This window comes from Anas acuta, chromosome 12, assembly GCF_963932015.1.
Source record: "Anas acuta chromosome 12, bAnaAcu1.1, whole genome shotgun sequence".
Lineage (NCBI taxonomy): Eukaryota > Metazoa > Chordata > Aves > Anseriformes > Anatidae > Anas > Anas acuta.
In genome coordinates this window covers 10,131,404-10,267,813 of record NC_088990.1, presented here as the reverse complement: position 1 = coordinate 10,267,813, position 136,410 = coordinate 10,131,404, and the positions used below count along the sequence as shown (strand labels likewise).

Sequence of the window (136,410 nt, the reverse complement as noted above, 5' to 3'; positions counted from 1 at the left end):
ATGGATGTAACTTCTTTAGATGAGAAATTTCTCCTGTTCCCACGGGCCTCCTAAAGATATAATTTTTGATTCCTAGATACAGGGTGAATATCCTTTTCAGAAAGCTGATCTAGCAACCAAGCGTCTGCATTGTGAAAGGCAAAAAGCTCACAGGTCCCTTCCTCTCTCTCAGTGTTTCTGTTCTCTCCTTTTGTTTGGCTTTCACTATTGTCATCTTTTGCCACTCTATTTTATTTTATATATAACTTTATTTCAGGAAAACTGCTGCTTAGTCTATTTGAACTATTATACTTCAAGACAGTCTTCTCCCTATTTCCCGTGGCAGATAGTATTAAATAAAATATTCAACACTGTGATTTTCTCTTTTTTTTTTTTTTTTCAACTAGACTGATGAAATCTGCATTTTTTTACTATAACAGAACCATGCCATTTTCCTTTTTTTTTTTTTTTTTTTTAACTCCTTTGACAAATAACCAACCATTTTCATGCTTTAAATGTTATCCAGAAGTTTAACCAAAGAAGGCTATGGGGAATTCTTCATTTTTACATTTGAAACAGAAAATTAATTTTCAACATCCCCAGATGGCTGGAGAATTAATGTCATTATAATATCATTGGATATAAAATTTTAAAGATGAGTAACAGAAAAGAAAGAACTTTAAGTTAGACTGTTGAAAATGCTCCGATTTATGATTTTTGTTGTTAACACCTACTTAATCCAATATTTAATAAACAATTTGGACAAGGAATCCAAAGGGATCTATTTGTTTAAATAAATCAACACTCCTCTCCTTTCAATTAAAATGTCAGAGCTCACAATAAACATCTGAGACCTTCAACAAGTCCTCCAGCAAGGCAGAAGAAAACCCAAAGCTGACATATTCATGTGATTTCTAAGGCAAAAGCAGTTCTCCTCTCCACTGTCCTCCAGACATAAACCAAAATAATCCCAGAGCAATTGTTTAGGACTGCTTTCTGTGTCTTTAAAAGCAAAAAGAATAGGGCCATTTTTTAAAGCGTTTTGTCAATCATCTATAAAAGAGTAGGCTGAACGTTCTCTTCTTATTCTTTGCAGTTTATTCTTGTATGTATAATTACTTGGTGCCAGGAAGCTCCTGTCTAAGTGTAGTAATAGAAGGTATACAAGCGGTTTCTATCTAACTTTCAAAAAGGTTGGCCTGTAAAATATGCAAATATCAGCTTAAAGCAGATTTTTATGTAAATGCAAAGAGCTGTCATCATCACACTCTGGTAGATGCTGCCTTCTCAATGAAGACAAATATACAGCTAACGAAAAACAATAGAAAATGGGATTTTTGAGAAAGAAGACATAAAGAAAGCTGCCAAAACCAGAATAACGCCCTACCAGCCACCATAGGTCTCTGAGGGTAAGTACCCAGCAGTCTTAAAGGCTGATGGATTTCTGATAATTCTAGTCTAGTTAGACACCTTTGTCAGCTTTAATAAACAATTTGGGACAAATCCTCTAGGCATCCTCTGTACTTTGCTCTACCAGAAATCCAGCCTGGGACACAACTGGGAGCACGCACTGAATTGTGCAGTAAAGGTGGCCCCCACTTGGAGCACGCCTTGTTCCCTTTAACTGACCTGTTTCTTCATCTTTATGAGGAAAGACAGAGATAACAGATGCTCCCAACTGTCCTTCTTAATGCCGTTCATTGATGTAGACATGTTGGTTATGTCCACTCCATTGCAAAGTAAGGAAGGTTGGTCACTCTCCAAACGATGGCTTTTTTTCTGCACCTAGTGGCTCTTGCTATCCTTCTCTCAAATTGTGCTAGTTTGAACTGGGTTTGCAATGGACAAACTGGGACTGGATAGGGTAGGTGAGGAGCTCCATGTGTAACAGTCTTCTTACTGCTTGCATTTCAGTCTACGTTCCTGTTTAGATGCATCCTAATACTTCTCTTTCTTTCTTTCTTTCTTTTTCTTTTCTTTTTTTTTTTTTTTTTCCCAAGTGCACAGGAGTGGAGATCTTCAGATAGTTCTCAGTAATGAACAGGTGTCTCTGCTGATGGGTGGGATCCTGAATTGCTCCTCAACACTATCCCAAATACATTCAGTTTTTTCCTCCCAATATGCAGCATCTTGCATTCTGTATGTTACTTTTGAAGTTATTAGCTTCTTCACTTAGGTTTATTTTGGTTTTCTTTTTAAAACCAGAAGGAAAAAAAAAATATTTCACTTGCAAGTACAAATGATGACTCTGGTTTCCTCCCAGGCTTACTTACAAAAATCCATATATTTGCAATTTATAAAATGGAAATTGGAACAATCAGGAACCGGATATGCAGATGGAGTAGATTAATTTTATTTTTAAGGTGATTCAGATCAAAATTTTTGGTAGGCCACTTCGTACAAGAGATAAGAGAAGGAAAATACTATATACCTCATCTGTTAGAAGCAGGACTTTCATCTTGCAACTTGGGTGTGATGCTGATGGTGACAGGCAAGGCTACTAGTTGAGGAGCAAATAATACAGCAAGGAAAATATATTCATATTTTTGGTGAAAGAAGCTTAATTTTCAAACATGCAGAATTGCAGGACCATTCATTTCAGCAAGCCATTTTGCTCACATGTAAATTTTCTTGTAGCTCAGGAGTTTTTAATTCTCAGGCCCTTTTTACCATCTGTAACTCAATCTCTATTTTTTAAAGAAATTGCAGACATCTGTTTAAATACCCATCTCTTCCGTCACATGGAATTTTGGATTCAAAAATCCGAGCTCGAAAATAATACCAAAGTTGGATTACATTTCCAAGCAACCACGGAGTGGCATTTTAAATGCTGCCTTTTTAATTAGCCCGTTCCGACGCCCCGGCTGTGCTGCGGTGCATGGAGCAGGGTCTGCCATGGCGGGTGCGGGTCAGTGAGTGGGACCAGGAGCAGGGACGAGAGGCTGCTGGCGTAAAATACTTCACTCTTTGTGTTTCTTTAGAACTTGCTCATCAGTGGACTTAGCCTCTTAATCAGCTCCTTGCTTGTCTTACCAGGAAAGTTAGACTTTTCCATGGGTACATTGGACATTTGATTGATTTACATGAATGCCCAATGGCTGGATAAAAGCTGATACATTTCCTTGTGGGCAGAGGAATTTGGATTCCTCTTCTGTATGTATTTCCCTAAGCACTGAGCAGTACAAGGGCCATGGGCAATGAAGCCACGTGGGATTTCAAACCTATTTACAAAACTGGCTGGTTGAGGTACAGTGGTGAGAACCCCAAAGCTCTCTCAGAAGTCTATAAGGACACAAATAGGGACCTCAGCACAAGATTTCCCTCCTCCAATTGTGGAAAATATCTTGATTTCAAGTAAGCCAAAACTGGTTCAGAGAAGTTAGGCTGGAAGTGCTCAGCTATGAGTGTCCTTCACAGGCAGGGACAACTTTCATTTGTGAAGGAAACTATTTGTCACCATACAAGCCCTATTTTGCACCACTCTCTGAAAAAGTGTTGAGGTATTTTCCCAGGAGACTGTCCTATGGAAAGCAATTAAATTGCATCGAAGAGGTAGGCTAACACTTCCATACTTCCAAAACGCATTAAAACAAAACAAAACAAAACAAAGCAAACAAACAGATGAAAAAACTCTACTGGGCTTAATTTACAGCACTTTCAAATAAAACTAAGACCTTGACTTGCACTACTCCTTTTCCCTATGTCTTGCTAAGCTACAATAATTAGGCAATAATAAAAGTGAAACCAGAAGGCCACAACTCATGCAGAATTTGTTCTTGTTTTGCTACACTAACAATTAAAATCTGAAAAAGTAAAAAAGAGTTATTTGACAAAAGAACAATGAGAACACAGTTCCCACAAATAAAGATGCCAGGGATATATTAATGAGGAAAAGCATTTTAAAACAGGCTTTTAGGTGGTAACCTGGGCAATACGTCCTCCCTAGAAAAAACTAGCTCAAGAGGAGATTCTGCATTCCTAATCCCAGCACCATAACTTCATTCTGTGACAACACTTGGATAAATACATAAACTCTACCAATCTGTTAAACAAACACAATTCAGCTCTATGTTTGGCTTCTCAGAAAACACTATCTGTCAACACTAAACCCAATCTTGTGTAATGCTAGTTAACAGAACTTTAAAAAGTGCCCACTTCAAATGGTAAACACAGATTCCACTTTTCTAGAGAAATTTCATATTCCTTGAGGGGGAGTATAAAATCCAGACTTTGGAAGAAAAAGAAAAAAGAGCAAAATGTGTATTAATTTGAAAATATTAAAAATAAAATACATTTTAGGGACATGTTTACAGCTGAATCACTGGAAGGAGCACTGCTGTAGATCCAGAGCACTTAGCTGGGTTTTGAAGAAGTACCAAAAGCATGGCAGGCAGCAGCAGCAGCAGCATCTATTAATATCACATCAAGTTTTTCAACCGTGGTTCAGTTCAGGTTTTGGAGCCAGGGGAGGGACCGCAGTGCAGAAGCACAGGAGGTGACACCGAACACGCAGTTAGAGAATTCAACCTAACTCCAGGGGCTTGGTGGGAGGGAGGTCAGAACACTTCCAGAAAAGCTTTGGGCTAGACACTTCAAATGTTTTGTTTTAAATTTATCTGTAGCCAACGGAGAAGTACTAGTACACACACATCAAAACCTTTTCTGCATACTTGAGAAAATGAAATTAAGTCTACACTATAAGGTCCGGATGACACATATCCTCTATTTTTCATTTACTGTTCATTTGCAGAAGAGCACAAGATTTATGTTGTGTATGTACCAACATTTTTCTAAGTTTAATTTGATAGTTTTCCTGCAGGGGTAGGCTAATTTTATCCGTATCTGACTTTAATAATATTTATTACTGTTCTTCTGCTCCTCAGTGGCTGACTGAATATTCTCTCTATGTCCATCTGGTGAGTATCTTTTCCCAAAATAGTCCGTGACCACTCTTTCCTATATTTGCATGAGAGACATACTATTATTATATTTGCGTGGAAGAAGCTGGGTGATCCTGCAAAAACGTTTTTCAGTGACATGATTTGTCCACACTGGAAGTTGATTTACAATTTGAAATGTGACATCATAAGTGGTATGCAACGAAAGATCTAAGCAGAAAATACTCAGCAGTCTCTCAGAAATCTAGCCAAGGTTGCTTTTATTTAGATCCTCTGTTCCCTTGCCCACAAGAATTAAGGTTTGGTCACAGAGAATAACCAGCAGTTATTACTACTCGGTATCAACTTTCTTCCCCTATTTAAAGCTGAATTCCTGGTGGTTTTAGGAACATGCTTTCCGCAACAGGATTCCATAGCATTAGCTGAACTGGGGAAAGAGCAGGAGCCAGCTCTGAAAGCGTAACAAAGCGTGTTTTGAATGCATGGGACATGCAAAGCCACAAATGCCAGCCAAGCAACACCACGTGCTTAAAGCCACATTCAGCAAACTGGAATTTCCTCCTGCACTGTAATGCCTGCTGCGACAAGTAGCTATACTCTTGAGGAAACAGCCTCTAAGATGCATTTTGCTCTCTAGCTAGAGGAATTCTCACTACACAGACACCTTCAACAAGGTAATGCTTTGCATTTTCATTTGGTTTTACACACAGGAATCTCAAAGCATTAATAGGCACACTGAGGCAAACCTGGCTCCCACGATGCCAAAGGAAAAATACCTTTTTTTGACTTCACTGGGATCATGATTTAATCATAATTGATTAATCCTCATTCCATTCCTGTGAGGCAAGTGAGGGATATGTAGAGATCACTTCACACACCGCTACACTGTGGCTGTCTCTGGAAAATATCAGCTGTTCCAAAACAGAGAGGAGCCCAGTTTGGAACAGGATGCAAAGGCCAAGACTCGATCCAACTGGAACAATACAAGAAATGCTGATAGCCAGAGTGGAATCTCTGAAAATAGATTTTGGCCAGCACGCTGGGATTAAGAGCCCTACTTTTCAAAAGGTGTGCTGGGACCTTTAATAACCATAAATAGTCAGGACTTTGTTTTTGTGCCTCACTGGAAAGATGGCACCGCTTGTGATATGGCATTTCCTCACACCGCGCTGTCGCATTGCTTCATTGCCGGATCATCTGCAGCTTTCAGCAGGACCGACGTGGCTTCCGAGCCAAGTGGAGAGCCGCAGCGATGTCCCAGCACTGCTGAAGACAGCATCAAAACAGTACACGGAACCCGTGGAACAAGGGCTTCTCTCCCAGGAAATAGCCTGTGAGATCTGGCAGCAGCATTTCCCATCAGATAGCAACTGTGAGATCTTGGATATCTTATGTAACCGCCATCCCTAAATAAAACGTATATCTAGTTCATCTTTTTTTCCCCCTGATTTAATTAGAATCTTGCTTAGATTTTCAGGTTGGCAAAGCCTTAGCTTGCAATATGCTGCAGATGCTACTGCTTGGAGATTAACGTTTGCTTTTTAATTAAAGTTTTTACTCAGGAAGTTTGTGAAACCCCCACAGCAGCATTTAAGACCAAGAAAATAACAGTGTATTATTCTTAAAATGAGCAGTCATAGTGTAACACGAAACAATCACATTCAAAGTATCACCCAAAATTACTGTGTGGTTTCATATAAGCGTGAGCTTTTCTGGGCTTGTTTTTAATGAGCCTCCATCAGAGGCACTATCAGAGCTTTGCATTTCCCAAGGTAACATCTCTCTATTTTTTTTAAGTTTATACTCCTCAGTAGTAAGCATGCTCTGGTTTCCAACCAACATTAGAAAGCAGCGTTCAGCTGAGTGCTAGCAAGCTGAACAGCTGGGTTGCCACCATAGCACAGCTTCTGTGGGCTGTGCAGGGATGGGAAAGAAATGGAAATGATGTAAGGAAGTGCTGAAGACAGACCTGAAATTGGGAGGACAGGAAAAGAGCAGTAATGTGGAAAGGCTCCAGGAAAGGAAACTGCCATGAGTCAAGGGGCAAAGACGGAGAAGGATTTACAGCCGCGCTGGGTCAGGCAAGGACGATGTGCCTCGACATCTGAGGTCTCGGCGAGGCCAGGAGGGGACGCAGGGGGTGGCAGCCATGGCATAGTCTCCTGAAAGATTAGGAACTCTTGTCTGCTGGAAGGAATGATCGCCAGTCCCAATTTAGAAGTAGGAGGGTGAGTTATTACTGCTGGTAGTGGTGGTGACCTAGACCCCAAGTCAGGGACCTGCTCCAGCACTGTACACACATAAAATGAAAAGATGGCCTCTGCCACAGTTTCCAAATTATGGATAGGGTGAGGGTTGTGCAGCGGTGAGGCAATGGCAGAGCAAGGAGCAGACCCCTCCATCCAGCTTCACAGATCCTGCAGGCTCAGCTCAATTACACCGCATCTTGCTTTAGCATGGTGTGGCCTTGATACAAATCGGTCTCTCAGAGAAATAGTTTTACTTTTTTAAAAAAATTACTTCAGATTAAGAAGACACTCCAGACTTGAAGTAGTACAAAGTTGGCCTATACTTCAGCCCTTGCTTTCTTTAATGGCCCTTAACCTTAAGAGGAACTGCGGAGAATGCTCAAGAAGTCTCCGCATGTGCAAAGGGAAGACAAGAAAGAAGAGAGACAAGTTCTGTGCTAACAGAGTCCTGGTAAACTTGGAGGTACAATGGGAGACCCGGCTACCCCCTTTGGAGACTGAATATTTGGCTTTGTGTCCCAGGCAGCTGATTGCCATGCAACACGCAAACTGCATAAACCATCAAACCCGGGAGAAATGTTAGACGCTTACTAAAAAGGCATAACCGTTTCCTTCTGCCAGACCCTAGGTTTTGCAAGGGCCTGAGTCCCTGATTTAAACACAACACAAATCATTACCAGATGTGTGTGTCAGGGCCCTGAGTACACTGACAGGCCTAAATTCCCCTGACCAGCCCCCCTCCAGTGCCTCCCCCGTGCCCCTGCCCAGGGCCCAGCTCAGCCCTGGGCTCCGGTCCCCTCACAGCAGTGCTGTAGCACCCAGCTGGCCTCTGGTTTGTCTTGTCCCCACAAACATCTTTGTCCCTCTTGGCTGCTGGGGGGCTGTGGGATGGGCCCCTGCCCCACTGGTCATGCCATTGTGCCCAGTTCCTGCTCCCTGTCCCTCACTGCCCCCTGACAGTGAAGACGAAATTCTCTGCACCCACCTTCCAAACAGCCAGGTGCTGCTAACTTGTATCCCATCTACTTGTTGGCATTTCACTGCAGCAGATTTAAATGTATCAGACTGGAGAGGAACACTAGAAACGAGCCCAAACTAAAAAGAAATATCAAAATACAACAGAAAATTGAGTATGAATACAATCCAGTCCTAGAAACTTCTGCAAGTACCTCCTTTACATTTTGCAAGTATCTTTACAATAGGCAAATCCATGGCAGCACTGATTCATACCTCCCCACTCACAGGATTGCTTGACATCTAAAAAGCGGCTGGGTTGGAGTTTAGACAGCCTGACGATTAGGATGAGCTTGATATCTTAACATTTGGCGACGCCATTTTCTGACTTTCAAACAACTCCACACGAGTGTGCTTTCAGCATCTGAATATTCCTCCCACCATTCTCCATCCGCGTGGTACCTCCGTCTGGGAAAGAATATAACCTGTGCACCAGATGTGCTACGCAAAACCCCCCTGCCTGCCCTTCAGCCACAGCATGCGTGCCTCCACGGGGTCTAACCCACCTCCACCTCAAATGAGGAACATATGGAGCACCATGAATGGCAGGAACAAGACTTTGCTTTGAACTGCATTCCTCCTATCAAAGGGCCCTCTGTCTTGCCTTCTCCTCGTCCGTTCCTCTGGGTAATCATAAGGAAAGAACTGAGCATTTGGAAAAGCCTCCTGGGGACAAATTCATTTCTAGCGTAACTCTGCTGAAGTTAATGGTGTTGCACCATGGATTAAAATGGCACCATAATATTAAAAAACAGAGACAGCATACTACTCTGTAATTACTGTCTAAGAGAGCGAAAATAATAAAAATGATTCATTCTTATAGACCCCAAAGGGCACAGCTGGCTTAGTCAGTTTAAAAGGTGAAGATAAAAGAAGGCAGCTAGAATGTAGTGATTTTTAATTTGTATATATATATATATATATATATATATATATATATATATGTATAAATGACAGTCAGATAACACCACCTCTGCACTAATTTTAAGAACAACATGCTAGAAATATAATTTAATGTAACTGCAAGTTTTAAAAGACTGATAACAGAAATAGCTCTTAAGAAAATTAAAGGCCTCCTTTCATACTGCCGTAAATTAGGAACAAATTCCTTTTAATCAAGTTACGCTGTTGTAAGCTTAATGCAAAGGAATTGGGCCCCACAGCACCAAAATGGCTATTCTGTAACACAATCAAACACCAGGACTCGCATTTTACCATTCTTATAAAAAAAGGACAATGTTATTTTTTTAGGCAGTTAACATTTAAAGGTCATTGTTACGGGAAGGAAACATTTCTTGTATTAAGTTTAGTAAAGTTGGCAGAAACGGTGCAGTCTGTTCCTTCATGGACTTCGCTTTACAATACCATATGGAGGTGTGTGGAAGGCACTCTGAAGCTCACTGACACTGTGCAATGTAACAGCAAAGGCAAGGCAGAGATCTGATAGAATTACTGCACGGGCTTCAGAGGCATTTGTCAGCAACAGCTGTTATATCTCAGTCTTTCTTGTTATTTAAGTGAGATTCATCTAGGCAATAATCCTTTCCAGCCACAGGAATAATACCCCATGATGAGACTTGATCTTCCAAGCACAGGAGGTTCCAGAGAAAGAGCACAACTGAATATTTCTAGAGATTGGCTAAGGAGCATCTCTGCTCACCTATTTCCCAGCACAAGGAATGATCCAGCAAATACCTGACCGTCATTAGTTACTCAGATGTCCCCTGGTGGTCTTATGGCCTTTTACACGCACAGAAACACAGCTTTCCTTTCATGTGTAATCAATAACAAGGCTGCCACACACACCCTTTGTACCTGCCTTTAGCCAGAACACAAAGTCTTGCTTTCTCTAACAGTGCCAGACATCACCATTTCCTAGAATGAATTATCCGGGGAAGTCAGTTTTTATTGTACAAACAAACCTGGCTTTCAGTTACACTGAGAAAATAAAGAGGAGAAAAAAAAAAAAAAAAAGAAAAAAAAAAAAGGTGGTGGTGTGGAATTAGCTAACAGGAAATCACTGAACAGATTCAGCACACATGCACACAGACACACACACACAAAAATAAAAAAAATCAGAGTTTTGAATATAAATTTTCACTAAAATGTTACCTGATATAAGATATAGAATGTTGTTTAACAACAAACACGCAGAGAGATAAAACCAGCAGGATCTATAACAGTGTATGGAGGTTTCTCTTCCTATTTGTTTATAGACAAAAATTTCCTTGATCAGACAGGCCACAATTACAAGGGATGTTGGTTCCTTAGCTGATTTCTCCAGGTAGATATTAATATTGAATTAAAAGGGTTACTCCTGTTTAAAGATATAGAAATGTTCAAAAATGTAGTTCTCCTTTTTTCCTGCTACCAAGATACACGCTAACTTTTCATTAAAAATGCCACAGCTGTCAACCTCTACTGAGATAAAGCAATCAACCTAGTCATAAAGAAATGAAAAATTGTAAAAAATGTAAGACTTTAAACAAATAAAACTTTAATAATGTTTTCCTGTTTTCTTCTTGCTATGGGCTGGTTCTCCAGTACAAAAGACTTATTTCTTCTCCCCAAAAGTGACCATAATAACAAGGGCTAGGAATAAACTTTTAAATGAAAGCTGAATATAATGAAAACACGTGAGTCCCAGTGCTGGGGATTTATGTAAAATGTCAATCACAAAGTCTTGTGACAGAACAGTAAGAGTTATCAACACTAAACAATTATAAAAAGAACTGCAATTTCCCATTGTTTCAGAGCAGACAAGAGACTGCTAGTTTTAGTGTACATTTCTTTGTTCATCAGAAAGATTCACAGTACAAAAGCTCTAGTAATTTCCAATAGGCTGAAAGGAACATTTCTTAGTTTAAAAATTAGAAGATAAAGCTTCTTCTAACAGTACAACATTTAACATAATGAAATCGATAGAAAAAAACAAAACCTTTGAGGCTTTATCACACTACAGTAGACTTCAGAGATGCTGATTACAAGATTGTGTTTGTACTAAAACAACACATTAATTATCCAGAGAGGCTTGAAGTGAGGAGAAAGATTGCAAGAGTGGATTATCAAGCCCTCAGTCTTGACAACACTTGGAGCTAGACCTTTGAAGTACCTGGCCACCTATGTAGGTATGTGTGATGTGAAATTCTTAGTGGGTGTTGAGAGCCCTACTTGGTGCCAATATTCATTTTTGTGTGTCTTTATTCCTTTAAAAATCACTTGTCACTTTGTGTTTTGTTTTGTTTTGTTTTTTTTCACATGCAGTTTGAACTTCAGTATTCTACAAGACATCTTAAGAAACTGCCCAAATCATGGTCTCCTTGATGTTATAACCTACAGCAGGCAAAAAGGCATGTCATGAAAAATATCCAAAGCACAAACATCTTAAGTTTATATATATATATATATGTATATATATATATGTATATATGTATATATGTATGAGCTACTCTGATTTAGCCATTCCCTGCAAGTGTTCTCCTATGTGAAGTATGCTGATCAGAGCACCTTAGCAAAATTATAATTTCTGAAGTATGCTGCTCACGGTGTTTACAACCAGTGCATGCTTTCAAACCATTTATATATGCTTAGATTATACATGTATGGATGACTCAAGTCTATAATTAAAAGTTTAATATTAAAATAAGTTTTCTCTTTTAATGAAAAATGTAATCCGTGAAACAGCAGACTAGAGTCTCAAAACCATATTACCATTGTATTAAGGATCATCTTATGAATTTTATGCATGAAATCCTCTGTAGACACACCTGAAATTGCAATATCCAGTGGTCAAAATGAAACATGTCTGGGGAAGAAATAAAACCCTACTTATTTCTGCCCAGCTTAAAAGGGCAGTCAGTAGAACAGGGATTATATGGGGAAAACATAAGCTAAAATATATTATTTTTTAGCAGCAATGACAATTAGTTTGGCTTAGAACTAGGCTAAGATATTTGCATTAGGCTGTTTGGATTGAGGTCATCATTTCTATTCCACAAGAGACAACACACTCCTGCTATAGGTCATGCAGGAGGGCAGACTGTAATTATTTCTGTTTATTTCAAACAAAGGGCACTTATTTTGGTCTAACAATTTTGGAGAATTGGATGCTGCTAGCACTGTTGCTGGGGTATTTTCTTTAAAGCGATGTACTTGATTATCAGTATCTATGCTTTTCTAGTGCCTGTGAGCATAGTGGAGGCCCTGAGCTTATACAAAAAAAAAATAAAATACAATAAAACCGTTGTTATCTTAAAGGGTCCTACAAAATGTCTTTTTTTTTTTTTTTTTTTTTTTTTAATACAGAGCATGAGAGACAATGCGCTGTTTGAAAAATCTAAAAATTACTGGCTTAGGAAAAGTGGAAAATAGGAAAATAGTCAGCAATGTAAAGACTTGTAACATCTACATCATGGAAACAGTGCCAGTAGGGGAACAGGGACACAAACACCATTTATTCTACAGGAAGGCCTGAAGGACTGGTGGCATGGAGAAAAGGGAGGCAACACAGCACCCCTGTACTGTAAACCCTCGGGGCAGCGAGCTGTTTATAAGCGCCGTGTTTATAAGCCATAAATCAGTAACAACGCCCGGAGCCGCAGAGGTATGCGAGCGGAGCTGCAGTTCCTGCTTTGAGCCATTCACCTGCCCGGGACCTTGCTGAGGAAGGTTTTGAAGCCCACGTGTAACTTGGTGTGGGGAAGGAAGCCTGCAGCACTGGGTGGGAGCGCAAATACTCGGCTGGAGCAGGTGCCAAAACACTGCATGAATATAACTTTTATTGGGTTGCACGGAATTATTCAGCTGCCAACAAGGCTTCACTTAATCTTTCTTTCTTCACTTAGAAGTCAGTGCATCTCGGCACTTTTTAAGTCCTGACATACACTTACATCGCATTGTCAACCCTCACAGTGCTATGTCTGTAGGCACCGGGTCGGTTTCACCCCCTTCAGTTGTCCCGACCCAAACTGCCTCCCTAAAACCTGCCAGGAAAGGACCACGCCAATCTCTACGCTATTTATATCACAGCACTTTGCCCAAATCCCAATTTCGGGGAACCTGCCCTCCGCCCACCCCTACGAGCCCTGAGGCCGGGGCTCCATGAGGGGCCGGCAGCCCCGGGAGGCACCGCCCCGGTGGCGGCGGGAAGCGGCGGGGCCCGGCCCGGAAGAGGAGGGCTTGGGGCGGCGGCGGCTGGCGGCACAGGGTGAGGGGAGCGCGGTGCGGGGGGAAAGGTGGCGGGGAAGGGGAGGGGAGGGAAAGGAAAGGAGGCGAGACCAGTCCGGCCGCTCCTCTCAGCACGCTCCGGTGGAGCTACAGCAGGGGGGAGGCGGCTCTGGACCGGCAGGGAGGGAAGTGAAGCGAAGCGAAGCCCGTCCCTTCTTCCAGGCTGCGTTGGGCCCTAGGCGAGGGAAGGTGACTGGCCACCCTGCTACCAGCCCCTAAGACTGTAGGAGCCCCTGAGATACGTTTTCGGTCTCAGGGTCCACAAAACTCCCGTCTCCTTCCTTCTCTCCAGTTTGCAGATCTTCAAGGAGGCAGCAGAAGACCTCGATGTGGAAGTCAGAGACAAGGACCTTTAATGCTCTAGATCAGGCAGGGCCTGTTAAAACAGTGGGTGTGGAGCTTTTCTCAGCATCTCCTGTTAGGGCCAGATTGTCACTGATGGGCAGCGCTGGGTAGCACCAACTTCTGCAGTGCAAATTCATATATAGGCAGGTAAATAGTAAACTAAGACCTTAAATACAACTCCCATTTGAGAAGTGTATTATGAGGCAATTTAAGATCATCTTGGGTGCTATTCTTTCTGTGAATCAAATTATTAAAACAAAAATCATTGTAAATAAATAATTATTTTGCTTTGCAGGCTATAATTATCTATAAGGTCTGCATTATATTCTGCCGTAGCAAACTTCTCAAGTAATGTTCTTCCTGCAAGGAATGGATTAGGAGTGGCTTGGAAGTGCCTTCTGAAGAAATATTTTTTTTCTATAACTCACCTTCAGAAACACCCCATTTCTTTCAACCAGAATTCATCACACTCAAAATTGATTCAAAAGCACTGCTGTGTAATAGCTGACTATATTGGCTGTTAATCTGAGTTGACTTTTTCCTGCATGCATGGAGTCCCTTAAAACCAATCCCAGTGTTTAGACAGATCCAGTATATATGTCCAAAGACCAGACGTGCAATTGGAATTGATTTCTGTAAGGCATGTCCTTCATTGTCTCGACTCTCCAGAACAGGCTATTTTGTTTGTATTTGCAGTCTTAGGTCATCAAGACAGGGAGCATCAAGTCGTCTGTGCTATTGTGCTCACCTGACAGTGTAACTTTTCATTGTCCTTTATTTGCCCTAAGTGGATGGTGGTAGTTATTACAGTAAGTCTTCATACATCATTAAAGCCTCTTCTGTTGTGTTTATACAAATTTTCAGGATGACTTCGCTTTTAGACATTCCCCTGGATTATGAAAAGATGTTTGCTCATCGGTTCACATCAGATGATAAAGAATACCAAGAATACCTGAAACGCCCTGCAGATCTCCCTCCTATTGTTGAAGAATGGAGAAACAGATCTGGTGGCAACCAGAGAAGAGAACGGTACTGATGTCTATTTTTTTTTTAAATGTTGGTAGTTTCACAAATACATGGTTAAATGATCACTTATTTATTTCAAAATAAAGGTAGGAATTCGTACTATTAATAGAAGTATCCTTCATAGTTATGTATGTTTAAGGTGAAGAGTCTTATTTGAAAAGTAGTGAGGTTTTATATTTTCTCTCTACTGATACTGAAAGCTTTGATCTTTGTATAAAAGTATAAACTGAACTGCTTTCCTGAAAGGAGTGAGCTGGAACCACTGAACCCATTGCCTTGGGGTTTGTTCCTGCTAAGTCAGGAACACTTTCCAGAGGGGAAAGATGCGAGTTCTGCAAAACAAAGTAGCCTATTTTCTGTTGGATAATAATCAGCAGGAAAACATGTGAAGGAACAGGCTAATAACGTGATTATCTGTCGCTAGCTGTCCAAAAAACTTTTCATTTGTAACTTAAGTATTTGTTGCACTGTTAGACTAGCCTGCATTTCTTTCATTAGAAATATATGTAAAATCCATCATGTCTGCCTAGCGAGTGCAATGTTAATCACCTACTGCAAAATATTTTGAATTATATTATTTTTTCCCGAATGTAATTGTAGCTTTTTATTTAGCGCTGGACAGTAACACCTGACTTTCATGTGACTGAAAAGGGACAATTACCGCATGTAGCACATTTGGTAATACTAACATCAGAGTTCATACTTAAGTAAACTCCTGTATACCTAACAGTTGTGAAGACTTCTTAGATAACTATCTAAATAAAATTTGTGCCTTATCTGAAGCAAAGGACAGCGTTCCAACTTTTTATTACTCTAGAAAGTTGTCATCAAGTTAAACCCCAAATCAGTTTATACAGGTTTAAAAATAAATAAATAACATTAACAGAGATGTACCTTAAATGTGTACAAAATTTTGTTCTTTGAACTGATGAACTGTTGCACCTACTCCTTGTTCACAAAACAGACTTCATGTAAATGTTGTATGTGCCGTCTTTTACCACACCACTGAGATGTCCAAACAAAAATGACTGCCTGGCAGCTCAGGTGTCCATAACAATACTGCTACAGTGAAACAGCCACAGTTTAGCCTGAACAATACCTAAATACCACTGATAAGGAGCTCCCTGAGTGTAGTTAAGTTATGGTATATACTCACACTGTCAGCTTGGGAATCAACAGGAGACTATGAAGCAATTGGTAATATGTGCTAGGGTATGTGCAAATTCCAGGGGTATGCTGTTAGGTAACTGAATTGTACGTAAGCCTGCTTTGCCACAGCTTTCAACCATGAAGCTAGTAGACTGAACCTTGCTTCAGTACAGCTACAGATGAACCTTCTGGTTGTTTTTTTTTCCAGTATATGGTCCATTAGAGTATTTAAAGTTCCAGCAGTGGCTCTACTGCCTATAGAATGCTTTGTGCTGGGAAACACTGTCCTGCCACTGCTCAACAAATCACGTATTGAGTCGTAGTAAGAAATTGATTAATAATCTGAGGTGACTCTTGATATCTTTTTTAAGACAAATAGATGAAAATGTAAGTGGTTAATTGTTATGTAACTGCTCATATACTCAGTTTTAAAAGTTTACAATTTGTGCGAATCCTTTGTTTCTTTTTATTGTAGGTTTCAAGATGGCAGATATTTTAGAGGGGACAGATACAACTGGCAAGGTGACCACAGATCTAATCAGAGGCCAGAAAGAGGTTGGGGTAACAACTACCAGCAGCACAGACAAGGACAGTCTTACTCTTCCCACTATGGACAATATGGCTACAACTCCTACAACCCAGGCCCTCGTTACCATCCCTACTGATGGTACTTGTGGTTGGAAAGTCCAATAATACTATGTGATGAGTTAGATTTTTGACTTGTTTGTCTCCTGTTTTCTTATTTTTCACGGTTTACAGATAACTGAAGAATCCATATTCAGGTCCATTGTTGTTTATCTGTAGCAGGAACTGAAAAAGGGAATACCTTTTATTAATAATAAAAGCATATTCTACAATTTGTTTAGTCTGTAGATCTTAGATTAAATTTGTCTTATATTCTTTTGTCTGCACCACTGAGATCCTCCTCTCTGTTACATTTTAGAAAATGAGGCAGGTCAGGGGAAAATGGTTGTAGCTTGTCTGCAGCCTATTGAAGCTTGTTACATTGTCTTAAGACAGTTCTTTTTTGAAAGTGACATGCTGTGTCTTTCTCTGGAGAGAATTTCCTAGTTCGACTTTTGATAGTGAGAAAATTTCAGATGCCTTAAAAAGGAGAAGAAAGATACTATTACAGAAATATTTTATGGGGTTGGTATTTATAAAAACTCAAAAGAAGAACTCTAGGTATTTGATAGAGGTGTGATATCTCAATATTTAATTTATTGGGATAAAACAACTGTAGGACAGAAATAAGATCTTGCATATAAGATAAATTCCTGTCTGTTGAGTCAATGGGTTAAATTTATGTGCAGTATTCCTCTTAAAAACATGGTCTAACAATTGGAATAAGAGTTAAGTAGTTTAAATATGTATCTTCTTACTCTAGTAGTTCAGTGGTACTCAGGTTTTACCTGAGAAGTGATACTAGACTTAATTGGTAACATCTTAAAATAATTTTGGTATGTGCATAATGTATTTCAGATTTCCATTTCAGTAAAGCTGTAAAACTGTGATGTCTGTTGTTAATTAGTTTGTACAAGATACTTTGTGGATGTTATAGAAGAAAGGAACCATAATCAATACTGTTTGTATCATACTTTGTTTTATGAGAAAATAGCATAAGCAGTGAACAGTGGGTTTTTTGGTTCATGGAATTTAAGTTCTACGTTTTCTTTAACTACTCACACAATAAAAGTATTTCACATTAAAAGATGTTTCTGAATATTTCTGAAATCTACTTTTGAACATTCAAAATTGCAACATTCATCTAGGCTGACAGCTGCTCAAGAAGCAGTACTAACAGATAACTGTTAATACTGGACAGCTGTTGGTTTAAATTAGATGAGTGGCCTACTCAGCTAAAATAAAGAGGATGAGACACTGTGATTAATTAGAAGTCTGGAGTGTTAATCCTCTAACTTACTTTTGGCCATAATAGGGTCAAAGTTCTCTATTTCACCATTAATATGATAAGCTAATTTGTCTTAGGAGAGCAGTGCATTTCTTTCTACTTGACATCTTCAGCTGCTGTACAGAAACACAGAACCATCCCTGCTGTTGTCTAAGTCATGACATTATGTGATAAGTTCAAATTACTGCGTCTTCCTTTAAAAACAAAAAGTAAATATAGAAGTCAAAAACACCATCTCAGCTCAAGGTGCTTTTGAAAACTACTGTTGATCTTAGAAATGTCCTGTGTGCAGCTTCAGCATGGAATCATTTAGCTTGGAAAAGACCTCTAAGATCATTAAATCCAACCATCACCTAGCACTACTGAGTCCACCACTAAACCACATCCCTAAGCACCATGTCCACACGTCTCTAAAATACCTCCAGGGATGGCAACTCTGTGACTGCCCACTCCAGGGCAGCCTGTTCCAGTACCTAACCATCCTTTCTGTGAAGAAATTCATCCTGACATCTAATTTAAACCTCCTCTGGCACAACTTGAGGCTGCTTCCTCTCACTTGTCACCTGAGAAAAGAGACCAACACCCACCATACCACAACCTCCTTTCAGGTATTTGTAGATGACAGTGAGGTCACCCCTCAGCCTTCTTCCAGACTAGAGCCCCAGTTCCCTCAGCTGCTCCTCTTGTCTTGTTTTCTAGCTCCTTTGCCAGCTTCATTGTTCTTTGCATTCCAGCAACTCAGTATTTTGTGGTGAGGGGCCCAAAACTGAACATAGTATTTGAGGTGTAGTCTCACCAGTGCCAAGTACAGAGTACACAGCCTGTGAAGCAAAAGCTGTAGCGCTGAGAAGTGGCTCCACCTACCTGTTCTTTCGCTTTCCCCTTTTCAGACAATATTAAGAGCTTTGATATAATATTTAATATCCTACTCCCTGATGTACCTGCCTTGAATTCAGTTGTTTAACCTTAGAAATGTTACAGTGAAAGGTTCATTCTTCCTTGAGAAGTTCTACAGGATGAAATGCCCTTTTAACCCTTGATAATTAACTCCCATTAATACGGAAGAGCTGTTACACTAGGGAATATAAGCTTATCCAAAGTTACTCTCTGTGCACTCTCGAAAACCTGCAAAGTGGTTTGGTGGAATTCCTTTTTAACGCAGAATCGCATGCAAGGAGCCAGATAACCCAGACTCCTACCTCCAAGAAAGGAGCGCATCTCTTTCTGCAAAGAGCTTGATACTGCCTGCTATGCCAGGGAAGCCAGGCTGTGCCAGGATATTCTTCCTCCTTACCATCTGGAGTAGCATCTCAGGTTGAAATAAAACCTGGCAAAAGGAACGGGTTCTCTCATCTGTTGCTTATCCTTAAAAGCCCAATAACTATTTTAATTTTAGCGTCTTTCAGCTAATGAATGAAGAATCTGCAATACTGTGGCCAAGCTGTAGAAGCAGATATATTAGGGTGGCCTAAATGGACACTACAACTTTAGAATCACACATTGCATGGCCTCAGGTGTCATATTCTGAGTTTCTTGACCAAGTGATCAGGAGAGACACCAAGGCCAGTGCAGCTTCCTGGTTTCTGTCTTTCTTTACGTCCTTGACTCCTGTTTTTGACCACTTGTCTCACCATTAAAACTCTCAATTCAACTTCAAGGGATTGTATGATTTACAAAACTTGTAATAATTATGGCAAGAATATATATATATTTTTTATGAATGCATTTCTAAGTAAATGCATATTTTGCACTAGACAAAAAGATAAACAAAATTTAATGTATATTGTCCCTGAAAGTTTCCACTTAAATGAACTTGTATCTATGATAAAGTCCAGTCTATTGCTTCTGTCAAGCTAAATAATACCAGTAAGTACTGTCTCCAATCACAGTTTTGCATTATGGTGTGTACAGATGATAAAACTGAAGCTAGATTAATTTTAACATTTGCAATTTCAAACACTGCAGAAATTGTTTACTTTAAGTATGATGGAGATCGCAGGGTAAACATTAAAATTCAGTGTCTGGAATCTGACTTTAAGAGAACTTTTCCCTCTGACATTTGCTCAGACATCATTATTAACATGAATAAAACAAAAGAAAGATAAGTGTTATGTATTAAAAAATGACTGCCACGTTGCCAAGAGTTTAATAAATGCAGAAGTTTGACTTCAGCAGTCCTAAATCCCTTCCTGAACATGTAAAGCAATTTTGTGTGGACAGCTAATTCATGCTGAAGAATTATCACGCTAAATTACAGGTGCTGCAGCAAGAAACTTCCAAGAAAACTCAGTAGCTTTTGTAAAATTTCTTAACTAGAATTTTAAAAAATGCTAACCACTAAGCCACTAGCTACTTGAAGCCAAGAGAGTGCATAGAAAAATTCTTAGTATGATTTGTGAGATACAATTTTCCAAGTGTTCACTGCTATTCAACCTCTATTTTATCCTAACTCTTCAGCTGGGAATTGAGATGTGCCAACATGCTTCGAAAGGTTAGCTAGAAGCTGAAATACTTTCAAGAGGCTCTTTAAAAGATATTTCAGACAGTGAAGACAGTGTCGTATTTCTGATATATGTATAATTATCACTCAACTTCTAGAAAAAAAATGTATTTCATCTCCTCCTGTTCAAATATATCTGAATGTATTTAAGCTCCTACTATTAATTTGCTACTAAATATTCTCCTTAACCAAGAAACATGGTCACATTTACTTCTTATACTGAGATGCTGGAAGGAAAGTTCTTTTTATATCAAATTTAAGCTGACGTTTCCTCTCCACTATCATTCCTATTCCTTACAATATCTCTGAATTACACAGCTTCGGGTGAATTTTCTTACCTGATCCAACTGGTGCAGTCCCACCTCCTCTGGCTCTGACAAACAAGAGGGGTTAGGAATACGTGGCCCAGGAAGGGAAAACAGGACTGCTCCTTACAGCAGCGGCGGGCTGCCTTCGGAGTGTTTTTATGAAAATGCACCTCCCTTATGTTTCATTTGCCAATCAGGAAAAGTTACTATAATTTGTCTCCTGTATGTTAGAGCAAAGCTACATAATCCCACTTACATTACACACAGCACTGGTGTTCTCATGATCATAAACTAAACAAGATTATTGGTCAGATCAGGTTTCCCTAAAAGTACCTAGGGAGTATGCAGCCCGATTCAAGACACACAGACACAAATCCTAGAGATCAAAACGGAGTCCAGTGGCTCCAGAACTGCCAGGATGGTAGATGGCAACTATAATATGGTGGTGCACGATGATCTTTCCTCTCAAGATGATTATTTTTACATTAGGCCCTGCAGGCTGGAATTTATTTTTGTTTACCATGGCCTATATTCTTCCTCAATAGGGCACGGACTGCACTCAGTGGTTGTCAGTACTCATTTGTTTATGTGAACAGCAATGCCAAATTGTTATCTCTCTGCAGCTCACCCCCTTATTTTCTAAGTACTGTCCTACTAAAATGCAAATTTATTACAGAAGAGTTGGCAATCACTACATTTTCCTGCAAGTCTAATAACACAGGACATCATTTGTATTGGTTACCTTCTCTGATATTTCTAGCAAGTGGGAATACAAATAAGTGTTATCTTTTTCCTAACACACAGATGCTTCTTTTTCTAGTAATATTTCAGCAGATGGATAACTTTTTTCCACAAGTATGGGGCAGTGTTTTTATTTATTTATTTATTTTTAATGATTACTTTCATATTCTGTAATTTAAAACTTGCTTCACTAACAAAAGATCTTTTTATATCAAATATAAAAGCTGCTCCTGCTCATCATTTGAAGAAAACTTATCTATTCAAAAGATGAGTTAAAGTTCAGGAAGCGACTTAGCTATTTGTTATAGAACTACAAAAGCAAGCTTATGTGTGAAAAAAATCTAAAGGGAAAATCTTCCAACTGAAGATTCAAACAATTTCCAAACTGAAACTTGTTACACCTTAAAAGAATGACAATAAGTTTCTTCAAAGCTCTTTTACAGGGTTAGAGAAGATGATTTGGTAGTTACATACCTACATAAATTAATACTATTTCTAGTACTGTTTAGATAAAGGTTAGAAAATATCTCTCTATAAGCATACATAAACACATAAGATGTTTTATATAGCTTTTGGCCACCCTGTGCCAAGCATTTAGCACAATCAGAGCTGATCAGAAAGTCCAAAGTCATGTCTGAAGTTCGTTTCTGAAGAAATGCTTGAAGACTTTATTTTCTATTGTAAAGACTTATTTCCTAATGAAAAGACCTATTTGCTATTGAACATGTGATCAGTAGAAATAAGTTAATAGTGATAATTACCAAGTGCAACCAGCTCCAAGCTATTACATAATCGTTTTACATAATAAAAAGAAAATTAAATTTTCCATGGCAAAAGCTTGCTTTTTTATATGCTTTAAGTTTTTCCTTTTTGTAGTCATCAAGTAACCTTGATTTATGAATCCCACTGAGCTCTCGAAGTATCTTTAAGAATAAATTCTTATGTGCTGCAGTGTTTTTAATGGCATGAGCACTTGAATACAGCAAATGAAACCCTTGGAGTTTAGGTTTAGAGCAAGAGCTCTGCGTGGATGCACGTTCTCTTCAGACCAGTATTACTCATGCAGATGCCACATGCTCACAACACCCACCCCGAAACAAATGGCTGCAGCATCAGACCTGGGGTACGTACACCCTCCTCTAATCCACAGCTGCAGCTAAACTGCTGCAAGAACATAAAGGAGCTTAACCTTAAACTGCCACAGGGGCAAATCCTATTTCTCCAGTCCTGCAGCTCAGGGGATATTTCCATCAGCAGAACTATGCTTTTTTGTTGTCCTAAGGTAAGATGGATGGGACTGGGGAAGGTACCTTGTACAGCCCAGGCAGAGACTAGAAGGAGCACTGCTGAGCTGAAGGAACAGTTGTTTCATGGCCATTTGCTCTTGTATACTGAACCCCTTAGGGGAAAATATGTTTTAAGATGTAATTATTGGTTATCAAACGACTTTAATGTCCCTCCACAGCCTGAGAAAAAGAAAAATAAAAGAGAGAGAGAGAGAGAGAGAGAAAGAGAGAGAAAGAGAGAGAAATTCCTTCTTCCTCCAGACTCCAGGGATCTCCGCAGCCTACACCAAGCTGGCAGAATATGGACTCAGGAAGCAGTTAAGCAGCTGGCTCATTATACTGGCAGAGTTTTCAAGCCCTTAAGTAAGGTGGATAGATCCAGGGAACGACAAACAAACAGCTATTGATGACATATCCTGCAGTCTGCGTAAATCCCACTGAAGAGCCTTTCTGGACCTCACCAGCAGGATTTTAGTTTTTAAGAGACAAAATGGATTTAGTGCTAGCTAATAAAAGATCAGCCTAATTCTACTTCCCTCCATACCTACATTAGATATATTCTTATTATTGGCCTACATTTTTTTTTCTTTTTTTTTTTTCTCCAGTCCCATGCTCTTTTTACTCTTCCTCTTGTCATTCCACAGGCATCAGGCTATTCTATGTCAGAGATCCATTTTACCAGTTCCTCTTATTCCTGAATGCTCTTAAAGACAAGACCTTCTAAAGCTACCGAGTGTAAAATTTGAAAAAGACAGCTTTGCCACAGTGCCAGTCATTCTAAAAGGAAGTTAAAAGGAAAGGGTATTTTCAAAGACAGAACCAGATGTGTTAATTCCCAGCTCAGCTACTACCACTTTTAATGCTTTTGTGTCTTGATTTCCCATCTGTAAAATAGTGGTTAAATCTGCCCTGTTTCCCTCCTCTCTGCTACGTATTTCAGCTACAAGTCTCCTAGGCAGGGGCTGCTCCATTTAAAGTATAGTTATGGTGTACAACAATCTCAGCTGGGTCTGTACGTCCTGGTAAGAGGCACTGGGAATGGTCTGGCGGATGAATCCATCTATTTTCTGACCATCATTTAAAACAAAACAAAACAAAAACATGTGATAAATGCTATGCAGGCAGGGCCAATCTAAACACTGCCTTTATTTCTCCATGCAGTTACACAGCACAATGTGCACAGCTGGGATGCTGGGGCCAAGCAAGCTCTCAAAGCCAGACCTACACTAAAACGATTCTAACTCCTATGGGTGCAGTAGAAAAATGCTTAAAAAATATAAGCAGCATAAAGGCAGCATCATCATAGCTAATAGGTATGGATAGTCCCATTTGACAGTTAGTCCTGAATTCAACCAAGGTGAATTAGAAATGAGGGGGCAGTCTATGCAAACTTGATTCCACATCAATAACATTTGTGCTGGTAACTGTGTTGAACGTCCTATTCATTTACACCTCATTGATTTCAGAAATATTTTCTCTCTTGTGCATGCACACCATAGAATTACAGTAAAATTCCAACCTCATGGAAGTATTACAGCACTTTTTTTTTTTTTTTTTTTTTTTTAAATCAAGCTGTTTTACACCTACAGCAAAGGAAGAGGAAAGAAAATACAGTGGGGAAAGAGGAGGAGTGGAAGTCAACTAAGATGGAAGAGGGAATGCACTGGTGCAGGCAAAGGAAGAGAAGTCTTCCTCTAAAAGAGTCTATTGAAAGGTCAAAGAGAGTGTTCTTAGCATCTGAGAAGATGAAATCATTTCACTGAAGGTAAAATGCAAGGCTGTTTAAAAGCCATTTGTGACTGATGAGAACTGGAAGACAAAGATGGCATCACAATCTCTTGGCAAGAAAATTCTTCCAGATGGCATCTCTTTCTCATTAATGCTCTGGGGGAGGATCCTAGACAGCCCAGCAGGTCCCGTCGTGACTTTGGATTCGAAGCCGTCCACAAACTCAGCTGCTCTTTGGCTCAACTCCACTTCTGCTGCACATGCGTGTGGCACACAGCAGTGCTACAGGACATTAGCTGATGAATGAAATTAACTGCCTATTTTTACCTCTTCAGATCACACCTCCCAACTGTGTTCTAAAAGGCAGAAACCTGCCCATAACCACGTCTCCCACTCTGTGGCTCAGAGAACTTTCTCAAGCTCTCCAAGTCTTCTACTATTAGTATAGTAACCTTAAGGACTGCTAGAAAACACAGATTTTTAACACAAAGAAAGGAAACATTACCAGTTGAAGGTCAACTCATTTTTTGAATTCATGCCTCCCAAAGTGGGCATCAAGATGATCAAGATTTCTATGCTGAATTAAGACCAGACTGAATGCCTGCATCTTGGCTTCACTTGGCAAAATCAGAGCAAGGCTTTAAACAGGCTACACAAAGAGCAACGAGGTGTCAGCACTGCCTGGTTACTTACAGACTGGACCAAAGGCACGTTATTCAGAGAAAGCCGACTCACTTAAAACATTCGTGGTATGCTTGTACATGAGGCTGTGGATGTGCTGCTTTGGTTTAAAGCAGACTTGTTACAAGTTACAAGCAAGATCAGATGAAATGGAAATAGGACACTAAGGAAAGAAAAAATGCAAAATGCAAAAATTTTGATTTAGACAACTAAAACAGTTCCACTCAACCCATGCAAACCTGCGGGCAGAGCAGTTCTTCAGGGGGGTACAGCAATCTACTCAGGGCTTTCCAGGCTCCTTGTCAGTAAGAGCCAGTCCCACACAAACAGCACATGCAGCCCTTACAGTTTTGTTTTTGTTTGTTTGTTTGTTTTTCCTTAAGGTATGCAACCCTTTCAGATTTGCACAGAGAAACATAAACAAAAAACAAACAAACAAGCAAAAATAACAACTTTATTGTTGCCACAATGCAATGGGTTTAGGAATCAACATTATAGCCTTCAATGCGAGAGCTCTTTTTGTTGTGAAAAAGATTCATCAGTGGCCCCCTGCAGAACACCCTTAGCATGAGCATGCTTCCCACTGCAGCTAGGCCTACCCAGACTGCCTGCCAGAAGCATTTTCAGGTTCTTATTTAGACAGGAAGAGCTCCAGTTGCACTGAAAACTGTCAAACTTTCCCTGATGAAAAGCTTTTGTCCCTACCATCAGCCTCTTTGTTGTCCCCAGCTGTTCCCCACAGAATATTTGTATTTTTTCCCCTCCAGTCTAATTGTAGATGAATTGAGGGACAGACTTCTATACTTCCCTCTGGAAATTCTCCTGTAAGCCTGCTGGAGCTCGTTACCTATTCCTTCTTTCTGAACTCTGGCTGAAGTACATGACCTCTTCCTCCTCTACAGTGTTTGTCATCAGCTCTGAATTTGCTACTTTGGGTCAGATTCCTTGTGGAACGGTGTGGGGCAGTGACTTCTTGGTATTTTTGTCTGTGCCACACCCAGCCCATTCAGGGATCCCAGCTGAATTCAGGAGAATCCAGGACCCTTACAGGGCCAAGCACCTATGGAAATCTCTACTGAGCGAGCTCCCATACAATTGTCCATAAGAAACCTAAGGAGAGTTTAATATGGCAATCTCTCACTGCACAAGAGTGGCTCAGTTTCAACAACTGAAAGGAGGTTATTTAAACACAGAAAATGACCGTATGTACCAAAAAGTCATTTACACATCACTAGGATTTGTCTGGATTAACAGAGAGCAACGGACAATGCTACAGACCTCAAGCAAGCTAAGGGTCAAAAGGCAGAATTTATTTGAATTCCTACAGATTAAGCTGCTAAATAAAACACATTCTTTCCTGTGAGCATAGCAGATATAAATATATAGGAGCAGTCAGTCCCTGGCTGCACGCTGGGAACCTAAACAAATGTTATAACGCATGAAGGATCTTGTGCATGTAACATCTGCACCGCGACTGCGGTGGGGAGCGCCACGCTGGGCCCGTGCTGCTCCTGAGCCTGGCAGAGCCTCACTCGTCCCCGTGACATTGCTGGCCCGCAGGCAGAGCTGCAGAGTGCACAACGTGGTAACGGGGCTGAGTATCCGCAGGCGGATGATAAACTGCAGCTTCCCATGCAGGGACAGCCAGGACTTCTATTTTAACCAGCAAAACACTGATCTGGAGATGGGATTTCATTTAATGCAGTAAATTGTTTACCTGGTTTCCACGCCTTACTCAGTTTCCATGTCAAATTAACACATCACATCAGGTGAAGGCGAGCACACCATCCTGAATACTGATCCAGGCCAGAATGCAATTCCAGTAAAAATTAGTTTAAGTCCTTTTCATTGGCCCTTTGTCAGCAAACTTCATGGTCCACAAGACAAAGAGGAGGTAAAGGAATAAAACAAAATCAAACACAATATACTTAACATATTGGGAACAATTAAAATGGGCTTTTTAATTAACCTTGGTAACCTTCTAGGAGCTTTCAAATTTATACGGCTTTAAATGATAATGATTTCAACAGAAAGCATTTTTGTTTCTCTATGAAAGGTATTAGTAGGAAATTGAAAAGCTGCAGGAAAATGAAATTGCATTTTTCACGTTTGTTATGAGCCTGCTCTAACTGTGCCACAGGAGAGGTATTTAATCATGCACCACTCCTTGCTTTTGGATGCTCTCTTCCTATTTGGATTGGAAGGACACGTATTAAAGGGTCATTAACCAAAGTCATGTACATCTCTCCCTCACAAATCAACACCATAAACACTGCAACAGCCACAGAGCCGCTGTATAATCAGGGCCCAATGCAGGCTTTGCGGCTCATACAAGACTAAGTGGACAGACTAAACTATCCCAAAGAAACCTTTTTCCCTCCCAGAGAAAGGGCAAAGGCCTCGCAGCTGCTGGAAGACTTCTTAGAGCTATCTCGTGCAAATGACAGAACCTGCGCATGCGGCTCTGGTCCCACAAGGACCCTGGCAGCTGAAGTCTCAGCACAAGCAATCTCATTACCTGGTTTCTACATGGACGGTGCACTTACCCCTTGTATTTACACAAAGTTTTAAGCATGTGACAAGAGCTTTACACTCTGAACACATTATGAAAGAAGATGGGAGACAAATGCCACATTGCACTGGCTTATACAAGTCACGATGGCGGTACTGAGCACAGCTGCACGGAACAAAGGGCTGGGTCACAGAATCATATCATGCAATGTTTTCACATCAGTACACTCCATAACATTTTTAAATAGAGTCATACCCCTGGCTGCACAAATTCATAAAGCAACAAGATACCATGGTGAGAGGTATACAGAAGACTTCCCTTCTTCATAGTTACATTCCTGTCTCCGTGCACTGAATGCAGTACCTCTGACTACTAAATGCAGTGAGATGCAGTGCACTTCCAAAAAGCACAGAAAATTAATTTTGAGGCTGAGTTGATTCCTGCTTAGTTTCTCCCACATAAACCTGTCTTTTATATGGCATACTTTGTCCTTAACACACAGGGGTTGATTTATGCCTCACCATTTTGGAAATTATTTCAGGATGGTCTTTTTGCCATAAAAGATGTGCACAGGAACACAGTGTCCAGCTTACTGAAGAAAACCGAGCAGCATTTCATCTCCTTCAAAGAGTCTCATGATCTACTTTCTTACTTTAGTCATTACTATTTAATGATATTATAATTACTATAAGCCTCTAGTGTTCAGAATAACCACAAACCAAATACAACCTTGATTATGCTCTTATTATTATTTGTATTACAGTGGCAATTAGAGACTTAAGCTTTACCCAAGGAAAAGAGGAACGTGCATCTCTAAGAACCTGCATCTAATCCACAATGAGAATTACAAATAAGAAAAGATTAGGGGAAAAGGACAAAACACAGAGGTTGCTATACCTAGATCACATGCTCATATTGTCTTGTTTTAGAGGCCTGACATTCTTCTTTGGAAAAGATTCTGTCTCTCATGAAACTGGACACAAAGATAATCAGCAGTCCTAGCCTCTAAAATTGGCTCACATCTTACTGTTTAGTACATGTTCTTTACTATGCTCAAATACATCTCGCTCTCCCCTGCTGCCAGTTCTAGGTTCACAACAGTCTTGATAGCTTATTGTCTGACTGACACCTGCTGTCAGTCATGCTTTTTTGTTGCGACTAAGTCGTCACAGATTGATTTACCCTTTAAAACTGTGGGCTGTATTTATCCTCTAAAACAGGCATGTAGCAGAAGACCAAAGGCTCCTTTGTGGAGAAAGCTTTTCAATGTTGAAAATGTGTGTCACTTCTGCTTGACACTGTTCACAGGCAGTAAAGCAAAAGAAAACAAGTACTTGATTCACCCTCTCACATACTACACTGTCAAATGAGCCAGTTAATCAGAAGACCTGATTTCACCATTCTTAAGTGATTTCACTTAAACCTTGACATGTCTTCCCCTTTCGGTATTTGTTCTCCTTCAACAGTGGAAATTAATACAGCAGAGTCATTAGGTCTAAAATTCAGACTTGATGATTGGTACGAATTTCTCTGAGTTCAAATTTCTCTTCCAATTAAGCCTTAACGCTTTCCTGACAGAGAAAAAGAATGGAGTGTCTCATCTGGAAGCAATTTTAAAGACAGTCCACAGTTATCATCCCCCTGCAGAGCAAACTCGTGCCGTAGCCACTAACCTGAATGAGCTCTTCTGGCACCAGCTCCTCCCACTGCAAGAGGCTGGAGGCTGGCTCACAAGGCTGCCAATTTAGCATGACGAAAACCTGTGGGAGCCTTCTCTTTACTTTGGAGGAAGCTCTGCAGATGAGGTAAGACCCCAGGAGTTGCAGTTGGCTGACTCTGGTGTCGTGGGGATGTGCCAGCCTCTCAGAGTCATTACAAATCGTTAGTCCCGACTTGCTGCGAAGGATAATAGTTCAGTCACCAAAAAGAAAAAAATACTGCCAGACTGTAGCTGTCTTTGTAGAACCAATTTACTTAAATGAGATGAAAAGGCAGAACAGATGAACTAGTTATAATCAGCACACAGACTTTTCCATCTAAATTTGTATTTTAACTCACAAATGTCTCTAAATAACAATAGCACCAGTAGATGCTCTTTCTATATTACACATGGGTATGGCCCTTGCATGGATCTATGATTTCAGAAGATGAATCTTTCCTTCCTGAAAAAAAATCAGTTTGGCATTTAAGGGCTCACAATTCACACTAAAAGGGCCATAGACAACAGCCTTTTCTCATCTAGATTCATAGATTGTAAGTAAGCAAATAACTGTGAAAGATGGGGCAAATTATGTTGCAAATTATTAGATTTATGGTCTTTGAAAACCTGACAAGGAAGGTATTACTCTTGTGACAGTTTTTCCCCATTTTGACTTGAGTGCTAAACAGCAGAGCAGATGCTATAAAACATCTGGAGCCCATCACATCGTTTATTCTGTGCATGCTTCTCCCCAGTAGAGCTTAGGACATGCTGCAAATACTTCCAACAAGCCAAAAAAATTGCTATTAGTTCAATAAATGACCTTTAAATAACATAAATTATTCTCTATTCTCCACTCCCTCTCTGTTTTCTCTTCTTTGTTTTCTGATTTGAGAAGTTTGCCCATTACTCAACCCCAGGAATCAAGCAAACAGGTACTGCTTCTTCAGAGTCTAATCAAGGTACCTCCCTATGGACACCTGGGGGACAAAGCCTAGAACACAGCATGTAAATAGCTAAGATCTGAAAATGAACTAACAAAATTTGTTTATTTAAATTTGTAATCCCAGGCACGTAAAAGTTGAAGCACTTCACTACATTATTTCCCAGGTAAAAGACTGAGTAGGTCCACTGAATGAGCAGAAATCACATGCAGCTGAGAGACCAAAGGTTTTCTATATAAGGTTGTTAAACATTCTTCATAAAATACATCTTTAATGGAACTTTTCTTAACAGCCTTGTGATATAAACAGTGGTGCAAGAAAAAAGCATTTCTTGTAGAAGTTTATCTTCCAGAAGATTAAAGAAAAAATACTTTCAAATTCACCTGTGATGGCAACATGGCAACCCCAATAAAAGAAAGGCTTATAGCAAGCTCTGGCATTGCATGTTCTTCTAGTCTTGTTTCCCTAAGTGCACAACGTGTATACCTACACCTCCACAGACAGTTTTACTTATTTTTTGTAGATTTAGGGTTTATATAGGCTTATATACTTTATAGACTACTGAAAAAAAAAAAAATGTTTAATTAGATCTTACACCTTCTCTGCTTTCACACACACAGACATTTGCAAGACTAGTCTTGCTACACATACACAACTTAATGACAGCTATTGTCAAATTAGTGTTTTCAGATGCTCTGATTTCACATTTATCCCTTCCCAGAAATATCACCTAGTGCTTCATTAAATAAAGACTTTTTTTTTTTTTAATTCTAGCTGATAAGTGACAGCAATCACAGTAAAAAGAAGTCTGACAGTCTGAGAATATCGTTATGCGCTGATCACCTTTTAAAAATATTTGACCAAAAAGCTCTTGGGTCTGCTTTGGTAGCTGAACCTGAACTCAGTGAGGAAGTGACTGAGCAGAATCAGACGTCCTCATTAAGTAAAATTAGTCAAGTACAATTTGCCTGGCTGATCCCCTCTATGTATTAACCCTGGTTTTCAGACATTGATGAGCTTAATCAAACAAAAAGAAAAAAAATAAAAAACACTCATGAACCTAGCAGGTTTATTAGGAACAGATTGCATTTTCACTGTCAAAAGGCAGCAAAGAATCAGCTGAAATACTGAAGAAAATTCTCTGTTCATAAGCGCATCCTAATAGCTAATAGCAATCTTTCCTCATAGCACGAACATGACCTCCAATATGTGCTAGCTGATTGCTGTCAGATTTACTGAAGACAAAAGGAGACATTTTATTAAAGGGCAAATGCCAAGAGGCTACACAGAGCTGCTACAGGGCTTCACTAGAAGGGACAGGTTTGCCCTCTGATTGCAAAGATTACATTGCTAGGGCTTTTTCCCCTTCCACAACGAATACATCTCAAAGTGCTGTCAAGCCCAAGAAATGAAGAAAAAACAAAATACTGTAGCAGCTAAGGAGATAAGTGTCAGCAACAATGCTGATGTAACAAATAAAGAACAGAAACAACCCCAGAGAGGCTGGTCCTGCTTGAGGGCACTGAACCTGAAGCAGTGGCAGCAGAAGTGAACGTGAGAGGGCAGCAGGAGGGCATGTGGACTCAAGGGAAGGCAGGCAGCTGCTTGAGCAAGGCTGGTGATACTGCTACCAAGTTTACCCCACAGACCTTCTGAGCATCAGAAAAGAAGCAATAAACTTTGTAGATGTTAAGACAATCTATTGGAAAGGGCATCAGAAAAAAAAAAAAAAGTTCTGTAGAAATATCTCATTTTATACAGTTTATAAAATTTGACTTGCCAATGCCCCTTTCAGACAGATGGGCATTATAGAGGTCCTAACATGTTTTGAGGGTCCTGATTTTTTTTTCCCTTAAATTATGCCTTAATGCATCCTGCTTTGCAAGACACTGCAGCAACAACAGCTGGCCAAAGGAACAATGTGCTGCAGCCCTCCCAAGAGCACCACAAACATGTTGGGTAATGGGAAAAAGGCAGCTTAATGACAATTATCCCAGAATTACAATTTGTAACTCCAGTTGTTCTCTTAAGGCAGACTGCTTTATCTGAGCAGCACAATATGAAGCTTTGAGCTCATTTCAACACTCTTTTCTCCCTAAGTTCATGGTCAACTGTTTGCTTTACAGCATGTTTCAATAGTGACCAACTATTACAGCAATACTCAATTCATTTCCTTTTCCCCGTGTTCTTTCAACTCAGAAACTCAAAATGTTATTTAAACAACATTCCAAAACCTGAGCCTCAAGCTGCAGTGAGATGGTATGGTAGACTACTCTGTCACTCTAGCTTTCCCAGCTCTTGAGACAATAAAAAAAACTAATAAATGTAGTATTTATAGAGGAAAGCAAAATTCTTCATGGCTTACTGACAATTACTTGAAAAGCTATACATAAAGGACTAGGAAGAAATGAATTCCAGTACCTTAGAGAAGCAGCAGACTCCTCCTTTCAGGCAAGTATTTCATTTCTTCAGCAGCTTTTTGACTGTTTATTGTGCCTTGGTTACATTAACAGCACTTTAGAAAGGCTGCTGCACTCAGGGCAGAGAATAGTAACGGAGCTAAGCTTTACATGCAGGTACAGCACCATGTTCCCAGACGGAGCCAGGGGAGCACATTTTCACACTAGCTAATATGGCAGTGAATCACCCTCCTGAGATAAAGGCTAAAAACATTAAGACGGGAATATAGCAGGCTGGAATTCAGGGGACAAAAAAAAAAGGGATTCATCTGGTTCATGTTTACATATGCAAATAAACAGTATGAGAGGGGAAATACTGAGAGAGAGATGTGAAGTAATGAGGAGAAAGAGCAGGTGTATCTATCTTCTTGCAGGCTGAAGGAAGGAAGATATTAAATGTTGCCTTCTGGTAAATTGCCACTGCCAGTTATTGACAAAGTTGTCAATTATACGGGATTATTTAGACTGATGATACAGGAAGAAATGGGGATTTAGAAACACATGGGACTAAAAGCAGAGATGGGGCTGTGCTGCAGATGATAAATGGAGTGGACTGAAACAAAAAGAGCAAAGAGGCCAGTTTCAGAGAGTATAATTAAATATCCTTAATTAGCATATTAGAATGCTGCAATGAAACATATACCTACTTCCAAAGTTGGATTTTAGAAAATAAACATTAACTGAATGGAAGAAAGAGCAAGAATATTCCATGCCATAAGACTGCTTGACATAGAATATATTCAGTTAACTTTTATTTTGCTAATGTTTAAATAACTCAATTATATAAAAAATGCACTGCCTGCCCACATCTATAACCACTAAGATATTAAACCACCATTATACAGATCTTACTGAAATTGGTCAGCCAATGCATTAGGAAAAGAGCACTGAGCTTGAGTAAATAGTAGGATTTCAAGTCACATTGCTAAAGAAAAAAAGATGTTCTTATGCACATAGAATAGTTAGATGGGGACCATCATGCTAAAGGAGCTACTGCTTTATTAAAAATACATGCTGCTGAAAAGTTAGGGAATATTTACTACCATAAATTCCTAAATAGAATGGAAGATATTTCATTGTGTTCACAAAGAGAGTTGATGGCAAGGAGCTACGCCTAAATCACACTTTTGGCATTGACGTCTCGTTTGGTCATGTAAGCCACTTACCTCGCTGTGCCATACATCAGCAATACCTTCTTGCCTCCCAGGTACGTCACAAGAATAAATGTATCAATGACTATTATAGATATATTATAGATATAATTGGGAGACCACATGAAACCATCAATACCCTTCTGAAACATTTTTGGTTACTGATATCAAACAAATTCTCTGTTTCCAGCACGTAAAGACTTCATTTGCCACACTGCTCACTCATCGACTGGGTCAATCTTGAGCAAGACAAAGCACTACTACCAGAATAACTGAATTTCCATTTCTCTGTTTCCATTGCCATCACTTTTTCACATCTGCACTGAGGTCTCAACTAGTTAATGCCTTGAGCAACAGAAATTAGGGCTTGAATCTAGGCCACCAATAATATTTTTGCTTCCTGAGAAGCAATGCTGAAAAATATAACTGCATTAACTCTTAAAAAAATACCTGTGACAACTGAACAGGACAAACTGAAGTGAGTATCAAGTGCTGTATTACAAACCAAAAAAAAGGAAAAGTACTTGGCTTGGCTAAGAACAAAATCAGCTTTATATATGGGCCCCAACACACTCACAAACGCGACAGGAAGCAGAAATGCAATAGGGAAGAGGGCACAGTGGCTGTCTACCCAAGGACTAATAACTTCCTAGCTGAATAGGACTCATCTTCTGATTGACAAGGATGATGAATGTGACTGTGCCTGGCTCAGATTACATAAAAATGGCAGCACAATACACTGACAGCACCCTATTTGTCTTCATACCTTCAGTGCTTCGGAAGAAAAGATGCAGGAGCTGAAGGAGTTTGAAAAAGGTAAAATCTCTGAAGCAGAAGCTGGCAAAGAGATTAAGCAGAACACGTTGACAAGACAGAGGGAACTGAAAGACTAAATTGGTCACTTTTGTAGACAATCATCACCAAAGACGAATGTACCTCAGAGACTGCACTTGCCTACCTACCTCCTACCTCAGTCAGGGTCTGAAGTCCTGGTAAAGTGTAATACGTTGTTTTAATATAGGATAAAATATCACACGTGGTATCAGATTCCTGGGAATTATTTATAATGCCTGTTGCAGCATCCATCTCATACAGCTTATTAAGGCAGGATTCCTCAATCTTTGGATTGCTGTTTCCCAGTCATAATAAACAGAAATTTGGAGAATAGGATAAAAACAAATGAACAACAACAAAAACATACCCAATAACCAACCAAACATGAACACTTATTTTTTGCTTGTTCTGCCTTAATTCTTCTGCAGGACATGGTACCCCTCTGCTGGGCAAGAACAGATGCAACGTCAAGGAGCTACAAACCAGAACTGACAGACCAGTAAACGGAAACTGGCCCATATGGGCTGAAAGTGGTAAGGAAAGACGAGTGAGGCAATGTGTAGCTGGCCACAAGCCTGAGAACACAGGGAGTCCAGATACAAAACAAAGCAAATACCAGTCACAATTCAGACTTAGTTCCATAAATGCTGTCCAAAATACAGCTTAACATTTTTGTAAAATCTGTGAAAATGAGTCACCTTGAAGTCTAAATAAAATTGTTGCAATATTTAGGATATCAGGAAGAAGAAATAATTTGGTAAAATGAGATTTCTGACCATGAAAAAAGGATTTGTGAGCTATAAAGTCTGCACCATGTGATGCTAGTAATAGAATTTAGCCCTAACTTTTGCATCCATAACTTTTTTTTTTTTTTTTTTTTTTACTTTAGGCATTAAATATATATACGTATGTAAACATAAGTAATTGTAAAACATGACGATCATAGTAAAGATAAGAAATTCGGACATTAGTAGTGACTGTACTAAAAAGTAAATTCCTACCAGAGACCTCTGAAGAATACTAAGAAGAAAAGTCAAATCTTCTTATTACCCATGAGACTAGGAAATAGTTGCCCATTTTCTTTCAGATTTCTTGTTCAGTGCTACCTATGACTCTGCTTGATTTTCTATGGGTTGGGATAGTAAACATTTTTAAACCAAGGAACGATCACAAAAAAAGTCCTGTTTAAAAATAACATTCTAGTATGTGACATCTAGGAAACCATGTTTCTGTTAAAAATATAAACACAAAGCAAAGTTTGATAATATTTTTTTTGCCCCTTTTATTAAAAACAGTCATTACATTTGACATACATTTGGCACAGCTTCTATCACTGTATCTCTGATTTTCAGGCAACCAATTGCAGGCTATCACAAAGTGACACTAGGAATGCCATTGCTGGGTTTGGGGTCAGCTCTACAAACTTCAGATTTTGCTTCATTTATGGTGTTGATTCTGTTTTTAGTTTGTCTGTGTGATGATCAAGAACAGCATATTGCCTTCAAATACATTCATATTAGATGTACATATGTGAACATGGTGTAGAACTGCACCCTATACCCGCCACTAGATATTGAAGAGAACACTCTTCTAGGTTTTGCTGTCCAGAATGATTTATAATTTTGCACCACATTTCTTGTCACATTGTCCCAATGCCTTTGAAGCCTATCACTCCAAGCCTTTTGCTTGGTGAACCAAAGTTTGTTGCATTCAGAAACAATTTTCTTAAACAACTTTTTAGAGTCCATGAAAGATGACAAATCTTACTGACAGGAAACTCTCCAGAGGGGAAAAAGCCTGTGGTAGTAACAGAAGCTGATACAGAGCCTCAGTAAAGACAAGTTTTTCTAAGCAAACCTATACACACACAAATGCTTCAACTATACAGCAGCTATATTGACACAGGGAGTGGGGGGGACAGAGGAGAATATCTTCTCCTAGCCATTATCCAAATTCTCGAAAGGACTAGATTTACATAAGAAAAACCATCAGTCCATTTACCAAGATGCATTACATTGTTCCATTTGCTTGTGTTTTAGGTCACGTGGAAGCTTCTTTTTTCAGTTTTTCTAATATCTCATCTGGTGTCACCGATACCAAAATCTTCACCACTTTATCACGGGATTTACCACCCTGGTTCAGACACACAGAAAAATTATCTTGCAGAGAATCACCACTAAACACACATTGCCAAAAAGCTCATTGTGATGCCAATACATCAGGTATTGAAAAATTATACAGGTATTTTTGAAAAAATAATTCTTAAGAGTGTAGGTATGCAGAATTAACAGCAGTAAGACGTGGTTCATCAGTGTCCTTTCTAGTTATTTTAAAAGTGGAAAGCAATGCCTAATCTACTCTGCTTTTAAAATTGGATAGAGCTCCCAGAGCATGCCCTGAATTTTTGCCCTTTTTATAGGCTAGAAGAAAAAGTAAGGTATGTTTCCATAATTCAGCTGTATCATCTAGAAGAAAGACTGCAACTGCAGTTGCATTTTATTTTTTTAAAGGTTACTGTATATAGTTGGTAGATGTAGACTTTTAAATCTTCCTTCAACACTGTTTCCCACAAACTATTAGTTACTCTTATGCTGAATTCCCAAGTTGATAATAGCAACAAAATGAAAATAAATTGCATTGTATATAACCTGTAAAATACTCAGATTTGTATGGCAGTTATTTTAAATATTGTTGACTTGTTTTTGTATTACTGACAAAATTGCTATTTTACATAGGAACTGGCAAATTTGCAATTTCATTTCATTTTGCCTGAAGCTACAACTTCGCCCGTATTCAGTAAAAATGTGAGAAACAAATATGTCATATTTTAATCTGCAGCCTGACAAAAATCTTTAAAGATCCAAAAGGACATCCTGAATAAGGAAAATGTCTTAACAGTGCTATACAGAAATATGGCATGAATTTTAAAATTAAAAATAGATTTTTGAAGCAGACTAGCCAGCTGATGATGAAAATCAAGCCCCTTGGGTAGAAATATTACCATATTTCCAAAACCCTATTTTATACTGGATTGTTTCCCACTTAGATTAGTTTTCGTGGCATTATCGCTTATCATAAAACAAGTAGCACATAAGAGAGAGAAAATAGTACAAAAATCACTCGCTGTGTACACTCAGCAGATCAGGATGGGAAATCCAAGTCACAGATAAAATACTGACTTTACCACAGTGCTTCACTGAGAACAAACAGTGGTTTGTGAAAAACAACACTAGCATGCAATTATTTGGACATTGTAGGTCAGATCAACCGAGTCAAGAAGGTCAGGCAACACTGGCCCCTTTTATGCTCAACTCTGCTTAGCACTTATGAGAATAAACTAGTTAAACCTAAACATCTCTTTAAGGCAGGAGAGTGTTATTGTAAAATGTTGATTGAATTAAGGAGTTTGCCCAGGAGTCGAGAAAACATGAACCAAGCCTTAGCATCTCTACCCTTCATCAACGCAGAGCTCAATTCATTGATTGTATTCCATTTATTACCACTATCTTTTAACAGACTTTTACAGCTACATTAAACAAGCACAGAAAAATAAAAAGCATGTTTTTTCATTGTGCTCTCATGCTTACAAACTGTAAATTAACATGGTTGGAAAGACTGACATATGAGTTCAATGCGTTAATAAAACAAATTATTTATTCAGTGCAATGAATAATACAGTTTCCACATGCCAAGTCAACACACACAAGTTCTATTAGTACAAAGAAACTGTTAAGGCCCAGATAGAATGGATGTGTTTACAAATGCTTTTACTTATATGCAACAGTTACTTTTCAGAAAATTTTTACTCAAATACAGAAGTACCTTCAAAAACGGAATGCAAAGTTATAAATAAAATGCACATTTTTCTGCAAAGAACAAATTATGCGTATTGAATTTGAAATGAAAACTGAAGTATCTTTAAGGGTCACAGAAAACATGAACTTCATAAACTTTTGGAAATATATCATGATAAGAAGTACTCTGACTACATACTCAAGCTGTGGTTCTTCTTGTATTAGGTTTTTCCTCAATGAATCATTCCATTAACTCAAACACTTTTCAAGTGTCTTTTGGACTGAACTTGGAGAGTATCTCCAATGACTAACTCAGTGAATAACAATTCAAAATCTTGAATTTAAAGTGCAGTAAGAGAAGACTGAAATAAAGAAGAAAAAAAAAGTACCTTTTCTAAAATAACTTCACTCTTCTTCACTTCTAGCACCTTAGAGAGGTAGCGACACAGCTCTGCATTTGCCTCCCCTTCTGACGGAGGCGCAGCAATAGCTACACCTACTGCCTCAGCTGTCACATCTAGAACAGATATTTTAAAGAGTTTATGCTCAGAATATTCAAAACATCTCGTTATCATTTCCTAAAAATGAACGCTTATGCTTTCAAAATCATTTCAATTTACAACCAAATGACCTCCTAGATCAGGAGGTAACTCTTAGATCAGCAGGTAACTCAGTATTTTTATACTTCACTAATTCCCTTAAGTTAACTGTTAGCCAGTGCGAATAACGATAACCTTCCAGCACAAAGAACAGCGAAGCCTTTAGACCCATATCAGTGATCAGCTAATGAATTATTGGCTTTTACACTGTACTGCCCATTCTGCTGCCGGTGTACTCCAGCTCCCAGCTTAGCTCTGTGCAGCATAATACAAATCGTATTATCCCCAATATGCAAAAAAAAAAAAAAATTAAAAGCATGACCAATAGGCTGGCCCCAAGATCTTTGCTATCATCACGTTTTCTCTGGCTCAAGCGGCAGCACATCTATGTGTGCTAATCCGTGCTCAGATTTTACTGACCCCATGTAAAACTCAGCCAATGGATCAGTGTTTCTTGCATGTAACGACAGAAACGTGATATTTGCATTCGCTTCTTGTCTGCTCCAGCTTTTAGATTTATATGTTTGTAAACAGTAACTATTGTGGCCTAGAACTGCTTTTAGTTTTAATCCCTGGTGAAGGAGCTGGAAGGAGAGCTCAGCATCGCCCTTCTCAGAGGGGGAAGGCACCCAGCGGCGAATAGGCCCCTGTGTCAGGCTCACGCCTACCAATGTAAAAACCTGCTCCAGCTTGTCCAGAGCACCCAGCCTTGTAGCAAGGGAACAGATTTTGCGAGCTCCACCTTTTACAGCAGGAGGAAACCTCCACAAGCCCTCGGGATCCAAGCAGCTGGCCTAAAACTGAAGCGCTGCGCCCGTGTGTTTGAAGGAAAGCCCACAGAACCACTCAGGCTGGACGAGCCCCTCCAGGCCAGCCGGGTCGCTGCCCCTCCTTTCACACTGCCTGAGCCCTCAGAGCCCCCCCGGGCTCCCCCTGCCGAGCCCGCGCCGCTCCCCGCCCGCCGCCCACCTGTGACGGCGCTGCAGCGGGCGCCGGGCTTGGCGCGAACCGTCACCCGCACGCCGCCCTCGGCCGCCACCACCGGCCCCGCGGCCGCCGCCTGCCCCGCGGGCTCCTTCGAGGCTCCTCGGCTCTGAAAGAAAAAACGCGCCGTCACCACCGGCACCGGCAGCGGCCCGACCCCGCCGCCCCGCACGCACCTTCCCCGGCATGGCCCCGCCGCGCCGCCGTACCGCCGCCAGCAGCGGGCGGAAGGCGCTAGGGCCCCGCATGGCTTCGCGCTGCCCTTCCGCCAGCACCGCCCGGCCCCGCCCGCGGCTCCACAGGCCCCGCCCCCGGCCCCACAGGGCCTGGCCCCAATGGGAAATTTCTAGGAAAGTCCCAGGAAATAGGGAAAAGGAGCTGGGGGTGGGTCCGTCCCCACTTCTCACCCCAAAATCGTCCTCCAAGCAGTGCCCTCGTACACCCTCAGGGAGGGTACAGAGTTCTGCACAGGAAGATGTGTAAAACAACACCGACTGCATCCCATTACCAGAGGCAGAATGAGTGGCACACACACAGCCCTGAGCTCATACTAATTATTTAGTATCGGGTTATCCAGTCAAAATAGCATCATTACAAGTCCTGTACTCCCGTTTTCACATTATACATTTTCTTATAGGCACATATGTATATACAGTGGCTATGTCCATAACCGGCTCTGTGTTCCAAAACAGCCCTTCTAAATTAAGAGATTCGGGAAAGATCCATTTATTGCAGAGTTGGACTTCATCTTTCTTTGCTGCAGCTGCTGTCTGGAGTGTTAAGTCCATTAATTCTCCATGGTTCATCCAAAACATCTAGATGATAGCAATACGAATCCAGCTTTGCTGATGTACTTCCAAAACAAAATAATATACATACATAGCAGTAATTCGTGTCCTTAGGGTCATTCCAAGGTTATTTTGGAGAGAAGTGCAAGCTGGTAGTAGAGCAGCAGAGTTACTTTTTAGGACAAGTTGGGGAAAATGTACATGTGAAGCTCATAACTAGTACAGATTTTCCAGTTCAAGAAATGAATTCTACTAGGTGAGAAATAAAGGGTTCAAAATACAAAGCCATTAATCACAACATACTATTTAAAACAATCTTTTCAATATACAGAGTACTTATTCCACTTGATGCTTCATTAAGAGGAAAAGCTAAATTACATTCTGCTAACAATGATGCAGAAAAAATAGCTTTCCCAGTACCTCTCAAACAAGTTAGTTTTGTTTTAACACATTCATGTCATTTCACAGAATTGTCTTACTGTCACCAATAGTGAGCTAAAGTCCAATGATACACTGACACATCCAAGACGATTGTGTGAAATTATGTATAAAATATTATTTCTGGTATCTGTCCATCTTCTATTGATGTCCCATTGTTGTTACCCGGCGAACTATAAAAGACAAAGCATGTTTTGCTAGCAGTAGGAGATTCGTGGATTACCTTCTTCAATCCTTTTGTTCCATAGTGGGAATCAGGACCCTGAAAAACACCAGAAGACATTAGCAACTGAATGAAAACGTGCAGCAAGACCCATAAAATTTTGAATTTCAAACACTTAATTATTTTAACAGTAAAAAAATAAAAAAATAAAAACAACAAAAAAAATCTGTATTTATTTATACACTTTCCCATCAGAAATTAGACAAAAGACAAACCCTTGGATGAAAATAGCTTTTTCTTCTATACTGTTGAGCATTCTTACTTTTAATGTTGCACAAGCTGTGTAGCAAACTGTTGGCAGAATCTCTATAGGTTCTTTGAACATGACTCTGAATGTACTGGCAGTTCCATCGCAACTAAATCCAGTATCATTTTGTCCCAGTGTTTGATTCTTCTCATAATCAATTATCTGCATAAAGACATGAAAAACATATCTTTAGATTTATGAGCTTGAGAAAGATTCTTACTGTACACACACTGGAGTATTACAAGCGAAACACTTGCCTACTCCACCCAGTTTAATTGCAGCAATAGTGCAGTTTCAGAATTGAGATAAGTGCAATTCCCTAACAATACTGTGAGGGTTGACCCTGCGGTGTGGTGAACCATGGCTTTTGCATTTTTGCACAGGCTGTCCAATCTGTGCACTAAACTCAGCCCACAGCGCTGCTCCAACCAGGTTATAGCTTTGCCTGAGAGGAGATGAAGAATAGCTCAAACCTTCAGCTTTTGACCTTAATAAACTACGTATGATCCTATACTTAGATTTGCTGATCTTTGTACACCTACACAGCCCCCATGAGGGAAGCACATGAGGCTGGACCCACATGCTTCACAGGCTGTGGATCATTTAGAAAACAAGTTTTTACAGATAATGTGAACAGTCAATGATATATTCTAAGAAGAAAACAAAAACTTGTGCTTCGATGTTTTATACAATTTATTTCTACTTCACATTCAGTATAAAAATTACACTCAGACCACATATTTCTTTTGCCTTCAGTCTTAGTGGCAAATAGGAATCTTTAGCTGAGATGTCAGAAATAGCAGATATCATACTTCTCATTTTGGATAGCAATTTCTGATCCATACTGCTGAACATCTCCTGCAGACGTAGGATACCACAGATTTAGAGGAACACAAATATTGCTCATGATTACTCCACTAACAACAATCCTAACAATTTTATTAAATCACTATATAATTTTATTACTGCACCAATGAGAGCATACTTTGCCTCAAACAGGGCTTCAATTTTTTTTTCCAGTCACAATCAAAAGAAATACTAACAATTCTAATGTTGAAGGCATATGCCCCTTTAACATAGTAATGTATATTGCAAATACATTGCTTACTATTTTAAGGCGAGTATAAAAGATTTTTTTTTTTCTGAAGCTCTGCTAGTATTGTATGTACTTTCAAAATGAAAGGTGCAGAGACAACTTAAATGGCTGCCTGTAAGGACAAAATTTCGGGTTCATCAGGAACTGGAGATAGTTTCAGAGTAAAGAAAATCTGTAGAGGATGGGTGGCCTTCATCTGAACCATAAAGGTGCATTAGCCTGTCAGTTTGGATCAGGAGTGTTTCTCAAGTGAGTCTCTTGATCATTCCTACTTAACATGCTTTGGTTTGCTTTGCAAGAACTAAATTCTTTTCAGATGAAATAAATCCAGCAAATATATTGAGGGACCACACAAAATGCTTTCATCTGCTAACAAGAATTTAGTCTAAGGAAATCAAACAAGAGTTAATGAAAAGTAAAAATCCCCCAGTAAGTATAGTGTGGTACTGATGACCTAGCAGCTAAATTTTTCATTCTGAAGATCCACCTGAGTGCACTATACTACTCATTTACACAGATGTGTAGTTTGAGAAAAACAAATTAATAGTTTCAAATCAAGGGATTTGCAAGTGAGTTTTTAAACTGAGGAATGTGGAAAAGCCAACAAATTCCTTCAAAACCTCAACCCAGATAAACTCTCTTTGGAACATCATAAAAGGAAAGATTTTTTTTCCCCCTGCAGAAGACAGGCACAAAATTCCTATACTTAAATACACAATGGTCAGAGAACAGTAATCATCAAATGGGAAACAGAAGACAAATAAACTGCCCTTTAAATAGGATGCCAAGAAAAAAAACTGGAACAGCATTTCCAACACATGCTAGAAGTCTACAAAATAAAATGGGGACATCTGTCCCCAAATGAAGTCACGGATTCTTGCTCAAAACATTCCACATACCTAGTAAATCAACATGATATTGATTTAACGTGATGTTGATGAAGTAGCGGGTTATGAAATACACAGCACTGAGTAACTGTGTCAGCCACAGAATGTTAATACCTTGCTAGAAAGCTTAGAAACAAATCAAAACTAAACTCAATAAGAGAATTCAAATGGACCGAAATTCCATACTTAAAAAGGGAAAGATACAGTGATGGATCAATATTACTAGAAGACAATCCTAATCACACATGCTAACAGAGATCAGACAGGCTACAGGAGCAGGAAATACAATTTTAGTGGTGTCTTCAGTTACCCTCTCAGACTAGGCAAGTGTCATATCAGGACACGAAGCAGGGGTGACATTTTTAGATACTATCACTGACCATTTCATGAGATTGCTAACCAATTGCTCAGTAGGAAGAAACGCAACCCTTGATTTGGTACTGAGTGATTAGTAGGATCAGATTCACAATTTCATAATGGAAACACTATGTAACACTGTCTATAATATACTTAGAGTCAGCGTTCCTACATGAACAACAAAAGCAAATCCACCACAGCTGTGCTAAACATCAAAAAGAAAAATGAGGAAGTTTGTTCAAAAGAAGCTAAAATAAACAATTAAGAAAATCAAATCCTTTTACGTAGCATACTACTAAAAGACATCACACTCCTCAGTACAGTACTGGTACACATCACCTATTAGAAAGGCTTGAGAAAAGGGAAGAAAGCTGGCATGACTAAACTGCACAGGGCTATTACTGTAAACATAAAAAAAGGCATCCTTACAGGAATTCAAGGTTACACTGGACAAGTGTTAGGGAGTTACTAAACAGAGAGACCAAATCAGTCTCAGGAAAAGCCTGTTCTGAAAAGGATCGAAGGACAAGAGACTAGAGTGGATAGGAAGAAAAGTTTCGTATTGTACTTACTTTTCCCTAGTCATCTGCTTATGACACTGTTGGATATAAAATACAGCTTAGATTCCTGCCTATCAGACTGCTATCCTATTTAGATATACAGCAAACCTTTTGTATTAAGCACAGTTTCTGCATAAGCCTATTTCAACAGAATATACTGTACCTGGATATTGACTTGATAGTCTGTAGGTCCATGAATAGATCCATATAATCCAAATCCCACTATTGAAATTCTTCTGTTAACTGTAAATCTAGTAAAACACAAGCCAAGAAAGGAATTGAAACAACTGTGATGAGTGTGTTACCTTCTTCCCAGTCAAGGAAGAAAAAGAATCCCATTGAAGAGTGCAAAACCAAACTGAAAATGACATTGCATTAATATTTTTCAATAGTGTTTTCTATTTAGATTTCAATAGTAAAAATAAATAAAAGTCTTTTTTTTATTATTATTATTTTAATCAGTTTTATAGCATAAAGCTTTGTGAATCCACCGAAGCATATATAAATATATATGTATAATATTAAGGATTTCTAAATGAAAAATGACCAGATTCTTGATCTGTTTTTATTTTAGAGATATTCAATATCCTTTGTAACTTAAAACTGGATATGTAGCGAATACCCCACCCCTCTAGAAAGTACCCAGGCCTTTTGAACTTTGTTCTTTGCTCCTTTATATTTCATCAGTGCAACAGCCTAAGTTACTTTATAAAAGGAAAAGATTAGATGTGCCCAAACGGTACCAGCTAGTCTGTTACTGTATCTTATGCCAAAAATTGGAAGTTGAATAATACCACTGCCTTTCTTCCCACACTTCTCTGTTTCCCCTTCAAATAGTTTCCAAAGCCATACCTAATCCGATCACTTGTTCCACTGTAGCCCCAGCGACTCTCCACTTGCTGGAACCTGTTAATGCTGCATTCTTTTCCTCTAAGGCAACATCTTGGTCGGTCAATATAATCTACTTTTGGCTTAGGATTGACAGTAAAATGCAGAAAGAGATTTACTACTTCCCGATCTGACAAGATTCCAGACTGAGCAGGGCCTATGAAAAGAAAAAACTTCCAAGATAACTCTAAGACTTAATTCAACTGTCATATTTAAACCACGTGAATTAGCACACCAAGGATAGGAATAACATTTTCCAATGGCCAGACCATGTTCTGCAGGATATTTGCTTTCATTAAGACTGAATCACAATGTTTATTAGTACAGTATTAATAACAGGATAGAGCGTTAAGGATCTCAACACTCACAGATGAGCAGTGCAGAACTATTGTGCAGAACTAGTAGGACAAAGAACCCCAGAACTCACCTGCTGCAAACTCTTCAATAGTCATTAATGGAAAACGAATTAAGGAAAGAGCTCTTCCAAGGACTTTCTGTTTGTTTCCAAATGTCACAGGCAGTTGTTGTCTTTGACATTCAGCTTCTGCCCAACGAACAACAGCTCCAAAGAGTCTACTTTCTCGAATACTAAGGGTATCTCTTTCTAGAACCGCACACAATGTGTCTGTGTTATGTGAAAAAATATTAACAGATTTGAATCAATATTAATCCAAAACAATTCTACACATTTTAAATAAGCTTAAAACATTAAACAAATAAACACTCAGAAATTTTATAATACCACAAAACGTGTCTTATGACTAGAGAAGTCTCCCAACAGTGTGCAGGTGTCCAAGCTAAAAAATAAATAAAATAAAATAAAATAATCCTTCCTCTTTCTGCCACGAAGACAGCATATAAACTTTTTTCTTGATTCCTAAGAGTGTGGCTATAGATAATCTATATATTAATGGTCCTATATATAGGATATATAGGTGTGTGTGTGTGTGTGTGTGTATATATATATATATATATATATATATAATGTATGTATGTATATATATACTACATAAGCTATGTAGTGACAACCAATAAATACCCTAAAGAATTTCCATGGCTATGGCAAGATCAAAGCTGGCAGTGATCAAGTACAGTGCTGAATGTACAATACCACTCCAGTTATTCATGACAACACTGTCACGTTCTCAGCCGAGTATCCACCTGCCAATCTCAACCAACTGTAGACACAAGAAGCAGCAGTGCACACAAAACCAGTTTAAACATACATGAAAGTGATCTTAAACATTGACGCATTTGCCTCCCACAAAGTTTTAAGGTGGAACACAGGATGTCAGGCAAGCTACTCTCACTTGCATTTTACAACAGCAACTTTTCCTGTATTTCTTACATGTTCTGACATTTTAGGAAGAGCATATGCAAAAAGTCTCTACTGATTATTTAAGGTTTAGTTTGCTCAACTCTCAGTTTAACATAGAACATGAGCTGTAAAAAAAAAAAAAAAAAGTGTTTTTTCACATTCTGAATCTTCTGTCTTCAGGATTTTTTACATGCCCTGAATTTGAGCAAGGCGTGTTTGCTGTCATAGAAAAGTCACAAGTCAAAACAGATTGAGATTTATCGAGAGTAGAGATTAACGTTCGCAGTTTGGGTCTAAACTCACTGAACACAAGTTAACAATGACTTTACAATTTCTTTAAGCAGCTGGAATACCTTTCTTCAGTCTGAGTTTGGGATACAATCTAGCTGATCTGGAGTAAAATTGTAGACATATATAGTAACAATCAAGTTTAAGTAACCAAACATACAACTGCTGGCTTTTGGTAAAGGAAAAAGTATAGAAAGCAGAATTACCAGGAGAATTCTAAGCCAGTTTATATTTAAAAAACACAGAAAAAAAACATTCTACACATTGTACCTGATTTGTGCAACCCTGAAGAGAGAGAAGTATCACACAGCAATAAAACAGTATGATTCCCTTTGGAAGTTTAACACTTAGGACACAAGAAGGAACTTACCTATATCAATATCAGTAAAGCCTTCTGCACTTATTGCATCCATGGTACTTTTGTCTATTGTGTCAAGACACAGACTAGCAAGCTGAGGTTCGTCAAACAAACGAGCCTGAGAAAGTAAAGTAGTATAGCTTTGGTTACTGCGCTGTTGCAAGCATCAAGCTGCTAAATCACTAATTCTAAGAAGCAAGTATTTTTTAACTCAATGTAGGTCTAAATTAAAATAGGCTGATTTGTTTAAGTATGCCTGGTGTTTATACCTTCTAGAGCACTTACATTCTCAAAGGAGAATATAATTGAGGAGAATGCACTGCATACAAGGTTTCCTTCATGCTTATAATTTTAGTTTTGGAAATATAAACTTTAAAAAGTACATATCAAATCTACTATAGTGAACTATCTCATAAAGACAAACAAAAAAACAATTAGGATATTCACTGTAGAATACACAGGTCTCACCTGAAATGTCCCAGTACACTGTGTATTAAAAAAAAAAAAATTCCTCTACATTACCAATAAAAGCCAAGACAAGTCCGTAAAAATGCTAACAAAGCAATAAGGTATTTTCAGACATAAATTAAACGATGTGATGGCAACCCCCCTGTCAAGTAATATTTTTGGTTATTCCCATCCAACTACCAATTTTCATGGTAAACCAAAACTAAACTTAAATTCACCTACCTGAGTAAGCAGCATAAAGGCATTATCTGCTCGGAGGTGCTTCGTCAGAAAATCCACACAATGTGCTTCCAGGGCTGGGACTGCATACTTCTTAGCAGTGTAAAGAGTAGTCATGACTGTTTCTGGACCAATTTGAACTTCATCTGAATAAAGAAACCTAGAAATCAATACACAGATAGATATAATAAAAACATATCTTGAAGTGCCGTCAAGCACAACATAATCTCTTTAAATTTACAAAGCAGGTAAAAGATTTGCACTGCAAACATGTAACAGTTCACCATGTAGCATTTTTACAAATTAATAAACTAACTAAAGGGTTGAAGAAAGACTATTACATTAACCTAATGGCATACATTTGTTTTAAATACACATTACTCCCTAAGACTGATCTGGCTGTGCTAGTTATACATAGCTACCAAACTGTAAACAACAGCTGAGCTGCAGAATTGCTTAGCGTATTAATGCACGCTCTTTTGATTCACTACTAAAAGCTGTATTCCTAAGTATCAATACATAACCCTCTATGGCTGTATTACTGATTTTAATTTACTGAAAGTGCATACTAGCTTCTTCACAATAAGGAGAAGAGCGTCAAGGACTTCTACTGTGATAACATCTTGTGTGACAGTCACCATTCTCCAGCATTCAGAGGAGAGGAAAGGGAGTAATATTCTAACAGATGACCTTGACTCTATTCCTGCTGCAGACTGACATAGGAAAAAAAAAACTGGCTTCTCTCCACTGCTTGAGGTTATACGATTGCTTGAGATTTCAGCATAAAGCAGTGAACCAAACCATACAAGTCTCCACCAAAACCAGGAAAAAAAATATCTCTTTCCTGAGCAGCTGTTACTTGAAACCAGACAAGATAAGATTTATTTTGAGGTTCTGTATGGAAAAGATGACTTTTTAAAAATAAACTTTTCTTTCAGATGACATTGAAGATAATCTTATCATTATTTCACCAGGTTTTCAGACAATAATCAAGATTATTCTGTCCTTTACAGAAATATATCTGTACTACACAAACACATTCCCCCCTGCAACACACACAGCTGATTAAATATAATAAACCAGGGCATGTTTGCAAAGGCAGGAATTGTACAGGGAAGAAGAAATCTTTTAAGTTTCTTAGTATTTTTTGTTTGGACCTCCTGGAAATGAATAGCAAACACCACATTGAGAAGGAAGGCATGATTAGAAGGGTTTTTAACATAATAATAACAATCTAATAACAATCAGTTTGTGTTTAACAGAAGAAACTTGTGAAAGGAACAGACTCAAACTTGCCTGCAACATTGGGAGACCTAAGTAATGGAAAAATGGAACAATAGTTTCAGATAAAATTATTCACTATTTTTGTTTCTTGTAAGAAAACCCTAATTCCTTGTAATTGCTAACTCTTTAGTTGTGTATCAGTATGAATGAATATTTATAACAGCCTACAAGTGAATTCACTGCCACTTACAGGTATGTGTTTATCATTACAATAATCTAATCCATTCAAATGGCCAACTTTCACATAATTTAGGAAATCTGAACAAGGCTCCAGATTAATCCTTTAAACTGAATTTACATCAAAGCTTTTTGAAAGGAGTTTAACTGAATGCTGAACTTGTCAGTACAAGTTTCATACAGCTCATTTAGAACTGATTTATGAAAGTCATAAACTATTAGTTGATGAAAATGATAGGCTTTTTTTGCCAGCCACAATCACTGACAAATTTAAGAAACTAAGATGTAGTAGGTACAGTTTTCAACATGCAGTTCTGTAAACCAAATTGACAATTAGCTCATGAAAGCACAGAATAGCATATTACGATTTTGGTTTTAACATTTTTAAAAGTCCTTTTCAAAATGTCCTAAAATTCCTTGTATGATTTTAGAGAGCTTGGAGGCAAAGATGACATAAGTGTCAAAAATTAAGAGGCTGTTAAAGAGTGCCATTACCACATACAGACACTACAAGGTTTTACTAAATCCTATCCCCCCAAAAAATAAAATAAAATTCACCAAATTGTTTTTGGAACACAACCTTGATTATATTTTGTAGATGCGTCCAACCTGTGGCCAGCAAACAGACTGGTTCACTTCGTACACTTTATAAGAATCAGGGCGCAGTTCCAAACTGTACTTTTCTCTGATGCTTCTTTGCTCAGCTTTGTAGGATTTCCCCCCCCCCCCCATATGATCAAAAATCAATTACATGGCCAAAATTTTTCATTCATCTGCTAGCTGCAGGATGCTTTTTTATTCCATGAAGGACATACCTGAGGCTCTCTGCTACGATCCCTTCCCTGCTGCACGCCTGGACGTACATTAAGAGACACTCCCCAGCTGAGCGCATGTCAATGACAAAAGTGAGGGGACTTCCAACGGTTAAAGCTCTGACAACTAAAAGTTACCCAGCACCAAGTCCATCACCTAGACTTCATGATGCACCAGGGAAGGGTGTGAGGACGCATAGCAACAGGACATGTGATACAGTTACATACTTTTAAACTGAGTAAACTCCTGATAAGGAGTATCCAAGTATATTAAGAACGTCACATAGTCAGGTGTGTTTGCGCGTTCAATATTCCAAGTTTTTGACAACATCAGTATTCTCAAAGCCAACCAGTAGTCTTTTGCAAGTACTAAAAAGTGTGAATTTGCAAAGCTGAAAGGTAGCTGTAAGCGCTACAAAAATTGTAATAAAGTGCATTGTTCTAGGATGTTGTATAATCCTGTTTCCCTTTAGCATACGGACGGACGGTCATGATGCATTCACCTACTCATAAAAGAGGAACTCTAGGTGTGTCTTCTCTCTAAAAATCCCTCTGCTCCTGTGCCAGGAGCTCCGTCTCTGTGCTGCCTCTCCCACTTGTGGCACGCCTGAACTAGCACTCCTTTGTGTTCACACCACTGCTCTGCCTCCACTCAGCCCAGTGGGGCTCATGACCACTTCTCCTCCTCCCTCCTCTCAAGACTTACAGAAAATAACCTGCACTTCAGATACTGACCAGTTGTGCCGCCATCCAGGATGGCAGATGGGTGCATAGACCATTTTTAGTGACCCAAACAAAGAATTTTCCAAGTGACTACTTCAGCATTCATTTTGCCTACGTATTCAAGTTTTACACGACTTCTTTACTCTCAGGTTAGCACTTCTTTATCCCCTAGTCCCAGCATCTTCCAGCTGAAGAATTTTCACCAGCTGAAGTATTTTCACCACTCTAAAAAACACAGGAGTCTTCTTCCAGTTGGTCACGATTAACCCTCTATTTACTGCTTGCCAAAGTCCTCAGCAAAGACATTTGGAAAATGAACTGCTAAATTAGTGTCACGTTGTCACTTTCCTTTATACTATGACAAAGGACAAGTTAAATTATTTTAAAATGTATGTGAACAGAAACAAACAAAAATAATCTGACTACAAACCAAACTCTACACCACATTACCCTAGTACGAGTCCACTTCAATGTCCTGGATCACTGCAATTCAATCTGTGCAGGTCAAAACATTCAGGGGGAAAAAAAATATTATTAATTCTGAATTAGAGAAAGCAGATTCAAATTTTGGCACTCACATTACTTCACTTCTTAGGGATTTATCCGACAAATTACTGAAGCAGTCAGCTGCTTTAAAAAAAGCTTCTATGGCTCATGTTTGAAAACTCTTCAGGCAAAAGGAATACTGGGTGGCAAGCCAAAACACACATCAGTCATTTCTACGTCTTTGAGCTCAGCCAATTATTTTCTATGAACGTTCTTGCTCCTTGCCCAGTCAGTTCTCAGTTTCCCTTCTTGCCATCTTTACAGTCAAGATTTTAGCCAACAAACAAGGAGAACTACCTAAATTTCTCAAAGGGAAGGAAAAAAAGAAAAGGAAACCCTAAAATTTATTACTGAAATTAAGCAGTACTATCAATTAAAGATTCAGTTCATTATTTTTAAATAACTTAACTCAAAAAAAATCAGTATTTTAGAGGTTGATCATAAAATAGAAGCAATTGTAGCCATTTTAAAAGAGGATATGAATATATCCAAAAGAAAAATTGAAAGAGAGAGATGTCACTTCAAATTTGTGACTATCTGGTGTTTAAAATGTTCAGTATCTAGCTCCTTTTTTCTTCCCCATAAATCTAATTCAATCCACAATCTATTTCGTAACACAACACTAACACTGAGGAACATTTACATCACAGGACAGGGAGACACCACTCTATCTCATTGGACATGGAATGAATTTAAGAAAATCTGAACTTTTTTCATCACAAACATCTCTGCCTTTGGCTTTACACTATAAGAAGTGTTGGTCAATAGATCTGTAAGAAACATAACTACAGATAGAACACAACAAAAGACGTATGTAAACAAAACCAGAAATTATCTGTGGAATGTTAAGTAATTAGCAAATTATCCCTAAAAGTTTTTGCATCAATTTGATGTTTCTTTTATCTTGATGTTCATTTGTTAGGAATATGAATGTCTCAACCTAGCTATTACACTTCAAATTGGTTTTTGCAAAGATTAAAGAAGTGCCCTATAAAATACAACCATCATTACCTGACCAATTTACTAACGACAGATAAGAGGCCAACAATGCAAGGTGCAAGTCATGAAAAAAACAAACAGGGTGTCTTATAGTTGAGGGACCTTAAATCTGTGTATAAGAGCATGGAAGAAGTCTGGTACTAGTCTGTACTAAAGAAATTCTCCTTAGATATGTTTCTAACAAGGTGTTGCAACTTCTATTATACCATTATAAGCTCGGTGTACACATATCAGGGTTTGATTCTGAAGAGGGAGCTTGAAGGGATGCTACCAGATCCAAGGAAGGCAGCAGGCGTGCAGGTTACCTACTCCCGACCTAGGGAGGTAGTGACAGAAAAATAACAACACAGGACTCTTTTGAGGCCTTGTAATTGGAACAAGTTCACTCTAAATACGTATCTATAATATAGGAGAAAGTTCTAAAAAGCTGCCAACTATTTCATACATACATCAAACCTGAAACACTTCAGTTCAGTCTGGTGATATTTAGACCAGATACAGGTATAATCAATTTACTTAAGCAAGTGCCCTACCTTATGTACCAGCAGCTCTACAGACACAAGGTGGCTTTTGTTTGCTTTGCTTACTTCTACAATTTTCCAACACTACCCTTCTCACCCTCCTGCTTCTGCATTTGTATATTTAATCCAAACAAACTTCTCTCATCATAACCATTTTTCACTGCCTGGTGTTTTTTCTGTATCTGTATACAGACACACATCTCATTCATTTGCTATTAACCTTTGTAACAATTTTTGCTTGAAAGACACTTCCCAGCATGCTACACAAGCACTTCACCTTACATTTTTACCACTCCCTGTTTGCTGAGAAACCAGAAAATACAGTTTATTTGCTAAAGAGCCACAGAGAGAAGTTGCTGCTGTGTACTTTTTAAAGCAAAATCAGTTGCTGTAGCTCCCGTTTCCATGATTACTAAAAGGACCCCCTGATTCTTCTCGGCCTCCAAACAAAAAGAAATTGTTAAGATTTGGGCCCTTATTGCATAACAGAAAGCTCTGAAACACTACAAATTCCCTTCCAGGCAATGACATTTGTCTTCAAAATGTGCATTACAGATACCTGTTTAATACATTTTATAGATGTTACGCCTAGCAGAGGAGTTTCTTGTGAAAATTTTTTAAAGATTAAATAGATATTAGACATCAGTAGCCCATTTTGCATACGTTTTCCCCACCACTGCACTCATGGTTTCCCCTGGGTGGTTTGCGTGTAAGCTGTAAGCTAACTGCATGCTGCTGTGCTCTCCACCCAAAGTATCTGAAATGTGTGCCTGCAATAGGCATTTCTCTGGTGAAGGGACACAGTTCGCTACCACCGCTGAAAAAGACGAGAGAACTGCAAGATGAGTAAGTTTTCAAAGTAAATTATCAAATGAAATTAAAAGCCCAGTACAGCCTCGGTTCCTTCTCAGCCATCAGTAGGTGGATGGGCGGTTGCGACACTCTGGGATTGCTGAACCACCAATTCCCATCACCTTCATTAAAAGATGAAACCAAAAAGCCAAATCAGCCCCTCCCCGTCCCATCCTGCGGGGCCACCGGACCCCAAACCGGGCTGGGAAGGGATGCGCAGGGAGGAGGCACGGAGCAGGACGCCGTGACCTTGGGTGCAGCCCCCGGCTGCCGGGCGGCCCCTCGGCACCTCCTGGGGGGGGGACAAACGGGATGGGGCTCAGGGCACCGACCCCCGGCGGCTCACGAGGCTGAGGGGACAGAGCTGACAGGGGGGGAGCCACCGTGTGGGGGCCACCCCCACCCCACACCTCACACCCCCCCCGCCCACCCCCGTCCCGACCTGAGCAGCGCCAGGAAGGCGGCGGGCTCCACGTCGGGCAGCTCGATCTCGGCCGAGGTGGTGGCCATGCCGCCGTTGAACATCGCGTCGAAGACGGCGCTGCCGGCCGCCAGCACGAAGCGGTGGGCGGGGATGCGCTGCTGGCCGGGCCCGGGAGGAGCCCCCCCGCCGCCCCCCGAGCCGCCGCGGGGGCCGCCCTTGCCCACCACGAAGTGCACGTCGCTCAGCAGCTCGTTGGAGAAGAGGAAGGCGAAGCGCTCCCGCAGCGAGCCCTTGGTGGCCTGCCAGTTGTACAGCGGCTCCCGCTGCAGCACCGCGCCGCTCTCTGGGGAGGCGGTGGGAACGGTGGGGGCGGCGGAGGGGGCCGAAGCAGCGGCAGCGGCGGCACCGGGAGCGGCGGGAGGCGCCTCCCCGGGAGCCCCCGCACCGCCGCCACCGGCGGCCGCCATCGCCGCCCTGAGGGGGCCGCGCCGCGCCGGGCCGGGCGCTCAGGCAGCCCCGCCGCGCATGCGCCCCGCGCAGGCTCCCTGTGGGGCCGTGGGTGTCCGCTGGCCGCGCGGGTGGCTGAGGGGAGCGGGGTCCGGCCCGCCCGTTCCTTCTGGCACTTTGTCACCTCTGTCACTTTTTGTCACTTTTTGTCACTTGTCTGAGGGAGTGCGGTGTCCCCGCGTGCAGTGGGAATGCAGTTCCAGTGGGGAGAGCCGGCCTAGGCCGTAAAAAGGCAAAAGACGGCTGTGCAGTCATGGAAATTTATTTCTGTGTGTGGCTGAGTAAAAGTTAACGGCTCTCCGGTTAAGGCTTGTGAAAGGCAAATTCACTTTTACAACGCCTGATTCCTTATAATAACACTCAACACATATATGGATGCCCCTTTAAACTATTTCTGAGATAACTTGAGAATATGAATGGCTGTTGCTACCTGCACCTTAAAATTTTTACACAAAGTGGTCTATTTAAAGTGTGCCTTCATGTCTGACATGTTAAACTTCCGAGGAGGTTTCCAAAGCAAAACTTACTAATAGTGAATGTAGTAGACAGCACAGTTTTTTTCTGTCTAAATCAGCAGCCATCAAATTCAACATCCTTGGACCAGGGACTGGTCGTCTAAGGTCACTAAGTTGGTGAATTAATTCGGCAAATACTGAAAAAAAATGGATCTATTTTATTTTATTTTTTTACTTTACTACGTTAGTGGCTTCTGGAAAGGGAGGAAAAGGTTTGCCTTGTCACAGTCCTGTCAAACCGGGCACGGTCAGCTGGAAAGTAAGGCGGATCCTTTTGCCATCTGCTGGAGCTCTGCTGGAAATGCAGCACGATGTAAATCACGGAGCTGAGGGCTGTTTATCAGAGCTCCTGGCTTGTCAGCATTTATGGAAGCGTGTGGCTAAAAGAGGAATATAATATGTCACCGCTCTGCGTTTAGGTTTATAATTAGGACAAAACTGAGACCGAGCAAATGTGGTCTGTTTCGCAGAACAAATTTTAGAGAACCTTAAGCAAGATGGAAGCAATTTCAGCGGGGCAAAGGGCACAAGAAGATATAGTGTACCAACCATAAAGCAGCAAGCAGCTTTGCACACAGGCTATATTTAAAAGTAAAGTCATGCTGCTGACTTGGGAGAACGAAGCTAGTACCTCTGCACTTTCCTGGTCCCAAGGTGGACAAAGGGAGGAAAGGGGGAGAAACCCAAATTTCCTCTGCTAGGTTAGGGACTGGAAGCTCCGGAAGCTGAGATGTACCGCAGCTTGCTGCTTTGCTGTCTCATACCATTTCCATTCTGGGGAACCCCAAAGGATCATCTTGAGAATCCATTTTAGGGGGAGTTTTTAAAAAATGAAAGGAATCACTTGTCACTCAAAATGGGCAAAGGAAAAAAAAAAAAAAAAAAAAAAAGGAAAATGGTGACAACATGGACAGAAAAAAATGTTTTTTGGGAGTATATATATATATATTGTTATGGGATGATCTGGACATTAATGAGTTTCCTGCATTGTTGTCTTTCTCCTTTTACCTTTCTGTGATCACTGACAAGTTAGCTTGTCAACTGAGAGCCAACAGACACAACTGTCCTGCTTATACAGAACTGTGAAAATGCACACATGCTGTCATTAACACACCAGAGAACGTTAACAAGGCTGGAAGAGGGCTGAGGAAAAAAGGGGGAAAGGTAGGCCAATAAATTAAAAGAACAGTGGCTGGGGCAGACAGAATACGTAAGATCTTCAATCATAGAAAGAAAAAGCTATGCAAGAAAAAAACCAAACAAACAAAACAAAAAAAAACACACTGAGAAAGACCTATGAAACAGCCTCAGAAAGAAAGCTGAGAGTGAAAATGAGGAAAACAACAACAATGAATAAAAATAGTATGAAAGAAATCCACTGTCTAAAAACAAAAACAATAAACAAACAAACATGAAAGGAGACAAAGGAAAGGAGAAGTGTGACCTGGATACCCATCAGATCTGATCAGCTAAAAGCTAAATGGACGAATTCAAACAGTTTTGGAAGTGAGAGCTAAGAGAATATTAAATAACAAATTTCCCTTGAAAAGTGTTTTTTTTTCCTTCACGTGGCCAATAAGCCTCAGACATTTGTTTCACCTTGTAATCTTCACGCCAGTTTCCTTCTTTAAAAAAGTCATCTGGCTTTTCTTTGGCATTGTCAGTAGATAGATCATAGCTGTTTTTAAATATGGTGTCACAGGACTGTATTCACTGGTCCAAATCAGAAATAATGCACAATGCTTTTCCCCAAAGGGGTTACATATGAAAGTTGCTAAAATGCTGCCCCATTTTTTTTTTTTGCCTTCTTGTTATGCTCTGTTTTTATCTAGGAAATATTGTATAAATTAATACAGAGAGAAAAAAAATAACATAAGGAGTTGCAAATTGGCCCAAGCAGAACTTTTTGTTTGATCTCATGTAACAGAATGGCTACAAATCAAGGGCTGCAGACAAAAGTTCAACAGTATTATATTATATACTGCGAAGGTTGTCTTGATCACTGGCCAGCAAAACAGAAGGTCAGGGAGTGTCCACGCTTTTGAGCAACACACTTCCAAGGTCTACGTAATGGCCTGAGATAGTTCAGGCTGTGTCTTTTTGCTATGGAAATTCATAGAGCTTCCTAAATTATGATCTTCCTTTACCCATCATCAGGAAGGTAGAAGAGAGACTGGATTTACATACACTGTAGAAGAACTGGAGAATTTGGTGATCAAACTGTGGGGATTTCTGAGATACTTGTGATGCCAGGGATGTCCCAGAGACACAGGAATGCCTGCCCAGAGGCCCTGTCCTTCCCTGCCAGTTAAACCCGGCCAGTTCTGTGAGAGCCATCAGCAGGGTTTGGGTTACAAAGCATATTGTTTTCAATCATTTGTTCCTGAGATTATTTAAATTCTCCTCCCTTTCCTTCGTTTCCCCACATGAACTCAGCTTTGTGTATGTTCTAAGTCCTTGTTATGATCTGAGTTTTAGAGCTGGCACATATTTTTACAGGGATTAGTAATTGTTCTCATAAGCAGCTCGCATCCCTTCTCTGCTTCATGAGGGAAGAGAATAATTCAGCATAAATCATAGGTTTGTTTCTGATTAAACTTTCCGGTTGGGACCATTTGACAACTTTTCCTTTCTGTGCTCAATTAGATTCTTAAAATTTGTTACCATGCCAGTGCTGTGGATGCCACACATACATAGATCCATTCCCATAACTGAATCACTATTAGCTTTAAAATTATTCAAATGTGTAAATCTGTAGCAACAATGCCTTCAAATAATAACAATAAAGTTGTCTCTGGAGCCATGCAAGCACAGAAAACAAAATCTGAGTCTTACATCTGAGGACCACTAAAGGTCAGGGAATTTTTTTCAATAATTCTTTTCCCTATCATTTCTCCAAGTACTTCTTTTATGTGAGCATTTAAATGTGCATCTTCTGCTGTGCTGCTTAGTTGTCCTGGAGCATTAAGGTTTTTATGTACCTTGTTTTCCTGGTTATATTGATATACTCCTCCAGTTTTTAGTGATAATACTCATAATTTCTACCTAATCTCTGTTAATATATTGTAATTGTTGCTTGTAGTGCATCATTGCTATAAACATTCCCGCTAATAAATATAGTCCTGGAAATATTTTCAGAATCCTAACTGAAAGATGTGTATAAACATCTGGCACAAGCTGGCACAAACATTACATGGAAATTTTGTAACACCCCAGCTGCAGAGACAGCTTTCATTCTGCACATCTTCATTCTACACATTTTCATTCTGCACATTTATACATTCCAAAGATACTCTACAAATAATATTCTTTACATCACTTATCTGAAAGTGATTTATGAAACCAATTAATTAAGCCTTAGAGGATTCTACTCACCACATATCTATTTTAAATAGCATTTCAAATACTGACATAGCTGGCTCTATGAAAACTATTATACTACGCCGTATTTTAAAAATATCTACGTATGTTCTGATTACTGCATAGCTGGGGAAGCAAATGAGGGAAAAATCTCTTATTAGTTATTACCAGCATATCTTTATGACTGAACAGCAAATGTTTTGTGAACCTATTTACTTTTCAGTCACTGATAAGTACATGCAGTCTGTTGAGGCACAGTAGCATTTCAGACAGCACACACAGCTCCTCCACTTCTAACAAGGTGTTTAGTTAGCACTTTGATTTCCACATGATTAACAAGATTCTTACTGAGAAGCCACACTCTTGCCACTTGCAGTTTAAGTCAAATAGCACAAGTGACATATATGCTCCTTTTACTGTAATGCCTATTAAATTTATTCTGAAATATCTCTTTCCCTCTTAAGATTATTCACTGGTTAGTAAACAGCCTATAGCACAGAACACAGCTCTATTTTGGGGGTACTGATACTGAGTTTTGCAAATGAAATAAACACTGATCTCTAACTCCTTCTTGCTTGCTTCTGTACTAGTGTGACTGCTGCTGGAGAATCCCCCAAATCCTCAGCAGATCATTAGCACGTGCCCTCCTGATCCCCAGTGCGTACCGTATGAACTACTTTATATTGCCTCTGGTGCACCATGCACTCTGTGAGTTACAACAGAAATTCAGAAATAGAATAGGTTGGATTTAAGGAGGTTGCAGTTATATGTGATCTAAGCTGCTCTCTCAGCAAATGAACACATGGAACAAAAGTCCCAAACATGAAGCTTTTAATTCATCTTCTAATTCATCTTTCAATTCATCTTTCATTTCATTTTTTCAATCCATCTTTTTCTGGACAATAGGCTACTGACTTCTGCCTTAAAAATGTAATTGCACTTACAGGAAGTATACTGTAAAGAATTTGTCAGCTTAGCTCAATAGAACTGAATGACACAAGTCGTTTTGTACCAGGATGGTATTTTGTAGCTGGCATCATAATGCAATGAAAGTTTGCTGCTTGGCAGAGCCATATGCGAACACATGAGCAATGCTTCCATGAGCTATAAATAGAGTCTCTTAATCCTTGCATTGATCTTCATGTGCTTGCTTAAGGTTCACCTACCTATATTTGTATAGATTAATTTAATTCCTTTGATTTAAAATAAAATCAGCTATGTCTCAATATAATGTTAAGCTCTACAATTTGTTCTGATATAGGAGGCAGTTATTAAAGGTAAGAGCTGTTTCCCAGACTAAAAGTAGACGCAAAGACCTAGTGGTCAGTTAGTCTCCTATTTTGAAGCTGACCATTAATAAATAAGCATATTTATGTCCTCCACAGTACTCTTTTGCTGGCACACTTACAAATGCCTTCTTAGTACTGACATCAAGGCTGATCTACTGCCATTTAGTAGAGAGACTGAAGAGAAACATCTGTATTATAAATATAGACTATTGATCCAGCAATAGTCTAACAAAGAAGCTGACAAACACCACCCCCAGTTTATGGCTTGTGAGTTGAGTCTCACCAGTCTGGTGGCCACACACGGGGATCTGGTCTGTTGCTGAGGACAGGATTACCAGTGAGGAATCCATCATGTGGCATAAGGCTGGTGATTTGAGAAAGAATTGGGCTACCTATCTGAAAATGACCATTTGGACAAAAACCACTTAGTTTCTGACACAGGAATGTTATAGTGTGGTGAAGGATCATTGGTCTTGACACTGTGCTGCTGAAGAGCTTGTCTTTCAGATGAAATGCAAGACCAGAACCCTAGGAATCACATGGGGCAATACGTATGATTCTGTGACAACTTCTGCATGGGAAGGAATCTAAATTTTCAAGTTTTTGTTAATCCATTTTGCTTTGCTATGCTTAGCTGCACTTTAAGTGGGGTGTACTTGTTTTTCAATCTCAAACTGATATCTAATGTTGCTAAATATTTGAATACTTGCATGAATTTCTACAAGCAGTGGCACACACATGCCTCATAAAGATGTTACCATTTATAAAATTCAGGAAAAATAACGAAAAAATGCTTTTCCAGCAACAAAAAAATGAATATAATTGATTATGTGACAGGAAGCTGAGAGGTTATGCTTATTCTGGTGACAGCAGTTTATCAGCACCACTTTCTAGTACACTGATTAGTAATTATGTTGCTAAAGACACCCTATGCCTACCTTCATTTTCATATTGATCTTCTGGTACATGGAGTTTTACATACAGTTGAAATTCTTTTCCCTTCCTCCTCCACAAGAATACTTTAAGCTTTTAGGACATACATGTGTTGGAGGACTCCTGCTTTTAAACTGAAGGTTTACACTCAGTAAGACACTTTGCTCTTTGACTATATTTTTTTTTTGACATAAAGCCAAGTTTTGAACTCTTTGCTGTTGGGGAAGTTGGTCAGTGGTTATGGGCTGCACTAACTGAACAAGTTTCTAGAACTGGTGTCTGATATACAAAATGTCACACTACAATATACTCAGACTCAAAATCGCATTTTTTTTTCCCCTTTGAAAAGCTAAAATTCAGGGTCTCACACCTGACCCTCTGTTTGATGGAAAGTTTTTAGACACTGCTGTTGGAGGAAAAGGTCAGTTTGGTGGCTTTGAGTTGCTAGAGCTCCAAGAGAAACAAGAATGCTGGAGATGTTATTTTCTTTATAAAGACTGAAACAGAAGCCAGGGTACTTTGGCACAGAGAAGCAAAGCTGGAATGAGAAGTATCTGTAGCTACTAGAAATAAAGATTTCTGTAGTGGAAAGGGCAGAATAGCAGACTTCACATGTTCAGTACAATTATGGATGGACTTGGGTGTTCCTCTGTCCAAAATGGAAAGGAATAATGGAGCTGGAAGGCTTGGTAGTGCTTTGTTCACAGGGTGAGAGATGAGAATGTAAGGAAAAGAACATGCGCTTTTGAACAAACACTTCAAACATGCCATATTTTAGGGGTCTTTTCTGCCAGCAGATGCTTATAATTTATTATTTAATGAAAATTTGATAGATCTCAATACAATAGATTCAAGCAGTGAACCCTTCTACTGACGTTTATGTACCACAAAAAATATGCCCTGACAGTTCCTACTCAGAAGCTGAAAGAGGACTCAATAAACAATCATGGTGCGAATCAGCACTGGAATATGCTGACAGAGTGGTAAGGAAGAAGTTTTCCACATGGCATTTGGCTGTATGGACACAGGCACCAGGAGAAGTTTGAGACACGAATCTTGAGACTGCTCTGTGGCAGCTGCATACAAATGAGCAGCCTATACATTTGAAAGCTTGAGAAGTAAACCGGCTGTGCATTGAAAGGTAGGCATTTGGAGGTGATAAATTTAGCCCTGACTCATCCAATGGCAATTTTGACACTTGCTGTGGACTAGATTACTTTTAGGAGTTGCATCATGTTTTTACCAGATAGTTTGATTGAGCATGGTTTAATCTATTCGTATTCCTATGGCCAGATTCTAGACCTTTCTCAGTTGAAATAACTATGCAAGAATTAATTTGTGTATAGTACGTAGCGTATAGATATGTTCTGGGTCAAGTTCCTTTCTCTAAGAGGCAGTCATATCAGTTGATCTGTTGAACTTAAACTTACCAAATGACATCTTAAGACTTGACTTTTTTTCTTTTTTTCTTTCTTTTTTTTTTTTTTTTTCCTAAATCACTACTCTTGTCGTGAAAGATTTTGAAAACCCTGTAGTGTTTCCAGCTAAAAATCAGTTTCCAAAAACTACCGTGGAAGTTTCTTCACGGCTTTGTCCTACAAATTAAATAGTTCTTTCCTCTCCCTGGTGCTAACTCCTCAAGTATTTACTGAGATCGTTTGTGTGCCAAGCTCCTCAGCCTGCTCCTGACGGACAGGTGCCGTCTCCCCAGCCGCCTCACTGCCCTCCTCCTCCTCCTCCTCCGTCCTGGGCGAGTTTTTTCCTCTTTGTGGTGCAGGACGCCCGTTTTCTCCCGCAAATGCCCGGTGTTTAAACGTTCACTGAATTATGGAAATAGCGGTTTTCCCTTCTGCCTGCCTCACACGCAGACTCCCCCCACCTTTGTTTGCACGGACAGTTGATGGCATTAACACTCCCGCACGGAACACGCTCGGAAGCCAGAAAACGCACTGACGGCCTCATTCCTGTTCTTTCTCGTTACTTAAACGCGAAAAGATGAGTTCGGAATCCGAACTTTTCAAAGCTCTCCCCGGCCTCCCGGCTCCTCCCGGCCCCGCACCGCTCTGCCCCTTCCGACGGGGCTCCCTCAGCCGAGCCGGCAGCGCTGAGGGGACGGCGGCGGCCGGGCTGAGGCTGAGGGTCAGGCCCGCCCGCCGCCGGGGGAACAACGGGCGGCTCCGGTTTCTGAGGCGGATTTAACCTTCCCCGAGCGGGGCGGGAGGGGGCGGCCCGCCTCGGGGCTCGGGCTGGCGATGGGGCGGGCGGCGAGCGGCGGGCAGAGCCCGGCCGGCCGCGGGAGCCTGGCCCTCGGCGGGGCGGGAGGCGCTGAGGCGGCGCGGACCATGCGCGGCGCTCGCTGAGGCAGCCTCCGGCCGCGGGGATGAGCGCCTCGGCGGCCACCGGCGTCTTCGTCCTCTCCCTCACCGCCATCCCCGTCACGTACCTCTTCAACTGCCTGGCGGCCAGCGGCAGGTGAGGCGGGCGAGGTCGGTGAGTGGGGAGGCTGCCGCCCGCGGGGAAGGCTGAGGGAGCCCGGCGGGTATTTTTAGCGGCGGCGCTCGGTGAGGGCAGCGCCGGCTGCGGGGCCGAGGAGGGTCCGGGTCGGGCCGGCGGGAGGCGATGGAAGAGCCCGGGGTGAGGGCAGAGCGGCGGCGGGAGGGGAGCGATGCGAACGGGGGGACAGCGGCTCGGCCCCGCCTCGCCTCAGGCGGGCCCCGCGGCCATCACCTGAGGGAGCGAGGCGGGAGCGAAGCCGCCCCGAGGAAACCCTCACGGCGCCCCGAGCCCCGAGGGCTGCTCCGGGGGCACTGCCACAGCCCAGCCCCGGTTGAAAACGAGAGGAAGGACTCACCCGGCTCGCCAAACTTGAGAGCCGCACGCCTCAGGCACCCCCCGGAGACGTGCGGGGTTTGGCTGAAAGAGACAGTTCGCCCCCCGAAAACACGGGAGCCCAGGATAAACCGCACGCCTAGAAAAGAAATGTCCTCCCTCGTGGGGAAAAATCACCAAAACAAACGCGAAAACCGACGTACTTAAGGGTCCGTGTGGTATTTTGTGGTCTCACAGCCCGGGGTGTTTTGCAACGTTATTGCTTAAAAATATATTGCTCGTGTTTCTAAGGCTTTGCCGCATCTGTGCCTTCCTCATTTTCCTTCACCAGGCCGGTAACTTTTTTCATTTGTTTGTTTGTTTCTCACTGCTAGAGAAATGCTGGCTTACTTGACTCATTGCCAATATTTGTTTCAAATTGACAAACCGCAGTGAAAAGTCACTGCAATATCATCAGCGGCTGTAATGGCAACAAGAAACCCATCACCAGTAAAACAGGCTGGCAAAAGGTTCAAACCATGAGCTAAATCCACAGGCTAGCGCTGCTCATCGTGACTGAGCGCGTATGTGTCTGTACACCAAAACAGGGGATCTGGCAAAGTTTTTCCAGTAATTTCAAATAGTTTCACTAAGGCTGAAATTGTCACCGTCAGTATTATTTGATGGTACATAACTTGTTTTCTTGATACATAGACATAGAGAGGTACTCTGTGAAAAATCATGTGAAGTATTTTTTAGCTTGTGCTTCTGGAGTTTACCTAAGTTTTCCCTCCTTTATATATTTATTTATTTATTTTTCCCCTTGTGCACAAGCACAAAAGTGAAGACTGAGGAGTCTGTCTTACATAGAACTAGATACAATTTACACCCTTAGAGATGTAAGCCAATTTCAAACATTTTCTTAACTCACATTTCTGTGGGGGAAGAGACAAATTTGCTTTGTGCCGAAGACTTTGATGCTTTCCTGCACTACCTCTTTCACGCACTAGCATTAGAGCTGCAGCTTCAGAGAACAGGTCTCTGCAGAGCCCACCTGTGCTACTGCCAAAGTGCTGATTCTTAACCACCCCAAGCCACCCTGCCTTACAGGGCTCAAGGGACCTTTGGTAGCACTTCCAAAACTAGACATTAGATCTATTATAGGTGCTCCACCCTGCTACTCTGAGACCATGAGACTGATGTCCTTTATTTGCAAATATGTATTTTCAACAGTAGATAATTTATTGCTGAGGTTGGACTAAATGTCCCTAATGATCCCTTTTGGCCTTGAAATCTCTGCATTTGTGACTTTCACGTCTCATTGGCCTTTAAATTTTCCATCATCTTTGTTTATTTTTACAGATACCAGTATGAAAACTGATTTTAGTCAGACAAATCTAGACTCCTTGATATGTTGTTTATCTAGCTATTTATGTATTTTCTTTTTTTAGATGATCACATATAAAAAGGCACATTCTGCAAAACTACCAAATTAATACTATGACAGCATATGCAATAGATTTTAAAAACAAGCCTTTTCAGTATTAGAAGTTACTTGAAGAGTACGTACATGTGAGAATGGGCTTGTCATTTGAAGATAGCTAGTGAGGAAAACTGAAGAAGCACTTTTCTGTCTCTGCCTTTCATTTAAATCACCTTTCTTTTTTTAATGCTGTTACAGTTCCTGGTCAATTGTTGCAGTTGGATTTCTGGTTCTGGTTTTTATTGCTCTGTTGGCTCGTGTTCTTGTCAAAAGAAAACCACCAAAAGACCCACTGTTTTATGGTATGTCTTTGTAACATGGAAGCTAAATTAGAATGTATTAATTTTTGAAAAGGATGATGTATGATGGTTATTTCATATTGAACATTTACAGCATGGCTTCAGAAGCCATTCTATCCATACCTATACTTACACTTTGCCTTAAAGGCGTACAGATATTCATTACTTTTTAAAAGGAAACCTTAGATTTAGATTACCTTATAGCAAAAACATAGAAGAAAAAAAACAAAACAAAACACTGCAGTTGTGCCTCCAGCTGGCCCAAGTTGGAAATTTTACAATGTGGAACCACAGGCAAAGCAGTATACAAACTACCTGTATTTGCCCTCAGTCTTCCTCCTCCTTATATCTTATAAGCAGCTGTCCTGCAGTGTTCTGAGTGAGGCTGGGATCTCTCAATTCATGCAGAAGTCAAAGGAAATAGATAACATAAACCTAACACAGATAAATTTCCTGTCTCAAATGAGTGACTCACTACCTTGCCCAATAGGTCTCCCATGGATTGCAGTGGCTAATGCAGTTTGCATTGCTCACCTTCAAAAATGGCGAGTTACATTTTCCTCTCATCTTCCTTTTTTTTTTTTTTTTTTCATTGTTTGTCCTTTCTCCTTTTCAGGAGATAGTTACATTCGAGGTTATGTACTTTATGTGATTAAGATTTTTGAAAGCCTACAGTGCCTTCTTTACTTGCTAATTTTCCATGGAGATTAATGGAGGCTGTGCCTACAGCTCTACGGGATTTCACATTTCTATGAAAAGCTTCCTAAAAACTTCATGATTCCTAACTAATAGTTAAAAAACATTAAGCTACATGAGAAAGTCATATTACATGTTAAATGTCAGTTAAATGGCCTCAAAGTAGATGCATCTAGTTCAATAGATCTCTGCTTAACTGAATTTGTCAGACTGTGAAGTGACTGCATGATTTCAAGTCTTTAAACACTTATGATTTTTTTTTTAAATTTATTTTGCTTTATCTTATCACAGTTTATGCAGTATTTGCCTTTACCAGTGTAGTGAATCTAATAATTGGACTGGAACAGGATGGAATTATCGATGGATTCATGACCCATTACTTGAGAGAGGTAAACTTGAGAGAGGTTTGGCTTACATGTATAAATAAAATCTTCACTATGAATAACTTGTTGCAGTATTTGTCACAGAAAAATAGCCATTTACACATGCAACAGAACCTTCTTGAAGTTGGTCACTGACCTGTTCAATTATTGTTATGGACAAAACTTTCATGGACTTGAAATCACTGATTCATTTGGAAGATGAGCATCCCTTTCAAGCTCCAACATTATGTAATTTAGTTGAAGTAATACTGTTCTGTATTAACATCTGTGGTAATTATGTGGACCATACACATTTGCAAAAAAAACCATAGTCAGCACTCAAAAGTGAATGAGTGTTGCTATTTCTAAGTGCTTTACCAAGAAGGAAACAAAATTGTTCCTTTATTGTTGCCTGATCACTTTAGTAAATATAATTACAGTACAGTTAAAAAATGATGGTGCCAGATATCTAGTCAGCAGAATCCGTTGGCTGCTGAATATCAACATCCACCAAAAATAGCTCAGTAAGAGCTTGATTCGAAAGTCACTGAAGTCATTGAAAACATTCCATGAACTTTAATGTGAAATGAGTTGGGCCCTACAAGGTTATATGTTGTCATCATCAACAAATTCTATCCTGCTGATCTCTAGGATGCTCAAAGTATCTTTGTTACTTGTTAAATATATCTTTATTTCATTGCTTTTATCATTAAAATACTGAAAAGTAATAGTTCCATAATATAGCAGAATATAAAAAGATAGTCATACTCAGGTGTTTTCCCTTCCATCTTGCACCCTGTTTTGCAAATATATAACTGATTTAATTATACCTGATCCTGTCTAAATTAGGTTTGTGCTTGGAGACATGTTTATTGATAGTTAAAAAATAGAATGATAAATCATCAGTTACTTTTCTCAGATTGTTTCCTGCTATTCTTTTTTTTTTTTTTTTAATTGGTTATTCATTATTCTCTCTTAAATCATTATGTTTTTAATTTTTTTTTTCCTGTAGGGTGAACCATATCTGAACACTGCTTATGGCCATGTGATCTGCTATTGGGATGGCTCAGCACACTATCTGATGTATCTGTTGATGGTTGCAGCTATTGCTTGGGAGTAAGTCATTTTGATTAATGTGTCTTTTAATTTGCTTGCATTCTCATATAACCTATAATGGGGTTTCTTTCCTATGTAGTATTTAAATTTTTCTTTCAGGACCGTTTTATGTTGTAGGCTAAAGCAACACTACTAAAATTTCTTTATTTTAGGAATTGTACCCCCTCCAAGTTGCCCTTTCTCTCATCTGAATAAGACCAACAAATCAATTGAACAGTAGTCTCTTTTCTTCACCCTGAGCATAGCTCTGCATGCTTTGTGTTAGTTAAAATGAAAACTTAAAGACGATGCATATTAAAACCATGTGATGCCCCCTTCTCCCATGACATATTTATGTTAGGATTATCATTATTTAGCGTTACGATGTTCTCTGTTTTAGAGAGAATCACACAGTTTGAAAGGCAGTGGCTCTTTCTACAAGTTCTTATCTTTTTTGCTGTTGAAGAAAGTCTGAGAAGATAAGTACTTAAAGTCCAGAGACTAATGTATCCTCTGGTAATAGAAACACTACAGGAATCAAATTAATTATTAATTTTATAGTCTCGTACAATATATGACATGCAAAATCATGCACTCAGCCTTTCAATGAGTGAAACATAGTGGCAAATAACTAAGGTTCATATGATAACCCTCTCAGACAGGAATGTAGAATTTTTCCAAGTCCTCACCTCAGAGTAATAATCCACTGTTGTCTTGTGATGCAGATTTTAAAATATTTGTTTACTAACTGACACTGTTTACACAGTGACAATTAGGAAAATATTTGAGCGTAATTTGGTGTAGTGGATTTTTAAAGAGTGCAATAATTTTATTTTTATTTTTTATTTTTTTTAACAGACAAAGCTATAGATCCATTGGCCTCTACTGGCTGGGTTCCATTATCATGAGCATCATTGTCTTTATGCCTGGAAACATTGTGGGTAAGGACATGCTTTATATGACTGCATTTTTCCTGTGAAACATTTTCAAAAATCAGCAAAAGACTAATTTTACAGCAGTATTGGTTCCTTTCTGCAATAAAGCAGAAGAGGAACTTTAGAATATCAGTAAACAGAGGCAAGATGTTTCAAAATTTAAATATGAGGAAGGAAAGACTGACACTAGGAAAAGAAATCCTTTTGATTTACATTCTCAAGATTTTTTTTTTTTTTAAAAAAAGAGTATTATATTTTGCTATGCCCATAAGGCTTTCATCCAAAGTAGGTTTAATTTGACCAATAAGACAATAACTGTCTCCTAGTAAAAATATAATCTTATTTTGTATGAAATTAGTATATTGCTTAATAGTCTGTCCTTCAAGCAGCTTAAGAGGAATCTAAATCACCTTTAAAAGTGAAATCTGGAAGTTATTTTATTTTCAAAATAATTTAACACTCCCAGATTTCTATGATAAATCAGTGTATAGCTGTGCTCCTAGAGGTTGAGAATTGTAAATTAAGAATTTACATCATGTCTTTCTGATAGGTGGTCCTTTAGGAGTGACCAACCTGCCTATGTCCCACCTCCAGTTAAAGACTGCCTCATTTAAGAAGCTTAAGTTTATGCAAAGTTGACCAGGATGCAACTGAAAATATGTTCCTGCCTCCAAATCCTGCTGTCAACTTTAAAAAAGCTCAGTATGGTAGAGCTTTTCCTAACAGTTCATGGTGCAGTCTGGAACCAGTCCAGTGCCGTCTTTTGTAGAAACACATACACCACAGAGAAGACTGTCACAGTAAATCTGCAGGCTCTCTCTTCCTCTTTCCTGTGGGGAAGGCCAAGAAACTTGTTTTCAAGAGCACACCTTCTCTTTTCCTTTCTGACAGGGAACAACTAGCGTAAAAGACACAGTTTTCCTGATCTACCCTGGCTGAGGTCTCTACTTATATTTTGTCCATAAGTATTAGTACAGACCTGTAAGAGAAATCAGGACTTTGGAAAACAAATGCAATACCAGATCTTAAAAAATATTAGACTTTTTTTTTTTCCTCACTCCAAAATGCCGTCTCTATTTGAAGCAGTGTAGAGTGACTGAGGTAGTTTCCAGGCCCCTCAAAGAAAGCAGATTTCTGAACTGCCTCCCTGTCTGATAGTTTCTGTCTCATCTGGGACTAACACTAATGGGTACATGATTTTTAACAAGGATTATGTGTTGCTTTAGCAGCCATTTCTAACGTTTTATCATAATGTCAAACCTGAAGCAGCTATGATAATACATAGGATTATATATATTTTTTTTGTTCCACTACAACACAACTTACAAATTTCTCATACATCTTATGATTTTGTTATTATTATTAACAGGAAAATATGGAACAAAAGTGTGTCCTGCCTTTTTCTTAAGCCTACCATATATTTGCCTTCCTATATGGGCTGGGTTCCGAATTTATAACCAACCTTCGGTGACTCATGACACTCCAGTCAAGGTAAAATTGTTGTATTTAAGTGTTGGCTACTGTTTGGAAAACCAAAATATGCTTAATGTTCCTACTGAGTTTTATGGTGAGAGTGGAATGCTTTGTAACTGTTCACTGTTATGACAATTGCTGCCAAGCTGTGTAGACACTGTAAAAATACCTGTGCTACAAGAACATTTCATTATGGTGCGATAAGGGAATAGCAGAAGTTTCGCATGTTTAGAGCAAAGGACTCATTTCTAGAACTGATCTTGTGGCCTTCTTCTATTTTTTTCCAACCTTAATTGATTGAAAAACTAACATACACCAGCTTCATAAAGCACCACACAATCCCTATAAAAGCTCTGCAGGAAAGTAGTAGTCATCTGTCTTCTACAGATGACTACAGATTTCATGTAGTTAAAACATTTATTTTAAAGTAAGCCACAATATTAGATTTTAGAGGTAAGACATTAGCACATTGATAGGAAAACTCTTTATGCATTTTTTACTTATTAAAAAAACGTAAAAAAAAATAATTACAAACTGCTTAAGCTATTTGCTTCGAATTTAGTAGCTGGGCTGAAATAAGATCAACTGAGCAAGCAAAAACAATGCAACAATGGCTTAAGCACTGTTTTATATATATATTAAATATATATAAAAAGCACAATCCTGCGTTACAAAGCACAGAACAGATATTTAACACTTTGTTGCCATAAGCAAGCTACTTTATTGCCACAGCATACCATATCTGTTGTAATATGATCAATTAACAGTTTTGCATCGCAAGAGCTCCTGAGTCCCAGTCAGGTTTATTCCATAACTGAAAATAAAGACTCTGATCAAGGAGAGTTCCTATTCTAAAGCTAATAAGCAGCTAGCTTGCAAGGGGCATGTTCTGTGGCATAGAATAACAGCAGACAATGCACTGAAAAACATTCCCAGAAATGCATGAAAGACAACATTCAGCCATCTATCCATTCATGACTTGGAAGTAGAAACAAGACGCATAGATACTCGTACCTTCTGACGTTTGAAGACATGCTACAGAATCAGAGCTTTTACAGTGAATCCCTGTTAAAAGCGAATGAGAGAAGATTTCAAATAGCAAACCCTTGTCTACCCTCCTGCATAGTCTTTAGAAAACCACATCCCATCCCATAGAATTTTGAGCCAATTTATTTAAAATCGTCAGTAATTATAGGCCAGAAACACATCTGATAGTCATTAGGGTAGAGAGGTTAAGCATAGTTAGAGGTGGTGATGATGATTTTTGCTGTATGTATTAGTGAGAACATTCTTTGCATTGAGGATGGGTAAAGGTTTCAGTTTGTCTTGTATAGAAAACACCACAGGAACTGCTACTTTAGAAAATGTACTGCTTTTCTACTTTAGAAAATGGACTGCTTATTTGCTGAAATATAGCCATGTCTCCTGTGATCATGAGGAGTTAAGCCACTTAACTAGGTTTGATATTTTACTTTGTTATATATTCCAGAGAAATACAGTTTTTAAATTTTATTTCAAAAAGCAGGTGAATAAGAAGTTGGTGACCTGGAAGTTTAACATTACACTTTTAGGTAAATCCTTTCTTGTAAACCTAAACTTCCTTTCTATAGAAGGCCATAAAAAAAAGTCGTGATCCCTTTCACTAGGGCCACCCAGCCTTGTTCAGTCATTTCTTTTTTAGAACTCATATTTTATCTTCACAGCTAATTTATGCTCTGTATCAAATGTTTGGAGCTGGGAATTTATACCTGGGTCCAATAACAGTAAAAGTTAGAATATCTTTAAACCATAACAGGACTACTAATGACTTTTATTTTTTAAATAAAACTCTTGAAATCCTAAATTAAATATTGTTTTCAGGAAACAATTGTGTGTAGTGCTGCTAATCAGTTTAAATGATCATTATAAATCCTGAAAATAGTCCTCTTTCGAAAGAAAATCTGCAATTAGCTGAAAACTTGATTTCTTTTAGCTATCTTAATTCAGAGTCAGTATTAATAGGTTTAGGAAGAAAACATACTAATGCCTTTAAGCGTTGTAGAAAGAATACTTACATGAAAGCAACAGATGTAATGTATGTTATGTTGGCCAGAATAGTCATCGCTATAATGTTGTTATAAACTGTTTAGTTAAAAACAACAACAAAACTGACAGAGAGGAGATGATCAAGTTTTGGGTGTTTTCTAATAGAAGTGGATGCATAGGAAAGGAATGGAGTTATGTCCTCATTTTGAATCAAAGCAAGCTGTGCTAGTGTTTTACAAAGCCCAGCAGATTTATCTACAAGTATAACAGTGCAAGAAACAGTTCAAGGTAATTTAAACTTCATTAAAAATATTAATATGCATAAATTCAGATTTGCACATGAATTCTGAAGGGACTGAATTCTATGGACAGCACACATGATTATCCCTGCTGCTTAAATCTGACCACGTAAGGAGCCTCATAGAAGCTATGGAAAATAGCTTTTCCCTGGAAGTGAGAGAAAATGCTAAGTGTACCCACACACTTCCTTACTAAACAAAAGAAACAGCAGGATTGGCAAGATGTGTGCAGAGGTCAATGTTGCTTTCAATAAAGGGGAAACCTGTAGCAGGTTCTCTCTACTCAGCCACTGTACTTAGCACACAATTCATCTCAGCACTTAGTGAAGTGACTTTGCCATGTAAAAAGGAGTGTAAGGCAAAATTACTATGCAGTTAATGTCTGACAGTAAAGTGCCTATTGTCTTCCTAATTCTTGTTCTTTTTTATTATTATTATTTTTAAAGCTTTGCATTTTCATTTTGTTTAGTGTACACAGAGAGAAAAAGGTGTAAGTTGCCAAATGCCTTGGCAATTTCATAAACTAGTTCTACACAAATTTTGTTCCTACTATTACATTGGCTCTGTCTCTGAAACCTCTAAATACAAAGTTATACTGTAGTTTTGCAGTCACAGTAAATATGTACATTCATTTAATATACCTTTTGACAGGAAGGACTGATAGGACTGATGCATATATGTATATAGACATAAATGCGTGCTTCAAACTTGGACAAAGTGGAAAGAAAATATACCAACCCTCAGATTTTCCACTATCCTTATGTGGTTTATATCTGATAATGACTTGCAACTCAGTAGCCATGGAACTCTTTGTCTTTCATAGGAATATTAGAAAATATATGTAACTTGCAGGTAGTATTATAAGCATTGCTACATTAGTGCTTTAAATACTATGAATTAACAGATTTTTCTGAAAAACATATTTAAAAAATAATTTTATGAAAAGGATTATCTGTGTATATAAAAGCCTTATTTTTATTAAACTACAATGAAGGTTGTACAGTTCTTATTCAGGAATTGTGCTTGCAAAGTGTTTCTCTTGCTTCAGTGACTTTATTGTGATCTTAAGTGCTTTTAACTGTGCCTCTACATCCTAATTATTGTTTTGTGCTTTTGGAGACAATTCACAAGTATATAACAGGAAGGAGATCAGTTTTTTCTTTTGCTGTGTGCATGCCAACACATGGCTAATAAAAAGGAAGAGGAAATGAGTAACACGTATAAATGGGGAAGCTCTCCCTCTGAACTACAGAAAGGTATTCTGATGTGCCTATAATTTTGCCTGTGAATACAGCGCTGAAAGTGTACCTAGAAATATTTCCATGGGTCTCGTAAGTTTTAGCATGTAGACAAAGCATTCACTTTGGTTCCTCTAAGCCATGCTCCCTGTTAGATATCTTCATGGCCTTTGTTACCCTACAGTCTGATCACCTCACATCTGCACATGTGGTCCTGGAGGGAGATTTCTGTTCTGAAAAAAGGAGACACAGAACAGATCAGACCCAGAAGTGCTTTGGTACCTGCCAGAGGAATCCATGGCACACAGCAATTAAAGAATGAATAGTTTTGTTCCACCCCCCCACCATGTGCTCTACAAACTCTCTTCATTCGCTGTTTCTGCATTACACATTAGGATAAATTACTTGCCCACTGAAGTCAGCAGAGATCTGTTAGCCACAGACAAGCTTTTATTTTATCCCTGTTCCATTAATTTTAATAGTAGCACAGGCTGCTGAAAATTAGCATTCACTGTCAATAATGATGAGCCCTCATTTTACTGTCCCTCCAAAAAGTCCTTTTAAAGCATATTGGAAACAGCTTCAAATGCTTGAGATAAATAAACCCACATTTCCAAAGCTTTTCTACAGACGGACATTCAGGAACACGAATTCATTTAAATTAACAATAGATGCAGCTTTAAAGGAAGTTAGTTATACCGCTTTGAAGCCTGGCATGATTTCAGAGTTAAAGTAGTGTTAAGTTGCTTTGAAAGTAAACTAATCTGTATTGGAATGGCTTTAGTTGGATCCATCCATTTCTAGAGTTTATTCAGACTAATTTTCCTGACTGCATACTATAAAGACCAAAGTCGTCTTTTTCGATGCAGAAATCTTTCAGTCCTCGAGGTCAGTGGGAAAAAGGTAACTGAAACTGCTTCTATCATGACGTTTCACCACTTGAACCTTCTTGTAGTGACTAATCTGAGGTTAAACCATGTTATGCAGAACTGGGATGTACTAAACACATTCTGTATTGCAGGTAGTTCAGGAAGTTCAGAAGAAAGGACTCTTAAGACGACCAGTAGATTTAATGTTAGCTGCATACCTCATACTAGCAACAGGATTTTGCATATTTAGGGGCATGGTAAGTTGAAGATAATTTAATATTCTTGCCTCTATTTTTCAGAGAAAATTTAAAATTTGTTTTCCTAAATAAGATATTGTAGCAACTTTGTGGCAAAAAGTTATGTTTATTTCAGTCAAGGGAAATCCTTTAATTTTCAGTGTTGGAATGGGCCTTTATGTATATTTATTTATGTATTCATATACTTATTCTGTGTGTAGGACAAATTGATATTTAGAATACTTGTTGGTGCTTTGCTTCTCTATTTTTCTATACGTAAAGGCTGGCTTTCAGAAGAAACTTGGTACACAATTACAAGAGCAACCCCTTAGGGCCTAAATATTGCTTTCATTGGTCAATTGTTGAACTTACGTCCAAGAATATGGAAGCAAACCAACTAAATTAAGTTTGCATTTGTGTTTTTTTAAACAGAGATACATAGTTAAAATTAGGAAAACAAACTAACTAACACTGCATGAGAGAAAGGAGAAGCTTTCCACCTGGAGAGGGGGAAAAAACAAACACACAGAATTTGTTCATGTTACCTGAACAACACACATTGATTGTACTTAGCTAGAATGATTTTGTTCTTATGTTTGCTTTTTATGCACAGGTGTTTATATTAAAATTTCAGAGGAAATGAGTCATGAGTCAGTATCGAAAATGCTTGTTGAAGCAGATAAATCCAGTAATAGGTAAATCTAGTCCCCTGTCAGCTGTAAAGCATTTTCTGTCTTAAGCAGAAGGGAAGCTGCATATCAACCAGTGATCAGAGCTCAGATGTTTAGGTGTTTTACACAACTGTCTGCCTGTTTGATTTGTAGATCTGATCCAGTCTGGAATAATTCAAGTAACACATGATAATTATCCATAGCAATATTTTATTCACCTAATGCAGATTGCCTTATTCTAGTTCTGCTCCTCACATTACTCTCATCTTCTGCTGTTTCTCTAAGAACTAGCCTTGCAACAAAAATCTTTCTTTTTCCTTCTAACTTGTTGCAGTCCACTTAATTCCTTATAGATCATGCTACTTCAGAGTACTACTCATGCAGGTTAATCAGCTTTTTACCTGTAGTTTTGCTGTGGGAATCGTTACCTTACGCTCTGACATCTAACTTTTATTCTGCAGCCCCACTTCATTTCTCAGAGGATTTTTGTTTGTTTGTTTTTGTTTTTTTCTTTTCTTTCCCCTAAATGTGTGGTGATTTCCTTACGTATTTCCAGTACCAAAGCAGGAAATGTTTAGTGGCCTTACTTCTACATGCAGAGAGAGATTCACTGAACGTCTCTGTGTAAGCTGCAGTAACCATGATTTTGTGAAAAGGCTAATGAAACACAATCTTTTATAGTGCACCCAGATCTTCTTCTTGGATCCACATGTTTGAAAACAACAGGGAGGAATAGCCATTGCTGGTAAATCTTTGTATTTCCCCCTCAAAGTCATGCAGCACCTGAAATTGGGTTGTGCAAAGCAATGTTCAGTCCTGCTATTAAATGGGCATTGATAATGCCATGCTACAAACACTGAGTGTGACAGCTGGTGATACAGACTGCTTACACATTTTGGAATAGTATTTTCATAGTAGTCCTTAAAACTCCTAATATAAAAAAGTAACTACTTTTGGAACTGGGTCTTTTCATGTTTATTGGGAACTTTATTCTCTCTGTAGGAATATAAAATCCAATTATCTCTCCTCTGCTACCCCCTTTTAGAAGTCATTGTAATTGTTTTTAAAAAACACCTGTTTTTGAAATCTGCATCACTCTCCATTGCTACTTTTCCACAGTGCAACTCTTTTCTTGGACTATATCCATAGCTTGCTATCCTAAACTTAGGTGCTTAACCTGAAGTTCCCACTGTTTGAACAATTTTCCATTCAAAAGCTCATTTCCTGCTATCAAAGCCTGGTTATCAGGCCAAATCAATAGTAATTATAGTTTTTACTATTACATAGCCAACTGACTGAAATCTTTTCCAGTCAGAATTTTTGAAGAAGGCTGTTAGCATTTCCTTGCAACCCCTCCAAGCAGCAACTGAAAGGAGGCTGCATTTCAGCCTTTTTGATTTGTTTTTAAATTGGTGATCAAATGGATCACCTTTGCAATAGTTTTTCACCAAGCCTCCTGTGTATCAGTGCTGCAGAACACTACTGAGTAGCTAGGGCAGGTAACAGGTATCAGGTTAGCTCATTTTAGAGAAAATTCTTTGTTCACGGGAAGTTTTAAAAATTCTTCTTAGATTGCTCTGGATTGCCCTGCTGAACTCTGCCGGCTATATATTCAACTTCACGAGCCTTATATAAAAGATCCTGCTGCCTATCCTAAGCTTCAGGTAAAGCATTGACTGTGGAGCATAGAGTGTTATGAAGTGATTTGTTACCTGGCGCAAAGATGAAGCCATGGGTTGCCACAGATGACAACATCAATAAGGGAAGTATTTGTTCATGGCAAGTTAACCAGGATTCCGTATTACACACTAAACAGCCTTACAGGGTAACAACTCTTCATGGTGATAAGTTTAACTTTGGTTCAAATCAGTTACCTTGAGTTACACATCCTAATTACTGAGGATTCTATTAATATATTCCATGAAATAGATCCACATGATTTTTAGAATAATTGCTTTTCCTTAAATGGGCAAAGCAGACTTTCAGTCTGGAATAATGGAGCAAGGGGTGCAGTAGAACTAGATTCCTTAAGCTCGCGTTGTGCTTCTGTCACCAGTGACACTCCTTGAGGTAGGATGCTTCTTACAAACCCTATTTACATAAATATTACAGAGAAGGGAATGTTTTCCTTTAGTTATGTAATATTTGCAAGGTTGCCATTCTTTTGCAACCCTGGATACTGCATAGGGGCAGGGCCTGAAGAGATAAGAGGATTCACTAGTGGGACAATGACCTGTTCTTTCTGGAAAAGGGGGTGGCTTGGGTATATCTCATATTGCAAAACTGAAAGCACCATGGAGCTTGAGAAATGGACACCCATATTATATTGGATAATGAGTTAGGACAAGTCATACTTATTAGATTGGTCCCAAGATGGTAAGCAGTAGGAGGAAGGAAAGTATGTCCTGGGACAAAGAGAATTTGGAACAGGCAAAGAGGCAACAGCCATCAATACTAGTGGAAGCCTTGAGGTAGCTAGATCTGGTGAACAGCATCCATGTGTGAAACTCGTCTCACAAAAAGCTTGTAACTACAGAAAGGCCTGGGAATCATTGCTCCGAGGAGTTTAGTTGTGAATAATCTCAAATCTTCAGTCAGCAGCTGGCTAATTTTTAAATGCATCTCCCTCATATTGCAAAGCAACTAATATTTGTGTTTAAAATGCAGATGCTGGCATACATGTTCTACTCTGTGCCATACTATGTGATTGCTCTGTATGGACTACTGGTACCTGGTTGTTCCTGGATGCCTGATTTAACCCTTATACATGCTGGAGGACTAGCTCAGGTATTTCTTTGTAAAATGTTTACTTTTGAATTACTGGTTAATAAGTAGAGAACTATGGAATGAGTAAGGGGCCAGAACTTGATCTTGCCATGCTGGTTTTACACCATTGTAACACAAATCACCTTTTAGATCTGTGAAGAACTAATTTAAGGGAGTGGAGAATCAACCTTTTTTTTTTTTTTAAATCAGGCTGCATTCTTGCTCTAGTAGACTTTTCTCTTTCTGCAATATCTTTTCATTGGACTCATTTAAACCTTATTAAATGCCATTAATTCTTTAGCTGAGACCATGAAGGAAGGTGTTTCATAGCTGAATAGTGGACCACATAAAAGAGAAAAAAACAACAATGAACAACAAAACATAATGCTTCCATAATATGTGCTGGCCAGCTAGGTGATCTGGGAAGAAAAACCAAAAAACAGAAAAAAAAAAAAAAAAAAACAACACACAAATGGAACAAGAATCTAACAGTCACATGACAGGGATATTATCAGTTGAGGATGGTGAGGTAACTCTGGGAACCTCCTGGTCCACAAGCTGCGGTAACATTAAGATATGCTCCTGTTGCCAAAGGCATACGCACCTAACTCATTCTGTTCTGATTCTCTTGAACAGCTTCAGTTAATTGCTAGATGGTGCTGATGGTTATAAGAACACTGACCAAAACAGCAATAAAAGTTGACAAGCACTAGTAAACTACCTCTCATGTCACATAGATAAACACTGAACAGTTGAGACTGTGACAAGAATTGATTTGTACTGTACGTAGGGTGTGAAATGTGCTGAGTATCCAGACAATGCAGAAAATACGCACATAATCCTGTAAGAATGATGAAAACATAGGGACACGGAATAAAGGCAGTTAAAGTATTGCTATTAGACAAACACAAACCACTACTTTGTCCCCTATGCATGAGATAGCATTCACAGATACTAACCATAATCCAGTTTAACTGTCCAGTAAAGATGGGGAGAGTTTATTTTCTATTTGTGAGCAACGATTACAGAGATTATTATTATTTTTTTTTAATTATAAAGGATCTTGAATCACCAAATTATATCAAAACAGAATCTGGCAAACATTACTGAAGAATTTTAGATGCTCAAAGGTATCATAAATGTTATACAACTGTGTTCAGCCCAAATCTAATCTAAAAAAAGCACAAGGTAGCTAAAGTGGGCAAGTCAGTGTCAGGAACCTCTCTCTACTGACAGATTACTCATGTTTCATGAATTCCCCAGGCAGTAAAGAAAGAAACTGCTCCTTCAAGGATTATTTAGCACTTCGTGAAATAAACCAGAAGTCAAAGCGTGCTGACTGTCACAACCATACAAGTTTACCAAAATCTCAGACCCCCCAGAGACTGGAGGTGTTTCAACAAGGTTGTTTATGAGAAACAAATGTTTCTCATAACATATGCTGACTTTTTTATTTTTAAGTGGCACTTTATACTCAAAATTTCCCATTTTCATCTTTGAAGCTTATCCCAGGCACAAGCACAAATTCTGTAGGTTGACAAAAGCTAATTAAGTGAACTGCATATTGCACACTCCCCCTAATTAATTTTATCCCAATTGAAAGACATTTTGTATAGTTTTTGTGGTTTTGACTGCAATGTACTGCACAATGAACTTCAGTCATCCCACAACTGAGAATGATTTACTTGATTTGCCTTTGTGCAACTTAGGAAGAAAAACATGTGATAATGGTTTGAGGGCTCTTTTTAAAAGGTGTTTTGTTGTTATTTTTATTTGGAGCACAAAACACATTTCCAGGTTTGTCTACTGTCAAAACAGTTGCAATTGGTAATTAAAATAAATGTAGTACTGAAACACATTTTGCTTTCTGCTATGCGTAAAGGTCCAGAAAAGGTAAACATCTAAAGATGAAAATGGAGCATTGACCCCTGGGAATAAACACTGCTCCTACAGATGGGGGATGTTGGGATTTTAGTTATTTTTATTTCTATCGTTATGAAATACATACTTTTGTTTTGGCAAAAACAAGTCTGAAAATGGCATTTGATGCATCCAAAAACCCTTTACAGGTGCCTAGCCCTTCATACACAATAAAAAATATTCCGCTCTATTTATTGTTTCCAGAATTACACATAGCTCTCAGGTTGGATTATTTGGTTACTGACATTCAGACTCTAAGAACAGGTTGTGACTCTTCTCAGACTTTCTGAAGCTGCAGGAAGAGCTCTTTAAGTGCCACATGACTGAAGTACCAGGAGCTTTGATTATAAGGAAGAGTTAAAGTAGCCTCTGTGAACTTGATAAAATTGGCATTCACCTATTCAAGTGAGCCACACGAGAAGTGATTAAGAGCCATGTCCCTGCTACCCACAATCACCTCTGTCTCACTAGCTCTCCATGGCCTTCTTCCCTATGCTGAGATGCAGAAACTTTTTCTTTACTCCTTCTCCACATAAGTGTTTTCCTTAATCCAACAATTTTTGGTGGCTAGTTTCTGCAGTGCCTCTGATCTACAAGAGAACCTAAACCCAAGAAACTTATTTCTCTAGGTTACTGTCTTTCCACTCCATTTGATGTCTTTCCTTAGGCTCTTAAGACCTGGTCCAAACCCTTACAAAACCAGTTATGATTTTTTCTGATTTTAATCAGACAAAGAAGGCTCAGAGTGAAGACTTCTAACCTTTTTTCCCAGGCTCTTTTTCTCTGGCTGGAGGACTTTCTTGATTGCAGAGTAACAAATACTATGATTAGTCTACCAGCAAAAAATAATGTTAAAACAAACAAAAATGCCAAACAAAGAAATCCCCACTATTTCATACAAACAAGAAACTTAATGAGTACTAGGCATATGCAAATTGCAGCTGTCAAGTTGAGCAGTGCCACATCCAGCACCAGGCACCTTCCCGTTGCTGCGGAATGGCCTCGTGAGCAGACTGGTCGAGGTTTTGAGGCCAGTGAAGGCTGTATGTTAATCAGATAAGGCTACCTGAGAAGTTAACCTGCTGCGTCTTATCTGGTTGATTCCTCAGCCAAGGTTTGGAGTTTTGTCAAAATGAACCACTTAAAGAGGGGTTCAGTAACAGAAAGCGTAGTCACTGAGAGGCTCAGATCACAGCAAAGTAACAGAGCAGACTCAAGGTTGTTCTCGCTTTCTGAAATGCCAGCCTAGTGCACAATAGGCAGCACAGTGACACAGAATGACCACCAGCTCCTACCTTTCTAGAAATTAAGGATTTGGTAGGAGTCTGCCTGGCACTTGAAAGAAGAACAGGATTAGGATATTGGTGAATGAGAGACCTGCTTTAAAACACACCCACCCTGCCCTCAAGGGGAACAAACAAAAAAACAACAATCAAAAAAACCCTAGAAGCTGACTACATTCATGGAAAGGAAATATGTTAAATTAAAAACACAACAGTTCTGTGAAGGCAGATCAAACTTCAATAAATACAAACTGATTTTAACAGACCTAAATATTCTCCCTGGTAATGAGAAGAAAAACACATTATATAGAAAAACATGTCTAGTAAATAACAACTTCATTTTATGGTGCATCATTAGCTGGTGAGAATCTTTGTGGGCTACAAATAGAATAAACAATAACAGTCAAGTGTTTCTGCTTTTTCTTTTGGTAGCTCACTAACATGCCACAATTCTTATAAGAGACAAAAACCACAAAATAAGGCTTAGATCTTCAAAGGCATCTAGGAGGCTTTGGAGTTCTGGATTTCAGAAGCTCTCTCTTACAGCTCTTTATGATAAGGTTCTTGAACTTACTATGATGCGTGGCTGGCCACAGCTGCAGAGATAAACAGGAGAGCCTTGCAGCCCTCCACAAAGAAGCACGCAGCTCAGCATTTTGTGCACCCCAGAAGTTCTAAGACATCACAGGGAGGGTCTTAGCGCTTAGGTAAAAATTAGACAGCCCCAAACTTCCTACACAAAGCCTGGTGGTGGCAGCTGGGTATTTTCTTAGGAAACTGTTACCTTGTATAATGGGATGTCTCTGCTCCTGAGTGCTGGCTGCTTGTACTGTGTTCCCAAGGTAAGGAAAGGCAGCAGGTATCTGAGTGAGAGCACAGCTGCCAAAGGCAGTTCCCATCTGAGACAGGTGAGAACAAACGGGCTGCAAGAAGTGGCTGAATTATTCAGCTGATATAAAAAGTCTGCTGATAGTGTGCCCCTGAACATCTGTTTACTGTGTAATAGCTATTTACAGAAACTTGCTAAGTGGCACTCTGCTGAAGTGTGTTTGTGTTTGATTTCTTTGATTACCCTGTTTCCTGACTCTGCTTTGCTAGATCAGTGCTCCCTGTTAAGTGGAGGTGGTTATAATCTCCTGAAAACCAATTTCCTTTTCTGTTTTGAAGTATGGTCTCAGCCTAACCTTTTGCCAGAGGGGTGTGTATTAAAACACCTGCACTGTGTTTCACTTTCTAACTGTGAAGAGAATTGTGTTCTCTGTGAGTCCAAAATAGCTCGGGCTGAAGCCAGAACAGAGGGCGTGATTTGGCCATAGTGTACTCCTCTGTTACTGAAATGCTGGTGTCCCTTTCTCCTGCTCTGCTTAAGATCAAATTGATGTTTATCTTCTCAGATCTCCCCCACTGCAAACTAACTAAATAAATAAAATTGGACACATGATAGTTAATGTGAACGAGCTGTTGCTTGAAATAGCAGGTAACAGATGGAGACAAAAGACAGCAACTATCCTGACACTTCTATCTTTAAATGTTTGTTTATGCTAAAAATATGCTTCAGCTCAGCAAGGCTGCCTTTGCATATAACCTTCACCGTAAACGTAACCTATACCTCAGAACCAGCCTCAGCCCAAAGGCCAAATTTTACCAACATTTTCTGAAATCATCAGGAGTTCTGGGACTTGTATTTGTAAAACTGGGATTAAGAGTTAAACAAACAAACACCAAACCAAAAACAAACATAAAAGAAACTAACATAGCTTCCAAGTTTTTATTTTCTGACTTTATTTAGAGTCAGCGTCTGTCTGCTTACCGTTGATGCCAAACACAATGTTCCTAGGTAGGTGGGTGCAAGTCCTACCCCCCTTCTGGGCTGAGACTTAGCAGAGACCTTACAGTGAGTAAGCTCCAGTGGCCATCTGCCTGGGGAAGGATCATGGGCCCGGTTGCATGAATAATCAGCCATAAGCCAAGGGTGAAACCCTACACCTGATGTAAAGATCAGTGCCACCATGCGCATAAAGTACTCCTCCTACCGTGACACTGACAGCTCCATTTACGGCTCTTGTACCAAGATATGAATGACCTTAGTTCAGATTTTGTTTTTGTTTACTGCTGTGCTGTTTACTGCTGTATGAAAGAATTCAGGAATAAATGGGTTGGCTTGGAAAACGTCACTGGAGATTCATACTTGCATGCAGATTATGCTGTCTTTCCAAAATATACATCAACTTTACCTTTTTTTTAATATATACATTATATACACACCACAGGCTCAATTTTCCCATATTGGTGCTTCTCTTCATGCTCGAACTCCTTACATCTACAGAGTCCCTGAAGAAGCAAAACAGTTTTTTCTGGTATTGAACATAATGTATGGGATTCTTCCCCAGCTGTTGGCTTACAGGTGTGTCAACATGCCAGAGTTTTTTATGAAAACAAAACAAGAAGAAAAAACGGAATAGCACAACAGTTTTCGGCTCCTCTTTTTGGCTGTGTATATAATTGGGCTTGGAAGTAACTGAACTGCTCAGATGGAATCCAAATGACGTGTGTAAGATGTGTAATATTGCACAATTGTGTAAAGATGCATGGTCTGTTTTGTTTATCCTACTCAAAAAGGGAAAATAAAGACAACTGCCTTCAATATCACTTCTCAACATTCTGACTTAATGCTGTGGTGGGGTTGGTAGTTCCCATATAGTTCACGCATTTTTAAAGCAAACTTCCTTGACATCTTCAGAAATCCTGCATGGAGTTAAATAATTACGATGTCAGTGTTTTGCCTCTACATGCTATCAGCGTTAGCAATCCCTATGCAAAGCTACTGTAGAACATGAAGGTCAAGATTTTGAAATGTCAAAAAGTAACGTACATAACTCTGTAACATGCACACGTTTTATTTGTCAAAAAGTATGTCTTGTGGGTCAGCCTCGTTAAAAATCCCAAGAAATCTTTTAAGAAGCAATCAACTGTTATGGTAAGACTCCATATGCAAATCATATAATTTTGTTAATACTTTAAAGGATTCACCTCTGCAAGGACTACTCATGTGCTGGAAGTTAAGCATGTGCTTACCTGCATTTCTGCACTGGGCACGGAGTGCTCACTGCTGTGAACAATCAGGCCTGACAAAACAGCATGCGTTTCCCAAGAGGTTCTGCTGCTGTGCTTCTCTGTGCAGCTACTTTTGCTAATGGTGTTAGGTCACGAACAAGTAGCAGCATACACAGAGAGCTCGCTTTGTGTGGTTTATGTTTCCATTTGCAATTACAACTATTTATACGACTTCTATGTGTATTTACACTAAAAGCAGTACACTTTGTGCCTTTCTTGCAGACGAAATTAGCTGATACATTTTAGCTGCAAACACTTTATTTTGGGACACTGAATTTTGGGTGTTTTGATTTAGAGAATTTCAGTTTTCTTTTTAAATCTAATCAGTAACAAGAAAGCATCAGCTCATGCGCATGCATGTTGCACTCTATACAAGGGGACTTTCAGAGCAGCAAGAAATTCATGCTTTGATGCTCTCCAGCTGAACACTGAGGTGTAGCCACAGCAGTGCTCAGAGGAGAGAACCCATGGTGTTATACCTCCAGCCAAAGGGATAGGTCCAAAATAACCACAACACATCTCAGTCAATGGTTCTTGGTAAAAAAAAACTTAGGCAAGGGTTTCCTTCAAGCACCCAACCTCCCTGGTGTGGACTCCTTTCACATATGTTAGAATTTGGGCCAGCTCCAACCCCTTACGTCCTCCCAAGAAACCCCCCGAGCTATCGGGCTGTAACAGGACATGCTGTCTCACAGATATTTGAGCCTCCAGTGTTACTTCTAATGTTTTTAAAGAAACTTTGAATACATTCAAGGTGAATTTAATAACCTCCTGTTATCCAGAAAAGGCAAAGTACAGAAAAAATAAAGATCTCACCTGCACTTGTATCTATTATGGTCAACTCATGTTAACAGAATGTTTTGCTTTAATACTTGACTTACATTAATACCTCACATTATTACACGTATGAAGCCAAATATGACGCTAACTTAGTTGCTTACAACCTCAAACCTTACTCCCAATACACATTCCAATAAATTTATTCTGTAAAAACAATACATTTTTTTGTTTTCTTTTTGTTTCATTTTATGTTTTTTTGTTGTGTTTTTTTTTTTTTTTTTTAGTTTTTTACAGTAAACTCGTCAACTACAAACCTTGAATACGCAAAAGATGTTCCAAGGACAAGCATAACAAGGATTGATAAAACCAGACTAAATATGTTTCCACAATAAAAGCTGGCATAAAAATAAATAAAAATCTCTATTATCACAATAGCAACAATAATGTACACAGAATAATGGATTTGGAATGCTTACTTACTAGTCTAGTTCTATTTCCAAAAGGAAAAAAAAGCCAGAATGACAGCATCCTTTTTTAAGCCTTTCATTAATTAAAATTGATGTTTTCTTTTGGTTTCCCATAGGGTTCTATATCACAGTAAGCTTAAAAATGGAAAGCATCCAAATGAATGATTTCAAATTGTGTTGGCATTGGAAAAAATCCTTGTATTAATCTAAAGAAACACAAAAAGACTTTCACTAACTTCACATATAGGAACTAAGTCAGATAGTGTACATTACATCATGATTTTGAGAAGTATTAAGAGTATAACTAGCTAGGTACTTCTAATAAGGAAAGGTATTTTATTACATTATTGAACTTTGTGGTGATCTCAACTGAAAAAGATTTTTTCTTTTATGTTGTAAACTGATCAAAAATCAAGAAAGTATGGATACAGGGAAATTTAAAATTATGTTTGTAGGTGGAAGAGATTGTAGTATTGTATGAAAGGGACTCGTTTCTACTTGTTTTTTAAAAATGCTGATTTAGAATGATACAATTTGGAGTTACACCTTTTCTGTTTAGAAAAGGAATCTAAACATGTTCAAGTATGCGATATCTTCATAAACCTCAGCCACTGGTAAAGGGCAACTTCATGCAACCAAATAATATGAAAATTGTAAAGTAACCCTTAGAAAAAAGGGTAAAATGTCATTTCTGCAAACACAACAGATAGGAATGTGAATAATGTGCATACAAACTGGGATGCTGCTGATGATACTAATGAACAGATGTGGTGACTCATATCAAATCCAAGAATATTAGACAACCAAACATGGAACCTTCTTGTGTTTTCCCTTAATATTCAGCAGTCATTATGTTGGTTAAGTCTGAAAGAGAAAAAGAAAAAAAATCACATTTAATGTAAGAAAAAGTACATTGCAACAAACTTGAATATAATTAATGCCTTATTATTCTACTTCAAAGTCACAGGTACAAGCAGTTGCCTGGTCTGTTTAAACAGAACTTTTTTTCTAGAGAAAACTGCTTATGTTACATCAACTAAACATACCACTCTAAGACATTAAAGAGCACAGTTTAAGAGTAAACATTTAGAGCTTTATTCAACTAAGTAACTCAAGTCATGTATGTGGGTTGTTTTTTGGCTTCCTCAGTCACTTAATTGTAAATCTTGTAGGACACTTCACACGCACAACCGAATCTCGCATTTTCCCACTTGGCTAGATCACCGATATCGACAGGCTTCAAGCAAAAGCTCTGGCACTGAAGACCTTGTGATGAGAACACTCTCGTTCAAACAAACGAACACTTAACAAGCAAAAGGAAAGGTAAACAGTTTTCATAGCTAAGATGTCTGAATGTTACTTCTGAAAACAGAACAGTTTGGCTTGAGTTCACTGTAAGGTGATGACAGAAAAGGAAGAAGCTCCCCCTTTATGACCAAGTCAAGGTCAGCTCCTGCTTCCACTGACATCAATGAGAATGGGATCAGATTGTCCTCATGTCACCATGGCAAGTGTCTCCCAGTCTCAGTTTCTTCACATTAAACAGAGGCAGCCAGACACCTACAGGCGCACGGACCCACTACTTTTGCCGAACAATGTGAGGTCACGCAATGCTACGTGACTACCCAGCCCCGATCAAGATCTCCCTTCTCCTTTATAAAGAACCCAGGATGTGAATGCTGGTCTGCCCACACCCTGACAGGCGGAAAAAAACACAACACCCAAGCAGTATGAAGGCACTAGTAATGTAACTGGAGTGGTCGTCCAAGAAACAAATCCAACATCAAGGAATAAGGGGTGGGAGGGGGACAGGTTGAATCCACTAGGGGTGATGGAATTTTCATTTTACACAGGATCTGGAAGAAAATATGCAAAGAAGGCATTTTAACAGCCCTGCACAAGCAGTTTGCTGCCTAAGTTCTCTCCCACTTTGGCCCTCATGCCTGCTGCATGTGATGCCACGACTAGAACAGGCTGCACTCCTCTGCCCAAGAGGATCAGCGCATACCAGCACCCACTTAGCAGCCCGGGGTCCCAATCTGGCTGCTGCACCTCTGAACTAAGGGCTCTGCTCAGTCTGGCTTTTCTGTCCTACAACAAGGGGGTTGCAAACTAGTGCAGCGCAAAGAGTAAGTAATGGAATCCTGCACCTTCCGTGTGGGAGGTCCCAGTACATCCTGACTAACGACACATGATAAGGGGTTACTTATTAAAAAATGCTCATGCGCGTAGTGATGTCTTACAAGAAACTGCCTGAGCCCTGCCTCCCCTCGAGAAGTGCAGCGGTGGAGTTCATCCACAGCACCACGCTTCCACTGACCTCCTCTCCCCTGTTTAAGAGTCGGTGAGATGATTATTACAGATGCTTTGGAGACGTGGCTTGGAAGGGTTCACTGCCACTTCTGTTCCCTTCAGAGGGAGGTGCAGACACCCATCAAGGCAACTATAAATGATTAAGCAATCGAGCCATGCCTTTGACTCCAGTTCTTAATGGCAGCTGCTAGGCAGCTCTGACAGGCAGGATGGGTGTTCAAACAGCCGGTCCCTGCAGCATCCCTCTCAGACCCCATAAGGAGAGCCATCCTTTCAGAGTATTAAAGCTTTGCACTTATTAACAACAAGGCCCCTCTGGGCTACTGCCAGCAGACTGGGTAAGCACCCTGCTCACGTGGCACGCTGCAAATGCTAATAGCTGCACTACCCTGCCTCACAGATGTGTCTGTAGAGCCACAGCACAGCACAGGAGGGAGAACAAAGAGCCAGGTATGCAAATCATCCTCTAGCACTTCAGCAATTTGCAGGAGGCTCTTCCACCACAACACAGGTTTTGTCTTCCACACATGCTCCCAGCTGTTGAAGAAGCCAGCAAATCTCTGCTCCCCACACGCACGCAGCCCCTGGGATGAGAACCTGGGCCTCTTGAGGCTCCTTCATCTGCTCGGGCAGCACGCGCTGCCAGCTCCCTCATCGGCCGCTGAACAAGGATGCGGCGCAGCCGAGCAGTTTCCATGGTCTCCATGGTTTCACTTCTCTTCAGAAGCAGATCACCTCACATCATCTTTGTTTGAGCACACCACTCAGCTTTACTGTAAGGCAGGGTACAACGTGTGCTGCACTGGCCAGCGCTGCTGCACACAGAAGAAACAGCACAGAATCTGGGTGATGCAAGTGAAAGATTGCAGTCAGCCATAAAATGGAGCTTGGAGCTGTAACAGGACTGGGAGTACAGAGAGCAGGGAATAAAGCTAAACCTCCGTATTGCCTTGTTTTTTCTGGCACTGAAAATTCCTTCCATGATAGTACCTGGCAACTCAGCCACCTTGTACTTTAGGTCTTGTTGGATGGGCAGAAGGATAATTTTTTACTTGCTCTTTACAGTTGTTGTTATTCCATGCTGGTTTGAGATCAAAATGGTTACAGAATCCAATGTAGACAGAGATGCAGATAGTGTATTTCATCTATACCAGCTGCTTCAGACATTTATGTTCCCCCTGAATTACGTCTCATTGCCTTACTGAGCAGTGCTGTTCTGAGCTGCGTGAAGGCAGCAGACAGCGCACCTCTTTATGCCAGTTGAGAGTATGTCACTAGGTAGTTTTTACACCAAAATTCTTATTGTGCATTTTTACAAATGTTTTTTTTGGAGAGGTGACTTCTAATTTACCTAATTCCTGGAAAAAAAAAATCAGACAGAAACACATATTCTATTTTAGTTCTCTGGACGAATGCCAACATAATGCTTTTACATAGAATAGAGCCCTAAATGCTATGCTTTTCATGTTGGTGAAACCCCAAAACTGTTACGCAGTCTAGCCAATGTAATTCTTGAGAAATAAAGAAGGAAAAGCTAAGGAACCAAACATCTCAAAACCACATCAGAAATGAACCTGTATTTCTCTGGCCAGTATGGCTGTAACACTTTTCTTTTACAGCAGTAACTGCAATTGTTGCTACCCCACAAACATCACAACAAAAAATATGTCTTGGACACAGGCTGTTTTAAATATGTTCCCCCAATTGCAATAGTATCAGATGGCAGTAATCTTGGACCAGATTTTGATCCCCTTATTCATGCTGGCAAGCAGTTGCCTCCACAAATAGATCCACTGACTCCCATGTTAACTGATTGTCAGTGTGAGTAAAAAGATCAGAGTCCTTTACTCCACTTCAATATCCTGGCTGTACCAGGACCAAAAAATGTATTTCATTTCCAACAAATCTAGTACTTTTCTTAGACTCAGTAGTATCATTCACCTCCTGAAAGGCAACCGTGCCCCCTCACACAAATGGAAGGCAGGCTCGCACGAACAGAATGCCTCGCTTACCAAGCCAGTGTCTGGACTAGTAACTAAAATAACAAATACTGAAAGAAAAACTTGCCCCATACCCTAAGTGCTGGCCTTAACATTCAAATACTTCCTTATAAGTTAGAGACTACAGTCAGCTTTCAAATGTCATTTTACGGGTATCCAGAGTATTGGAAGTAAAAAGCGATTTAGGTATTCAGTTACAACGTTTCAGAGTTATGCCAGCCAAGAACCAAACACACAAGTCACAAGAGATTTAAATGTGGAATGTAAATCTGCTGCCATGAATTCACTGATTTATGAGCTAATTCTGCACCATAGAAAGTAAACAATACAGAGCCATGAATACCTTTCCACAGGAGTATTCCGTTTATGTGGTATTTTGAGACAGGCAAGACAATTTAATATTTAACAGCAGAGGACTGCCATGGGGGGTCTGTGACTTGATTTGAGCAAGCTGTGGGATGGTCCGTCTTAGTTAACATATTATTAGTTAATTAATATTAGATAATAAAACCCTGAGGTTCGGGCTTTATATCTTTTTAGCAAGGGAATCAGCTAAACAACAGCAGTGAGCGAAAGAAACTGAGAACCAGGTAGTGGTGGCATGATGCAATTTTAAGTTGGCTGAGTCTGAGGAAGCTCACGTCTTTTATGATGAGAGTATTTGCAGTTCTCAAGAATGGTAGAGAAACTAAGATAAGAAAAGATAAGAAAAAAAGCAGTTTTGTCAACCCCAGGGATAAAAAAAAATCATGAGTTGAGCCCTTGAAAAGTATGAAATTGGCTGAAAAAAATCATCATAGCTTTGGAAGTACTTTTATTTGCTCTGGGTTTTGAGTCTTTAGGAAGCCATCACTTCACATTTCTAAGCTTTCCTCTACCACCTGGAGGTTAGAAATTTCATTAAAAAAGTAGAGGTGAAGATGCTCCTGCAATCATTTGACTTCAGCAGTTAACCCTTCATGAAGATCCCCATAATGCTGAGGTTAAGAGCATGATTAAAAGACAAGGTTCCCTCTGACACGGAAAGGGGAGATGTGCCTTTAGCTTGCAATGTGGGGATTATAAAACATAACCACTACCTCATTATTATTAAGAGAAAAACTCGTGTCTTTTAGCCAGCTGTGCCTGGTCAGGCACTGGGAGGTGCAGAGCAGCCCTGGGGAGCACTACGCGGGGTGCCTGAGCTCACAGCCACGGCCCCTCACAGCTTCCACTGTGAGTCCTCCTCCGAGCGGCCGGTCACAGCAGTAAAACCAGTACAGGAGGAGACACGCCTGTCCTTGAGATCTGAGCTCCGAGCTCTTGCTTTTCTTTCCTCTTTGCCTTCACAGCAACTCTCAACGAGCAACCTTGAAACAAGCTCTCTTCTGGTGCCAGTCTCACGCAGCCCCCTGATGCCTTTGAGACCGGGGGCGCGGCCTGCACCCACCTCCATCTCGGTGTGCTCTTGGCGCCATCTTATGGCCGAACAGCCCGAGCCCGCCCGGCCTCACAGCGCTGGGTGCGAGGGGGAAGCCCATTTTCCTCACACTGGGCATTATCCGTAGTGTGCTTTCCTCACAGCCTACACGATTTTAAAGACGTTTTTATAGGATTTCACCTATGACAGTGTCCTCTATCTGACCTGGATGTGGTTCGGATTAGTGGGTGTGAACAACAAGGAGAGCACCCCAACTCCGAAGGCATGTGTTGGCCTTTTCCACCTTCCTTTGCACCGGAGAGAAGTCCGAGTGTGTGGGCCGGAGGAGCTCAGGGCCCCTGGCAGAACCAGAAAGCAACTAGCCATGAGCTACGTGACTGCCTGCCTGTGTAATGCAAACTGAAAAAAAATCCTGATTCCTCTTTCCCCAAGTGCCTTGTGCCTGATGAAGGATACTTTCTAAACAGACACCTGGTCTGGCTTTGAGGACACAGAGACATGGAGTGTCTCCTCGTGGTCCTGAGAGAGAACTGCACTGCAAATGCAGAAGAGGTTTTACAAGCGAAATGCCGAGTTTGCAGCAGAAATGGGCCCAAGGTAAAATATTTGAATCAGGATGTGTATTCCTGCAAACCTGGCAGTACTTTGATCTTCAGCTGCCCTTAAAACCACCTCTTCTTGTACCTGCTACTAAAACTTCACCTTTCCCATAATATCAAAAGCATCAGAGATCTGGTTAAAGACTGGTCATTCATGCGTGATGTCGAGCCTGAACGCTGGGGTTGCAGAGGTCAGAGCAGAGTCAACTCCTCACGTGGGTACAATGTTTACCGTGAATATTTCTGCAGAGTTCGTGCTGGCAGGCAGGGCACACAGACTGTTGACTGCATTTCAGCACAGGGGCTGAGATATCTGCAGTCCTGAAAATGCTGCAGAGCAGCACGGCATTTAGCACGCTGGGCTCCTAAACCAGCAGCTACAAGCATGTCACATACAGAAGAAAGCGCTATATGAATATCACCAGCCACAGAGCCAACACTGTGCGACTTTTTAGCCACTTAATCTGTGACTGACCTAACTCAGTAAGCATTTGGTCCTTACAAGAACATGCCTGAAGTTCACAGACATCCCCTGTCACCGCTACAAACCTGGGAAACAAAGCAGGCCCTCCTGAACCTCAGAGCACCTGCCTCAGGCCTCCTGCCACCTCAGACAGAGCTCATGGCCAGGTTTTTCATACCAATACCTCTCTGAGGATATGAAAGTGTCACAGGGTTAACTAACCAGAACATGACTGTCCTGGTTTCAGTTAGGACAGAGTTAATTTTCTTCCTAGTAGCTGGTAGGGTGCTGTTTTGGCTTAGGATGAGAAGAGTGCTGATAACATGCTGATGCTTTAATTGTTGCAGAGCAGTGCTTACACCAAGCCAAGGATGTTTCAGCTTCTAAGTCTATCCTGCCAACGGGCAGGCTGGGGGTGCAGCGAGAGCTGGGAGGGGACAGACCCAGAGCAGCTGACCCAAACCAGCCAAAGGGGTATTCCATACCATCTGAAGTCATGCTGAACAATATATAGGGGTGGCTAGCTGGGGAAGGAGTGCCAGACTGCTCGGGGTTAGGCTGGGCACTGGTCAGCGGATGGCGAGCAATTGCACTGTGCATCACTTGTTTCATACACATTATTATTCCTAGTACTATTATCATCACTGTTATTATTATTTTTCTGTCTTAATAAACTCAACTCACAGGCTCCACTTTCCTGTTTCTCTCCCCCATCCCAGAGAGGGAGGGGGGAAGGTGAGTGAACAGCTGTGTGGTGTGTGTGGCTGGCTGGGTTAAACCACAACAATGACCAACACACACACTGTGCACTCACAACATACATCAGCCCCAGACTCTTAGGTTATGTGGGTGAGGTGTTGGGAAGGTGTAGCTGGGTGCAGTGGCTCCTTGCACCTGTCTGTGGCTCAGGCCAGCAGCTCCTTCGGAGTGAACGAGAGGGTCCAGGCCCCAGAAGCCACACACCAAAGTCTTCATAAGGCCAAGAGCCACAAAACAGACACTCAGTACCTCAGAAAGACAAGGGGACAGGAAGCTCTGGGGAAAGTCTTAAGCATGAGATGACAGCAGCTCCCCAGAGGTTGTGTTTTGTGAGAAAGGGTTGAGGCTGAGCACGCAGCTGGGTGCTAAGGCACCTCAGCAATGTCAGATGAGAGCTTGTGCTGGCTGGCTCCCTCCTACACCTGGGAATTCGTGTCACTCAGCAGCTCCTGTGACAGCCCAGCCCGGCTGCTGGCCACATGGCAGGGCCCTGGCATGGGTACCAGAAAGGAACTGGTTCTGAGAGGAGCTGTAAGTGCCGGAGCACGGAGGCTTGTGTTGCTCTGAAGGCACAGAAATAGTACTGGTTGTTAAAGGAGGCTCACGGTTAACCAATTCCCATGCCAATGTTCTACCCTGCTTAGCAGCCTTCCTTTCTGTTGCCGTGGTCACGAAATAATACTGACACAAGCACACGACTGACACAAACACACAGACTGTCTGAAACTGAATACAATTACAAATACACTATCTATATGATCATATATATGTACTTTTATACCATTATATACAGCAGACCCTTTCCTTGGAAGACCCTATCCTAAGCCAGGATCAGCCCTAAAACCCAAAGTATACAGACTCTGTAGCGCGCACAGGAAACCTCATGAACTCTAAAGAAGTCAGTGGGATTTACACAGGTTTCAAACAAGTGTGAAAGGATAAGCAGGTTCCCACTGTTTAGTGAGCCAAAATGCATTGTGCAAACAGTCTGATTCTGCGCTCACATCAGTTTTGTATCATTCCAGCTCATGGTTTTCAAAAGTTACTCTCAGCTGACATCCATGCAAGTGTTGGAACAAAACAGTGCTTGTAGTATCTTTCCTCATTCAGTCATTTCCCTAGAGCAAAATCTGTACCAGGGGAGAACATGGAACAGAAACCCCATGTTTCTGTTCTAGACACATTCTGAGCACTTAAACACAATATGAAAAGATCTGCATGTGGTATACACACTGCAGCACAACACCTTTCACCCCAACTTCAGAGCCCAGTGGTAGCAAAGTGCATGTGAAGTGAATCATATTAATGAAAGATTACCCCTTCACTGGTTTTCTGCAAATCTGAAGAAGTGTTTCTTGTGTCGTTGCCTGCGTCCCCAGCATCAGAGCTGCTCTTATTTTCTTCCTCTTTGCAGTCCTTATCATCTTCATCTCCAGGAGATTTCCGTGACTGCTTGGAGGATTTCTAAAATGATTGACAACAAAGTTATAAAGCAAAAACAAAGCTTCAGCCATAGAAAGACATTTTTGTAACATATCTGCAATGCTGCCTGATCATGTGCTTCATTGTTCAAGGTGAATACTGGGTAGGAAATGCAGGGTGAAAAGCATTTCTCAGATTAAGTAGCTGGAGCAAAAGCAGATATTCTGTGTTCAACACAGGCTGGCAGCATAGTTGACTGTAAGACAGACACAGTAATAGGAGGTGGGTATTAGTGTTGGGTCACCTGTAGGTTTTGCTAGTTAATGAAACAGATGGTGCCAGCTTGACAAAAGTTTTGATTAAACACAGAGATGTAAAATGAGAATAACATTAGCAGAACTGCTTTCCATAGTTTTTTTAGTGCTGTCAGCTTTAATATATTAACATTAAAGCCATGTGGAACCAATATATCTTTCCTGCTCCCTTTATGTTATGCAATTCTACAGTACAAAAGGATAAATTGTGGCATTAAGCCACCATTTTCCTAATCCTCTGTTTGCCCAGAGTCTTCTGGAAAGAAGATGGTAGACCAGACCTGAATTTCTAATGTAAAACACACAAAGAGGGTGAAATTACTTAAAACATTTTGTTCAGTAGATGAACCACAAAAACTCTTGCTCCCCCCCCTAAATTAAGCCTGGATTAGATTGTCTACTTGCTCCTTTTCATTTCATTTATTTTTCACTTTCAGAAGAATAACATGAATGTGAAGGAGTGTGACTGCCACACCTTCCACCATTTTTTAAGCAAAGGACAGACCTGGAGGTGTGCATGGAGCTGGAGAAGTGACTATAATGTCACTCCCTACCACCCAGGTGACAAGAGGAATGTATTTGATCCCCAAATTGCCACGTACACAGGTGATTACTTTGACCAGCCATTATAAGGCAGTCTGAGACCCGCTACTCTTAGCTTTCTTATCTTTGTGGTTACTGAGATATTCACAGGGTAGGCAGACACTGTAATGTAAGTCTGTTATCTACTAATTAAGTACCCTACTCCCTGATTACAGAATTAGCTCTTTCTCTCTCCTGTTCTGTATCCTGTACTGAAGTGTTTTAAGCACAGCTACAGCAGGAGGAACTGAGCACATCTGACCCTACCCTACCATTTATTACGGCATCTTGGGCACTCACACTGGAGATGGGAGAGGTAATCTTGAATTCTCCCAGACAGGGACCAACCCTGAACTTATGTCTCACAGGAGGCACACTTCTAAAGCATTTTTATTGTTCTTTATGGGGAAATCCCTATCTGAGCTTATCAAATTTCTCTGTTTCTTGAAGATCTGAGAACCTTGAGGCTAACTTTGCATGGATTTTCTTTACAGATCTTCTGAACTCCTTCCCATTCTTATGCCTTCTCAAAGTGTGGGCACAAGAACAGGGCAGAGTATTTCAACTGCTGTCTCACCAAGGCTGTCTACACCATCAAGGGCCTGTTTGAACACCATCATTACAGTACTGGAATCAAAACACTAAAGAAGGAAGGACAGATAGCCACAAGGTACACAGTGACTTGGTTATTAATGCATATGGGTAACAATAGAAAAACTCAGAAGATAACCTTTGAAGTGTAGGATTTTTTTCGTTTTGAGCCTGCTTTTTCATTCTTTCTTTTGCCTTTTCCATCCTCTTCTACCCGATCACCTTCCTCCTCACTACTGGCATCTGCTGTATTTCCTCCTTCTCCCTCAGTTTCTGATGAGCTCTGTTGCTGAATTGCCTTTAAAGTAACAATAATGATAATAATAATAATAATAATATAAACAACAAAAATATCACTAAAAGCTACCACTTAATTTTTGTTCTGTATTTACAGAGAAACACTGGGAATAGAGAGCTTGCACTTTAAACGTTCTAGACAGGAGGAGCCCCAGTTATTCTTACAATTACCAAGAGAAAGGGCTGTAAAGGTAATTTTCTCAGTCACCATTTGAAAACAGTTATCAGATGCAGATCCTGGGATAGTATGTTCTGAAAGACTTAAACAGGTACAGAAGATCTGATAACAGAAATGCATTTGCTAGAGAACCAAGGGTTGTTCAGTGGAGAGATCTGGCATGTAGCTTTTTGGGCAAAACTATGGAAACTTCTAGACTTTGGCTGCATTTAGGACAGACTTATTCAGGAGAAAAGACGGCTGTTACAAACTCCCTCAAAGGGCAAGACCTTTGTGTTAGGAAAAAGCAAACACTGACCAAAAGGCTGAGAGCTCTTTGACAGTTCATCTCCCACAGACTATTCACTAGATTTTTTTTTTAAATCCGCAAGTGTATGCAAAACATCTGTAGGGCTGAAAATGTGAAACAGGAACAGAGAGGGGCAGCAGCTTGTCTGCAGGTGGTCCGTATCTTTGGTTTGTAAGGTTTTGTGCTAATAATGTAATAGGTGTTCGCCGTCTTTTGGAGGTGATTTCTATCTTCAAAGGACCACACTTTTTTAATGAGCTAAGTTCTCTGGTTTTATACAGCCCACCGACTACATTGACTACTCTTCTCCCTCCCCAGCTGCACTCACTTTTTGCTCCTGATATCCAACAGGGAGAGCTGTTGTACAGCAGCTATTATCTGGTAACAGCAGCCTAAACCTCCACCTTCTCACCCCTCACTACTTTGTCAGTGGCGTTCTGTGTGTTATACATACCAATGTAAAAATCAAAAGTGCAGTGACCTTAAGGTCTGTGTAAAATACACTGAACTTGATATAAAAATAAACAACAGAAAGAAGAAGTCATGTTTATAGTGGAGTAAACAAAACCTTCCATTTTTAATTCAGTTAAATCTGCTGCAGAACTTTCCACTTTGCCACCCCAGAATATCACAGAAAGCAAAGGGCCCTGCAGTGTGATTAAAGTTCAATTTGTCACCCAGTGCAGGACCACAGTTGTCTTTATACTATATGATTACACTCTAATCACCAGCCGAGAAACTTTCTAGCTCCACCAAAACCAAGACCTTCCATCATCACTCATACAATGTTTACATAGATAAGAAGTCTTCAAAGAAAATAAGAAAGATAAGGAGGAATAGAAGAGAAACTCATTTACCTGATATCCAGTAAACTTTACTCCAGGGTTGTTTTCTATTTCCCACAGGCCTTCATTAAATCCTTTTCGTTTGTTCGACTTCCCAAACTTATCTTTATATTCTTTATATGGGAAAAGGTCTTTGGGCCCCAGGAACGCACTGCATTTTAACAAAGGTAGCATTCAAAAAAAAGGACTTAAATTCCTTCTCTTCAAATTAAAAACATTAACAGTGCAAATGTTTTCCCTATTCTTCTGCTCATTCCATCATTGTGTTCTTCATTTTTATTTATTTATTTATTTACCACTGGCTTTGAGTTACTGCTGTGAGTCTGATTTTATGGATTGGCTCGCCATTCCAATGTTTGATGTTGCAAAACCATGCTGTGTCTCTCTAGAAACAACTAAAACGAGTCTCATTTATTATATTAACTACTGCTGGGAACTGGCACTTGAACAGTTTATGAAAGGGATTATATGACGTAATTGCCTGCAACAGCAAGGGACCAAACTTCCAATCCTATGTGTTACAAATCCAGAAAGGCCTAAAAATAATACCATATGAAAAGCTAAAGCATTTAAGGAATGCCTAGAACCCATGAGCAAAAAACTTACCCCTTGTACCACTACACAGAAAAAGCAGGGGCACTCAGTATTATTTATACTGTAAGCCTGGGAGCGTCTTCCATGGATCAAGCCCCCCACATACTAGATTCTGTGCAAACACAATAAAAATGTTCTCTTTCCCAAAAGTCTTATAATTTCATATAAGACAAGAAACAATGGGTGAGTATAGGCAGATGAGTAATACAAGGAAACAATGAGACACACACGGTGCTTGTGGCCAAATTGGTTTTTAGACAGCACAGCAAAGGAGGGATTTTGTGCTCTGCTGCTGCATGTCAGCTACACACTGCACCAACTAATTTCAAGCACAGGCACCACAATGCAGGGAAAAATAATAATAACAAAAAAGACCGGTCATTTATCCTCCTTTTACATAATTTACAGTAAAGTTCTACATTCTTATGTAAAACTGAAGAAAGTATAATTTCCTTTTCACTGGCTATCTATATCTGGTGTGTTTACTGTTCTCTGTATCACAGTACTGGGATGCCTAATCATACGTTAAATTAAAAACAGTGAAGGCAAAAAAAAAAACAACACAACAATACTTCATTCCCACATGGAAGATTCCATGTCACCAATGGCCAGAGCTGAGCATGTCACATTGTCCCTCACTATAATCACCACCCTACTTTCCTGATGATCTCTGCAATTGAAGTTAACTCTGTGGTCTCTACTGTCACAGGATCTCAGAGCTCCACCTCTCTAAATGCATTTATTCTCGTAACATCATTGTGAGATAGGAAGTTGCCCGTTCTTGCACATGGGCTTCTGCAGGCACAGAGATCTGCCCAAGATCAACAAGAACAGTTCTAACACAAACAACAAAGGAAAACCTTATGAAATTTACCAGGACCTACCTTAATTTAGCTCAACAGTAAAGCATGGAAATGTTTCTACAGTCTTTTATGTATGGTAAACACTGAAAAAGTGTCCACTTCTTTGAAATACATTCATTGCCACTAGGAGAGTGTAACAGTTTCTACTACTCTGCTATAAAACTCATAAGCTGCAATCTACAGTTCATTTTTAGCAGTTATGCTTCTTAAATTATTAAGGTAGTAAGTATGAAATGCTTTCCTGTGTCAGATGTTATAGTCAGATCACAGGCTAATAAAATCCAAAACAGAAGAGATTAGCAGTCTGCGATTCATTCATTTCAGAATAATAGTGGTCAGATTTCTTTTTCTCAAAATGTTTCTAAGAAAAATGTTTTCATTAAGAAAAAATAAAATTACATTTTGGTTTCTGATTTTGAGGCATCATAAGTTTATTTTAGCTTATCCTTATTCTTTTTAGACTATTACACAACGATGACAGTAGCAGTGGATCACAATATATCAAAATATCAGATTGTTTCATTACAGCAACAGTAGAAAAAATTTTAACTAGAAGAGAGACTATTTTGATCTTGATGAAGCAGAAGCTGTCCTTAAAGATTTTAAAAACAAAACATAATGCATGAGCTATGGGCCTTATTATACTGTGGAAAAACATTAAAATTCAAAAACAATAATTTGTGAATAAAACTTCAAACCTCTAAAACTGAATTTAAAATGTCATCAGAATTTCATTTTTTCATGTTTCCATTTCTTAAGGAATCCTAGAAAACATGTTGCCTACAAGTGGGGAAGGAAAAGCTTTAAAATGTAAACATTTCACACAAAATTGAATGGAAATTGTGATAAAAAACAAAACAAAGCAAAACAAAATTTAAAATTTAAAATAGACTAGAAGCTGGTTAAATTGTAATGTTGAAAGTCTGTACTTTGTAGCAATTACTATGAGACCTAACTTACCCTCTCTGTTCTAATCCCTTCTCTCCCTACGAGGTCAGCCAGCTCTGTTCTTCCATCACTTCTGAAAGCTCTATCCTACAATATCCCCAGCACAAATCTCAAAGGAATGCATACATTTCAAAGCTATGTGAGGCTTGCGTGAGGCTCCGGGGTCTGCTTCCTTTCATTTTACCAACCACTAAGCGAGTTCTCACATAGGACAAGAACCCAAATGTGCCCAGATACAACAGAGACAGCCTGGTCTCCGCTATCATGTACACCGAAGTATAAAAGTTTTGTCCCTGCATCTCAGTTCACATGATCCTGTAACAAATTTATGGCAACACTTTACAAGTAACACAGAAACTGATTATTATTTATCCTTAGACCATGGTATAACATCCACACAGCAGCATCCATGCCTACTTTCAGGTTTCACTCTTGTATGTTAACACAAATAAGCCAGGCTCATAGGACCTCCCTCTAGTCTCCCAGTGGCTTCAGGTAGGATTTGTTACAATAAAATTTGTGGAGATGACATCAGCTGAAGTGGAGGAAGACATTTCACAGATCGTGTTCATTCACTTACGTTTCATGAGTCCCAAAAAAGAAGATGGGGTATTTATTTGCTGGAGGCTTCACGGCTCCTTCAGGGAGTTCATCAATCTGTAAGACAGAAACAGACACAGGATTACTACAGACGTGGTGCCCCTCATCCCAGAATCCCTGCCAAGCCACGGGAGTGCTGTAACAGGTACCCTGCATCCCTGGGGGGAGCCCTGTGTGCAGGGGTGGGAAAGGGAGACGGCTGCTGGTTTTCAGGCAGGCCGGTCAGCATAGTTAGTATCAACAAATGTCAGCATATGACAGAAACACTTCAGGGAGACACCAGAAGACCAACGAGCAGACAAAAAGTTTTGTTGATTTCATTTCATGGCCATTATAACACATGAAGGCAATAAAATCGAGCCCGCTTAATTTAAGTGTTAAACTTGGATACTGCCTCATCAAAGGCACCGAAGCCCAGAGGGTAACACTGTCTGTCTCACATGGCCACCTAAATAACTTCTGTAATAAATGGGGAACAGATGGCATCTCTGAGACTCCGGAGCAGGAAAACCAGACCAGCTCACACTGGTGCTTCCTGGTGGTCGTGGTGTTACCCAATGTAAAATGTGTAACGCACACCAGGAGGAGGGTCTGGCACTCTCTTTCCCCCGGCCTGTTCTAACAACCGCTTTAGGCCACCATTCCCCCGTGTGCTCCACCTCTTCTTTCAAGTTTTCTTTCTGTCCTCGTATTTCTCAAGATACAGATACACAGCAGCTAAGGGAGGGGTGGCAAGGATGCTCTCCTGAGAAACAGCAAGGAACTGGGACTGGGACAGTGCCCCCGGCTCAGCAGTGCTTGGACTCTGGACTTGTGCCTTTGAGCAAGGGCACTGATCACAAGGCCCAGGCAGGCCCAGGGCTCGGTCTTGTCCATACCCATTTCAGCCTTCTGTGACACAGTAACAGAGTCCAGGTGCCTGCCCACACCAACCAGAAACACAGAGCAGCTTTAAATAAGATCTGAATGCCTGCCTTACCAAAAATGGCACTTTGGAGCATACGTGGGCGTCTAAAACTAAGTGTCCAGGGAACTCTCTGACTAAGAAAAGAGAGCCTAACGAATCCAGACAGCTACAGGGCAACACCAGAGAGCAGGTGAATGGCTTGCTGCCTCTCAGGGAACTCGGTCTCAACATAAGCATATTGAATCCTGCCAAATGTCACTGGAATTGAAAGCTAGGTGCTGACATACCAGTGCTATAAGAAATCTGCTCTTCAGAGCAGCAAGGAGAGGCAACCTGCATGTTTTCACTCAGGAGGCCAGGCCCACATGTGCTTTCCTTCTCTCTTCCTGCCGAAGGACCCCAAACACTGAATTCTTGTTGATTAATAAACACCAGATTGTTTTCAAAGGATGTTCTCTTTCACTGTAAAGCATCTGCTGGCTACGTAGCTCTCAAAGAAGTATGAGCTCTGATACCAATTCAAGCCCTTTTGGACTTGCTGAAAGGACGCCAGTAGGGGACAGAGAAACCAGAGCAACGTTTGGAGCACCACAGGCTTCCTTTCTGCAAAAGAAATGGGTGCTATTTTTTAGGCCTAGGTGGAGTATTCTCAGAGTTATGCCTAAATCGGGGTCTGTACAAGCACTCCCAGACCATCCCCTGTCCCTTTCCTGAGGCACCACCCAGGAGCGCAGCAGCTGCCACCCAGCAGTGGGTGTTGGGGCCCTGTCACCGTGCTGGCACGGGCTGCAGGAGACGATCCATGCCTTGTGGGCACAGCAGACACACACCTTTCATGTAACAAAGCCAATGAATTAATCAATAAAAGGAGAATTTATATGCATATAGCAGATACACACTGGTGGATGATGGAGGCTTGCATTCGGTTTTAGTTCAGCTGTGTGTAAGCAGGAACAGGAACAACACCACAGGCTGTTTGGGGTCCTCTTCATCACCAGGAGTATACAGGGGAAAGAGAGCCAAAGATATTTTTCCAGAACTCATTATTTTCTGACATTCACTATTTTTTTTTAAGCAAGTGCCCATAATGTGATTATTGGCTCAGTAATTCATGGTTTAAATACAGGTATTAGACTCTAACGGTGAAAGAAAGTATGAAGGGGAAAACACTGCAGCTCACTTTACAAGCCGATAGCAAATCAGGGAGATAATGTGTCCCACTCTGCAACACAACATATGCTTGCTTAAAGCTGGAAGTATCTACATTTTGGACCAACAAAGGCTATGCTGGCAGTTTACCAAGTACTGGGGTAATACACCTCAACTGTCTGAATGCCATAGCTGTCTTTCCCTTCATTATGACAAGGATGATGTCCAAAGAGAGATGAGATCCCAGAAAAATGTGGACTCCTGTGACTGAGACAAACAACGTCTGCTGGGACTAGACTGAGAATCTCATTTGGTTGCTTGAAATATGGAGCCAGCTCTGGGCTGCATTACAGAACAACGCAGTCCAGTTACTGTCTCAGCCCTTTAAGAATTTCTCATGAAATAAAGCTAACAGCTGTAAATGATCAGTAATGCAGAGGAATGAAGACATGCTTAGCAGGGAATGCTGACCAGAAGGGAATGGGGATCTTAGATCGCACAACGTGCTGCGCTCCGAAGCGGTGAGGATCTTCTCCTAAGCAATGTCCCAAGTGCAGCTAAGCCCCATGTCATATTCCCAGCAACGCCGACCGCTAGCTAAGGAGCAGCACCAAACACAGTAAAGGTCAGCACAGGCATCTCTCATGCAGCTCACCTGCTCCCCATTTTGTGGCATATTTCTTTATTCATCCGAGTATCTCCCTTGACTATGTATCATTGCAGGAAAGCATAAAAAAGCTTTTCATAGCTTTTGAAAGTTGGCATAGAGGTACAAACACGTGCAGTATAAATCTGCACTAAACAGCTCAAGGATGGGCTGATAATGCTCCCACTCTAACACTGCACTGTGCAGCTGAGGTCAAGACTTTCCTGCCTTTGCTGATTTTGCTGCGAGCTCCCCAGCTCTCAGGCTTATGTCTTTAGTATTATAATGAGGTCAAAATACGAAGCAACAATGTTACAGCAATTCAAATCTGTGGCAAGAACCCTAGGAAATTTAGGGAAGGATGAGACCCTCTCTGCCATTAGGAAGGATCTCTTCTCTTTTTGCCCGTTTCACCAGAATCCCTGCATCAGAGACCAGGAGAAGTGATCTTTGCACACCCCATCCGTTCCCAGCAAAACCACTTTAGCCCTCCATGAACGCCGAGGCTCTAAGTGCTTATTTAGCTGCAGAACAACCCCAGCACTCCTTGATGATTGCTGCTGTTTTGTAGTAATGGAAAGCAAGCAGTACAAGCAACCATACTGCAGCCCCCTGCTGCTGTACTCGGTCACAAATTATTCCCATCCTACAATATGTTTTGGTTAAATATGCTGAAGATTTGGATCTGATATTTTTTCCCCATATCAGCAAGATCAAAGGCAGAGAGGGAGGGAGAGAGAGAAAGGGAGCGGGCGCGTGAGCACAAGAGCGAGGAAAGCATCACTGCTTGGAACCAGGAACAAAAGAGATAAGTGCACCCATACTAGGGCACAGTGTTGTAGTCACAGAAACCTCACTAATGACTAAAGCATCTGTCTATCGGAGAGCCAGACTGCTACTGCATTTTGCTCCTGGAAGGAAACAAACAGATTCTAAAGTGCCCGTTATAACCTGCAATCAAACAGGAGATTCATCCCCTCCTGAAGCAGAGCAGACAGTGGGCTGGAGCTTGCTGCCACAGAAATCAGGGAGAGCAGCGCATGGCGTGCAAATCTGATATGTGCATCAGCAACATCATGGGCAGCCGCTTCAATTATGGCTAAAATTAAAGCAGGTGGTTTCAGATTTCGAGTTTTATCCCCTTTACTCCCATTGCTGTCATCTGCTTAATGAATAACAATTGCTTTCTTTTTGCACAACCTCAGCAGAGCTGCACTTCCCAGCATTTGTTTGCCAACCAAGCAGCAGAGCTTTAAAGACGTAACTGTGCTTTTTTTTTTTTCTTTCTTTCTATTTTTTTTTTTTCTTTCAGTAAACAAATGCCAGGCTTCTAGGGTCAGGAATGCTGAACAGAAAATTCAGCCTGGACCTCTCAAACCAGAGCAGGGCTTTATCAAACGGTGTTGCTAGGGACTACCGATGGGGAAGCAAGAAATCTGCCTACTTACATTGCAGTTTACAGGCTAGCATGTAAAAAGCAGCATGAATATTTTGCTCGCAGTGCTGCTGAGCAATCGCTGACTTCTCAGGTAGTGTCTCCAACTGGTTCTCCCGGGCTGGGTTTGGCAGCCGTGGTACTGCAGCCCCTTCCTCCCATAGCAGCTGTGCTGAGGCGAGGGAGCCTGCGGAGCGAGGGTGGGTCAGGCTGGGGCTGCAGATCTGTAGCCTTGCAAGGAAGGCAGCGCGGAGCTGCCCTCCGAGAACAACGGGGGCTCCCAGGAGCACAAATCATCCCCCTGCCTGCCTGTGGGATCAGGCAGCGTTTTCCAGGCAGGCGGAGGAGCTCCCTGGGAGGGCTGGTGCAGAAGCAGAGGAGGCTGCACTCCCTCCTGGGTGTTCTGCTCTGCAGAGCTCTACATTCCCTGCAAAATGGGAAACATGTCTCTCGGAGACACGCAGAGAGGAATGGCAGCCTAGTCTCTGTTTGTCTACGGCGAGCAGCTTTCTGCGGAGGTTTACGTTACCGCAGCAGTCACGACAAGGGCAGCGCTGCTCGCCGCAGCTGAAGGGCATCTCGGATGCGTCCATCTCCTTCCACTTGGAGGGACAGCAGGTGTCATGTTGTACGGCTGGCACACAACCTCCATGTTGCGGGTATGCTGCTGTTCAGAAGCAGCACTTCCAGACTGTCAGGGTGGCTTTCGGACCACAGCAGCTCCCAGACCTTGCTCCATTTTGCTCCACCACAATTCTACACTGACAAAACCCCACAGATCGTGCAAAAATACCAATCAGCTTCACATGCATGGACAAGAAAGCTTTACTTCAGCATGCAGAGATGCTTATGTGGGCACTGAAACCACAAGAACAAGTCCTTTTATTTTGCAAAAGGAGGGAATTAAAACTGCAGCGCAGTAATCACTGATTGTTTTGACATACTGTAAATGCCTTTGATTGGCAAAAGCACACAGAAGCATTGCAGAGATCTGTATCTCCCCCTGAAATCCCTGGAGTCACTGCACAGCAGTCAAGCAAAGGCCTATAGTATTTTTTGCTGGAAAGTGGTTCAAGTTGCTTATTATTGCCCAACACATGCAAGCAGCTTGATCTTCTGCAGTTAGCTTATTAGCACAGCTCTAAATGGATAAAAGCAATACTCTTCAAAATACATTATTAAAATAGGGTATTTTGCTTCTCTATAACATGTCATTTTTATTCACGTGGATTTAATATACTTTTTAATAGCTAGTGCTACTGGGAGTTAGCAGTACGGCAGCATCTTTCCTAAACCATTGTTTAAAATACAGCTCTGCAAAAATGTGAAATATTAATTTTTTCCCCCAGAGGATCCTAAAATGAAAAAAAAAAAAATCCAACCTTCTCCAACCTAAAAACTGTGACTCAAATTCCGTAGTACTTATATTTTACAACAATCCAACTAAAGCTGGTTGGAGACTGCAGAATTTCACTCTCATTTATCAGGACTACGAGATATTTGAAGCAGAGCACAACTCTTTCCCTGATGTACATCATACACTAGAACTCCTGGTGTGGAATGCTGGCATATGCACTTTTTCACCCATTAAAAAAGATAACTCTGTGAAGGGTGAGACTAGAAGCAGAATCCAACTTAATAAGGTGGAATTGCACAGCTACAAAAGTAAAAATTAAAAAAGTCTCTGGGCATGGAAGAGTGCCACCAGCAAAAACAAAAAGCAAAACAAGATTAAAAACAGCAGAGCATACTTTTGAGCACTGCTGAAAATGGCTGAAGGGTATCCTGCAGACAGCCAGAAATGACAATATAAAGACATCAATCCTTTTTTTCTGTGCATGCTCGGGACCTCGTCGAGATAGAAGACAATGAAGGGTTAGTTGGAGTCCAAACAATGCTGGCAGGCAATGTCTCACTAGGAAAGATCAGCAGTCCTGCAGCTGAGTTCAGCCCCTTTACATCCCTAATTAGCAGCATATTTTTTAAGACAGAAAGTTGAAATACACTTTCTGCAGAGCTGCTTTCATCTTCAGTATGAAAATGGGGCCGAGGCTTAGTTCTGCATGACTAGTATCTATATGCATGACTTTGTAGATAACCAGCCTACTCATGTGATTCGAGCCCTCCGCCAGCGTGCATGGCTGGGACAGAAGGATGCCAGACGAGGGGACAGGGGAGCTGCCTCTGCCACTGGCCTCTGGGCTGCCCTTGGCCACATCACTGCACCTCCTTCACTCTAATTTGACAAATGGGGACGATGGTACAGTGCTTCCTATAAAGCAGATGAAGCCCAGAGATGAAAAGCTAGGCATTACTCCTAACAAACACTTTCAGCTTTGTTGGATGAAGATTTCAGGTTATCAAGCTGCAATCCTCCCAGTCAGTGACCAGACACCAAAGCTGGACTGTTGCACAACTGCTCCATTTTCTCCAAATGAAATGTTTCCCTGCCACTGTCAGTGAAGCAATAGTGCTACTATTAGGATATGTTTTTTTTTTCCAGGCTGTAAGGATAGGATGTGATCACACTATTTTCAGTCAAACTCTCACCTGCAGTAACTTAGGAACACGTCAGCTCATTTTGCCACATCAGACAAAAGAAGAAAGACCAGAGATATTAAGTTTCCTCATGTTTTGTGATAAACAAGCTGTCCATCCGAAGATGGACAGACCAGTAGCCCATATGCTGAGAGACAGCTTGCAATGCAAGCTTAACCGCAACACTAGACAACGGGGAATCCACATAAAGGAAAGCCAGAGAAAAATAATCTTCTTAAGTTTCATGGCTCACAGAATTACTTTTTTATTTGTGGATAGGTGGTGAGAGGTTGTTCCTTTTCAACAAATACTGCCAGCCCTGAGGCATTTTGTGTTTACTTCTTTAAGTAAATTATTCCTCAGGTATCAAAATACTGTTTGCAATGTACATCCACCTGAGCAAACCACAGTGAGCCCACTAACACCAAATTAAAGCATTTTCTGATGACAAAATTTGGTTATCCTACTTTATCATCTTACTACAAATATTTTTGTCTTGAAATATTAAAAGTGTGCAAGAAATGCACATACAAAAATGTGTTTGGAAGGCATACAGCAAATAAACACTGATTAAACAGTCAAGACATCAACACATGAGAAATTTTGGGGACTGCACATGCACAAACACCGTATTTCTCTCTTGCCACTCTCTTCTTGCAAGCCAAAGGGACACTAAAATCATGCCATTTCCCCCCACCCCCCAAAGTACTCAGATGAATCCTGCCACCTGTCATATCAGCTCTGTTAGAAAGAGTGGATGAATGGCACAAGAACGCGAGAAACTAATGAATATTTCTGGGCCTTCCACATTTTACACTGGAATCTTACTCTTTCATTGATGGTTTTTGTTTTAAGGAAAAATGTTATATTCATGTGATAGGATGTTTTGGCCAGTCAGCTTGATCAAAACCTTTTCAGTTGGGTGCAGCCTGCCTTGGGCACTGACATTTGGTCAAATCCACACAACCAGTTTTTATACTCAAGGCTCATCTGCTTCACATATCTGAAGATCCATTCTGTGCTGCTCAAGCTGTTATTAAAAGAAGTGTTGCTGGTTCTTATGCTCATATTGACACACTTAAAGCCAAAAGGTAAGCAAATTTCTGGAAGACTGCAATCTCCAGACTTGGCTGGCTTAATTTACCATTTCTCTTCCAATGCAATTTACTTCCCTAAAAAGTCAGTTAAAAAATTGGAACGGCACAAAACTTCCAGGCTGAAGAACACCAAGAACTGCTCTGCAGGATTTGGACCAGCTTCCCACAAAGTACACAAACCTTATTGACACAATAGCTTGCAGCTAGAATTGTTTTAAGGAAATCTGACTGATGGAGACTGCAGGTGCGAACTTTCAGTTTATGAAGGGTGGACACAAAGATCCGAGGTGCAGAAGGGAACGACCTGCTTCACTTGCTGGTTCCCTTGCTGCACCTAGAAGGCTCCTGCTAGGGAGGTTCCAAGTTTGACACTTTGGAGTGCTGCAACCATTAACCTGGGCCTTTGGGAACAGAAAAACCTCCTGCTTGTGTCCTCTGTGACCTGTTTTGTTAGCCTTACTTGCAGCTAAGGATTACATCAGGGGACCAAAATGCTCCTTACCACTGAACAAGTGCATTCAGACTGTGACTCCTCAGCAGCACAAAGGTCTAAATCCAGATTTTGGTGCTATGGGATGAGTAATAATCACCAAATATCATCAGCACCCAGGCCAATTATTTTGTTGTGACGCAAATCACATGTACAACAACATGTGCTCCGTCTAGGGAGAACGAGAAACCATGAAATCTAATTGCAGAGCCAATGAAATAGAGTGACTTGCAATAATTTTTCATTCAAAGTCAGGATTTCCTGTTTACTCCGCTGACAAACTGCAAATTCGTACCTGCAGAAGAGCTCGGCATTTGTAGAAAGCCTTGGGCTGCTGTAAGCTGAACTGTCTGTGAATAATTGTTGTCATTACCCCCCAGCCTTAGCCCCATCTATGGTGCAAGCCAACCGATGAAACTAGCAGCCTGTTTTGCTAACATGCAACTTCTGCCTGGGTTGGCTGGGTCACTGCAACAACTGGGCTTTTTTTGAAAAAGAAGAAGAGATTCATGCAGTCACAGTGGTCTCTGTGCAGCAGTCAGGCCCAAACTTGGTATTTTTACTGGGCTTGCTTAGATTCTGCTGTCATTACGGTGTCAAATACCTTCTCTGCAAAGTCCCTCAGTCTAGGTTAAACTCTCAGGAATTTTAATCTGTCTGCCTAGAGAGAGTTAGGAATGAACTTTTCCAAGCCAAGTCATACTCCTTCCCACCTGCCTGTTTTTTCAGCTTCCAAAACCTCAGAATGACAGTTTTCATTTAGCCTTCATTTAGATTCAACCAAAAACATAATGTTGCTTATATTTACTTAGATACTCCCTAAAAAAATAACAACCTTGTTTATCAAAATGAACATTTTTCTCAAAACAAAACAAAACAATCCTCAAGCAGCAACCTACAGGAATGAAACTCTTTGCATTAAAATATTTGAAGCATTCCCATATGTACATATGGACCTAGGAACTTAAATCCTAATTGCTAAGCCAGATTAGAAAAAAATCACTCAAACAAAAACGTGAAAGACAAAAAGACACACTTTTTTGGAGCTGTAAGTGGCATTAACCTCAGAGACAAGTGGGATATATCAGTATGGTAGTGACCAGACTTGTAGGGTGGCATGCCCATTATTATAAAAAATATGCTTACTTAACAATTTCACATCAGAAACCGTAAATGTAAGTTTTAAGCATGCAAGTACTCTCTTTGATTTAGATTTTAATCTCTACTTATTAATTATGGGCTTGAATTTGCCTACATGTTTACATATTTGTAGGTTTAAGACTTACTTTGGAACATCCTCTCTTTCTGTCCACTAAATTAACTTGAATTTGTGTATGAGGTATGTGTCAGTATTTTGTGTTACCTTTAAATAACTTCCCAGAATATGGTGTTTCCACGAACATGAGTTACCTACAAAAGCCAGTGACTCAGGAGCAGTTGTATTACAGAAGTTACAAAACTTACTCCAGAAATCTGCTTTCTTCCAAAAGCTTCTGATTTTCTCTTACTTTCCTTCTCCAAACACCACCAGGGCTTCTGGCCATTACTCTGTCTCATTTCTGTAACTGACTTTGAGGGGCAACCAGAGGATTCATTTTAAAGGAGCGGTGATTTTTAAAGGATACAGGCTGTCAGGGGCAAATTGCATGTGTGGAATGGTAATAGCTGTTTTCCCGCATACATTAATACTAAATTTTTAAAACACCCTTTACCTCTGTATCAGGAATAGCATCCATACTGAGCAAGGAAGCTTAGCACTCTCTATTGGCAGCTTGGCAAAAAAAAGTCCACGTTTTACATCAGGTTACCATTTTGTTTTAGAAAGCAGCTGTAAAGAAACAGCGTGTTGTTCTGACTCATCTTGCGCAAATAACGAGGAAAAGGCAATTACACAGAGGAGAGAACTTGGTTAACGAGACACATATCTGGAACTGGGGAGGACATTAGGGAAGACTAAACACACAGATTTATCCTGGGATCCAGGTACTGTGTTTACATACACCTCATACAAATCAATGAAATCCAGTCATAAGGCTTTCAGGCCGGTATTCAACATTTTAATTTTAGTTATCACTTGCTTTTACTTCTTAAAGCATTGGTGGTGGCACATGACATGCCCAAATCATCTTTCACAGCCAAAGAGTTTTAGCTCATGCTGTTCATGCTTTTAATCCTGAAGATCCCCAGCTCAATCTCACAGGAACCGCGCATGATGGCAGCCCTTTTCAATAAAATCTGTCATGCAGACAGCACACTTTTGGCTGTAGAGATGACTCTGCCACCCCTGTTACTACACCAGGTCAAGCATATTGCTGACTTTTGACAAAGAAGTAAACTAACATCTTCATCTAGCAGCAAATGTTTTGAAAAAGTAAAAGCTTCTTGTTGCAAAATTGCTCCCCTTGCTTCCACATCTACTGAAGAAGCTGGCATTCCATATTGCCACTAAAATCTTTATTATTATGGGCTTCTAAAAACGTAACAGCTAGGAGCTGATCCTGGAAGCATAGCTGGGCACGCAGTTGGCACCATAAACAAAGTCTTTGCCTTTGTGTGATCAGATCCCGTGTAGCACAATAGCACAGCAATTACACACAGGTGAATCCACTCATTTGTAAGGCAGGAGATGGCACAAAGCATCTTGCAGAAGACGAGGAGAAAGCACTCACAGCGTTGTAATGCTGAAGAGCCCTGTCTGACAACTGCGTCTCCTCTAATCTGCGTTCACCTTTTAACATGGAATCCTTGCCATTTTACCAGAAGCACCAATTCAAAAAAAAACCTGCTCAGAAAACCGACCTGCTCCCTTAACAGCAATGAAAAGCTCCAAAGCAGCGTCTCTCAAACAAACACAGAGAAAACAAAACATTAATAGACAGGACAGGCTTATTACCGGTGATAAATCATCGCAGACATTAAAATTCTAGCCACGAGGCTTAATAACTTTATGCTACCTTCTTCTAAAGGCTGTGATATGAATACTGACTGTGACAAAGAAAAATAAAGTTTGCAGAAGAGGAAGATTTTGAAAAATAACTCCTGATAAAAAGCAGCAAAAGCGAGTACCTGAAAATGTGAACATATGTGAGTCACCTGATCCAGACACCATACGAAAAGAATTATCTGTTGAGTTCACTGCACCACTAATATCTTTCAAAAGCCCTGGTATTTGGAGAGGCACCGCGGTATGGAATGTCATCTTTTATTTTTTAACTTTTTTAAGATGAACGCCTGCCTTCTCCCTCAGGCTACGGTCCTACTTTGTGTTTCTACAGGCAGGGCACCACATATGTAAATGGTTTTACTGAAATCAAGGAATCTTTATGCAGTTAAACTCTTTCCCTTGCTTTGGGACATGGTCTTTAGAGAGCAAACTGATGGGAAAGGCATCGTCTTCCTTCCGCTCTGCTGTAAGAAGCAGGGCAGTAAGCCTCCAGCCCTGCAGCTGGATCTGCTCGGGCACAAAACACTCGGGATGCCCAGCAGGAGCCTGCGGGTGGGTAGGGGGACGTAGTGCTATCGGTACGGTGCTAACATTCCAGGGACCTCCATCTCACAAACACCTCCACAATAATGTAATAACCCTGAATGAGCGCTCCTCACTGCATCCCAGATAGCTGTGCTTCAAGAAATCTTTGCAGAAATACAAATGTACGTTGGCTCAGATGGCAAGAAGGATATCTGGGCTGAAACCCAACGAGCAAGTGATTAGTTTAAGCAAACGATGACAAAAGACGCCACCACAGCATGGCACAGTGCCTGGCACGAGATGCCTTGCTTGGGTTGTATTCCTCGTCCGGATCTGCCTCACCTAACGCCTGCCGTGCTCTGGAAGAGGCACCGCAGGACAGGACGCCAGGAGCCTCTGCAAGCATTGAGCCCAAGGTACTCTCCTGTGCTCCTGTGCGTGTGTGGATAAACATGCAGTCACTCCGCTGAAACCAGCAACGGCAAAACGGATATGACAAATGACTCACAGAGCCCTAGGTCTGTGAGAAATACGAGCTGCGAGTAACCCAAAATTTAGCTTGCAAAAGGAAAAAGCTAACACATCTGGGAAAAAACGGATTGGCAATGTAAGAGAGAGAAATCTGGAAGCAGCGATACTACAGGAAGCCAACGGTGGACCACAAGTCGCACTCGAACAGCCAACGTGCTGCAAAGGTCGAGGCAATGTGCAGAAATCCCCGCATGCAAACACACGTCCTGCCAGGGGGCTGGCAGACAGCCCTCACGTGGTGTGACTGTACCCAGGGAAACCGCTCGGCCCCATGCGGGACCATCGCGAGGGCTGCTCACCAGTTGCAGGAAGCTCGTGAAAACACACACACGTTTACGTCAGCACAGCATGAAACCAATCAATGGGGCTGGAGGGCTTGATTTACATACAGTGATTAATAATAAATGGTCTCCCAAGGAATAAAGGCCACGCACGGGCAGCCTCGCCTCTGCACGGAGGTGCAAAGCCCATCCCTCCATGCCTGCTGGTTGGGAACCCCTCAGCCATTGCCCTCGGGTGGCCTCTGCAAAAGCAGTGGGACCCAAAGGCAAAACCTCTCAAGAAGGGGAAGGATGCAAGGCTCCTTTTGGGGCAGAGCTCTGCCTTCTGGCATCATCTTCCACTGCTCTGTCAGGACAGCAAACCTGTGACACGTGCTAATTTAAATGCCACTTGATCGGGGCTTTCTTCCCTTCCTCCCCACAGAAGACACTGATATGTGCCATAGGAAAGACAAACTGTAAGGGCCCGGCAGCGAAAGTTTTCCCAAAGGGATAGGTGGAGGAGGAGCTGAAGAGCTGCCTCCTGGTTACCGAACAATAGGTTAGGGACTTGGGCAACAGCCAGGGGCTGGAACCTGGATTCCTGGTTTGTCTGTTTTCCTCAGGCTAAGCAGACACCCGCTAAGGGAGACACCCTGTCCTCCGGAATACAGACGGGGTTGGCTCACAGCACCCCTTGCATGGAGGCTCGAACACTGTGCTATGTAAGATTCACAATGCTGAGAGAAAATGGCAAAAAAAGCTGCCTGAATCCAATGAGTTTCTATGCAGAATGCATAAGCACATCAGGGGAAGGACTGTAACCCCACAATTGTTCTTTGCAACCATAGCATTTGCTCCTCCATTTGCACTTTCCTGCCTCTCCCACCTAGACTGCATCTCCAGTCTATATGCTACAAATCTCTGTAAGGTCACTCCCTGAATTATTATCAAGTTTCAATATATACTTTATTTATACATTTTATAATCCAATTTGATATGGGATTGATTCCCAGAAATGGTTTGCATTACTGTGCAGTTGTGCCTTGAGCTCTCCCAGACTTACAGTTTCTTTTACTCACTGCCTCTGTGTGGGTTTACTTCTGCTACACGTGGCTTCACAGGTAGGTGCTTTCCGAGTCTGACAAGTACAAAGTTATTGACTCTTAAGACTTACATGCTGTTTTCTAGCTGACATCAGTGACACCAGTGATCCTGCAAGGTCCCTACACAGTCTGGAATCTTTTCCCTCCTCCTTAGCCCTACTTACTCTGCTGGATGTAGGATGCTTTGTTAACTGATCGTCTTAAAGAAATTCTTTGGCGTATGACATTCCTTGCTCTGTTTTTCCTCTTTTGTTACATGATGCCTTCTATTCAAACAGCCAAACTAGAGCTGGCAAACGGCCTCTCTAGGTTTTTTACACTTTGCTGCAAGGCAAAATAAACAGTTGTTTCCAGTTTGCATTTTCAGGGCTACAGATGTATGCTAATTATCCTTTCAGTCTGCTGACGGAAAACTGAAAGAGATTTAAATGTATTTTTCTAAGGCAGACACCAAACTCTCTGGACACCTGTCCCTTCTAACTCTGGGCTTTGTGCTTCTCAGAGCACAGTACAATCTCTCCTCCTTTTATGTTGACTCTAAAGACACTTTCAGATTTCAGCAGGGGTTTACAAAAGGCTGGGAGATGGGGATTAAACCTTGCTGAAATTCAAGAACTTTATGTGTCTTTTCAGAGCAGCAGTGATGTGCAAGGTACTACTTGGATTGACCTGGGACCATTTGAAGGATGGGGAACTTCAGAACGGGGCAACAGGAACAATATCATAACATGGGAAGTTCATTCTTTTGTTATGATGCTGTAGTATTTAATAAACTATCTTACCTTCCTTTTGTTTTCTGTAACAATAAAATGAAATAAAATGAAATAGCCGGGTCTTATATATTGTTTTGGTAAAAATATATATTATCAAGACTGTCTTGTCAAACAGTCCAAGTAGAAGAATGAAGAACTGGAAATGAAAGTGCAATTTATTTCCAATTTCTGTATCAGGTTTAGAACTGGCTGTTACACAGAAGAACGAAACAATCTCAGAAGTGCGAAGCCAGTAATGCAGCGCCCTTCCCCAGAGGAGGAAGCAAGGATCCATTTCCTTCTTTAAGTTTTAAAAGCTTTACTTCATGATACTCACTTGTCTGCCAAATATTTCTTGGAATCTTTTAAATAACTGTTTATTCTATTTGTTCCTACTGTGCTTCGGCCAAACTACCGGGCCCTTCTCTGCTGATGCTGCCTCTACTGGAGTCCAGAATCAAGTGGTGTGCTGCCACAGCACCGTGTTACTCCTATGTTTGAAGCATCCCTTGTGTCCACCCCGGTGTGTACACACGCACAGAACAGCTACGTGCAGGCACACACGTACACGGATACCCGTGGTATCTAGAGGTACGAGTCACAGATGACATGGGCAGACTTGAAAAGCACCAAGGTACCTAAAGATAGAGCAAAGCACTGACGTTCAGCTAACTCCTGACACCTTTAGAAAGCTGGCTCCACATCCTCTTCCTGCCTGCTCCACACAGGCTACTTTCCAGTGTTTGTTGCTATATTTATCACTTGAATTACAGTATTACTGCGAGGCCTCGGGCAGACTCCTTCTCCTTATGCCTCCCAAGCATACAGTGAGAAGGTCTTTACTGCTCAGACAACACCACTGCAAACAGTTCAAATGTGAAAGATCTCTACATTGTCATCACTTTTCCAGCGTTATCAGGAAATCATTTCATCTATCCTCAGATGACAATTGCAGATACTTACTGACAGCAATCACTTGCTTGTAACATTTTTATTACCCTAAATGTAGGAAAACTATCATCAATTCAATATTAGGATGGAGAAATCAGGAAATGAAGAGTTAAGACTGAAAACTCAGCCTTTGTTTTGCTGCCTATGCTTCACTCCAGCTGGGTCTCCTAAAAGGTCCTTTAACACAATAACAAACAGAAGAGACCTGTCAATTAATACACGTAATGGAAGCTAACAGTAAGAACATGCAGATTAATTTGACAGGCTACAGATTTGACTGAAAGGGGCACCTTCCCTTCAGACAAAGCATGTATCTACGCAGTGATGTCCATGAGGTTACTTGATGAGATCTGTTTGGTAGCTTTGGAATGGCAAGAAAAACATCTAACACAAAGCCTGCACGCAACGGGTATGAAAATCTTTACATGCTTACTGCCTCAAAACTTCTGAGTCAACTGCCTTCCTTCTGGGTTGGCTTCATTTGGGCTTGTAAAACATGATGCTGCAGGAGAAAATATATTCCTCTATTGTCATTTACACAAAAAGAACAGACTTGCACATTTGGGGATAGTTATTTGAACTAATTAAAAAAGAGAGATTAAAAAAACTTATTTTAAAGAAGCTTTCACAAATATTCCTGTCCGCGATATCATCAAACATAAAACACCTTGGCCCCAAAATGGTTCATTTGCCAAGCAAGAGCAACTGGAAAGGTTTTAGTATAAGTTATGATTCAATTTTCTGAATAAAAACTCCATTTTAAGCTACAAACCTCAGATGAAATCTGTTTTCAAGTCACACTTACAGCAGAACACAAGAGCAGGGATAAAGAACATCAGCTGCTGAGGTTCCTCACCTTCCAAACAATAGGAGAATTCACACTTCGCTCCTTGTTATTTTTGTTTTAGGAAATGAAGGAAACAGTACTCAATGAGCTGGTGAAGTCACTGGAAAGGCACTCACACCTTCTCTAAATATGACCAGATATTTGCAAATAAAAGTTTAAGCTCAAGTTATCTAAGCAACATGTTTCAACCTGGTGCAGAAGACTTAGAGAGCAAAAAGCAATTCCATAAAGAACTCCTGGCCTTAAATGTCTCTTTTCAGATGCACCTCCACAGAATTCATGGGGGTGCTGCGTGAAGCAGCCAACAACCTCAGAATTAGTTCCTTGGTTATGACAGACCTTCGCAGTGATCAGCACATCATGTCTCATCTCCGAGACCTGCCTGAAAAATTGCTTGCAGATCTCTGAGGAGTGATGTATGAGTGAGGTACATAATTAAAGAGGGAGAGAGCAGGAAGAAGCTCAGAATTGGTAAAGGAGAAGTCACAGGAGACTCATATTTAGTAACACAGCAAAAGTGATGTCATAAAACAGAGCAACCAAAAGGGGAAAAAGGAGAAAAGCACATGGTGAAGGACTGGACAGGTCCCAAATGGCCAAGGAGAAAAACTCAAAAGATTGCAGACTGGGTTTTGGCAGAAAAACACAGAGAAAGATCTGTTGTCTATTTCTGATGGACCCTTTGAAGTTTTCTGGATCTAATCTGATTTTTGTCTGTCATTCTTTGCCAAAAAAGATAAACCCTGCCAGGGAAAACCTACCTTCCCTTATCCTTATACTAATAAGAAAACAAATGGTCTGTTTTAAATATCAAACACTTAAAATGTAGAGTCGAGTCTTTCTTCTATGATGTGTTTGAGAGTTTAATATTTCCAATCTGCCATACGTGCAATTATAACTGACCAAAGTCGGTCCTGGTTGTCAAAGCACAGGCCTTGGTCCTATACTGAGAGCTTCACCAAAATCAACCCACAAAGCTTCATCCACTTCACTGACCTGGAGAAGAAAGCTTTATTTACTAAAATGCCTATGCTTTAAGTGTCCAAAATACATTTTTACAAATTTTTTTTCTCACACTGAAAATCTTCTGGAATTCTGTCACTCCGTAGCAATAATTATTTTTAATATTCTTTAATACTGTACTGAACTGCAACACTACAGTATTACTAGCCTTATCTTTTTATGCTTTAGTCTACCAAAGTCTGTAAACATGAGCTTAGTTTCAAGCCCTTCCCTTGGATTATTTCAGCTCTTACACTAAGGTACCTAACTTTCACATCTTGCTGTAGGGGGGTGGCACAGTCAAGCTATACTGAAGACTCACTCAGCTAAAACTTATCATGCAATCATCCTTACATTTATGATGCCGAGCCTGCCGCAGACATTAGCTCCCGTTAAAATGGCAGCGTTTACTATGTATCACTACAAGCAATAAACTCAGAATTTCATACCCATATAAAACTCCAATATATTAAAGTGTCTCAAATGCCACTCTGTCATTGCTATCGGCAGATGCTTTGTAACAGTGATGTTCACACACAAGGATTGTCAGGTACCCAGCAAACCTGGCGTTCAGGTAGGTGTTAGTTCAAAACAGAAATAAGGACACTGGACAAAAGGAACACAAGAGCAGGAGTCTGGAAAACAGGAAATTTATACTCACAAGACACTAAATGCACCTTCAAAGCAGCTGGCGTGACACTGTCACTTTAAAGGATGTGTTCTCCCAGCACGAAATGCTCTACCCAGCTTTAGACATCCATGTGTTTTCCATTAACATGCACTGCTTTACCTGCTTGGATCTGTTTTGTATTGTCCCAAATCAACTTAAACATCCCCACACAAACTATCTGGGTTTACCCAAACCTAGTTCTTGTCTCCCTGTCTGCATGAGCCTAGATTTCTGCTCAACAATGGCATCAACCATTTACCTGGGCATGCTCTTATTTTATTGAGGTCATTCCAGATTTTTTCCTCCTCTCTCTACCGCGGCATTAACAGCTTCCTTCCTATTTTTAAATCAGTAGCTAATTTCAGCAACTAAGTGCTTATTGTTTTTTCAGGGTCGCTCATAAAGCAAACACCATTATTGATCCTTCTGAATCTACCACCAGTCTTCCCTTTCTATCTCATCTGAGTGACCATTCAAGGGGCTATTTCTCAATAAACCAGGACACCTATCCTAGATTAGCTGGGTATCTGAAGAAAGAGATCTTTCTGTCCATGTGTGCTAACACAACTCCTATCTCAGTAGTAGCCAAGCAACTCCTAAGTGTTAGTGCTTTTGTTTCCACAACACCTTTTTAAAGGGAAAAGTGCTGTTACTTGTCCTATAAAAACAGGGAACTAAGACACAGAGGGATTTAGTGCTTCAAAGGCAAAGACCATTCACAAAATGTACAATGAATTGGATCTTTTTTTTCCTGTATTTTTACCACAGCAGCCTTCCTTCTCTTTCTGCGTGTTCTCTGGATACACAATTGCTCATCAGTTGGACTACAGCAACCGATGACCCGGCCAGTTGGCATTTATTCCACATTTTTGATCAGGTGCACATAAACAAAAACCAACAACTTGTTAAAGTAAACTGCTGCCAGTATTTTATCTGCTCTTACTATTAAGCTCCAATTCTTGGGGCCTAAACTCAAAATCTACTCACGGTCCTCCAGTTAAGCTAAAGGAAATTTTGGCTTTGCCCCAGAAAACACGATACCAAAATGCAAAGCAGCCCTCCCAGGTGGTGAGACCCAAGTGACATCTTTCATGTACAAAGTATCTAAAAGCATCTTTTGAAGACAGTGCATTTATTCACCAATTCTACTTTATCAGGCTATGAAAAGATAACATTTACTGGCCATTACCATTTTGGCTAAGTGTGGCAAATTCGATCCTTTTCAAATTAATGCTAGACTGACTCATAAAGAAACCTGAAATGCAGTTTGACTGCCATAACGCACCATCAATTATTAGATAAAATTTTTCACCGGTCCCTCTGTGTATCAATCATTGCTATCTGGCCACTTCCTTTAAGGTTTCTCTCTCTTCTCCCAGAGTGATGAAAATCAGCTTGGTTCTTGCTGATCCTTAGACCAACCTAACTCCAAAGGGAAGCTAATGGTGTAGGACTAGAGATTGATCTAGGACAGATCCTCTGCTGGATACAGGTGCAGTGTTGTGCCACGTTGGCCAGCTGGGCCCACGGGTGTTGTACCTACTGAAAGATGAGAGGAACTGAGGCAGATCTGCACTAAGGCAGCTGTGCTGCTTCTGAGATCTGAGCGAGATTTTCTGTATGACAGTGCCCATGCACACGGAAACACGCGGTTGAATCAGAGCCAAGCCAGTAATGCCTGTGCACTTCATTACAGGGTAGGCAGTTCTCCTGCCCTGCTTTAACACTTCTCAGCTTTATTAAACACAGTTTAAGAAGCCTGTCCCTGCACAGCAAATTCCTGCCAAAGGTCCCAGACATGCAAAGCGCCATGTGGTACGACAATAACATTGCTATTTAAATGTATTGTTAGTTGTATTATTAAGCTAGTATATTAGCATGAAACATGTCGACTTTCACATGAGGATACAAAGACCAAACGTGCTAATTGCATAATGAATGAAGAAGTAGGTAGCTAACACTCAAGGATTTGGAAACAAGCTAATCCCCTGGATAAAAGGCATTCAATTAATCAGAATATCAGACTTGACTCAACTCAAACAATTCTTTTCTCCTCACAGGTATAGCATAATGTTTTCTGGGAAACAAAATGAAGATCAGTGTTCTCACCATGTTTGTCTTTGAGTTAAGGAAGTGTGCATCAGGCAAAACCTGGCAACGAAGATGAGGTGAAGTCCTAGTAAAGACAGTATGAAGAGCATTTCCCACAAGAAAGGCAGCTGCAGGCAGACACCAGCCTGATCTAACACAAAGTTGTATGTAGCTGCTCCACATGCTGCAGGAGCACAATGGAACTGTACCTGTTGATGTTTAGGTGAACTAAAACCCAACACCAACACCCCCCAGCCTGCCTGCTCGATTCTTGCCTGATGGTTGACTCTGGGCTCTCAACAGTTTCTACCTCGGCTTGCTAAGTCATTTTAAAACTAGAGACTGCTTTGTCTTCGCTTGAACTTTACATCCTGTTAGTCTGCACAAAGGAAGTAAGTTCTGTTAATAGCACACCTATTTTTCCCTAATGAAGATGTACTCTCTTGGAGATTATTGTCATTCACAAACCTATTTAGACACCTAGTCAAAGGCTTTGACCAGTTGCATAGCATACAGTGATTTTTTTTAAAAGGAAAAAAAAGTCATTAAAACAAAAGGGCCTGTTATGCTTCTAGGTAAACAAACGGGAGTTTTGCAGAGGCTCAGAAAGGAAAGAGATCAACATGCTTCCATGTGATTATGGTCTCAACTGTTCCCATTAAATTTTTCACAGTAAATTAAACCATAACAGAGGTAAGAAAGAAGTCAATTTTCAGTGGATCATGCTATTCTGCTGACATAAATCGCCATTTTTAGGTATATATCCAGCAACCTGGATAATGATAGAATAACAAAACCACAACCCAGTGTTGATTAAGTTTGTCCTTTAGCATGCTAATTTTAGTCTGCTCTGCCAAAATAATTGAATGCATCACCTTATTTACATGCTTCTAGATATTTAGAACCCTCTCACTGTTTCTTTACCAACCTTTGCTTAAGCCTGTGGTGTTGGCCTTCACTCCTTGCAGAGTATCTGCTGTTCAACACCACCGCAGGTGCTTCCTCAGCTACACTCAGAGAGCCTTTCCATTCACTGCCCACCACTTACACTCATCTTCTCCCCGGGCTCTCTCCTGAAGGGTAATGCTAGATCTGTGTCTATCTTGATCCTGCCCTTCTCTGTTTCCGTACACATTGCACACAACGCTCCATTACCTTCATGCTCTTACAGGTTAGGAACGCCAGCAACTTTCCTTGACTAGGACATCAAGTGCCATGGAATTGTCCCAGAAAGGTTGGAGAAGACAACAAATAGACTCCCACTGTTCGATGCCTACTAATGAGTTCACACAACGCGTGTTACGCAATGAGTTTACACAATGGTGACCAAAAAGGAGGGAAGGGACAGGCCCTGTAAGCGTGCCATGGTACCAGACCCCCCTGGAGAAAGCTCTGCTCCGCATTATTGAGGCTGCAGCGAACGCGGATGTTTAAATACAATGGGGCGCTTATGTGACTGCCAAATGCCCGCGATGCTCTTCCACCTCACTTTCATCACAGCGGCGTAAAATGAAAGATGACAAAGGGCTACGAGGGAAACTCAGCGAGGTGCGAGACAGCACCAAGACAGAGGCAGAGCCGGAGGCCCGGCGTGCGGCGGGGCAGCCGGGGGGCCGCAGGGCGCGATGCCGCCCGCCTCAGCCACCTGCCCGCCGCGGGCCGTGCCCCCCGAGCCCACCGCACCCCTCAGGGCGCCGCCAGCCCGGCCCAGGCCTCGGCCCCTTCCCCTCGCGTGTCCCCCGGACCCCGACCCAGGCCGGGCCCGAGGCCTCGGCCCCGTCCCCGCGCCAGGCCGGAGCCGGGCCCGGGGCGGCGGCGGGCCCCCCCCCCCCAGCCCCACGGGGGATCCGGGGGGCCGGGGCGAGGGAGGGCGTATAATAAACAGCATCGCTGTCACGCAGGCAGGGCTGCCGGCTCCCAAAGCCTCCTCCCCGCGATAACAATCCAGGTACAGCCCGCGCTCGCCCCCCTCCCTCCCTCCTTCCCTCTCTCTCTCTCTCCCTCCTCCTCCTCCTCCCTCCTCCTCCTCCTCCTCCTCCTCCCGGGGGGCCGGGGGAGAAATCTGCAGATCAAAGAAAAGATGCACAATAATAGCGGGGTGGGCTCGCATCGCGGCCCCCCCGCCCGCCGGGGGCCGGGGCCGGGGCCTCCGGCTGAGCCTCGCCGCGGCCCGGCCGCTGCCAGCCCCGCGGGAGGGCGAGGGGGGCGGCGGCGGCGGCGGGCCGGGGGTGGGGGACCGGGGGGGGGGGTGTCGGTGCCGGGCTCCCCCGCCGCGGTACTCACCCGGGCCGGCCAGTGCGGGTACCCCTTCATTTTGGCGAACACCAGGTCTCCAGCCTTGTATTCTCGGGGCCGCGGACGAGCCATCGGGAGCCGCCGCGGGAGCCTCCGTTCGTGTCCCCCCCCTCCCTCCCTCCCTCCCTCCCGCACCCCCCGCCCCGCACACGCCGCCCGGGGGCAGCCGGGCGAAGCCCCCGCGGGGTGCGATGCGCCCGGGCACGGGGCCGGGCCGCGGGCAATCCCCGATCCCTCTCCTCCTCCTCCTCCTCCTCCTCCTCCTCCACCTCCTCCTCCTCCTCCTCCGGCGGCAGCGGCGGCGGCGGCGGCGGGAGGAGATGGGGTGTGTGTGTGTGTGTGTGTGTGTGTGTGTGAGTGTGAGCGCGAGTGTGTACGCGGGGGAGGAGGGGGAGGCCTTGGACACAACCCCAGCAGCCCCCGCTAGCAGGGAGCCGGCTGGCGGCGGGGCTCCTGGCCGGGCGGGGGCGGCCGGGGAGCCCTCACCCCGCGGCGGCGCTGCCCGCGGCCCCCCCCGTGCGGAGCCGCCTCACGCCGCCCGCTCCATCCCCGCCGCAGCCGCCGCGGCCCCGGGAAGATGGAGCCGCTGCCTCCGAATTATTCCTCGGGCAGCGACCGAAAACAGGATCTTCTTATCCCCTCCCGCCTCTCCCCCCCCCTCTCCTGCGCTTTCCCTTCCTGTTATTTTCTAGGTACACAGATCGCTTTCTGTGAAAAGAGGAGAGCAGAGAGCGGCTCCCGTCCCTCCCGGCCCTTCCTTCCCCAGCTGAAGCGTGACATGGTTCTTTATGCGCGCCTGACATGGAGGCCGGGCGAAGAGGAGGCGCCGGCTGCGCCCTGCGGCTTTCTGCAGCCGGGCCCCGCGTTCCCTCCGGCCTGCGGGGCCCCGGCACCAAGGCCCAGACCTGGCCTGGGTCGGATCTTGGGGTGCCCCGGCCCCCCGAGCACACCCCGCCGCCAGGCTGCGGCTGCACCCGCTGCCACAGGACCCCTGGGCTCACCCCGGCCCTTTTCATGAGGCAGAACGCCCAGAATGCAGGCCCCAGAGCAAAGGCCTGGGCCCAGGGCATGCTGCTGGGTCTTCCCAATTCCGGCAGCCACACTCACTCCACCATCAGCCCTTCCATGTTCATTAGCACCCTAAAACACATTAAAAAAATATCACAATAATAACAGTCTGCAGCACCAGGAAGACCTGGAGCTGCAATCTCCAACAACAAGGGCTTGCCCACAGAGGATGTCAGGGGCTTGACTTTTGTCAGACGATGCCAATTTTTAAAAGCCTGTACGTCTGTGGAAGGAAACCATTGAGAACTCACAATTCCCAAACCCAGATACTGCTATTTTTACCATAATGCTACCAGTTAAGTTGTAATGTTCATAAATCAATTGTTATTGACATTTATTATACTGAAGGATTGTCTAGAGGAGCAAAAGATGAAAGCACCTGCAACCTTGGTCATAAGCAGAAAAGTATGGAAAGGTTTTTCCATAGGTCTGGCTGAGCTTGTAGCATGCAAGATGCCAGCTATCACCTTTGGGTTTTGGGAGATGGCTCTGTCTGGGTGATTATCCACATCCCAAGGAAAGCATCTGGCAGCAGGCAGATGGAGGAGGAAGCAGTGGCTGAAAGCCACAGGGTTACATCTAGGGAAGGAAGTAAGTGGGCCACAACAAGCACTGGCAGCCAGTGGGGTTGGTATGCAGAGAAAGGAGACGAGCAAACACCTCTTCTAGCACCTGTTTTGGGGCTGGAACAGGACCAAGAAGACTCTCACTGTTTATGGTGTCCCCATAACAGGACTGTGGTACCCAAACTCTGCTGTTGGCAGTGCATGAGTAAACAAAGTTTGTCACTTTGGGTCATAAAACAGGGCTTCTCTGCTGGGGGAAGAACGGCTGTAAAATCATTAACTCAGGTATCAGTAGCAGACTAACAATGGAAAAAAAATCCAAGAAGCTGAATAAACTCTCAGGTGATTAGGCTGCACTCTGCTCAGTAGTTATCTGTGCCTGAACTACCCAGATCAGTGACAGGGTTGCCAGAGCAGCCACCTTCAGTAGAGACATGTGGCCAAACAATTCACTTTCACTTTCACATCAGATAGGATTTCGCATCCTTTTAAATTCATACCTCACTTCAGTTTAAAGTCTCTTTAGAACAAATAAAATACAAAATATCTGAGTACAGGAGTTGTGGACTCTGATCTGAGTTTGTTTGGAATAATTCTGTGTATTGCATCTTACTTCTCATATTGTATTATCTTCCCAAACCACCTTTATCTCCAGAATACTTACTTGAGGGGTGGATCTGATTTATTTTTCCTATTTACATTATTTGCTTTTCATTTACTGGTATTAATAGCTCTTTCTAGTAATTTATTTAATGATCTTAAATCAGAAAGGAGCAGAAAGTATGCCTACTTCTTCCAGTGTATTGCAAATGACAGAATAGCAGAATTCAAAGTGGCTAGATTCTGAACTGAATCATCTCATCAAAATGTTCATTTTTTTTAATTCTCTCTGTCTCAGCACTGGTGTCTGCAGAGGATGCAGTGAGTGAATAATATTTCTAGTCTGCAGCGAAGGTAATCACACAGTAGAGCTCTAAAGAAAACTCACCCCATAGACATGCAAGGTTGCAGCTCTCTTTTTCTCTTGTGTACAGGCTGCAGTGGGTAAAAGAGCTGCCAAGGTAAGAACTCTGCTCAGCTTTGGCCAGCTGAAAATTCCTAAATACACTTTGCAAACAGTCCCACCATCAAGCTGTGGTTAAGCTGCTGGGAAAGGATGGAAGAAGCAACAAGTTTCCCTGCTGATAAATTAAAAAGGAAATCAAATGCTCCACACATTAACAACACAGAAAACTACCTCAGTGCAAACAACAAAGGAATTTCTTAGTGTGAGTGCATAACCCTATCAGCCACTCAGTACAGCAGACAAAAGCAAAGACCTTCTGCACAGGGACAGTTCTGCTACATCACTGTTCCTCTCCTGTTATGAAGGATAACAGGGTATCTACCTCTTCTGCACAGAAGTGGGAAAGAGGGTTTCTTCCAAACACTTCAAGAGCAGCTGCAGATCATAAATGTGAGTGGAGGGATGCTGGAGCTTGCTAATATATACAGGCTACATATTTATAAGCTGGGTCCTAAACCTACAGAAGTCAAGAGCTGGGCCTGCTTTAGGCCTAGACAAAGGAGCAGCAGGTCCCAGAGGCAGCAACACCGTGTCCTCACTGGGCAAGGGAGACCTGCAGCACGGATGGCTCCCTCCTTCCACCAAAGCTCCCCAGAGCGATGCGACCAAGTTTTCTCTCACTTCTCAGCCTGTCAGACAGGTGCTTCCTGAGCAAGGTAGTATATAAAAGTACAAACAGGGGAAGAGGGGGAAGGCTGAGGCCCAGCAGGACCTTGCAGAGAGGTGGCAGGGCCAGGAGTGTGGTCAGTCATGAAACCATGAGTCACCCTGGACAGATGGTGTCTGAGGTAACTATCTTGAAGCTACCGCCACACTGCTGAATTTTGCTTTCCCAGTAATTCCCAGGAAACAGTATTCTTGAGTATCCTATTGAGAAACTTGAAGCCAGTCCTGATCATTTCCCCCTGTTCATATGAAGAAAATAGCCACATACCTGGCTGGAAATTTTCACAGAGAAAGAATACCACCGATTCAACAGAGTGGTCAAATCCATCAGTCAATCCTTAAGAAAAGCCTATGTGGACAAAAAAGGCTTAATTCCAAATGCACCCTTTGAAGTCATGAATACAGTTTTAAACACACATAAATTTTGCAAGAAATATTCCATGATCATATACTTGTTGGACATTTTTATGCTATCCTGTCTATGGACCTTATTCACCTTGCTATCTCATGCTGGCCATTTTGTGACATGCTGCCTATATTGTGCATTATGTTATATATGTGTAATATGTTATTATTCATATTATTATTTGTACACATTATAATATAATTATATAAATACAATAAAAATTTTATATATTATTATTGACATTATTATTGATATTATTTATGTTTGCCTCTAAAATTCTGTCCCTGGCCAGCCTATAACTTCTGTTTTCTCCACCCAAATCCCTTCTAAAATCAGGCTATAAATGCTCTGCAGCATGGCCATTTGTATGATCAACTTTACTGTAAGACATTGAAAAAAATACTTATTTTGAATATTTATTTTTTGACTTGTCTATCTATGGTTGATACAATTTTCTTTCCTTCTGCATTTCCTTTTCCTGTACGTAAAAATGTGTCAGTGATGATTACAATGATTAGTATTTTGCTTATGTATGTAGTAAGCTAGTGCTTATTTTATTTTAATATTTTAATAGGAAATCGTTCTGAGTCACAACTGAGCCATTCCCCCATGCAACACGTCTGAGAGCACCGTCTGCAGTCCCAGAACTACTTGAGGTCAGCAGAAAAATGCCATAATCTTATATGTCCATCCCAACATGCACAGAAAGGCACTTACCATGCTCATTAGGATATTCTTAATTACTGGAGATAAGAAGCTCACCAGGGGATCTCAAACCTTCTCTGTAATAAGCTTAGAAGGGAGAAGGGTGTGTATCTTATCTGGAGCTGGTTATATATATCCAGTTCCCTGAATCTTCTTATGTTATACACTGGAGCAATCTCCTAATCATATTAAATTAGACAATCTTCAAGGTGATTGCTTTACATGCTGCAGAGGTGTGAATGCATATCCTAGAGGCAAAAAAGATTGGAGTACTTCAGTTAAAATTAACTTCTTGTGTGGTTGGGAGCCTTCCATTATTACCTGGAAATGTTTGTACAGGTTGGAAATGTTATTAGCAAGTATGCATTGCTGTTGCTCCTTGTGCTCTGTAGGTGTCTCAAATGAAGCTACAACAAACAAAAGATGCCTACAGTGAATGCTGCTTAACAATTTCCAATTCAAACTTTTGCTTTCAGTTACTTAGATATTTTTCAGAATTTAACCATTGAGATTTTCCATGATGATTGTGTGGCTAAAAATTAAATCTCTTCTGACAATGATGATAGAAGAAATAACTGTAAAAATACCAAATTGCCAGTTACCTTTTGCTGTCCTATAAGTACCCATAGAAATGTAGCCAAGTTGCAAGATTCTGAAAAGCATTCATATGCACACAATAGAGGTTGATAAACAACTCTCAGATGTTCTGTCTGGACTAAACATGCTCTAGGCTATGGTGAATGTGATTCAGCTCATGAGTGGAGATGACTGTGGAAGCAATGCTCGTGAGAGGAAAAAAATGGCTGTTTCCCTCCTAGTACCCAGACAGTGTATCAGAGGGGCATGACCAGCTATCCATGCTGAGAGAGAACTGGGAGAAGTTGGAAGGGGAGCAGGAGATAAAGCCTGGGAAAGGCATGAGAAAAGCAGAGAAGGATTAGGAGACGGACAAAAGCAGCCACATGTGGAAGAACATAAAGATTTCAGAGTATCTTAGAATATATCAAACAAATCCACACATTATCTATCAAAATTCTGTGGCCCAATATGCCTCATTCGTTGCCTGTAACTTTTCCATAGAGAGACTTCACTGAAAGGGTTGGAACAGGCACTGAGGCATTGGAACAGGCTGCCCAGGGAAGTAGTTGAGTCACCATCCCCAGAGGCATTCAGAATACATGTAGCTGTGGTGCTTAGGGACATGGTTTAGTGGTAGACTTGGCACTGCTACAGTAACAGTTGGACTTCGTGACCTCAGAGGTCGTTTCCAACCAAAGTGATTCTATGATTGCAATGATCTATTACTGTGCTGCCAGTTAACTCATCAGCTCAAATGGAAACTTTGACACTGCACTCAAAGGTATCAGGCTCTCTGTGACCTGCTTGAGTCAGGTAACCACACTGAGCACTTCTATGAGGGCAGAAACAAACAAAAATCCATAATAAGATTATTAAAGATTGTATCACAAACCATCCAACACAGCAGAATTAAAGTTGCACCAGCAGCTTGGGCCTGGGTATTTCCCAACATTTAACTGCCTGCCTATGAAACTTTGCTGTTCTTTGGATTTTCTCTTGTGGCATGTGAGATCCTTTAGCAGCTGTTTGTTAAGAAATGCTCATCAAAATCTAGTACTTTCATTAATAGACAATAAACATAATTATCTATGGTAAGAAGATTATCTTGTTGGACAGAAGTTGCACAGTTTTCTTTTACTTTGCTGTTCCCATACTTTAAGGTGTTTGGTAGAGACATCATTCATTACAATGAAACTAATGACTTCTCATCTCCATTTAATATACTAATCTATAAAGCGTCTCCTAGAAAGGCTAGGTGACAAACTTGATCTCTAAAGCTATAAAGCCATAATACCTAGGAAAGAAAACCTGCAACAGACATTTCTCCTCCGAAGACATATTTTAAGTGTGTCACCTGAAGCCTTAGAAATTTATTTGGTGAGAAATATTGTGAGAGTTGGCATGAACAATAAATTTAGTGCCAGATTCATGACACTTACCCCATTGTAGTTTTCCCTCATAAATACCAGAGGAGAACAGATTTCTCTCACATGCCCTCTTGTATTCATCAAAGTAGCCTTTGGAATGTGACTTAATGAGTAATTACATCTCAACATGGACAGCAGAACATATATATTTAAGGAGCTTTGTAGCTTCACTTTTATGTCACCTGAATGACAGTGCCAGAAAGTGAGGAGCAGAAAGAAATGATGTATCTTGCATGACAGCTCTTGAGATTGTCAGAGTTTTGTACCACAAAACCTGTCAGGAGCAGTAGTTTGATGTTGGGATTTACCTGTTGCTCTGGAATTTATTGTTCCAGAACCCAAGCTCTGAATTTCATAATAAAGTGGGATGCATAGGTGTTATCATGGGAAAAATAATGAATTAATTCAGTCAGGTGTTTCTTCCTGGATAGCCTGGCATCAACATGAGTTTAACAGAATCCAAAGTGCTACTGCAATGTCATCCCATCTCAGCTGAAATCATTATAAAATCCCTCAGCATTTTTCCTATGATGTCACATCTCAAACTTTTTTACATCATCATCCTCTGCTCCCACAGTCAATGTGACCATCCTCTTGGTGTCTCAAATCTATAAAATGTGTCTTATCCTCAGCTCCCTCCACATCCATGCAACTTAGGTTGCATTCAAATCTTACCTTTCTTTTTCCGTGAACAGTTTTCTTCTCTGTGAAGGTACTTTTCTTCAAGTATCACTGCTACGTATTCTTTTTTTGGTCTCTCCCATCCTCATACCCTGTTTTTCAAGTCAATGCAAAGCAATATTCTTCCTTACCGTGTTCTACACATTGGCTTCACTGGACCAAGCATCCTGCTGCTTCTTTCTCACTTTTCCACCCTCATTCTGCACCTCTTGGATGTTACTAGTGCTCAAGGGGGCCTGGGAGTAAGAACTAGAAAATCACTTGATTGAAGGTATCGAGGGCAGTCAGCAGAGGCTGAGTGGCTATGGTGATGCTTAGAGTGAAGACTATGTTGGCTATCTTCAGTGACAGGTGCCAGGATGAAAATGGAGGGCTTGGGGCAGTTTATATGGATGTCACTGCACCTGATGGGCTGCAGGGGAAAGAATTAAGTCATCACTGGCCAGACAGAAAATGTGGCATGTTATTTTCTTTCGTTTTCTGATTCCCAACAAAGAAGAACTCAGGTCCTTGGACAACCACTCCTTTCCTCTCCAGGGAGTGAAGGGAAGCTGGAAGGGAGGGACTGAAGCTGCCAAACCTACCACCACACTTGGTCTGAAACGCTCTCTCTTCAGCCTTCTGGTGTACTCTGAAAGATCAGCACACCACCCTGAGCAACACAAGAACTGGTTCCAGCTGGCTCCCCTGCGAACTCCTTAAAAGCACATTTCTTCACACATTCCACATACCCACTACCTCCAGATCATGTTTCTTGCAGTGGCCTGCAAGACTGCCCCTTCCTACTTACATCTTGTCATGTGGCAGCCACATGTTGATTGTTTCCCCGTTAGCCATGCCAAAGTTAATATCCTGCTCACCTATTTGTCTCTCAGAGCTCTCCAGCCTGTGCTCTCTGCTTGCGACATGTCCCTCATATGCTGCTTCTCAAAAATCACTACCTCATTTCTTTTTAATTCCTTTCCCAAAACTCCATCCCTCTTGGACACTCAGGACAGCTGATTAGGTCTCCCACATCTCTAATGAGGGAGGGTTGGTGTAGGAATGTAAAGAGCCTGGAACTGAAGTGGTATATAGGATAATAAGAGGTCGTGGATAGGATGTGGGGGAGGAAGGGAAGTTAGCATGCTTAATGACAATTAAGATTCTAACGTGTAATTAGCATGACTTTGCCCAGCACTTCAGTGATCCCTTTGTTGTATAATGTATTCCTTTCCCCATAGTCTGACTTTGTTTTCCTCAACACTGCCCTCTTCAAAGAAGGCACAGTTTTCTTCTTCTGAGTTTGGAAAGTTATGTGTTTATAAATAATAAATAGAATAATAATAAATCAGGGCTACTGTGCTTGCTAGCAAACAGCCAATATGCACTAGGTCTCTTTGAAGTCAAAGGGGCTGTTTCTGCTACTGCTTATGCCACTTTCTCTACTTTGGATACAGAGAAGTTGTTCCTGGTTCATATCACTGAGAAATGACTTGCTAAAATGTAAAATCTTAATAAATTCCAAACACAATAGAAATACTACTAAATGATAAATACTCATCCTAACAGATTTATATACAAAATATTATAAGACAAGAAAATCATTTGCTTCTAGAGAAGCGACAATATTTCTCTATACCACATAATGCCTTGGTAAGGAAATGGCTTGCTTCTGGCCACTTGTTTATTTTCTTTAGCTTTCACTTTTGTTTACATGGACGCTATGTTATCGAACATAAATACTGGTTCAAACCTCCCCACTGTAGTTCAGAGAACTCCAATGTTTCAGAATAAACAGAAAAATGATACCCATCTTCACTGAGTAGCAGCAAGGGGCTTAGTATATTGCTGGAAGACAAGCATAAAATATTTAGGCTGGTTAGTATTAAGAAAGTCAAAGAGAATATTATGAGATGAAGCAGCCAAACAGAATTGGCAATGATAGTCTCATAATGGAAAGGTATTTATAGAGTGTTGCTCCCATTGGACAGGATGCTCCTGTCTTACTCAGGCAAACCTCCCACTGAAACTTTCAAAGGGCATATTGCCTGCCTAGAGATGAGCAGGGACTTGAGGACTGACTGATATCCAAATCTTCTGCCCATTCATGTAATGTGTTAACTGGTTGTATTGCATGGTCTTGCACTTGCAGTTCTGCAACTTCACGGGGTCTGAGTGCTTCCCATACCGGGCAGATGCTGCTCCTAGGAAGGTCAAAGTCAGTCTTTGTTGCCCACGGAGGAGAAAAAGTTCAATCATTCACAGTTGCTTTTTGTCATCCCGTGATCAACAGTGAATTTCTGGAGCTAACAGAGGAACAGTAGAAAGAAGTAGAAAGACTTGGTACCTCTGGTTAGGCACCACAGCCCTTTAGTTCAAACTGTGCTGCTCTGCAAGCCTCAGTTTAAGCAGAGAGCTTACCTCTCTGTAGGTCTAGCTCTGGATGTATGTGGTATTTTAGACCTCGACACAGGAGAAAATCCACTACATACACCTGTGTGAAGAGTAAGTCTCAGGCAGCAATGGTATGAAATGGTAGTGGGCTGCAATTTGCTCCTTTGTCCGCTACCAGCCTCCCAGGATGGTTCTTACTTCACACTGGTAGCTTAGGGAACTCATAGTACAGAGACCCCAGTATGCAGCATGGAAGGATTCAAGCTACTGTGAACTGCTTACCTGGATAACAATAACATCCACATAACATTAATGGTAACGCGGGATGTGAACAATCAAGATGCAGGTTGGTAATATGAACCAGTAACAGCAGGTTATTGTATAATTGAAAACCATCAGCTGTTTTATGTCTAGTACTGGCCATTATATAGACTTGGTGCACACTGTTTGCTTGTTTGCTTCAGAAATGGGACTCTAAATGAACAGGCAAAAGGTGATTCCTTTTTGTGTTCAGTTCCCAAAGTCATTAAAGTGACAACAGGTACACAAACTAAAGTGAGGACTTCATTTCTCAGCAAATACGTAGTTTATAATAATAGCAATTTAATAATTGGCTTTGTAACAAAGGTCACTAGGCCAGATGCTCTTGGGGTAACTTTGCTGACACTAATAGAAGGAATAATTTGGTCAGGGTGTACCCAGCCCTCTGTTGCACAAGGCAACGAAAGGAAGCATGCTCACACAAACCTGCAAGTGTAAAACTGCATGGTTCTGCCCATTTACAGACTGTTATTGAAAAGCTAGATTAAATTTATACTAAATATTACTTCAACTATATATAAATATATAATGTAAAATTCTATTCAGTGGAATACACGCACACGAAGCTGATATAAACCTTCACACCCCCAAAATGTTACCTATACATTCCTTTATTTCATGGTGTATGAACTCATTCTCTCTCTGACACACATGCATGTGTGTGAACACACACACACGACAAGGAACCTACCTGGTCTTACTGATCCTGAGAATCCCCGAGGGGCTAGGTGGAGGTCTAAATAGCCGTGTCATGCCATCGTGCTGCCATATGTTTGTCTTTTCTACACTAACATTTGCCAGGAAATCTATCATTGTCAATACAGCACCGTCCTGTGACATGAGAATAAAATGTTTATGTGCAGTCTCTGTCAGCGTTTTTTAGAGATGGAAGTATCAGTGGGAACAAGGGTACTGCTGCACCCTGTTTTTAACTACCTTGATTTTTTGGCCACAGCTGTGATCCTCTTTGATCCACAGTGTCTTTTTTCTGTCAGTAACCACTCTGGTTTGGATTATTTCTGTCTTTTTTTTTTTTTTCTCTGAGTGAAGTGCCCCACAAGCTCCTTTATTTGAAGATTTTGCTTCAAACGCTTAAAAAATAGGGCTTTGAGCACCTAAATGCTTGTCTCCAGATTCATGGGATGTAGTTCATTCATGTCAAAGGCTGCTGCCCCACTATGCAGCATGCTCAGCTCCAGTCTCCCACTGAATGGACAGTACTATCGGGAGCTGCTGCTGCAGTAATGAGCAGAAGCCAAGTCAGAACATGCACAGTTGTTATTACTGTAATCGATGGGAATCTGGGTTATGCTGTGAAACTCCTAAGGCCTGGAGCTTTATTTCTGCTGTCTATCCATATACTGACTGAATCACTCTGATGTCCTACATAAAACTCAAAAAAATAAATGACTGAACAAAGTTTATGTTGTAGTCGAGACACTTTCATATGAAAAAAATCTACAAGCTAAGGGTTCTCACTTGAAAAGTCTGAAGATCTTATCTCTTGATGTTGTGTCACCATACATCTGAATATGCCCATGCAATGTCAACAGCTGAATCTCTGCTGGATTCAATGGAGTCTTCCCTTTCTGGACTAACATCTCTTCTGGGGATGGATTTGATTTTAAAACGTTAATTTATTCCATCTTAAAGGTTGATTAGTCCCAAGACTGAACTTATTTTTCTGGTTAGTCTGAATTCTTCATCTAGGAGAAGGTGTCAATATGGTGACAAAACTAGTTTCACTTCTAATCTGTAAAACCTACAGAAATCACACAACTCATTTCTATATTGTTGCACACACATATGCACTCTTGACACATGGCTTTTGCTATTTGGATAGAAAGCTTTTTTTTTTTTTTTTACATTTTGGTGGGTTTTGCACTAGAAGTCAGGGAGGCCCAGCCAGGGGCTCCTGCACTATATAAAAGGATACCGCAGGGCTGCTTTAGTGTAAAAGTAAAAACAGATGACACCATGAAAAAAGGGCCACTTGCTTGCCAAAACCTCTACAATTTCAAAATTCATCTATACATTTTTTTCATATTCATTTTTGTGATTATTTATAACATAAAAATGCTTTTAAACTGGCTTTCAAAGCAGACTTTCCAAAAACAGTCTTGCTTTCCATTGTACTTCTAATCAGTTTATTTCTAGTGCAAAAGGAAAATGATGTCTTTCTCTAAAATTAGCTTGTTTACAGAAATACATGTACTAGGACTACTGCTTTCCTTACAATGCTAATGCTGTGCACGACAGGTAAAAATAGTAATAAAAACAATGCACTTTAAAGGATTCAGTGGGCTACCTTTTCTTTCCAGCTGCAACCTCAGTTACTTCATCAGGGTTGAGAGCAAGTAAATTTTTGTCCAGTATGTGAGCCTCTGTGAAACAATGCAGTCAACTTGCAGCTGCAGCTTTGTAACTTCCATCCTAAACTGGCCATGTTTATTATTATTATTATTATTATTTATGTATTTATTTATTTATTTATTTATTTATTTATTTATTGTGAATGTTTCTTGTTGCTTGTATTAAAACCTGTTCAGATTATTTTCAGTTTAGGTCACTAGACCTTTTAGAATATTTTTTGGATGACATGAAAGGCAAGCGCTCAGTATGCCTTACTTGTATTCGTGCTTCTCCTTCTACTTTAAAATGGCCACCAGAGTGCTTAAGTAACATAAAATGTCAATGCAGATAAGCAATACCAAGCTAAGCTCACACAGTGTCTGGGTATGTTGTGGTGGAATGCATGGAATTATCAGAAACCTTCTCCTTGCTCTGCACATGGCTAGCAACTAGACCAGCAGAGCCAGAGCCCGTATCTTTGGGAAGTGTTTGTCAAAACCTAGGTACATACAGTTTATGTACATACATTACAGCCTACATCTGAGAAATGAACAACAATGCAGGCCCAATATCATAGCAAAGGCTATCACAATGTTAGTTTTATTTATGATCAGCCATAAATAATGTAACATATATTTGAGTGATGTATTTGTTCTCGCATGTCAGGGAGGCCAATCAGTGTAAGTGTGACCATGTACTTAAGGTCATATATTCTGTATATTTTAAACATTCCAATTGCCATTTATTCTATTTACCACAAAAATGATGCTCTTACTGTAAATCAAATAAAAGTTAATTTGATAGGAAGAAGGTATCAGAGGATCCTCTGTCCCTTAAACATCACTGAAATGGGTAGGTCAATGGGCTCTTTGTGTGAGGCAAAGACTACAAAACAGGTGGTTTCTTCAAAAAATCAAAAGCCAAGCAGCCCAGGAATTTCTAAGCTATATCTAGGAGAAGTGTGAGAAGC

The 136,410-nt window shown here is 40.9% G+C and overlaps 5 protein-coding genes and 1 long non-coding RNA gene across 13 annotated transcripts; 3 read left to right on the top strand and 3 right to left on the bottom strand.

The window, feature by feature from the left end:
- The first annotated feature begins 12,675 nt into the window (after positions 1–12,675).
- On the top strand, positions 12,676–17,597 carry RAMAC (RNA guanine-7 methyltransferase activating subunit). Of its 4 annotated transcripts, none has more exons than XM_068695805.1 (4): positions 12,676–12,681; positions 13,327–13,346; positions 14,576–14,740; positions 16,362–17,597. In XM_068695805.1, the coding sequence occupies exons 3-4, from the start codon at positions 14,577–14,579 to the stop codon at positions 16,549–16,551; spliced, it is 354 nt and encodes a 117-aa protein (XP_068551906.1). In that variant the 5' UTR covers positions 12,676–12,681; positions 13,327–13,346; position 14,576; the 3' UTR covers positions 16,552–17,597. The 4 variants fall into 4 exon arrangements, with proteins under 4 accessions (XP_068551906.1, XP_068551908.1, XP_068551909.1 ...); XM_068695807.1 differs by lacking the exon at positions 12,676–12,681 and adding an exon at positions 13,659–13,757 and having other exon boundaries at positions 13,332–13,346; XM_068695808.1 differs by lacking the exons at positions 12,676–12,681; positions 13,327–13,346 and adding an exon at positions 13,669–13,753.
- Positions 17,598–35,906: 18,309 nt separating this feature from the next.
- On the bottom strand, positions 35,907–40,543 carry C12H15orf40 (chromosome 12 C15orf40 homolog). 2 transcript variants are annotated; one of them, XM_068695169.1, is made up of 4 exons: positions 40,426–40,543; positions 40,004–40,127; positions 38,825–38,952; positions 35,907–36,774 (listed from the first exon to the last, which is right to left on the bottom strand). In XM_068695169.1, exons 1-4 carry the CDS (start codon positions 40,516–40,518, stop codon positions 36,682–36,684), a joined length of 438 nt encoding a protein of 145 aa, XP_068551270.1. In that variant the 5' UTR covers positions 40,519–40,543; the 3' UTR covers positions 35,907–36,681. The 2 variants fall into 2 exon arrangements, with proteins under 2 accessions (XP_068551270.1, XP_068551271.1); XM_068695170.1 differs by lacking the exon at positions 40,426–40,543 and adding an exon at positions 40,195–40,326.
- Positions 40,544–40,558: 15 nt separating this feature from the next.
- Positions 40,559–55,014, bottom strand: BTBD1 (BTB domain containing 1). Its single transcript, XM_068695167.1, has 8 exons — positions 54,510–55,014; positions 48,157–48,313; positions 47,479–47,584; positions 45,930–46,127; positions 45,467–45,659; positions 44,778–44,865; positions 41,730–41,876; positions 40,559–41,506 (listed from the first exon to the last, which is right to left on the bottom strand). The coding sequence occupies exons 1-8, from the start codon at positions 54,956–54,958 to the stop codon at positions 41,348–41,350; spliced, it is 1,497 nt and encodes a 498-aa protein (XP_068551268.1). The 5' UTR covers positions 54,959–55,014; the 3' UTR covers positions 40,559–41,347.
- An 8,164-nt stretch (positions 55,015–63,178) lies between these two features.
- TM6SF1 (transmembrane 6 superfamily member 1) lies at positions 63,179–84,197 on the top strand. Of its 4 annotated transcripts, XM_068696373.1 has the most exons (10): positions 63,189–63,567; positions 65,585–65,688; positions 66,673–66,770; positions 67,756–67,859; positions 68,697–68,779; positions 70,143–70,264; positions 74,830–74,934; positions 77,156–77,248; positions 78,252–78,371; positions 83,824–84,197. In XM_068696373.1, exons 1-10 carry the CDS (start codon positions 63,476–63,478, stop codon positions 84,013–84,015), a joined length of 1,113 nt encoding a protein of 370 aa, XP_068552474.1. In that variant the 5' UTR covers positions 63,189–63,475; the 3' UTR covers positions 84,016–84,197. The 4 variants fall into 4 exon arrangements, with proteins under 4 accessions (XP_068552477.1, XP_068552475.1, XP_068552476.1 ...); XM_068696374.1 differs by lacking the exon at positions 77,156–77,248 and having other exon boundaries at positions 63,184–63,567; XM_068696375.1 differs by lacking the exon at positions 65,585–65,688 and having other exon boundaries at positions 63,188–63,567.
- A 1,214-nt stretch (positions 84,198–85,411) lies between these two features.
- HDGFL3 (HDGF like 3) lies at positions 85,412–123,448 on the bottom strand. Its single transcript, XM_068696377.1, has 6 exons — positions 123,216–123,448; positions 100,972–101,048; positions 97,999–98,137; positions 96,517–96,675; positions 94,786–94,932; positions 85,412–86,778 (listed from the first exon to the last, which is right to left on the bottom strand). Exons 1-6 carry the CDS (start codon positions 123,297–123,299, stop codon positions 86,773–86,775), a joined length of 612 nt encoding a protein of 203 aa, XP_068552478.1. The 5' UTR covers positions 123,300–123,448; the 3' UTR covers positions 85,412–86,772.
- LOC137863320 (uncharacterized) lies at positions 122,086–127,232 on the top strand. The gene is made up of 2 exons (XR_011100865.1): positions 122,086–122,880; positions 123,920–127,232. It is a non-coding gene; the product is annotated as an uncharacterized lncRNA (long non-coding RNA).
- Positions 127,233–136,410: the final 9,178 nt, after the last annotated feature.

Bases quoted from the DNA above. Each gene is read 5' to 3' on its own strand.
- C12H15orf40 (XM_068695169.1), bottom strand. From the start codon at position 40,518: ATGCAGTCGGTGTTGTTTTACACATCTTCCTGTGCAGAACTCTGTACC. The intron at 40,128-40,425 runs GTGAGAAGTGGG...TTTTTCTTTCAG, and splicing joins GCTTGGAGGACGATTTTGGG to AGCCGAGGAGCCTCGAAGGA. The intron at 38,953-40,003 runs GTGGGCGGCGGG...TATCTGTTCTAG, and splicing joins CCGCTGCAGCGCCGTCACAG to ATGTGACAGCTGAGGCAGTA.
- BTBD1 (XM_068695167.1), bottom strand. From the start codon at position 54,958: ATGGCGGCCGCCGGTGGCGGCGGTGCGGGGGCTCCCGGGGAGGCGCCT. The intron at 45,660-45,929 runs GTGAGTTCTGGG...TTCTTTTCATAG, and splicing joins TATTGAAGAGTTTGCAGCAG to GCCCTGCTCAGTCTGGAATC. The intron at 41,507-41,729 runs GTAAGAATGCTC...GGTGTTTTTCAG, and splicing joins CAGCTTGTGCAACATTAAAA to GGTCCTGATTCCCACTATGG.
- HDGFL3 (XM_068696377.1), bottom strand. From the start codon at position 123,299: ATGGCTCGTCCGCGGCCCCGAGAATACAAGGCTGGAGACCTGGTGTTC. The intron at 101,049-123,215 runs GTGAGTACCGCG...TCTGTCTTACAG, and splicing joins ACCCGCACTGGCCGGCCCGG to ATTGATGAACTCCCTGAAGG. The intron at 94,933-96,516 runs GTTATCTTCTGA...CAATCATTTTAG, and splicing joins AAAAATCCTACACTTCAAAG to AAATCCTCCAAGCAGTCACG.
- TM6SF1 (XM_068696373.1), top strand. From the start codon at position 63,476: ATGAGCGCCTCGGCGGCCACCGGCGTCTTCGTCCTCTCCCTCACCGCC. The intron at 63,568-65,584 runs GTGAGGCGGGCG...ATGCTGTTACAG, and splicing joins TGCCTGGCGGCCAGCGGCAG to TTCCTGGTCAATTGTTGCAG. The intron at 68,780-70,142 runs GTAAGGACATGC...TATTATTAACAG, and splicing joins TATGCCTGGAAACATTGTGG to GAAAATATGGAACAAAAGTG.
- RAMAC (XM_068695805.1), top strand. From the start codon at position 14,577: ATGACTTCGCTTTTAGACATTCCCCTGGATTATGAAAAGATGTTTGCT. The intron at 14,741-16,361 runs GTACTGATGTCT...TTTTTATTGTAG, and splicing joins GGCAACCAGAGAAGAGAACG to GTTTCAAGATGGCAGATATT.